This window comes from Anolis carolinensis, chromosome 5 (genome assembly GCF_035594765.1).
Source record: "Anolis carolinensis isolate JA03-04 chromosome 5, rAnoCar3.1.pri, whole genome shotgun sequence".
Lineage (NCBI taxonomy): Eukaryota > Metazoa > Chordata > Lepidosauria > Squamata > Dactyloidae > Anolis > Anolis carolinensis.
Genome location: NC_085845.1, coordinates 110,979,717 through 111,121,786, shown reverse-complemented (window position 1 = coordinate 111,121,786; position 142,070 = coordinate 110,979,717). Strand labels below are relative to the sequence as shown.

Here is a 142,070-nt window from a genome sequence, read left to right as displayed (position 1 = left end):
AGAAATATATTGTGTTAAGATATTTACAGAAAACTCAGTTCTTACTAACTAGGGGTGTATCCACACTAGTAGTTTGATTCTATTTTAACAGAGATGTATGCAATTCTGGGAGTTATAGTTTGGTTGGTGAGTTGCTTAGAATTTTTTTCATTATGGAGCTCTCATTATGCTTTTGTTCAGGGGTATGGACTTGAGCTGTTTAGCAGCAAATAACCTCAAAAACTACAGGCCTCCCATATATTCAAGAGAGAAACAGAGCTGAGATTACCTTTTGAGGAGTCGGGTGTTATGTGACTCCAATTTGCACAAAGCGGGGGAAAGACAGACCTCTATGGGGAAGGGATGTGGGGTGGAAGAAGACGGACCTGTTCCCTGTCCCCCCCCCCCCCACACACACACACTCATGTGATGAGGTCCATACTTTATTTCAGTTGTTTGCAGTGCATTTAGGAAAATAACAAGTGTTGAAAATCATATTTCAGAAATGTGCATATCTCAAATGTGCACATTTCAAAACATGCACACAAATGTGTTTTAGACTAGGGGTCCTCAACCTTTGGTCCTCCAGGTATTTTGGACTTGAATTCCCAAAATCCCTAACCATTGGCCAAGGTGTCTGGGACTTTTTGGGAGTTGAAGTTCAAAACACCTGGAGCAGCAAATTTCGGAGCCAATCTTTTTGATAATGAAATATACATGTAGAATGTGCATGCAAAATACACACAAATTTCCAAGCAGGAAGGAAACCAAAAGCACTAGAAGAAACAAAAAAAAAGTCCATGGGGTTCTGTGAAATGCTATGAGAATGAGAAGGACACATTTTCAAATCACTACTCCCAGGTAAATGTGCATTAGTACAGTATTCAGCCTGCCATTTGCAGGGAATCTAGAAATATTGTTAGGTGGAAATGGAACACATGAAGTCTTATCACACAGGCCTTCCTGGCATCTCTTTTAGCTACTCTGAGTCCCAATGGATGATAATTCACTGGCAGACCTACTAGAAGTTTTCACAATTCACAATGCCTTATGAGTGAATGAAACAGTTCAGGTTAAAATGATAGACAGAAAAGACCTAAATCATTTGTACCAATACTCAGCAGGTGAGCCAAGACTCTAGCAATTGTGGTACTTTTTTCTTTTAACAAATGAGGATGGTAATTGAGGTTCAGCCAAGGATACTGGTATATTTTTAAGCAGTGTGGGTATCAGATACAAAAGGGGGAAACTTCTTAATAATATATTTTATTTCTGTATTTTGGTCATCATATGAATGTGATGCCTTGCGCAGCAACATTTCTTGGGACATCTCTAATGATCTCATGGATGGATCATCTACCTTTTTTGCTTGTCCTTTGGGGATGTGTTAATTATTATTGCTAACTATGCTACTTTTCTCTTTGATCTTAATAAGGAAGGTTAATCTTGAACATAGCCTGCAGTTTTGATTGTTTTCTCCATTGGCTTGGAGTTAATAAATACCCTGCAAGCAACATTTGATGTATTCGAAACCTAATCTTTGCTAGATCTCTGATAATACTATCACATGAAAAGCAAAAATAGGATGATTTTTGTTTTCATATCTGCCATATGGGATTTCTGACTCTTTCTGGATTGTCATTTTATCAGCTCCTGCCCTGGTGTCTGTACATGTTTAAAAATTATCATTATCATCATCATTATTATTTTATTATGTCACATCAAACAAGATAGATATGCTGGATTTCGTATCACAAAATCACAAGTCGAACACTTCCCAAGTGTCTAGGACTGTGTGATGTATTTTTGGATGATGCGTGCAGATCCCAGTAGGGTGGCCTTTTGCAGTTGGCAGATCATGATTTTGTCAATGTCTATTGTTTCCAAATGCCGGCTGAGATCTTTTGGCACGGCACCTAATGTGCTGATCACCACCGGGACCACCTGTACTGGTTTCTGCCAGAGTTTTTGAAGTTCAATCTTGAGGTCCTGATAGCGGCAGAGTTTTTCCTGCTGTTTTTCGTCAATGCGACTGTCACCTGGGATGGCAACATCAATGATCCAAACCTTTTTCTTTTCCACAACTGTGATGTCTGGTGTGTTGTGTTCCAGAACTTTGTCAGTCTGGATTCAGAAGTCCCACAGTATCTTTGCGTGCTCATTTTCCAATACTTTTGCAGGTTTGTGATCCCACCAATTCTTTGCTGCAGGGAGGTGGTACTTGAGGCATAAGTTCCAATGAATCATTTGGGCCACATAGTTGTGCCTCTGTTTGTAGTCTTTCTGTGCGATTTTCTTACAGCAGCTGAGGATATGATCAATGGTTTCATCGGTTTCCTTGGACAATCTGCATTTTGGGTCATCAGTTGATTTTTCGATCTTGGCTTTAATTGCATTTGTTCTGATGGCTTGCTCCTGGGCTGCAAGGATCAGGCCTTCTGTCTCCTTCTTCAGGGTCCCATTTGTGAGCCATAGCCAGGTCTTCTCTTTATCAGCTTTTCCTTCAATTTTGTCAAGGAACTTTCCATGCAATGTTTTGTTGTGCCAGCTGTCAACTCTAGTGTGTAGTGCGGGATAATAATAATAATAATAATAATAATAATAATAATAATAATAATAATACTCCAAGTTATCTCTCCTGTAGGAGACTGACCAGGAGTACCTCTGTCTTATCTGGATCAAGTTTCAATTTGTTTGCCCTCATACAGTCCATTACTGATGATAGGCACTGGTTTAGGGTCAGGACAGCTTCCTTGGCATTAAGTGGAAAGGAGTAGTAGAGTTGGGTGGCACCATACTCCAAAACTCTGGATGTCCTCTCACAGTGGTTTCATTTATATGTTAAACAGCATGGGGATCAAAATGTAACCCTGAGAAACCCCACAGGATGTACTGCAACTTTCAGCATGACTCCGTTGTAAAAGGGAAGGCAAACCGGCGTATGCCACTATGACAGCGACATAGGAGGCTTCCCATGTTGCCTTGAATCAATGGGGGGAAACTGAACAGCAGATGTTTCACCCTATGGGATGGGGACTCGGGTGAGTTGGGTGCTGTGGGGCGTGGGGCAACAGGTTCTCCACACCCCTGGATCGGCACTGGCAGAATCACCATGATCCATGATGATTCCGGTGACACGTTTGATGAGGTCAAAAGGCCATCTGCATTTGTGTGCTTAATTCTTTTTCCTATGAGTTTCTGTCCAATCAATATCACTGCACTCATACAGAGGGGGCTTCCCAGTATATGAGGAAAAACATCTCCTTATGTGTGTGGAAGTTGGGGGGTGGAGTTTAAGGAGAGTAAATGAGTCAACAGATGACTTGAAGGCACATATACACACATCCAGAGTAGACATATTGCATAACCTTTCAATTCAAGAAAGCTTTTAAAGACTAAAGTTTTTAAGAGCAAGCCAAGGGGGTGCTGTGCAGTGTTTTAATTATTTTTACAGTTTTAGAAGGCTTTAGGTGATTTGAAACATTTGTTTTAATGATTTTATGTTTATTTTTGTTTTAATGCTTATATGTTGTAGGTTTTAAATGATAATTTGTAATGCTTTTGTGTTAAGAGCTGCTCTCAGTCTTGTTTAAGAGAAGAAAGTGGGATATTATTATTACTATTATTATTAACTCTCTAATAATAATAACTTACAACTCTCTCTGAAAGTAAAATACATCAACCATATGAGAGATCATTAGATATGTTTCCTGCATCATCTATTGCAGTGGTTCTCAACCTGTGAGTCTTCAGAAGTTTTGGGCTTCAATTTCCAAAAATCCTAACTGCTGGTAAACTGGCTGGGATTTCTGGGTGTTGTAGGCCAAAACACCTGGGGACCCACAGGTTGAGAACCACTGATCTATTGCTTGTCCTCCAGAGGACACAATGGGAAAACTCACTGAATCAACGGCTGAATCAAGGGGAATATATGTCCTATTTAGCCTGTAGGGCTACTGTATTTGGGACCACCAATAGGATTCAGCTTTGAAGATCCAACCTAGAGGTCTTCATGTGTTTTTAATTCATCTCCCATTCTTATTGGCTTTTGAAAATGAAACCAGGAGCTTGTGCCCTCTGCAAAACATCAGGTTAGGGGAGGCTGCCTTAGTGCTTATCTTTAGTATGTTTGTACGCTCTAAAGGACTGAAAACAAAACAGATGTTCTTTTTTTTTCGTTTCGTTTTCTTTTTGCAGTACCTCTAGAAGATGCCAAAGGTGGAGCAGGGGAGACACAGAATAAAAAAAGGGAAAATTAGATTGAAATTACTCATTTAGAATTGATAGTTTCAATCAATGACAATTTTAAGACATTAAATACATTCTAAGGCAACTCGTAGAAAAATGAAAAAAAAATCCTGCGGTTGCTGGCATTTCTTGAGGTTTTTTAATAAGATCAGGGTCAGCAATGGGAAATAAGCAGGAAGATGAATAGGATGTCAGAATTAAATTGAGTTCCAAAAGAGTTATCTCAAGTTCCGTAACAAAAAGATCGCACAGAACTTTGTCTCAGAGTGGATGGTTAGCACATGATTCAGCATCACAGACAGTTGGAAGGTTGACAATCCTATCCAGAAATATTAGCCAGACGATTTTTTTATCAGCTTGAAAAACACCTCTTTTCCTTTGAATTCTGAGGAAAAAGAAAGTTCGTCTCATTTTTAGCCGTAATGATTTCTGATGCACCAAGTGTTTTCTTCCTTTTTTATTTCTATTTTTTTTTAAATACAAGAAACCAGATTAATTGTCTGAGCCATCTGACTAGCCATTACAATCATAGGATGTACATCTTGTTAAAATTCTTTTGGAAAACACAATTTTAACAACCCCATATGTCTTTCTTTTTCATTTTTTGTCATAAAGTAATCAAATATGTATTTATCATCTACATTGTGAGCCGAAACACTTCCTGCTAACAAATATGGTCATGATTCAAAGCTCATTGGAAGGCTGGGCTGTGCAAACACACCACAGGCATAGGGGACATTGAATCAATTGGATTTACCTGTGTGTTGGCTCAAATTTCAACAGTTTATTTCATGGGTTTACCATTCTAATTGGAATTGGTTAACATGATGCCAGCCATAATGTTAGAGTTAGCAACTACAAATTCATCAGTCTTCTCTTGAAATTCTTCAGATGGTTTGCCTAAGAAATAAGTAATTTTTCCTTGAAGCAAATGTTCCCCTCTCAGCTGAGAAATCTCATGACTTTATGGCAGTGTTTCTCAACCTGGGGGTCAGGAGCCCTGGGGGGTTGCGAAGGGGGGTGTCAAAGGGGTTGCAAAAGAACATCAAAAACACATATTTCTGATGGTCTTAGGAACCCCTTTGGCAGAGAAGACTGGATGTAGGTGAACTACAACTCCAAAACTCAAGGTCAATGCCCACCAAACCCTTCCAGTATTTTCTGTTGGTCATGGGAGTTCTGTTTGCCAATTTTGGTTCAATTTCATCGTTGGTGGAATTCAAAATGCTCTTTGATTGTCGGTAAACTATAAATCCCAGCAACTACAACTTTCAAATGACAAAATCAATCCCTCAAAACCCCACCAGTATTAAAATTTCAGCATATCAGGTATTTGTGCCAAATTTGGTCCAGATCCATAGTTGTTTGGGTTCACAGTGCTCTCCAGAGGTAGGTGAACTACATCTCCCCTAAACCATTGTCAGTTCCTCTCAAATACCTCTAGTATTTTCTGTTGGTCATGGGGGTTCTGTGTGGAAAGTTTGGCCCAATTCTATTGTTGGTGGGGTTCAAGGGGCTCTTTGATTGTAGGTGAGCTATAAATCCCAGAAACTACAATTCCAAAATGTCAAGGTCTGTTTTCCCCAAACTCCACCAGTGTTCACATTTGGGTATGTTGAGTATTCATGCGAAGTTTGGTCCATATCCATTATTGTTTGAGTCCACAGTGCTCTATGGATGTAGGTGAACCACAACTCCAAAATTCAAGGTCAATGCCCACCAAACCCTTCCAGTATTTTCTGTTGGTCATGGAGTTCCGAATGTTCTTTGATTGTAGGTGAACTATAAATCCCAGCAACTCCAACTTCCAAATGACAAACTCAATTCCCCGCAACCCCACCAGTATTCAAATTTGGGCATATTGAGTATTTGTGCCAAATTTGGTCCAGTGAATGAAAATACTTCCTGCATATCAGATATTTACATTACAATTCATAACAGTAGCAAAATTACAGTTCTGAAGTAATGATGCAAATTATTTTATGGTTAGGGTCACCACAACATGAGGAACTGTATTAAGGGGTCACAGCATTAGAAAGGTTGCGAACCACTGCTTTATGGAATCTTTAGAACCTACTGCAAATATTTTTCATGATAATTAAATTCACTCTAATTTTATTGTAAGCCAAGATCAAGTAACTCCAGCAGAGGTTTGAATTCTTTTGATCTATTTGGAAAACATTCCTCAACTGTTCAGCCTATGCTTGTCCACCATAGCTTTAATGCTTTTTGTCATCATTATGAAATATGTTGAAACTGAAAGCAATGAATTCCAGAAAGCTAGAATTACTTCAGGGCTGCCACAGTTGTATAAGAAACATAAATAGTGTCTTGGAGTAATGATGTCTCACTTCTTGTATGTGGTACTCTGTGGCATCCTGGGTATATTTCTCATGTCCGATCTGGTCTATGTGCCTAAAGCGTGCCACGATGCCCCTCAGTTTGGCCAGTCTTGCTTTTTGGAATATCCACTTGCCACCACTGTGACTCTTATTTTTAATCTTTTGATTTTCCTCTCAGCTGTCGGTAAGAATGCAGACCTTCTATTATTTCATCCCTAATGTAAGAATTAATTATTTCATTTTTTTTCACTAGATGCCATTGCGAGAAGATTTGTTCACTTTTTAACATGTACACGTGCACACATATATGGGTTTTTGTTGAAGAGTTTTTATCTTGAAAAATACTTTTGTTGAAGATAATATTTGTAAGTCTAGATTTTTTTTGTAAAGAAAAACACACCGCTTTCTCCACAAAAATCATTCCCATGAATGTCCTGAAAAATAAAAGATCTTGGTGGTTCGCTATTTGTTGTTTTTGTTGAGAATGGGAAAATCTTTACATTTGTAACCTAGCTGTAGCCATCATATTTTGCTATATTTTCCCCATTTGTGCTGGATTTTTTTTGGAGACACCTCAGAAGTCCTTCAGGGTTGTTTGGTAATCTCTAGGCTTTGTCAGTTTACACAAGAGCTCACAACTTTAGCAATATTTCTGAAATAATTGTATTGGTCTGTAATGCATTGGCATAGATTTGCAATGGTGACTGTCCATGTTTGCTTTTCCCTATTACAAGGATCAACCATAGGAGACATAAGAGAAATAAATAATGAAGGGTATCTAGAAGAAAAGGTAGAGGTCACATCAGGCAGTTAGAGCAGTATTCACTTAAAACCTGTAAGAATCACATTTTGGGCCTACATATTTTGATCTGATCTCAATCACCACTGAACATCATCTTCTATTAACACACAGTTCTTTCCTAGATTAGAATTTGACCATTGGGTGGACAACAAATTATCTAGAGAGCCACCAGAACAGAAATATTTCTCTCTAGGATTTGTGTGGCTCTCACAGGGCTTACATAAATCATTTTTGCTGCCTGACTAAAGACCAAGATGGTGTCTGCTTCCATTCCTTGTACAGAAGTTAGACATCAGAACAAGACGTGTTTTATCCTGATTTGTCCTCAAGAGAGGGGAATTGCTTGGGAGACGTTCAGAAAGAATGGCTGTAGGTGAATCTGCTGTTGGAAGTGCAACAGTTACTGCTATAAGTAGTTGCCCCAATATAACACAATAGGAGATCTTCTGTTATCTGGAAAAATCTGATGTATACCCCAACATCTTGCTTGGAGAAAATGCAGTCGTGATAATTTTTGGCAAGAATCCACAAAACTTTTCTCTCTTCTGTAGAATTCTCCATTCTGGTGCAGGCCAGTATCTGAATTACGAACTCCTTAACAACAGCTGGATAATGATTACAAAACAGCTTTAGCAGTCCCTAGTGTCTTCTAACTCTCTGGTGTAGATTCAAGAGAAAAATCAAACCACTTTTTTTCCTCATGTGAGATCTCAAATAAAATTAACTTTTGTTAGAATTCCAGGAACAGATATCTGGCATTTCATGGCTGAAATTGGTGTGTTCCATTAATTTCAGTTATTGGTGTTGAATTCTTTCATTTCTTGAGAATGGATGATGCCTTCATAGCAATAAAAGCAAGGAACCATGTTGATGTGGCATCCCAGGATTGACTTCAGCCAACAGTGTAACAATGTTTTGCTCCAGAATCTGTTGATGTCTGACACATATGTGTATCTTTATGGACACTTTTGTCCAATGTAGAAAGTCTGTATTAAAGGTCAAGCTTGTGTAAGTAAAATTGTATTTGCACTGCCATTGTACATGCATATATATATATATATATATATATATATATATATATATATATAGTTGAGTGCTTGGCTGCCTTTTTTGAGTGTGCAACACTGCCATTCAAAGTAAGGGTTGTATAACATAATCAGGTCATAACTCCAGGTGCTAGTCCCTAAATGTAGGGCTCTTCTACACATGCCCTTAAATGCGGAAGAAACTGGGATGAAAAGGTGGTTGAGTGACTAAATAACATTTCACAAAAATGTGTGCTGATTTGGATTAACAGCTGAAAAACATGTTTTTAAAAGGTATGCTTAAAACTCGATTTCAGGCAAAAATCTGTGCATAATTGCATGACTGTATATTCCTGCAGTCAAGAAAAGCACATGATTTTATCTGTATATTCTCATGTGGACTGCTCCAGTGCATTAAAATCCCAAAACAGCTAATCTGGGCTGTAAATAAATGGAGCCATGTACACACAGGTGGCTAAATGGAAGCAGAATTGGAAAGCAATTACAATGATAACTTTCTGCAACCATCCCTTTGTTCTGGTCCTTATGAAATTAAACAGAACTTGAATTTACAGTCCACCTGCATAGGTTCAACAAGCAGCATTTGCATTCTTCAGTTTGGACAGAGAGGGCAAAAATGTTTGTAATTCTGGGCTGCCTAGAAATGGTTGCTGAGGACTTCTAGGAAATTGAAGTCCTGGACTTATATTGTCAGGCCCTGCTTCTCATTTGCTGTCCTTGACCCCTCTCTCCTTGCTTGATTAATAAAAATACAAGAAATAAAAAGAGAGAGATTACTACAAAAGGCAGGAACCCAAAGTCACCTTCCTTCTTCATAAGGAAACTAACTTTGTACTGTGATCCTTGGAACCTTTTGTCACTTTGGCATGTAGTGAATGCAAAATAGTATGGGTTGTGGATCACCCTTAGGTATCTTCCAGAGAACAGCATGTGTGCCAGTGTACTTTACTAAAGTACATGACCCTTTAGTGCCCATGTCTATCAGTGCCCCTTTCTGAACTGGAGACTATACTGGAGACTCAACTATCAAGGCCAGTAATTAGTCGGGCCTGTTTGAATCAGGCTTTGCTAACCGCTGATAAATGTTCCTGTGTTAACAAGATTTGAAGAAAAGTCAGACATTCTGCGTGGCTGCTCAGGAAGTTTGTTATTTACTCTGGTAATTTAAAATCTAATCACTCTCATGGGTAATCCTGTTTCCTTTGGAGCCGCTTTATCTCTTTTGATAATAATGTAAGCTGCACATGTGATAAGCAAACTTGGATCTAAGTGTGAAGGGCATGCGGTATACCTAGAAAATTACTAGTAGGGTCCTATATGTATAAGCTAAAGCCCACCTGATCAAAAAGACCTACATCTGAGAAGGAATTTGCTTCTTTCAAATGGAAACCATCAGATTATCGTTTCCAGAAATAAACAAGCTTTCCAGTCACCTCTAGGATTTTACTCTGCCAACACTTTTATGGAAGCCCCCAAACTATAATACACCCAAGCAATGCCCTCATTTTTAAGCGTCCCCTCTTCTTTTACATTCACTTTAGTCTGTATGGTTCAGCCCTGTCTAGGCAAAGGCATGGTAGCACAGGCTGAGTATTCATGTCCAAAATGCTTGAGACCAGAGGTGTTCTGGATTTCAGATTTTTTTTGAGACTTTGGAATACCTGTATTTCCATATACATCCATAGAGAGATTATGGAGATGAGATCCAAGTCCGAACATGAAATTATTTATGCTTCATATATACCTTGTCCATGGAGCTTGAAGGTAATTGTATACAATATTTTTTATAATTTTGTGCATGAAACAAAGTTTTGTGTACCTTGAACCATCAGTTCTCTATGTGGGCAATTTTGAACTTTTCAGAATTCTGGATAAAGGATGCTCAGCCTGCATATGGAACTGATCCCTGATTGCTTAGGAATAATGGAATTGAACCAACTACACTAGAACATAACATATATCACTATTGCTCATCCAGGTCATGCTTCCCTCCCTCATAAAAGCTCATATCGTATGAGCATAATTATAAACGTAGAAAGACAAATTTCAGCTGCAGCGCTAGCAAATACAAAAACTTCTACATTTCTAATGTTAAAGGGAAAGATTTGTTTCTCCATCTGCTTAATAACGGAAGATGCAAATGAATAGAATATCATCTTTTCATTGCCTTCTCTATTGAATTAAATCTTAGTTCATTCCAAAGGACTCATCTTATTTTGACAGTCCTTTGAGTAGCTATTCAGCCGCCTATCAACACAACTGTTTTCCTATAAACCGTGCATTCTTTCCACTGTTTCCTCCTCCCACCCCACTGTATCCCCTTATCTTATTATAGTGTTTCTCCCAGCACAGTGTTAGGCAGGTGCCTGTTAATATTTCTATTTTAAAACCTGTTGTATTGGAAGATATTTATAACCAGGCGTTGCTGATTATAAAGAAGTTAGCAATAATCACAACACTAATTTTCTGCACACACTCCCCCTTCCTATTTGGCTATTTTCTTTAAATAAAGAAATCCAATTCAGTGTGAAGTATTGTGACATACCAGCATGTTTCTCAGAATATCCATGACTGGTCAGCTTCTGCACGCCTATATGATCTTGGGAGTGCTGGATCTTGGGTTTCAGCACATTTATAGGAGTTTAGGAAATGAACTATTACGCCAAGCCTTCCTTTGAAATCTGCTAGCATGGATGGGTTGGCCTAGCCATGCATATAGCTTCTCAGATATGATTAAGGGCCCATCCAGACAGGCCCAAAATGTGGAACCTGTCATGATTTTTACTAGAGGCATCCAAACAACACCTCTGGTAACAACAAATTAATTCAGAATAAACCAAGGTTTCCTTTTACTGCTCCATAATGTTTTAAATTATTTTTAAAAGATTTTTTTTTCAGTTCCAGCAACTGTCACCTATTTTTAAAGGCTAATATTAAAAAGTAAAACATAAAATAATTGTCTCAAGAACAATGAAGGGGACAGGGGAGAGTGAGAGAGGAGGAGAATCCTACCCCCCAATATCACATCAGTGCTGGCAGGTTGGCAAAGAAGTGGAATTGACCCATCGCACAAGGTAGGTTATAGGGACATTGTGGGGTTGACAGTTATTGTCAGGTTTTCCCCATCAGTGGTGGGGGGATGGGTTATCATGGGAAGGAGACAGACCAGCAGCAGGATACATACAGTTTTTAAGCTGCTTTGCCTTTCTTAGCCAATTGCTCTTGCAGTGCCATTCCAGTGCTGTTCTCAAACAGTGAGATTCTATTTGAGAGTGTTGATTTCTGGTCCTGGAGAGTCATCAACAAGGATTAAGAACTGGGATTTTTAATTTTTTACTTGTTGGATTTAAGTTATTATAGATAGATAAATAGATAGATAGATGATAGATATTACAAGGAGCCACATAACTTGAGCAGATCAGAGACAAAATTGTCATTCTAGTCCAATGCAATTGCAGCGTCTTTCCTCCCAGACACTCTACTGACACTGCTCTTATATGGAGTTAAGCAATCATTGCCTAGAATTACACAGTCCCCTTCAATGGATTTTCACCTTGACGTGGTGAGGGGGCTTGTGTGTTCCGATGAACCTATGGGCACAACCACGGGAGTCACACACTCCCAGGAATGGCCACAGGGGAGGATCCAGACAATCTGAAGACCCAAAGACCTCAACGGCGGAGCAGGCGGAGGATAACATGGTACATGTTACAACAGCTGTGAAGGCGGAAGAAGGCTGCAACAGACTGAGAAGCTACTCTCGTTGTGTTAATCACACCACTGCTAGGACCTCAATCTGTGAAGACTGTGTTGACCAGCCGTGCACCGACCTCCACACATTAAAAAAAAAATCACACACAGGTGTCTTCCAAGAAATGGAGGACCATCATCCTCGAACTATGAGGGATCGCCTAAGTAAGTAAGTAATTACATAGCAGCAATAGAATGTGAATTGGGCCCACCAAATGAGAAAGAAAATTACATTTGTTAGACTATACAGTAGAGTCTCACTTATCCAACACTCACTTATCCAACGTTCTGGATTATCCAACGCATTTTTGTAGTCAATGTTTTCAATGCATGGTGATATTGTAGACTGGGAAGTGTTGATGAAGTCCTCAATAAAAGGGTTAAAAGTTTTAAGCTGTTAGCTTTATTTCACAGACCAGAGCAATTTCACTTGTTATATGCAGGAGTCAAATTTACTACCAAGGGAAAGCATGGCGAGAAAGCAAAGCTGTGAACAAAGGCAGAAATTCATATTCATTTGGTGAGTCCAGGGTAAAATGTAGATAAAAAAGTGAATAAATGCAAATTTCACCATTTATCCATGGATGACATTTCATATGTAAGTCCTCATCCACTGGACAAAACCAGATAAGATGTGAAGGACAGAGGAACTGTCTTCCAAAAGATTTTTTTTCAACTCAAATATAGCTTCTGATACAGCAACAGCAGGGGAGGGGCTAATTAATCTTTCTCCTTCCTGTTGTTTTTTTTACTTCAAAATTGCTTCTGTCCCAACTACTTTCACACAAACTTAATTTGGTGCATACACAAACATCAGTATTGTAACTTTAATCCTGTTATTTGTTTGCAAGATCTCGGGGCCTAGTCCAGAGCCCCTAGTTTTTTGGGGTCAGCTTCAACTGGAAGATGAGGGTGCAAATATTCTAGTTTTGCATCAATATCATGGGCTATCACTCTTAGCAAACTATTGATTGTCTTCCAAGGGTCTTAGCGGTGGGCCTGTAAGTGACTGCAGAGACCTATTCTGGAATTGCATGGTCTTTCGCAATGAGGAGATAGATTTCCATATGGATTGCTTGATGTGCCTTTCTCCTGACATGTTTCTCCCTTTCACTCTCTATTCATGCCTCTTCAAAATCCATAGTCCTGTTGGTAACAGCTGACCTCTAGTTAGAATGCTCTAGAGCTAGGGCTTCTTAGTTCTCTGTGTTTATGCCAAATTTAAAGGTTATCTTTAAGTTCATCTTTAAATATCTTTTGCTGTCCACTGATATTCTTTTTTCTATTCAAATTTGATGAGGATAGCTCAAGAAATGAGGGCAGGAGAGCCCTGTAAAAGTCCCCCCGTTTCCTTTTTTTTTTGGCGATTGCGCATGCGTGTCAGCCATTTTAGAAACATTAAGAATCATTACGAATTTTCAGAAATATCCGAAAATTTTGGGTGAAAAATTCGGAAATACTTTCTATATCGAAGCGCCAGCACCCCCTACTTTAGAAATGAGAATTGAAACATTTTTTCCATCAATCCTGAGCTATCCTCATCAAATTTGGTACAGTGGGAGATCACATTCAACACTCTTTGCTCAACAAATTGCAGAACGTTTCCTGTCTCCTATGATTTTTGGCGAATTTTCATAACTTTTTATAATACACTATTTTTCAATATTTGAAGAAACCTGTTCCTGGTTTGAAAGTCTTATTTCCTGTTCAATTGGGTTCTTATCACTGTAAAAGTCCCTCTTCTACTTGTGTAGACTTTGGATTAGAAATGCAGCACACGCCAAGCAATGCCTTGACAGGATTGGCAATGTCCTTTGGAAACTATTACTTGCAGTGTACCCTTTATGGATTCAAATCAATGTGTGACTTTGTGATTGCTGCAATAACACTCAGCCCGAGGGCTTGGGATTAGAAACGGAGCGTGAGGGAAGCAATGCCTTGGTGGGTGCGCCACGTCCTTTGGAAACTATTACTTGCAGTGTACCCTTTATGGATTCAAATCAATGACTGATCTTGTGATTGCTGAAATCAATCAGAGGCAGAGGGCTTGGGAATAGAAACGGAGAGGACGCCAAGCAATGCCCTGGCAGGAATGCACTCGTCCTTTGGAAACTATTACTTGCAGTGTACCCTTTTAGGATTCAAAACAATGGCTGATCTAGAGATTGCTGAAATCAATCAGAGGCAGAGGGCTTGGGAATAGAAACGGAGCGTCAGGAAAGCAATGCCTTGGCACCCACGTCCTTTGAAAACTAAAAATTGCCTAATGCCTCTATTCAAGCAAGGACTCTTTGCCAGATCCCACAAGCCCCAAGCCAATTACCCAAAAAATACACACAATATCGAACCAGCAACAAAAGCCAGCCCTTACCAGACCCAAATCCCTGTCTCAGTGTCTCTCTCTCTACAGCCAGAACTTCACCCTCTCTCTCCCCTCAATACAGGTGGCTTGATTCCTACTAGCGCTGCGAACCACCCTCTCCGCTCGGTAACCCAGCCCCGAATGGCTTGCCAGAGTTAGGGAGGGGTTTTTTATGGAGATCTTCCACGTGGACGCAGAGGACACTAGCCCCCACCTTTTCCAGCCATCGTGGAAGTCTCTGATTGGCCTGGGAGCGGCAGCCATTTTAGGCTGCGCTAGGTTCCCATTCAAGTTAGGTTGCAGAAACAAAAAAAAAATAAATATATATATATATATATATATATATATATATATATATATATATAAAATTTGGGGGGGGGGGGGAATTTAACGAAACATTAAGACACAATTAGAGAATGGGCCAACGATGGTTCGAATTACATTGGACAACCCTACTGGATCATAACGAATTTTTGGACAACCCTACTGGATATGTTTATCCTGGAAAAGAGAAGGTTAAGAGGTGACATGATAGCCATGTTTATATATTGAAAGGATGTCATATGAAAGAATGTCATATGACAGATTGATCCAACTTGTTTTCTGTTGCTCTAGGAAGTAGGATATGGAGCAGTGGATTCAAACCACAGAACAAGAGATTCCATTTGATTATTAGAAATAACGTTCTCCAAGTTTGATGCAGTCTTTTTTTATGGAAGTTTTAAAGCAGTGGCTAGGTGGACATATGTTGGGAATGCTTTGAGTGCATATTCCTGCATGTCAGGGGGTTGGGCTGGATGGCCCTTTTGGTATCTTCCAACCCTATAGTTTATTTTTTGCTGGTGCTACATCCTATGGACTATGAGCTCTTGAGGTACCGAAAGGAAAATACTGGCTTTTAGATTGTTTAGACCTTGCAGTAATGTGCCTTTGTATCCTTATTTAGAATCTTCTGTCTTGTTCAGACTTTTCTCCAAGCCACCATTAGATCAGATGTGCCCTGCTTTCAACAAACTCTGGGTCACCCTCTCCTTCAGCATGAGCTTGCCAACTTTAAGCCTGAGAATGTGATGCTAAGCAAGCTGATCAATCAAAATAAATCACTTGAACAACATTTACTTCAAATTGACTAATTGGCTTAAATGTTAATACTGAAGTTTAATTGATTCGTGGATTGCAGCCTTTGATTCCCAAGAATCCAGTGCTGTGATTAAGCATAAATTCTACAAGATCATAGGGCCTATTTATTTTTTTGCATTTATCATTATTTTTGAGCCTAATACATTGTTTTAATGCTCAATATTGAATAAATGTTGTCTTTCTATGAGCTACATCTTCTGTCCCACATTAATATCCAAAACTGTGCTATATTAGCTGTTGATGCTATTTACTACTCTACTATGTTCATTAAACATGATTTTTCTCCATTGTCTCTCTCTTACTTGGAATCAATGATGATGCAGTTCTCTATATAAGGTTTTACCCAATCTTGAAGTTGAAATCTTGTAATACAATCTAGCTGATTTTATATTGCAGACCACATTGCTAAAAGGCACGATCCAGTTACTTATCAGTAATACTTCCTTAAATCAGGACTCATTTTACTTAGGCTTATTTCTTATGGAAGTGACTGGTGTCCATCAGTTTAAACGCCCATGGAGTAAACATATGATTTGTCTACATTAACTAGAAAACCCAGACCCACTGCAAATCCAGAACTGTTTGTTTCCATGATGAACAGGATCTCTGGTTAGTAGCTCAGGTTTTTTTTTCTCTCAATCCAATTTTGCCCCAATTTAGGCAGAGTCAAGGGATACTTTAGAGTTTTTTTTAAAAAACTCTGTGGTTTCCCAGGGCTTTGCGATAGTATGGACAACTGGATTTGGTCTGATTAGTGTGGGGAAAGGGATGGCTCACCCTCTGTATTGTTGCCACCACTCGCTGCCATTTATCTTCTCTGTTTTTCTTGATGATTATGTGGATGGCTGATGTTGACATGATTGTGACAGTTGGGTTTGGAAAGAGCTCAGTGACTGATGAGGAATTGAAATAGTGGCAACATGGAGGACTAGATAGCAGTCTAGCAAGGTTAATGCATTCTAGCCCTGTCTGGATACTGATCCCAGGTTTAACGTATATATTTTGGATCCAGAGCTGTTGTTTATTTGTTCAGTCGCTTCTGACTTTTTGTGACCTCATGGACCAGCCCACACCAGAGCTCCCTGTCAGCTGTCGCTACCCCCAGCTCCTTCAAGATCAAGCCAGTCACTTCAAGGATAACAACCATCCATTTTGCTCCTGGTCAGCCTCTCTTCCTTTTTCCTTCCATTTTCCCCAGCATCATTATCTTCTCCAAGCTTTCCTGTCTTCTCATGATGTGGCCAAAGTACTTCATCTTTGCTTCTAATATCCTTCCCTCCAGTGAGCAATTGGCCATTATTTCCTGGAGTATGGACTGGTTGGATCTTCTTGCGGTCCATGGCACTCTCAGAATTTTCCTCCAACACCACAGTTCAGAGCTGCTCTGGGCCAACTATTAACTGGAATAACTTGCCTGGTGTAGACACTGACACAATTGAATTCACCTTCATTGTCAATTTGCTTCTGTGCCTACATTATTAGAATTTAAGAAAATACATTGCCAGAAAACATTGTATCATTTTCTATGTGGAAAATAATACAACCCAAAGTGAGATTGTCCATAGACATAGGCTTGCAAGCTAAAAAGCAACCAGACGGACACAACACCTAATTTTTGTGGTCTGGTCTTCAAGAATTTTTGCTCATGTTTTCCTTCTTGACTCTGGTTTCATAGAAATAAAATAAAAGGTGAACTCATTATCATACAATTATAGAAATGGAAATGAAACACCTAATCAAGGATGAATAGCTTGTGCAACTATTAACCTGTGCATAACGAACCTTTATGTTGCTCTGCATTAAATGATCCAATAGGAGAATTGTGGCAGACTCTTGGCTTATGTTTAAACAATTCCACAGCAATTTTAACTTGAAGTTAATGGTAAATCTCTTAACCATGCATTCACATTTAGAGCCTTTTTTAAATGACAGGGCTATTTGTGCAACAGAAACACAGTTGTTACTGATTTGTTGAAGGTAATATAGCTATTTCTGTTCATAATAAATAATGGTAATGATATTGGTTTGTTTGTTTTTGTTATCTCAACAGATCATGCAGAATTGGTCATTCTGGGAAATTTAACACAGCAACAACTTAGCATGGAAAGACTATGGAAAACTCCACACACTCCTTCTTGGTAAATCATGTTGTGTTGTTCCCTTTTATCACTGAATGCCCTCCAAATTAGACTGCATTGGTCTTCCAGATGTTCCATTCAGTATCTGGGGAGAACTAAGAAGTCATCAGCAATAAGCGAGGGCGCAGCCATGTAAACCAACTGGGTGACCTTGAGTAAATAACAAGATCTCAGATTGCTTTCTTGGACAATGACAAACCTCTTTAGAATAATAAAATTTGCCAAGAAAACATTAGGATAGTATCTCTAGGATAGGGCTGTCATAAGTTAGAATTGACTTGAATGAATGTTAACAGCAAAAGGATACTATTAAATATCTCCAAATAATTAAACATCACTAGAGTTATCCTCCCTTTTAATTCAAATATCCTGACTACTGTATATATAAGTCAAGAAGTTTTAGTAAAAATACAAGCTCCAAAACCTGGGTTGATTTATTCATGGGTCAATGCAAATACGGTATCTTAACTCTCATCAAAAAAGAAACCATCCCCTTTTTGAATGGAGTGTTGTCTGTCCTGGGAGAACCTTAAAAAGTACTGACATCCTAATACTGTTTTCACCATCGCACCCCTTCTGTCCTTTTTGAATGCCTTGGTGCAGGCATATAGCCAGGGGGGGGGGGGGCTTGAGGGGCTTCAGCCCCCCCCCCCAAAATTCTCAGGGTGGTCCGCTAGAAGGCCTTACATTTATTATTTAAACTGTTATGTTTATTCATATCATGATCTGATCACCATGCTCAATATATCCCATATGCATGGGGGTATTGGGATAACGATACAAAAGGTTTGCTAGGGTAGATCCTCTCACTCAGACTCAGCCCCCCCACCCGAACCAAAATCCCAGACCTCCCCCCCCCCCCCGAATCAAAATCCTGGCTACGGGCCTGCCTTGGTGGGAAAAATGACAGAGGTGGTGGCAAGAAACGGTTGGTCCACTGAGGCATTGCTGGTATTTCTCCCTCTCTGAGGAATGACCTTCAACTTATCCATGGGTCAAATATAAATCCATAATTTGGGCTCTAAATCCTACCATCAATGTATAGACAAATGTATATATAGTATGCTCATGCCTTAACTGAGTGCAGTAGAAAGATCTCGGATAGAATTTTGCTGCCTATTTATTTATTTAAAATATTCAGATCCTACCATATATCATTTACCATACAATGTGTGGGATACCTTCCTAGACTTCAAGTAGATACATGATATTGCAGATAAAATCAAACTCTAATGAAATGAAGGCCTTCTATTCCAAGAAAACACAGTCATACTGGAAGACTAAGAAAATGCTAGGAGAAGACATATTTTGTCAGTCATGGATAAATGAAATAGTTGGTACCAGTCCTGTGGATATGGGCTGTCATACTATAATATCAGAGCAATGTATTAAATTGCAAAATCAGTTTCCTCAATAAGAAAAAAACCTATTAAACAATCTGACATATTTAAACCCAGCAATTAAAATAAGTTAAATAACTTCAAAACAAGTTGAAACCATGACATGTGCACAGATTTGGATAAAATCCATTGGGCCCTAAAGGCATTAATAAAAAGCCTCATTTTAACTTGGCACTGGATGACACTAGGGTAGATCAGGCCTTTGAGCAGAGAAGGTCACCTCCTATGTCCTTCCACAATAAATATATTGTTTTCACCTGATGCTTATGACACCAGTTTGGAGCATACTGCTGTCCTGTCCTAATTATGATACATGGTAGATAATATTCAGAGATTTAATCTGTATTTATGCTAACCATCTTGGGTTCTCAGTAGAGGAAGACAAGTTAAAAATGGAAATGTTAGAGTGTGCATGGTATTTCACACATGTTGTTTCGGAAACAATTGAAATAACTCTATAAAATAGGTCAGTATTATTATCTCCTTCCAGCATATAGGAATTTGGGGAGGCTGAAATAGTGTGGCTTCTCTGAAGCTTGCAACTCAGGGGCAGAGGCCATCTCAAACAAACGGACCCTACAGAAATGCACAATGGAACTGAAAGGATGCCAACAGGAATTAATTATTTATTAATTATTCTTAATTATTGTTTATAGTTTCTCCCAATCTAGGTCTCCAGGTTTACAGGAGATAAAATAGATACAGATATTTTTTACATTATGCAAAAGTTAAAAATATAACTAAGCTATCAATAAAATAAAAAAACAGACCATTAGAAGAAAGAACAACAAATATAGAAAACATAGCATATGAAAGGTCTTTTTCCTGTGAAATCAGCCCTCAAAGGCCTGATGAAACAAAGGGATCTTCACTTGTCCAAAAAAAGATAGCAAGGAAAACACCCAGCCCAACTTTTTTGGGGAGTTCGAGAAAGCCCTCACCCCTATTTCAGGAGGGTGGGGATAGAAAGAAGGGCATCCTTTCAGAAGACATGAGCAGACTCATACAGAGAATTATGGTCTTTTAATTAACTGGAACCTGAACTGTAGGTCATTTTGTATGGAAACAGGCCAGTGCCCAGTGGACCATTGGCAACAAGGAAATTATGATCTCACTGTAGTCAGCCCCGGTTAAAAATCTTGCTGCAGTTGAAGCTTGAAAAGACTCTTCAAAGGCAGCTCCAAGAAAAGTGTGTGAAGTAATACAAATGGGATATAACTAATGTATGTGTCACCATGGTCAGATCTGATGCCTCAAGCAATGGGTGCAACTGATCTACAGGCTAGTCCTTACTAGGATCTCATCCCATGGGGGGGGATGTCTTTTTGTTACGTTGTGTGTAAAATGAAAACAGATATTTGCAACCCTATCACACGTCATGTTCTTTTAATTGTTTCTAGCTAAATTATCCATATTCTGAGCTATCACATAGGCAAGTGCAGCCCCTGCTCATTCCGCATTCTTTCTTCTTCTTTTTATTAAAAAGTAGAAACTTTGCTATTCTGGTAGCTTGAAATTTAATGGTACTGGCAATAAAGTCAAACAATGTATTGCTTTACTTATGTCTACATATATGAACTTGTCTGTCTCCTGAGGAATCTGTATAATGACCAAGCAATAACAGTAAGAACAGACCATGGAAGAACAGATAGGTTCAAGGATGGTATAGGAGTATGGCAGGGCTGTATACTTTCACCCCACCTATTCAACTTGTATGCATAACATATCATGAGACGTGCGGGGCTTGACGAATCCAAGGCTGGAGTTAAAATTGCTGGAAGAAACATTAACAACCTCAGATATGCAGATGATACCAGGTTGATGGCGGAAAGCAAGGAGGAGCTGATGAGCCTTATAACCAAGGTAAAATAAGAAATTGCAAAAGCTGGGTTGCAGCTAAACATAAAAAAAACAAGATTATGGCAACAAGATTGATTGATAACTGGCAAACAGAGGGAGAAAACATGGAGGCAGTGACAGACTTTGTATTTCTAGGTGCAAAGATTACTGCAGACACAGATTGCAGCCAGGAAATCAGAAGGCGTTTACTTCTTGGGAGGAGAGCAATGACCAATCTCGATAAAATAGTGAAGAGTAGAGACATCACACTGGCAACGAAGGTCCACATAGTTAAAGCAATGGTATTACCCATAGTAACCTATGGATGCAAGAGCTGGACCGTAAGGAAGGTGGAGCAAAGGAAGATAGACGCTTTTGAACTATGGTGCTGGAGGAACATTCTGAGAGCGCCTTGGACCACAAGAAGATCCAACCAGTCCTTCCTCCAGGAAATAATGCCCGGCTTCTCTCTGGAGGGAAGGATATTACAGGCAAAGATGAAGTACTTTGGCTACATAATGAGAAGACAGGAAAGCTTGGAGAAGATAATGATGCTGGGGGAAATGGAAGGAAAAAGGACGATGGGCTGATGAAGGGCAAGATGGATGTTATCCTTGAAATGACTGGCTTGGCCTTGAAGGAGCTGGGGGTGGCAACAGCCGACAGGGAGCTCTGGCGTAAGCTGATCCATGAGGTCATAAAGAGTCAGAAGCTAATGAACAACTAAACAACAACAACATTTAAATTATATTGTTATCATGATAACTAATTATTATACTACCAGTCTTACCATTCTGACCTTTGTTGGCAATCTGATTCTAAAAAATAAATCAGAACAACATCTTTAAAACTTTTTCTAGAGTTTTCTGGAAGACTGTCACCTTTAGTTCCAATTATTTGTAATATAAAATGAAAATAAAATGATTATATGACTATATCAAAATTTGGAAATCTAAGTTTTTAAGGAAGAAGAATATGCAATAACAACTGAGTGATGATACATTGAAATTGTACAATTCCTGAAGAATAAATTCATTATAAAAATTGCCTTACAAGAACCATGAAGATAATAACTGGTGAGAAAAGGAGCATTGATGCTCATTTGGAAATTGCACACAGGAACGCCCACTCATCAACGTCACTAAAGTGATCTAACACAGGTGAATTTGACAGATTCCATCACATGTTTCAGCTTAATGTGTTTATTTTATCTGCTTGAAGATGTTGTCTTTATATGTATTTTATTTTATTTATTGTTTGTTCTCTTGGCTTGTCCCCGTGTTGGCCAATCTGAGTCCCTGCAGTGAGATGGAGGTGGGATAGAAAAATAAATAAATAAATAAATAAATAAATAATAATAATAATAGTAACAGTAATAATAATCATAATAATAATAATAATAATAATAATAATAATAATAATAATAATAATAATAATAATAATTAGTATCATTAGCTTATTCATTTGTCTGTAAACAGGGCCAAAGAATGTAGAAATGGGGGGGGGGGGGGATCCTGCATCAGATAAGGTCCCTAATGAGGAGCTTTGTCCCATTAAAGACTAACTGTCATCATTTGACATATATTTCCAAATTTAGTTGCTCACATTATCTGATATGCCACAATGCATGTGCACACATGACTCCCTGTTGTTTAAGATTAGGCAGCATTTAAAACAATGAGATTGAGAACTCAATATAAACCCAAAGCGAAAAGACTTAAAAAAAATATGACAACAGAACATAAAGAGGTAGGATCAGAAATTAAGAAAAGAAAACCTTGTATCACCAAAGAACAAAATAGCGAAGATATTTGTCCTGATATAAATAATGAAAAGAGGTGACATTAACATAAGCCAGATTTGAATAGAAAGAAAGGTAGAAAAGAGAAGACAATTGTTTTGAGATACACATCAGAATCAAATCTAGCACAATGTAATTTAAATGCCAAATACCATATTCTTTGCATCTTCAAAGAGTATGGATAATATCTGTGCTTGTCAGTATTTCAAAACTTTTTCCACTTATTTGGGCATAATCTACATTATTATTCTTGCTTCCGAGGAAACACCCACAGATTACATTTGCACAGCCATCATTAGTGCTCCTTAACTGAATTGAACCAATCTATCTAACTATACCCCAAAATCAGATGCAGGGAGAGGAGCGTCTTCTCCCCACTTTATTTATTATTTATTTATTTACATCACTTTTACCCCGCCTTTCTCCCCGAGGGGAATCAAAGTGGCTTACAATAAATAGGCAAAAATTCAATGCCTAAAAACAATGTAAAAACAACAATTCATATAAAAATCTACAAAACAACAATTCATATAAAACAGGTACCATTGAAAAATAAAATCACATTATATAAAATTTTAAGCATGTCCAAGATTAAAATCCATTCATCCAAAATCCTCAATAAATCTTTGTACAGGTCATGTAAAGTCCATGTTCTCATTCATTAAAAGCTTGCGTGCACAACCATGTCTTTAAGGCTTTCCTGAAGCCTAGGAGAGTTGGTATCTGCCGTATGTTTCTGGGGAGGGTGTTCCACAGCCGAGGAGCCACCACCGAGAAGGCCCTGTCCCTCGTTCCCACCATCCGTGCCTGCGAGGCTGGTGGGACCGAGAGCAGGGCCTCCCCCGATGATCTAAGAGTCCTAGAAGGCTCATAGGGGGAGATACGTTCGGACAGGTAAGATGGGTCAGAACCATTTAGGGCTTTGTATGTCAAAACCAGTACTTTGAATTGGGCTCGGTAGCATATCGGCAGCCAGTGGAGCTGCTCTCCTCTGCTGGAACAGAGTCTTCAGTCTGCTGGAACACTTCTCTCCTCTGCTGGAACAGAGTCCCATAGAGCCCATCATAGAGGTACTTCTAGCGGGACTCCATGGGGCTCCATTGTGGCAGTGTAGATAAATGGAGTCCAGAGGATTCAGGTGTATACACACTCCTCATTGAAGAAGGGAAGAGGAGGCAAAGAGGAAGCGGGAACAGATGATGAAACCATGTGAGAAGAAAGAACACGGACCCCGATGGGAGGGAGCAGAGCCTGATGGTTTCCTCCACTGTCCTCCACTTTACTCCTTCTTGTCTGATAATGTCGTTTACCTTTCCTTTGTGACTTAGCTACATTTTCTGTAAAAAGGAGGCAAATGCAAGCAACATGCATTCTACAACTTCTTACTTATTTCTGATCCAGTCTCATTGGCACCTTGATTCCTTTTAGCTAGTAGCCATTCCAACAACTATTGCAACTTGTGCTCCTTTATATGAAAGTATGTTGTACTGAATATAGTGGGGTTTACCTCTGAGTAAATGTCTGCCACTGTCACACCATTTGTAATGAATTACAAAATACTGTAGAAAGTAATGAGCTTACCTTTCTTAAAAACTATTGGCTGTTTTCATCCTTCAGATATAGCCAGTAATGTCTTTGGTGCCGTTCCATGTATTCATTCTAGTAGCTAACACATTTTCTGAAAGGACAAGCAAAAACATTATTGAACTCAATGGGAGTATTGCCAATGATTTCATGAGATAACAATCTTCTCCACATTTTTTATTGGTGAAAATAAGATTTCTTTGCAGAAAATATGTACCCAGACAATGTAAAGGATTCAGGTGCATATTATTTTTTAAAAAAACTCGTATCAAAAGAATTTGCTAATTAGGGATTTTTAAATGGTACATAGTGGGCTACTGTTTGTGCTCATCCATTTCAATCCATGAACTTTGTGTTTAGTCCCTGAAAGGGATTTTCCATATTGTTTGCTTTAATACCATTATTTTCTACTTGCCTACACTGTTCCAATAATTGTGAAATTGGAAATACACTAGAAGATGTAAGTGAACTGAATCTAATAGCTCTTATTAATGAACTCTTCTAGGAAATACATGAGGGTTATGACCTACCTCAGAATGGGAATCATGTTTTTATGAAGAGCATATATTTGAACAATACTAGCTTGGCAATTTGATTGAATGAAGAGAGGTTACAGAAATGGTGCACTGAAAACATTGATGATGAAACCTTAAGAAGGGTACTTTTGGTATTCCTGCATTCTCTGAAATCATAAAACAGTATTGTAATGGGTTTTAAATTGTCTACTGCCCCAAATTAAAGGGAACTTGGTGGGGTAAGAAAATCGACAGAGAAGTCAATTGTGTTTTCTACCCTTTTTTGATAACCTCCTGATGCCTAGACGGAATTATGCAAAGCCAAACACTATTTTTTACCCATAAGATAAATAAACTCATTCTTTTATTTCTGCTGCTGAACATTTTCTTATGTTTTATCAACTGCAACACTAGATGGGTAATGCAATTTTCTGTTCAAAAAGAACTTTTATTATCCAATTTTATACTGTACAATGTATGTAGAAAATTAAATAAAATCTTATTTGATAGCCACAGACAGGATAATCATGGCTCTTGATACACACAAAAAGAAAATTTCTCATTGGCATCATCTTGCTTCAAACTTAACAACTACATAAAAGGGGAAAGTATGCATAGTTTATGGAGGAGGGGGCAGAGCTATCCAACAGTCTTGTTTACTCCACTGTAAGACTAACTTGATTGGGATTTTGTGGATTCTGTGCAGTTCATTCTTTATATGGACAGCTGTAGATCCTTTTTAAAAATAAAAATAAAAATTAGGGCATTTTAAGGTTTGTTAATTTTTATTTTAACTGGAGCATAGTACATAGTTTGTTGCAATGGCCCCATAGTTTGAATGACAAAATATGTCCTCTCTGAATTTCAGTTCTAAAACAACCCGAGGAATTAAAGAATACAAGAATTGCATGTTACAGATGCTTTATGCCATTATAGAGAGCCAAAGAAGACCTTAAGATCATGAAGGGATGGGGGGACGGAGGTGTACCTAGATACTGTTTTTATAGTTTTATGTTTTAATATCTTAATATTAATGGTTTTAAATTGTATTTATATGTTGATTGTTTCTATTGATTTTTTGTTATTTGCTTTGTATAATATGGCATTGAAATGAAGTAAATAAATAATAATAATAATAATAATAATAATAATAATAATAATAATAAGAAGAAGAAGAAGAAGAAGAAGCACGCAAAGATACTGTGGGACTTCTGAATCCAGACTGACAAAGTTCTGGAACACAACACACCAGAGATCACAGTTGTGGAAAAGAAAAAGGTTTGGATCATTGATGTCGCCATCCCAGGGGACAGTCGCATTGACGAAAAACAACAAGAAAAACTCAGCTGCTATCAGGACCTCAAAATTGAACTTCAAAGACTCTGGCAGGAACCAGTGCAGGTGGTCCCGGTGGTGATGGGCACATTGGGTGCCGTGCCAAAAGATCTCAGCTGGCATTTGGAAACAATAGACATTGACAAAATCACGATCTGCCAACTGCAAAAGGCCACCCTACTGGGATCTGCACGCATCATCCAAAAATACATCACACAGTCCTAGACACTTGGGAAGTGTTCGACTTGTGATTTTGTGATACGAAATCCAGCATATCTAACGTTTGCTGTGTCATAATAAAATAATAACTCTATTTTAAAAAGCAAGGTGTAGGAGAGAGGGGGACATATTTTCTGATATGTCCTGAAACAAAAAAGAAACCCACATGAAGGTAGGAATAAAATGGTGCAGCTGGTGTCAGTAATTACCAGAAAATAGTAGGAAACAAGAGAAATGTTATCTGAATATTGAAAAACCCCTGAAAACTACAGCAACAAATATTCCAACCAACAGAGATGGTTGATCCATCTGGAGGAGCCATATCTAAAGCTAGGCCCATCATGTTTTATTGACAAAATGCCCACTGAGGTCTATATCTAGCAGTTGGTGTCATAGAACCTCATCATATGGGCAAAATTGTCTGTCCTACGCTGCTTTCATCCATCTTCAGGCACAGAGCCTGCTGCCTCCCATCTCATGACATTTATCAACTTCCAGTGAGACTCTGTGCCTGAAGTTAGGTGCATAAGGAACAACAGAGGGAAGCCAGATGGTGGATGATTCCCCCCATGGGATGTGGTAAGTGGCAAGGTGGAAGATGCGGGGCATGGGGTAATAGGTTCCCCACACACCCCCACCAGGCCCCACCGGATTCACCACAATCCATGATGAATCCAGTAGTTAATGTGATGTGGTCCATAAAGAAAGAGTTTGGACTACCATTTTCATCTTCCCCATACCCCACTATTTTCAAGAATTTCAAATCACTGCCCAGTCACTTTATGGTTAGTTTTCAGGATAATTTATTGCTGTTTCTGAGAAAGCAGCATTTGAACACAAAAGAGCAGCCCCAATGCCATTTTTTTCAGCTGAAAATTGCATCTCTATGGTCATTATGTGTTTAGATAGTCAGGGGAGTGCCTGTGCACAGGATCCCTGGATTGCACAAGGGTAGGTAAAGGTAAAGGTACTCATCTCCATTTCTAAGCCGAAGAGCCGACGTTGTCCATAGACACCTCTAAGGTCATGTGGCCAGCATGACTGCATGGAGCACCATTACCTTCCCTCTGGAGTGGTACCTATTGATCTACTCACATTTGCATGTTTTCGAACTGCTAGGTTGGCAGAAGCTGGGGCTAACAGCGGGCGCTCACTCCGCTCCCCAGATTAGAACCTGTGACCTTTCGGTCCGCAAGTTCAGCAGCTCAGCGCTTTAACATGCTGCGCCACCAGGTACAAGCTACATAATTAAAGCTCAGTGCTTTAACATGCTGCATCACAAGGGTACAAACTACATAATTCCTATGACTGAAATACATGTACATCTGTATTTATATAGGCAAGCACCATCTACTCCTTTTGAAGTAAAAAACAAAAACAAATGTCCACTCACTAACAGTTCATGGCGAGGACAACAGCATGTAGCAATCACAGAACAACATATAATATGCACACTCACATTAGTCTTGTATGGGTTGTGGATGTGATATTGGTTGTATCATGTCAGACAAAAAACTTGACAGGCACAAGAATACTACAGGCACATAAACTGCTGCAGTATAGCAGTCAATTTATGGGAGCATCTGTGAATTTCTGTGCACTGGGTTCTGAATCTTCTTAAACCATTCACATAGATTTTTGATAAATATTCCTATGACTCTGTCATAAAAAGAGAAAAAACATGGGCTAAATAGCAGCAGATCAGTCAGCTAACTTAGAAAAAGGATTGTGTAATGGGTATCTGTCTACCTGAGGGCTTTCTCAAGGGTTGGAATGGTGAACTCCTTGCAAAATATCTGGCCATCAGATACCTGCTCAGTACCTACTCAATTGTTTACCACACTTTTGACCTCATTACATGAAGTCTTCTCCTTGTCTTCTCTCCATTTTTCAACACTGCCGAAATGGAGTCCATCACATGAAGCAAGTCAACTTCTAGTGGAACTCCATCGGGCTCTTTTTCAGAAGCATAGAGAAATGGAGCTCAGAGTGCCTTTTGAGAATAGCACAAAGTGAGGGAAATGGCACAAAGTGTGAGAAAGATGGACCTCTATGGGGAAATGACATGGGATGGCATAAGACAGACCCCAACGGGAGGGAACAGAGTAAGACAGTTCCCTTCACTGTCTTCCGCTGTCCTCCACTTTCTCTCTACTCATTTGTTGAGGTCCTATGTTGCCTAGAAATGTATGAAAAAATCCCTAAATATTTCAGGTTCCAGCTCCCATAATCTTTGACGTCTGGTTCTCTTAACTGGTCTGATGGGACATGCTGACCAAAATATTCACTAAATTGAGGAAGGCTGGCATAACATAAAGTGACTTTAGCCCTCCTTCAAATTTTCTAAGACTTTGAAAAAGTCTGATCATTTTTTGTGCTACACATTTTCATGCAGAGTGAGATTAACAGAATTGTAACAACAGTATTGGCAGTTTTGTTATGAAGCTTGATTCTAGGAACTAAAAAGCGCTTTCCTGGGTGGCAAGCCAATACTATTCTCACTTAAAATGGCAATTTGCAAATTAAAAAAGCCTGCATGTAGCAAACCAAAATAATATAAATGACAGTTTTCTTTTGCATTCTCTGTTTGTTCTTTTTACATAAATGTATACAAATGGTCTACAGATATGTAAAAACATTTAAAAAATTCACATTTCAGGCCATTTGATTTTCCTCCCCTTTGATTGAGGAGGGCAACTAAAACGATCAAATGTCTGGAGGCCTTGCTCTATGAGGAGCACCTTAAAGAGCTGGTCTGTTTAGCCTACAGAAGAAAAGGTTGAGAGGACACAGGATCACTATGTTTCAATATCTGAAAGGATGTCATAAGGAAAAGGGAGCAGTCTTGTTTTCTGCAGTCTTGTTTTCCAGGACTCAATGGACCAACGGGTTCAAATGAGAGGACAGGAGATTCCGCTTGAAGATTAGGAAGAACTTCCTGACTGTAAGAGCTGCTCAGCAGTGGAGCTCTCTGTCTTGGAGTGTGGTGGAAGCTTCTTTCTTGAAGGCTTTAAACAGAGGCTGGATGGTCATCTGTCAGGGGTACTTTAATTGTGCTTTTCCTGCATGGCAGGGGATTGGACTAGATGACCCATGTGGTCTCTTCCAACTTTATGATTCTATGTTTGTATGATTTCCAGTTGGAAGGCTCTTTCTTTTGTCTATTCTATGAGACTCAGTGATGACATTCTGATGTACATGACAAAAAAGTACAGGTTTAATATTGTTACTGGAGCAGAACTAGAAACTGGCAATAAATACTAATGAAATCACACTAAAATTGTAATACAAGGCAGGATAACCTCACTCATTTTGTTGCATAAGTCTACCATTTAGTTATTTTTATAATTGTGGGCAGAGTGCTCTCACTAAAGTATGGAGGAATAGCAATATCATATGACGAAAACTGCTTCCCATTCTTTGTTGTGAAAATTGAGGCAAAATTTGATAAGTAAGGTTTTGCTACAGGTCACTGGTTTATAGCATTCAGAAGTAACCATTGTGGAGGAGGTTAAATATAAAAACAAACAACTACTGTACCTTTATAAAATTGTAACTCATTATCTGGGTACAACTCCTTGGAAAGAAACTGGTAACTAATTACTTTTTAAAATGTAACTTTCCAAGCTCTGGAAATAAAGAATATACTTTTAAAATGTTGAAGATATTCCTTGGTTCAGAATCCAGAATGAGGATAAAAATATGAAAAATATAATGAGGGGAATGCACAAGTTAATGGCTTTCCTGCATTCCATTTCGATGCAGGCAGTTAGAAAGACTTACGAACATACAATCTGTAGAAAGCTCTTAAAAATTAACAACATAGTCCAATGTGTATCTAGAATAAATTCCATTGCATTCAATAGTTTCAAGTTTCAGGCAATTGAGCATAGTATATCCCACGACTCTTAATGGGGAATAAACCCCGCTGCAGGAATATAAATCCTTGGTTATTTTGTTCTCACATGTGGAGATGAATATTTATGATAGTTTTCTCCCCACTGAGAGAGAAATCAAACATTCCTCTGTTGTATTCTCCCTGTATTCAAACATTCCAAAGTGTTGGAGAGGAATTATTTATCGAATTTAAAAAAAAAAACATAGATTGGTTTTTTGCACAAAAAACTGCTTTTTTTGCATTTAGGAAACCTGCTTTCTACACAGAAAGCTGATTTTCAAGAAAATCAAAAGCAAATCACCAAACACAGTTTCCTATGCCAAAGAATTCCACCATCACACTTTGGGCAATTCGAATATCAGGACAAAGTTGCACAAGATTGTTCCAAGACTTTTATTCTTTCTGGTTTCTCAATTTTTGTGAACTTAATTTTTTTTATAATTGAGGAATGAATAATATGCCATTTTTTTCTATCTCTATGCTGCTAAACACCGCAAGATTGGGCAAATCCTTTGTAGTAGACTCTTCATGTGATGTATGTATTTTAATTTACATGTTTTCATTTAAATTTTAGTGTTCTTCCATCAAACTTTGGAGCATTCCCCAACTATGCCTAAAACAAGGCAACATTGGATTTCACCCAAAACAATGGGTGAAACAACACTACAAGCAAGCTGGAATTCCCCCCCCCCCCCCCGATGTGTGACAGGACGCTGCTGCTAACTGTGAGAGAAATAAGGTTGAATACTGTAAATTCCATCCACTGCATGGCTATTAGCCTCCTCCCAGTAGACTCAAATCAAGGAAATGCTTCATGAGAACCACCACTCCTCTTAATGTTTCCCCAGCAAAAGCAAGAGTATCCCTCTGGGCAGCTAAACCAGGAAATCCCAATTGGATGCCCCCCCCCCCCCGCAAGAGGGTCTGCCTCCAGGGGCAAATCAAGAATGGGCAACTTGGAAGTCCCTGAGCAGTCTCAGAAGTGGAGTGGGAAGATCAAAAGACAATCTGGCAAAATGGCACTACCTAAAAGAATCTTCCACCTTGTGCAACTGTGGAGCAGAACCAACAACTCCACATCTGTATGCTTGTCCACAATGTCCTGCCTCATATACAGAGGAAGAATTGTTTGAGGCTACAGATGATGCGGTCATTGTTGTTCATTTTTGGTCGAAAGATATTTAGCCGCTTGTGTTCCTTCTATTTTTATCAGTTTTATACTAATTTATGTAATGCTTTTGATACGAAACAAATAAATAACCCCAAACAATCCAAAATATTCATTGGAAGTCACTGGGAATCATGGAGACAGATAGCAGTGCATTCATGCTAAGTCAAGGTTTTTTGTCCTGACCCCAGTCATAGCATATGTAGACCAGACCCCAGTCATAGCATATACAGTAGAGTCTCACTTATCCAAGCCTTGCTTATCCAAGCTTCTGGATTATCCAAGCCATTTTTGTAGTCAATGTTTTCAATATATCGTGATATTTTGGTGCTATATTCGTAAATACAGTAATTACAACATAACATTACTGCATATTAAACTACTTTTTCTGTCAAATTTGTTGTATAACATGATGTTTTGGTGCTTAATTTGTAAAATCATAATGTAATTTGATGTTTAATAGGCTTTTCCTTAATCCCTCCTTATTATCAAAGATATTTGCTTATCCAAACTTCTGCTGGCCCATTTAGCTTGGATAAGTGAGACTCTACTGTATTGGGACAAGCAGCTGCAACAAAATTCAGAGGGGGATCTCTCCAACTACTGGTCTTAATGCACATCATCATTTCCTAGGGCCCTAATCTGCAGAAACCGAAACAATTTGGTTGGTGAGTTGCCTGGCTTAAGAGGTAGGTTTTTGAAGGTGTCATTGACAGAAATAGGCATAACACAGGATTCAAGGAATAGTTTCGCCTTTTAAATTAAAAAGGACTAAAAAATAGACAATACTGGATCACGCTGAGAAGTCGCCTCACATAATAGCAAAATGAGTAATGAATTAATATATTGTCAAAGACTTTCACAGCCGGTATCACTGGGGTGTTGTGTGGTTTCTGGACTGTATGGCTGTGTTCTAGGAGCATTTTTTCCATCTGTGGCTGGCATCTTCAAATGATCTGATGATAGTCAAGCTTATAGATAGATAGATAGATAGATAGATAGATAGATAGATAGATAGATAGATAGATAGATAGATGATGATAGTTACACTTTAAAATATGTACCTGTTCCAACTTACATACAAATGTAACTTAAGAACAAACCAACAGAAACTATCTAGTTCGTAACTTGGGAACTGCCTGTGTGTATCCAGTTCCAAGGGCATAAAGGTGTCCTTCAGTGTGTGCAAGTTTATTTTAACCCACAACTAAAGCTAGAGATATGAAATGTTACACAGGGCTCAATTCAAATGGAAATCTTTGCTGAGATCACCCCAATGTGGTTCTGCATTCATTGTTGAATTTTTCTTTCAAATTTTGCATTATTTGAATTTGTCTCCACGGGAAAGAAGAAAATGATGCAATATTGCAGTCCAGACTTGAAAGCAGCCAGAAAGAGAATAGAGAGACAGGATTGCGTGGCATTCTCTGTGACTTTTATTTAAAAATGAAGCTACTGCTAGAAAGCATGAACCCCCTTCTCCCTTGGGGAGAAAGGTGGGATATAAATAAAGTAACATAACAATTATAAATAAATAAAGTAAAATAACAATTATAATAATCAGCAGCAGCATCATAATCCAGTGGTTTCAGTTTCAACTTCCCATAAAACAGTAATATGGTGGTACAACATGGCGTCATGATTTCAGCCAAGAAATTGTATAGAAATTCACAATGTCACAATATGGGGATAATCCAATTGCAGCCATAGGATGATGATAATGATTCCACTTATATTTCAGGAACCAAGACTCAAAGCAGCTCACGATTTTTTGGGGGAAAAAAAACTATACAATTAAAACATGTTAATTGTAAATATTAAAATAGAATTAAAGTAAAATACAATGTAAAATGGATACTTTAAAATAATAGTAGTAGTAGTAGTAGTAGTGGTAATAATAATAATAATAATAATAATAATAATAATAATAATAATAATAATTTTTATTTCTTACTTGTCTCTCCCCATGGCTACAGGTGGGTCACAGCACACAACAAACACAAACACACAAATAGTATAAAATTCTACAAACACACATATTAAAATGCAGTTCCATAAAAATACACATCAAAGCATTTCTGTAAAATATGCATTAAACACAGAGGACAGAGACCAAAACACAGGACATGAGTTTAAAATTCATGCTTTCAACTGGCTGGGTAGGCCTGGTAGAAGAGTTTTAGATGGTTTTTAAAAATTCCAACAGCTGATCTACTTGTCAGAGTTCTTCCAGCAGGTCGTTCCACAGTCTTTGGATGGCCAATGAAAAGGTCCATCAACTGGTGATGGTGACCAGTTGAGATGTGGCTGGTTGGAGTAGCCACCCCCCAGAGGACAGTGTTCAGGGCAGATTGTACAGGAGAAGGCGATCCTATAGGTAACCTGGACCCAAACCATGTAGGGCTTTAAAGGTCAAAACCAACACCTTGTACTTTGCCAAAAACAAATTGGCAGCCAGTGGAGTGACTTTAGGATAGGTGTAATATGTCCTAGATGTTCCTGTAACCAATTTGACTGCCATATTTTGAGTTTCCAAAATAGCTGGAGCTTGAGCTGGAGCTTTCCAAATTTAGCTTGAGCTGGAGTTTCCAAATTTAGTACAAGGTAGCCCAATGTAGAGCACATAGCAGAAGTCCAATCTTGAGGTCAACAGTGCATACACTACCATCTTCAGGTCCTCTAAATCTAGGAAGAGGAGCAGCTGGCATATCAGCCAAAGTTGGTAGTAAGCACTCCTGAACACTGCATCTACATGGGCTGACATTTGAAGAGACGAATCCAGGAGCACTCATAAGCTGTAAGCAGAGCCAGTCCAACAATGAGGCGAATTAAGCGGTCGCTTCGGGCGCCAAACATACGGGGGCGCAGTCGAGACTGCCTTTTCTGTTGATTTGTTGTAAAACATGATGTTTTGGTGCTTAATTTGTAAAATCTTAATGTAATTTGATGTTTTATAGGCTTTTCCTTAATCCCTCCTTATTATCCAACATTTTCGCTTATCCAACGCTTTTATTTTTCAGTGATTGTTTTTTTTTGGGGGGGGGGGGCAAAATTCTGTTCGCTTACACTTGAAAAATACCTAGGGCCGGCTCTGGCTGTAAGCACAGTTTTTCAGGGCAGTGTAACCTTATCCAAGACTGGCTGTCACATCTCCACCCCTAGATTAGGACCCTTGATGGTAAGCATCTCTGTTTTGTCTGGATTCAGTTTCAATTTGTTTTTCCTCATCTAGCCCATTACCTCCTCCAGGCATTCATTCAGAGGAGACACATTATTCTTAGCTGAGGCTGTTTTTGAAGGAGGTGGTTTTGAATGGTGGGGTTTCATTCCACCTGCAGGCACATGAAGAAAGCAAGCTTAGTGATGGACATTGCACAGTAGGATATGTTGACCTGTGTTTGAGAGAGATCTTAGTATGCATTACTATAAAGATGATTTCTGAGAAGGGAAAATTAGTAATGATACCCCTATATTGCTTTACTTTTCCCTTCTGGGGTAGATTTGGTGTACACCTTTTAAAACTGTGTAAGGTACATGAGCTTTCCTTGCTCCTGTATATCCTATCGTTACCTAGCATATTGTTGTTGGAAGTGTTTGATTGCAGCTATTCAATGGCGCAATCAACTCCATTGTGAAATTAATAGTACAATCCAATGCATGTTTATTCACTTCTATTGTATCCATTGGGAATTGCTCCCATTTAGGGAAAGATGTAGAACAAAACTTTGGGTCGCAACCTCATTCCAATAACTGAATGCTGGGTTCTTGAAAAATATTTATACTTTGCCACCTAGTGGCTGTTTTATGATTTATTATCAGTAGATGTTTGATTTGTATATCTATTTTATATGCCTATATACTCAGATTGCATAAAAACTTCTCAGGCAAAAAAGAATTGCAAGTGGAAAAAGTTTAAGAAGCCCTGCTGTCAAAGACTGGAGATGTCTCTAGCCTGAATGGGATGAACTTCCAGCATTGCAGGATTTGAGAGTCATAGAATCAGAGTTGGAAGAGTCTACAAGGAACATCCAAGTCCAACCCCAGTCTGCCATGCAAGAACACACAATCAAAGCACTCCCAACAGATGGCTATGTGGCCTTTGTTTAAAAACCCCCAGACAAGGAGACTTCACCACACTGAAGCAGCATATTTCATGGCTGAACAGCCCTTACTCTCAGGAAGTCCTTCCTAATGTTTAGGTGGAAACTCTTTTCCTGTGAGATCCAAGCCAGCAGGATGGAAACAAGAGAAGAGTTGCATTTTGGTTGGGTGATGGTGATTCCTCTTTATCAGCCATAAACAAACAAATACAGTTGGCCACATTGATTTTGATACAGGAGGTAATTAATTTGCTATAGTTCAGAGATGAATTGAAGGCACACAGCAGCAGCAGCAACAACAACAACAACAACAACAACAGATCTAGAGAAGCTACATAATAGCTTGCCGAGCCACTTCAATAATATTTTCTGATTCTGGTTTGTCAGTTGATTGCAAGCCATGTTTTATCAATTCAAACATTATGCCAAATTTAGCTGTTTCCTTCAACATGGTTTAGAATGATGCCTAAATTGAGTCCTGTCTCCCTCCTCAAAAAGTGTATACATTTGGAATAAGGAGAAAAATCTGTATTCTGTGCTCTAGTCTGATGCAATTTTGCACAAGTTGTTAAACACTGAAAATCAGGGTTCATGAGGGAAATGCACAGTAAGCTGATTGCTGTGCAACTGGTACAGTTATAATGAGCTCCAGACACTCTTAGATTAGCAGATCCCCGTGTAAGTCTACAAAGGAGTAGACAAGAAAGACAAGCCAGATGGTGTACTTAGCTGCACTTAAAATCTGATTGCTAGTGTCAATAATGAGTGCTCAGATAGGATGATCCATAAAAGCCCAAAATGCATAAACAAAACATGAACAAATCCATGCCTTACAAGGGGAAAAAAAGGTTGTGCTTGTTATCCCAGAATAGAACGATAATTTTACCATAAACAATTCCCTCCAGAGGATATACTTATAATTTTGTATTAGTTGGTTTGTTGTTTTTAAAATGCCACAATGGCAATCCTTTGCAATGTTTGCGTTGGTGGGTTGCCTTTCTTGTCAAAACAAGGTCACAAATGGGCCCTGCATATCTTGTGATGTGTCAGACTAGCCAGCCATGTATTGATGACTGCTAATGGCTTGATAGTCTCCCTTGTTTAGAGAACCCTCCAGCAAACAAAACATTGCAATGCATTGAGCCATTCACAGCACACTAACAATGTCTTGTGATCTGCCAAGTGCTTAACAACTAATTTCCCTACAACACAGAGTCTGACTGTACACCTACTACCTCATCAGACAGGCAACTTGGCCCATCGTATGCCACTTGTTCTCCCCTTTCAGGACGGAGCCCATTACGCAACACGTGTACTTCTGGCTGGGCTAAATCCAGAAGGGTAGAGCAAGTGGTGTATGCTGCTGTTGTGGCAATATGGGAGCCTTCCCATGTTGTCTTACCAGCAAAGGGGGGAAGCCAGGCAGCAATACTTCCCCCATGGGATGGGGGTAGGGGTAAGTCATGCAATGCAAGGCATGGAGTGACAGATTCTCTGTGCTCCCCGCCGGGATCCCATGGATTTGTTATGATATGTGGTGTATATGTTTAATCCATGGGCTTTTGTGATGAGGTCCCCAGTAGCTCATGGACTGCCTTTTCCTTGCCAAGCTAGAAACTGGACACATTGAATCTGTATCATAATGAATGTGTGGCATGGGAGACTTTCAGGCAGTTTTATCTGCTTTACTCAAGAACTGTATTTAACACCATGAGAATGGAGGCAAACCTAATAATGGAATAACAAAATTGCTACAGAAAGACTGTCATTTGGTCTGCATATTATAGCTGGGAAACTATGACATTTTCGATAGTTTAAAAAAGAATAAGAGCGTGACATATTTATGCCCCCTTTACATGAAATGTGAAATGCCATAAAAATATAGAGAACCAAATATAATGTCTCCAAGGTAAATTGAACAAATAGCACTGCTGACTATTGCTACAAATTGAAATAAGCTGAAAATTTCTTAGGCGGAATAGATAAGTGGGCAACTGGGTAGGGTTTAAATATGTGGGCTTATGATAACACCAGGTTTCAAAAGTGGCTGAGTCAATGCTTCAGCCCTTCACAACACACACACATGCTACTCATATTATAAAATGTAAGTCATGTGTGATATAATACAGATGACCTGTATTATTTTATAGATTGCTGGACTACAGCAGTTAATATCCCTCACCATTGGCTGTACTGTATAGGGCTAATGAGAACTGGAGTACAATTGCATTAGAAAATTACATATATTCCTGGGACAGACTAAGCCCTTGCCTTTATCAACTCTACTCGGAGAATGAGATGCTTCCTTTTTTTGATAAGAGTTAAAGTACAACACTTACATTGGCTTGTGTACAAGTTGTCCCAAGGTTTTTTGGGTTGATTTTTTGACTAAAACTTCTACATAAATACATGAGTATATAGGTAAAGCCCCCAATTTGGCAGCCAGACAGTTGTGAATGGAAACCACATTTTCTGGGCATGGATCACTAACCCACAATTTTTCCTGCAAAAGACCCTTGCTTCTGTCCACGGATCTTCAGGGCAGTAAGGGGAGACTTATATTTGAAATTCTAGAGAACCGATATCAATCAGTTTCAATTATAAATGGGCAAATATGTGAAGGATAGGGATCAATTTCCTTCACCAATCGGCAGGCTACACCCTATGTAAGAGGAGCAGAATTCAAAACGATCTCAACAGACTAGAGAGATGGGCCGAAACTAACAAAATGAAGTTCAACAGGGACAAATGCAAGATACTCCACTTCGGCAGAAAAAAATGGAATGCAAAGATACAGAATGGGGGACACCTGGCTCGACAGCAGCACGTGTGAAAAAGATCTTGGAGTCCTCGTGGACAACAAGTTAAGCATGAGCCAACAATGTGATGCAGCTGCTAAAAAAGCCAACGGGATTCTGGCCTGCATAAATAGGGGTATAGCATCTAGATCCAGGGAAGTCATGCTCCCCTTCTATTTTGCCTTGGTCAGACCACACCTGGAATATTATGCCCAATTCTGGGCACCGCAACTGAAGGGAGATGTTGACAAGCTGGAAAACGTCCAGAGGAGGGCAACTAAAATGATCAAGGGTCTGGAGAACAAGCCCTATGAGGAGCGGCTTAAAGAACTAGACATGTTTAGCCTGCAGAAGAGAAGGCTGAGGGGAGACATGATAGCCATGTATAAATACGTGAGGGGAAGTCATAGGGAGGAAGGAGCAAGCTTGTTTTCTGCTGCCCTGCAGTCTAGGACGAGGAATAATGGCTTCAAACTACAGGAAAGGAGATTCCACCTGAACATCAGGAAGAACTTCCTCACTGTGAGAGCTGTTCGGCAGTGGAAATCATTCCCCCGGACTGTGGTGGAGGCTCCTTCTTTGGAGGCTTTTAAGCAGAGGTTGGATGGCCATCTGTCGGGAGTGCTTTGAATGTGATCTCCTGCTTCTTGGCAGGGGTTGGACTGGATGGCCCATGAGGTCTCTTCCAACTCTACTATTCTATGATTCTATGATTCTATGTATAGCATGGCCAAATATCTCCACGGTAGTCCATAATTCATTTCAAAATGGCAACTAGAAATGATATCACATCACTTCATGCCACCATTTTGAGAAAGAATATGAGGAAAATTGAGATATTTAGTAGTATTGGGGTATTCCAGGAATTTATGTGAGTTTTGAACATTTAAGAGGGGTACTCCACTTTTTCCAAGTGAAAATGGCTTGAAAATGAAACCACTCAAGCCATAGAAATGATGTTTTGACTAGGGAGGGGGGAGTCAGATGACACTACAAGAGTGGGACCCCCCTCTGTCCCCACTTCACCTGCGCACTCAGAAGGAAGAAGTGGAGAAGAGGCTGGCTGGGTCTGGACTCACTTCCAGCCAAAAGGAAGTGCATGCTCAGATTGACACATACAATCGGTGAAAATACAGAACAACTGATGTCCCAGCCAAGAGGTAATGGGACACAGGACATTTCCTCCCAATACGGCACTCTCTCTTAAAATTCAGTATGCCTAGCAATACTGTTTTTGACACAGAGTTAAACAAACACTTCTTTATCACTCACAGACAAAACCATTATGGGAACAGACAAGAGGAAATCCCAGGATGAGAATAAGCTCCAAAGAGAAAGTCGACATTGATCAGCAGCCATTGGTAAATTAGACCTGGCACCTTAAGTGCCTTAAACATTAGAAGTTGAACTTTAAATGGTGTCCTGATGATTAAAGGAAGCTAGTAAATTGTTCACCGAACACATAGGTGAGATAATCAAGAGGAGCAATGCTGATGAATCTTGAATAGAGGTCTGAACTCCAAATGAAGTTGGTTGAAGGTAGGTGTCACAACCACACGTGGTTTTCTCACCATAAGACTGCTCCACACTGAGGGCTGCTGAGCCATGCATCTGTTATCATCACTGGGTGCATCTACACCATAGAATAAATGCAGTTTGACACCTCTTTATGTTCCATGGCTCAATGTTATAGGATCCTGGGAGTTGTTGTTTGGTGAAGCGCCAGCTCTCTTTGGCAAAGAAGACTAAAGACATTTTAAAACTACAACTTCCATGATTCTACAGCATTGAGTGGAATGACAGTTAAAGTGGTGTCAAACTACAGGAATTCGACAGCATAGATCAACTCCTGGCTGAATTCAATGAAAAGGTGTTGTAGCCCAGATACAAATAATACATTCCCACCCACCTTCTTCCTTTTGTAGATGCTTCCTTATGTTTCCAACTGCCTCCCTACCGTGTTTCCCCGAAAATAAGACAGTGTCTTATATTAATTTTTGCTCCCAAAGTTGCTCTAGGTCTTATTTTCAGGGGATGTCTTATTTTTCCATGAAGAAGAATTCACATTTATTTTTGAACAAAAGAAATGAACATTTATTATATACTGTACAGTAGTTGTCATCACAAACCAGCATAACCAGACAAACTGTGACTCCTATCAATAATTTCTTGTTACTACCGTTATTTCTATGTACAACAATCTATGGTACGTATGTTTACCGATCCTGCATGCTGTCATGTTCTGTTTGGCGGGCATGCTATCAAACAAAAACTTTGCTAGGTCTTACTTTCGGGGGAGGCCTTATATTTAGCAATTCAGCAAAACCTCTACTAGGTCTTATTTTCTGAGGATGTCTTATTTTAGGGGAAACAGGGTAGATCACACTTTCTTACAGAGCCAGTCCTACCCTTGATCATATCCAGTAGAAGATCTGGGGATGTAATTTATCTAATTTATTATAGATGTGGAATCCTGTTGGTTAGTTCCAAGTAGAATAGATCAAGTGTTGATGGTGAGTCAACAAAAAGGAAAATTCCACTGATTCAATCTTTTCTAGTCAACACTAAAATCGGATGTAGGCCATTTTGTGCCAGGCAGATTGAAAGACATTTCTGGGATTTTCTGCTTCATGTGCAAAAATAACTTTTCTAGAGCTTTATGTTGGGTAAGTGGGAAAGTGTCATTTGCTATTCTCTCTTGGGCAGTGATTCTCAACCTGTGGATCCCCAGGTGTTTTGGCCTACAACTCCCAGAAATTCCAGCCAGTTTACCAGCTGGTAGGATTTCTGGGAGTTGAAGGCCAAAACATCTGGGGACCCAGAGGTTGAGAACCACTGCTTTAAGGCAACAGAATATTTTGGATTAGCACTGTTGGTACATATGGCTGAAAACCCAAAACCTAGTGGATATTAAAGGAAGCTTGATTCTAATAGAAGTGTTTCAGACCCCAATAATTAGTCTTGACATGGAAGGCCGCCACTTTAGCATTTGAACAAATACAATACTGGCTCATCAAACAGAGTGGATAAAACTTTTACTCAAATCACCTCAAGCACGATGGCCATTAGGATTAAATGAAATGTAAAGTATGTTTCAATGCTTTGAAAGAAACCAACAAAAAATCTCTGGTACTTTAAATCTGTCTGTGAAATACCTTTTTAAAAAAGTATTGTAGGTGGAACCTTTATCAACGTATGACTGAGATCCTATGCCCTCAACAAAGCCACTGGGTTCTGTTCTGTTCTCTACGGAAGTTCCATCAAGTTATGCCATTCTCAGCACCTCCATTTGAAGACGGGCTGCATCTTTACCAAATTATTCTTAGATACTACAGATTATAATGCTGGGAAGTGACATCAGTAGCACTTTCTCCATCATGGGGCACATTGAGGGAAACCTAATGAGCTTGAGGGGATCCTTAGAGTCCTGTTCCAACTGATTGTCTCAAATTGTCCTGAGGGTGTCAAATTCATTTCCATATCAGCCTTATGGTTGCGTTCAAAGGGCCATTTGTAATTGTAAGTTTATATAAATGTAACTATTTTGCCCTGACCTTGAAAGCCTTGTGGGCCTCATACAATACATGGTGGGCTATATATGGCCCATTTGTTGTTGTTTATTCATTCAGTCGCTTCCGACTCTTCGTGATCTCATGGACCAGCCCACGCCAGAGCTTCCCGTCGACCGTCACCACGCCCAGATCCTTCAAGATCAAGGCAGTCACTTAACATCAATCCATCTTGCCCTTGGTTGGTCCCTCTTCCTTTTTCCTTCCATTTTCACCAGCATCATGTAGACCTTCCATTTTTGTCATATATGAGTGAGAGAATCCTGTAGGTGTTTTTTCTCAGTCCCCTCAGTCCAGTGCTCATAAAGCTTTGTTTTGGGTCCTGCTTGGCTTAAGAAATAAATTTCAGGGGTCATGCTTGGTCATTCACTACTATAAATATCAATCCAGTTATGAGATTGTCCACTTTACAATCCAGTTTATAATCTTCACTCTCTCTGTCCCCTTGTTGCTGGGGAAAATGTGAAAAGGATATCTAACTGCTTTTGGCTAGACACATTTACAGTGTTCCATACTGTCGAATAGGATGTCAGCCAAATATGTTTGACTGTCTTTATCTAAGTAATATGTTTGATGTGTAATAAAGAGTGGGTTTAAAAGAAACAGCCCTGTTAGCCGATCACAGTTTTAAAAAGGGCGGGGGAGAAGAATATAGTAGCACATTTAAGACTAATTGATCTGTTTTGTCATGTGTTGTGATGGATAACAATCCACTTCTTCAAATGCCCTGGCACAGTGAACCTGAATCTAAAGTACTGCCTGTACTAGCAGAGATGGATCAATTTTAACAGGGATTTCTACATGACAAAATGCCCTGGATTCAAAATTTTCCTGTTTGTATCAGAAACAGGAGCCTGATGACTGTCAACAACAAACATCCCAAGAGGCAGCGGGAGACACTTTTGATAAATTAGCCAAGCTAGTCCTCAGCACCTCTATTTTAATCTGAAAATATAGCTCTGCCACCCAGAATTTGAACTTTGGCAAAGCTGAATAACAGAGGAGGTACCCTGTCTTGGTATATCACTTGAACAAGCAAAACAGAGCAGGTTGTCAATTTCAGAACAACAATGCTATCTATGTAAGAGGATCATTTCAATACAAACAGGGAAGAGGGGATTTAGAAATGCAGACAGAAATCATGTATTTTACTATGCACACCAATATGTTGTTGGGCCATGCATTATCTAAGACATGATAAAGCCAGACTGATTTTCAGATTCCTTGGCAGTCCAGGCAGCATGCTTTCCCATTGGCTAGCATAAAGAGATAATATGTCATAGAGATAGGGATGGATGACTTCTTCAATTTTTAATTCATTAACACTGTTGAATAAATGCAGTTTGACACCACTTTAACTGCCATGGCTCAACGAAATGGAATTTTGGGAGTTGCAGTTTTTCAATGTCTTTCACCTTCCCTGCTAAAGAGTGCTGGTGCTTCAACAAATTACAAATCCCAGGATTCATAACATTGAGCCATGGCAGTTAAACCGGTGTCAAACTGGATTAATTCTACAGAGTTTCTTATTTTTCTAGTTTTAATTCAGCCCATTCCATTTCCATATCAATTTCAACTTATTTGGAAATCCTGCATAAAATTTCGTATGCAATTTTGTACACATTTATTTAAATGGATTTTAATGTTTATGTACAACTTTGTCTAATTCACAGAAACAGGATGCTCTGTATAGTGTCTTTTTGCATACTCATCCCCTCATTTTAGCTAGCATCCTGCTGGTAACATATGTGTGTATGTGTTATTTGTTATTTTTAAAAAATGTGGCAATTAATTGGTGGGGAAGGGAAGATGACTGGCAAGAAGAAGTGGCCATCTTGCTTAAAATGCAGGTGAGAGGAAAAGACATGAGCTTCCTATCCATCTGGGTCACCCCCCCTTGTCCCCCCCCCCAACTCCATCCAGCCAGCTAGGAAAAATCAACTTATGTTTCTACAAGTTAAGAACTGCTGGTGGGGGGTGGGTACGAGAGAAAAGCCTAAAGCTGAACATTCAGAGCTTTATGATCCACATGCAATGAGTCAAGTTTCTAGTCGATACCTTCAGGAGTTCTCCTCACTGCCCATGCCAAAGTAAAATGCTCAAAATCCATTTTCCCATTGTATGTTTCATATTTGTTTGCTCAGCCTGGAATATGCCCCAATATCAGTAGTTGGAAGTCTATTTCTGATTGCCAGAATTGGGAATACTGCATTTTAAAAAGCAATTTGGTATCGTTTCCATAATAATAATAATAATAATAATAATAATAATAATAATAATAATAATAACAACAACAACTTTATTTTTATACCCCGCCCCATCTCCCCAAGGGGACTCGGGGCGGCTTACATGGGGCCAAGCCCAGGCAACAAACAATATAAAGCTCAGCAATAAAAAACAAATCATAAACAAATAAAATCACATATACCAATAAAAAACAAATCATAAACAAATAAAATCACATATACCAATAAAAAATAAACACACTTTGATAAAAACCTGGGTTGGCTCCTAAAAAGGGTAGTGAGCCAGAAAAGTACAACTAGTTTTATACAGTACAGAATAGGAACGAGGTAGGTACCAGGGACTATTATCCCATTAAGGTGCTGGAGGAGGCATACACCCAAAGACTATATATGGCAAGGAGTAAAACTGCTATAAAAATAGAATGGACAAACAGGGCAATCTCAAACTAAGGAAATCAGTTGCCAAAAACCTGTTGGAAGAGCCAGGTTTTCAGGCTCTTCCGAAAAATAAGGAGGGTAGGGGCCTGCCTAATCTCCCTGGGGAAAGAGTTCCAGAGCCGGTGGGCCACGATGGAGAAGGCCCTCTCCCTCATCCCCACCAACCGCGATTGCGACGGTGGTGGGATTGAGAGGAGGGCATCCCGATGGAGAAATCGTGCAGGTTTATAGGGGGAAATACGGTCGTGAAGGTAGGTAGGTCCCGAACCGTTAAGGGCTTTATACGTGATAACCTGCACCTTGAATTGGGCTCGGAAAATAAACGGCAGCCAATGGAGCTCCTTAAACAGGGGGGTAGACCACACCCTGTAATTTGCTCCAGTTTGTAGCCTGGCTGCCGAGCGCTGGACTAGTTGAAGTTTCCAGGCCGTTTTCAAGGGCAACCCCACATAGAGTGCATTGCAATAATCCAGTCTAGAGGTAACTGAAGCTTGGACCACCGTGGCCAGATCTGACTTCTCGAGGCACGGTCACAGCTGGCACGCAAGTTTTAATTGTGCAAAGGCCCTCCCAGCCACTGCTAACACCTGGGCATCAAGTGTCAGCTCTGAGTCCAGGAGGACCCCCAAGCTGCGGACCTGCGCCTTCAGGGGGAGTGCGACCCCATCAAGCACAGGTTGCCACCCTATGCCCTGATTAGACATACGACTGACCTGGAAGACCTCTGTCTTGTTGGGATTAAGCTTCAGCTTGTTCGCCCTCATCCAGGCCAACACAGCGGCCAGACACTGGTCCAGTATCTGAGGGGCTTCCTTGGATTTAGGTGGGAAAGAGTAGTAGAGTTGGGCGTCATCTGCGTAGAGATGGCACCGAACTCCAAAACTCTGGATGACCTCGCCCAGCGGTTTCATGTAGATGTTAAAAAGCATGGGGGATAGAATGGAACCTTGCGGGACCCCACAAGTCAATGGCCAGGGGTCCGAGCTGGTATCCCCCAGCTTCACCAACTGAGAGCGGCCCTCCAGGAAGGACTGAAGTCACGACAGAGCCGCGCCCCCAAGGCCCATCTCGGAGAGCTGTCCCAGAAGGATACCGTGGTCGATGGTATTGAAAGCCGCTGAGATATCCAAGAGAACCAGCAGGGTCACACTCCTCTTGTCCAGTTCTCTGCGGAGGTCATCCACCAAGGCGACCAAAGCTGTCTCGGTACTGTACACAGGTCTGAAGCCATAGCAAGGTCCTCTTTCTAAATTGTTAGTTAAGAGGTATAGTTTTAAAAGCTAGCTGTTTTCTGTCAAATGCCCACACAGGCATTTCATTTACCACCCCCTTGACACATAAAACATTATCTGTTACCATTTGTGTGTGGTAAAAAGGGTCTCCATTGGATTTATTGTTTTTCCTGCTTTTCTTTTGATTTTTCTCAATTATAATTTTATTATTAATTGCATTGGTAGAACAACCCTCCTATCCATTTGAATGAAAGGCGATTCAAAGTTATTACAACTAGCCAGCCTGCCAACCTGTCATTCAATAAATGTTAAATAATGATTCTATGCCATTCCTGAAGCTTCATCACACTTGAGCATTTATCTGCTTTAAATCTGGTTTCTGTCTCCTGCAGAATTCTGGGGTTTGTAGTTTGGTGAGGGCCAGGACCTGTCTGGCTGAGCTGTTTAGGCCCTCCCTAAAATGGATTTAAAGTGGATTCAAACTCTAATGTGATGAAGTTGCCTGGTCAGTTTCTGTATATGCAAAAAAATTTGGGAGGGGTTTTAAAAATTTGGGGGGGGGGGGGTTGAACACCTACCCCCCCCCCCCCCCCCGGCTACAGGCCTGTCAATATCTACTTAAGATAGTGCCTGGAGGGACTCTTAATTTTTTGCGTCTCATAGACTTAGCATGGGGATTTGGTTAACCAGTTAAAATTCATGAGCAAACCAGGTTTTTTTTTAAATCTGAAAGATTTCGGGGGGGGGGGGGTTGAACCCCTACACCCCCCCCCCCCCCCTCCGGCTACAGGCTTGGGTGCAGTGGGTTAAACCCTTGTGCCGGCAGGATTGATGAACTGATTGGGTTGCTGATCTGAAGGTTGCTGGTTTGAATCCAACCTGGGGATATCAAGGATGAGCTCCCTTTATCAGCTCCAGCTCCATGCGGGGAAATGAGAGAAGCCTCCCACAAGGATGGTGAAAACATTAAAATCATTCGGGCGTCCCCTGGGCAATATCCTTGCAGACAGCCAATTCTCTCACACCAGAAGCGGCTTGTAGTTTCTCAAATCACTCTTGACACACACACACAAAGCAAAGTAGGCTAGAATGCAATGTGGAGTGAATTTAGGGAACATTACACAAAGGATTTCTTAATACTGAGCTCTCCTCTTCCTTCTGAAAATGCCAAATACAGCTTTATCTTTTTGAGAGCTTGGAAAAGGTAGGTTTTGGATTACAGCTCCCAGAATCCTCTCTAGCCATATGAGATGGTGAGATGGGGGATTCTGTAAGTTGTTATCCAAAACATTGCTAGGTTGTTCAAGCTCACCTTGAAGGCACCAGATTTTATCTGGTCTTAGAAACTAAGCAAGACGTGCCTGGTAAGTACTCAGATGGGAGTAGAAAAATGTAATTTCAGAGCAAGACAATGGCAAATCACTTCTTAATATGCCTTGTTTAAGAACATTCTATGAGATTTATGAGGTTGCCATAAGTTGACAGGTGACCAGGGTGTACATGCACACACACTGTTGTCGAAAGTATTTTCCTTGAGTGAGCATCTCTTGAAACAGGGCCCAGAAAACCCACCAGAAAGGCATAATTTTTGAGACTTCCTGTACAATAGCAGGTTTGAACTAGCATGTGGTCATCACTTGGCAAAAGCATCTGTGCTAAGTTTAGCTTCGTATCGATTGCAATTTGCCTTGGGATGTTTTGCATGGAAAAAGAGCCTGGAAGTGGAAGATTATAATGTATTATTGCATTTAAGATATCGATAATATTGAAAATCATTTCCTAATTTCCACAAGAATATTTTGAACACATTTTCTGAGCCAAATGGAAAGATTAAGACAAGCGTGCCTCTTCTGTTATGAGAGGGAAAGTGAAGGATGTTGGTGTATCAGTACTGCAAAATAGTCAATTTGCTTCTTAAATTGGAAACTGCGAAGGCTCTGTACAAATTAAACTTGTTTTTAGCTAGATGTTAGGATTAGATTAGTTCTCACTGTCTGCATACTTGAAGCAAAATCATGAATGAATACTGGTATAAGATGAAGACGGTCTAGAAAAACAGTTGCTTCACATTGCTTCCTAATTTTCGTGACTTCCTATTAAGTGAAGGAAGAAAGTTTCTAAGGATTAGTGAAAAACCGGATGTAAAAACAACTAGTTTAGTGGCTCCAGTGAGTTCTCCATCAGCACAACAACAAAGCTCTTTTTTTGCACTAAATACTACACAGAAAAATACAGTAGTGATCAGTGAGGTGTAACCTACAGAAAGAGTGGGTTTTTACCAAAGACTTGGAGACGCCATGTGCTGAAAATCCATAATATTAAATGATAGTAGTGTATACTTAATATATTAGAGAGATTTGTTCTGAGTAAACATGACAACAGCATGCAAAATATACTTTTGAGGGGCTAAAACTCCCAGGCAGTATTGCCACCGCACAGTTTGGGATGGTTTCAATGGGGATATCACATGCCTAAATCTCTTCTATTTAAGACAGGGATAAGCAATGGCAAAGGAGTCCAGAGTCATTTCCTCCCTTGCAACAACCGCCATTAGCAGTATGATTTCAATTTTGGTTTTGACAAAGGTGGATTTTCACATCGGACTACAGTTTTTTTGTGGTGGGACAAGGGTATATGTGCAATAGTAAAGGTTATACCTAACCACCATATTTGTGGGGTAGTTTTGGTGATTTGAGGACTGATAAACTTAGTAAACTATTGGGGTATAAGTGTCTTTGGGAGTCTCATGGGGCACTGAGGACTGCAAAATGGAAACATAGATAAAGCAAGTGTTCCATAGTTTCAAAATTTACACTTCAACATAATGGTGCCCATTGATTCCCATAGCTCCCAAGTGTGTACAGTTATTCTGTCAGAGCAGAAACTGGTGATTAGTGTGAAAACAAAATATCAGAAAAGTCAGAAAGAATTGTAAGGGAGAGAGGCCGAAAACTATGAAGTTGGAGTTAGAGAAAAATGACAGTTGATAAACGATCAAGGGAAATTAGGGTTAATAGTCAAATTAAGTGGCTAGTTGGGTGAAAAGAGAAGGGCCTAGTTAGCTGTTAATCCTGTAACCTACTGTTACCTAGGGCAGCATTCAGCTACCCAGAGTGGAGCAGAGTTGAAGGCCAAGGACAGGGCATGATATATGGGTGTTTACATGAGCAATCCAGAAGTTCAAGGCAGACGGAGGCCTTTGAAAAGAAAAAGAAACAACATGAAGTTGTATTTAGGGCTTGTGACCCATCTGCCACTTTTTTTTCCTTTTTTTTCTTTTTTTTGCTGTAGAGCCATATCGTGTCCCTATCTCCCAAGAGAGAAGACATTCCAATGTGATGTCCCAGAGTGTGACAAACAGCTGGGATAAATCCATATTTAGGTAGTCCTTCTGTTTGCACCATTATGTAAGGACTTGGCTGAAGAATATGTGTTTTCACAAATTGATGATGTTGCTTGTCAGTTGTACTATTACTTATAATGTAGATAGCAGAATGTGGAAAGTACTATGTTAGTGCAGTTAATTTGTGGTCTCTTTTGATCATCATGCCTTACTTGAGATAGATGTAGTGTCTAGGTAGGGTTCCTTGGCCAAGCTTGGATTGCTGTGATCTCTCAGCTTTCCCTGGGGCAGTTGGGAGTTACAGTCTCAAAATATCTGAAGGACCATACATTCCTTGTTCCTGATCTAGAGAAAAGAGCTAAATCATGGAGTGAGAAGGCACAAGGAGGGTAGCAAGTAATTTTAGAGTCTATTGTCCTGCTTCCTTTCTTCCATATGTTCTTTTAGTCTCCATATTTTTCCTTCTGAACGCTGAATACCAAAATATGCCCAATTGTTCTGAAAACACACGGGGAAGAGAGAAATAATGCTGTACTGTCAAACAGTGGGAAATAGTAAATGGAAAGATCTATATATAAAATCACAGCGTATTGTCAGGCTCCACCCTTGGGATCTGACAAATCCTTTCTTGGCACTTGAAAGTCCCATCTTGCAGTCCAATTGAGATTCAGAGTCTGAACCATGAGAGAAATGGCAACCCTCTACCAGACGCAGATGTGAACTTGGATGAAAGTTTGACAAATGTTGTCTTCTACTACAGCACATGATGAAGCGTGATGCTGAAAATGCTGATCCCAGCTGACTGAGATGGCAGGTGTCAGGTCTAGCAGAAGCATAGCTATATCAGAGTCAGGCATCACTGGATGAAGGCAGGCAGAGGGAGGTGAAGCAAAGCAAGCTCCAAACATAGAGACAGGTGGGTTAGCGAGCACACACAAATGGTTTTATAGCAGTATCTGTTTGGTTTAAGAGCCACACTGCTGACTCAATTGCGGTCTTTTCTTCTACTGTAGCGACATGCAGTTTGAGATAGGCCCAGCTGTGCCACTGAACAAAGGTGGCCGCCATGGATAGCATATTTTGAATATCCTAAAAACAACAATTTATTATAATTTTTACAGAGAGATGATCAATTGATTTCCTGCCTCGTGTGCTAATAATGTGGCTGTTTTTTATTATGATATTATGCACTTCGCTGTTAATGAGTGTGGGGCACTATTTTATGCTCTTCCCTGGGCAACAAATGTCTTGGCCCAGCCTGATTGATGAAATCCAGATACACTGTGTACAGGCTAGCAGTCTTCTCCTCTGAATAAGAATTCTGGATCTAGCTCTGAGATTCCTAATGCCTTGTTATGGATGGATTTACTGTGATGTCATCAATATTGTTGATGTTATCTGCCTTAACTGCCATGGCAGCCTATAAATCTGCATAGTGAATGAATGAATCTAGCCGTGATACAGACATAACTATGTATATTGTGACATTGCAGTAGCATATTGGTAGCAACACAAACAAGACTTATTATATCTAATTTTCACATTGATTTCACATCCCTCCCACAAGGATGGCAAAAACAAAAGAAAACATCTGGGTGTCCCCTGGGCAACATCCTTGCAGACGGCCAATTCTCTCACTCCAGAAGCGACTCAAGTTGCTCCTGACACGAAAAAAATCAACAACAAAAACACTGATTTTGCAACTTTGCAGTCAACATGAAATTCAGTCTGGTTATCAGTTCCCCATAGTCAATTTCCAAGTTGCATCAATTGCATCTCAAATATCACACCACCAGAGTATTTTTTGTATACCTTCTCTCCCTTTTCATTATAACTCACATTTTTGTAGCAGTTCTTCTATTATGTTTAGATCTTGTTCCATGACCTACTAAATTACTATATGTCATGCATACTTCGTTTTGGAGAAAAGAACTTGAAATCACATATTGTTGAGCCTCAATAGCCAATTGTTGGTCCAGTGATCTGAGGAGTTGTCCCACCAATATCTAGGTATCAAGATTGGGAACTACAGGCCTAAATCCTGGCATTCCCAGCTCTTTCTATTACTATTCTTATACATCTACCTATTAGCGATAACAGACCTCTGATCATCATTTATACTGTAGTCATCCAAAGGATAGTTCACAGCCTAAAACATGAAACAATGTATTTGGTTCCTCAATAGCTCAGCCTCAATTAATCAAGGTAACATGCTTGCTGGCAGTTTCACTTGCAAGGAATTTATTTACTTCGTGTCAAAAGCATTATACAACAAATACATTTCAAATAATGGAAATTTAAAAAAAAGAAAAAAGAAATCACAAGCAACTAAATAGTTTTGGACCAAAAGTGGGCAACAGCAACCGCATTGTCTGTAGCTTTAAACAACTCCTCCTCCGTACATGAGGCAGGGCATTGTGGGCAAGCATACATATGCTGAGTTGTTTGTTCAGCTCCACAGTCACACAAGGTGGAGGATTCCTCCAGGTAGTGCCACCTTGCCAAGTTGTCTTTTGATCTGCCCACTCCACTTCTGAATCTGTTCAGGGACTACCAAGTTGCCCATTCTTGGTTTGCCCCTGGAGGAAGACCCTCTTGGGGGGCTATCCAGTTAGAATTGCCAGGTTTAGCTGCCCAGAGGGAGACCCTTGCTGCTGCTGGAGGAACATCAAGAGGAGTGGTGGTTCTCATGAAGCCCTTCCTTGATTTGAGTCTGGTGGGAGGAGGGTGATAGCCATGCAGTGGGTGGCTTTCACAATGTTCGGCCTTTTTTCTCTCACCGTTAGCAGCAACTTCCCATCGCACGTCAGGAGGGGCAATGCCAGCTAACTTGTAGAGTTTATCAACAGGTGTAAGTTTAAGGCATCCCGTGATGATTCTGCATGTTTCATTCAGTGCTATGTCCACCTGCTTTGCATGGGCAGACTTGTGCCAAACAGGACAGGCATACTCTGCAGTTGAGAAAGACAAGGCCAGGGCTGATGTTCTTATTACTTGTGGGTCTGCTCCCCATGCGCTGCCAGTCAGTTTCCGCAGGATGTTATTGCATGCAGCTACTTTGTGCTTGGTGTTCATGCAGTGTTTCCTATATGTTAGTGTTTGGTCTAAGGTGACACCAAGGTATTTAGGATGGAAACAGTGTTCGAGCTCTTGGCCTTCCCAAGTAACTTTCAGTTTCCTGTTGGCTTCGCGGTTACGTAGGTGGAAAGCACACACTTGTGTCTTGGCAGGGTTAGGCTTCAGGTGGTTCTCTTTGTAGTAGCTGGAGAGATCTTTCAAGGCATTGGTGAGTTGCTTTTCAACTGTTTCAAAATCTTTTGCTTGTGTTGTAAGGCCAAGGTCATCAGCATATATAAAGCTCTTTGTGAGTAGTGGTTGTGGCTGATCGTTCGTGAAGATATTAAATAAGGTTGGTGCAAGAACGCTGCCTTGGGGTAAACCATTCTTTTGCCTCCTCCATCTGCTTTTCTTGCAAGTAATTAAAAGCAAACTACAATAATGGCAGGTTATTGTAAATATGCTTCAGTGTTATATCTCTGTTGTGGGATTTCATACATAATTCCTCAGTATGTATATTTTGTACAACAAAGTTCTCACTGGTAGATGGCATCAACATTATTTCAGAATAGCAAGGAAAATCTATTATGATTTTCCAATAACAACACCACATTTTGAAATATTAGGAATCAGAAGTTAAAAGATTATATGTAGGTGCAAAAGACAGGACTAGATTAAAATGTACATGAGTGAATTCTCCTATTCATAGTCAGTCAAAACAAAATAAGGAGAAAGTGGTAGTGAGATCTTACAGAACTGTCTTTTCCGAAAGAATTCATCCATGATTACAATTGAATATTGCCAAGCAGACAGATATCTACCTACCTACCTACCTACCTAATCATCTATCTTACAATATAAGAGTACAGGAAACCCAAGCAGAAAGCCAGATTGGACATTTTGCACTTCCTGAAATAGTCTTGCTCAGAAACTCCACTCCTTAAATGATAATTTGATGAGAAACAGATAAACACATGTGTCAAACAGCAGTCAAGGGCCAGTTATCCCTTGGACAACTGAGCTAGAAGACTGACATTATCTTCTACATAATTTGAAACCTACAAAATGGTAAGAACACTTTGAATTTGTGATACTCTGATGCTCTATATTAGAAGGGAACTTCCTCAGTATATGAAATTTCAAGTGGATTGTGTTTATGTACTACAAATATTGTGTAAGCTGATGTTTCTCACAGCTAAATGTACTACAAGTACTATGGTCATTACTATAAGTTTCATGAGTCCTGGGAACACATGGAAAATGTTCCTTATAAGACGATGTATGTATTTATATTATTGTTGTTGCTGCTTTTTGTATTATATGGTGATCTACAAGTAAAAGAACATTAAAGGTGTCTGTAGGTTTACAATCTAATTAAGACATGACACAAAGGAAAAAGGAGATGGCATAGAGGGAGGAGATTACGTCTAGCAAATACTGCCATTTCTTCTCTCTCCCCAAGGTCAGGGCAGTGACAGTTAAGACTGGAAGGAATGCCTTTCATCTGCTTCCATCAATGAAAGCAAATGTACTTGCACTAAAAATGTATATATGCTATGATGAATCTCCACAAGTAATTTTTTCACTTTTCAAATCTCAGAATGAAAAAATATAAGTCAACAGACTCTCAAAGTGCCTGAGTTTGCTAATCTCTTATTTTCATCCTCTATTTCACAACTTCATCACACGGGTTGCTACAAGTGTCATAGGACGCTTACAGCACAGCTGATCTACAGATCCCCATGCTGCTCATCACACAATGCACTGTCACTTCCAATGGGGCTCTGTAGAACAACTGTGGCACAAGTGTCCTAGAATGCTGTGCCCAAAACATGGGAGACTTCCCATGTTCCATAAGCAACAATGGGGCCAGCGTGAGGGGAAGTTGTGTGATGGCACTCCCCCACGTATGATGGGATTGCTCCGCTGCCCCACTGATACACCATGGAGGCTGGCAAATTGTAACACTAGGGCTCATCCATTTGATGAGGTCCTTTATTTGTTTGTTTTATGTGTATTGTATACAATGGGCTCTTGGTATCTGTTGTGTTTAAGAGCTTCTCTGTGGATATTGAAATCTTTGGATGCCCAAGTCCCATTATATACAATAACATTGTAAAATGATGCTTTATATATAAAATTGTAAAATCAATGTTAGCTTTGGGGGATGGGGAGGGAATGAATATTTTCAGAATGTAGATGGTGGAATCCATTGATGCACCATCCACATCTGTGTCCTGCTTTTCTCTCAGTTGAAATTCATAGCAATTTATAGTGCAAATTAAACAGAATAGTTAAAATACTAAATGAAGTAAACAAGTTAAAAAGCATTAAATAGTACATTCAGTTAAAACATTCAAGTCAACCATCTACATTTGCAGGTTATACTTTTGTGGATTTGATTATTCACAGATTTGATTCTCTCTTGGAATCTCTAGGCCCTCCATCAGACATTAAGCATAGCGTTCCATTGGAGAAGCTACAGATTCTTAGAAAATTGTTATCCCCGTGTTCTCTTTTTCATAAAATAGTGTTTTTTAAAATTTAAATTAATGGCTTTTTCACTTTGACAGGGGTCCTGTGCCTCTAACCCCAGTGAATGTGAAAGGTCGGCTATGTTTTAAAAACATTAAAATTTACAACAATTAAATACACAGACTTCAACAGGTTCATATGGAAAGATAGGGCTTTCAAATTGCCTGAACCTAAGCTGTATAGTGCTTTATACTTTGAACTGTGCCTGGAAATGCACCGCTGGGCAGTGAAGCATTTTCAGCAGTGGAGTTAAATGCACTTTGTAATCAACCTCAATCAGCAGTCTAGCTGCAGCATTTTAAATCTGCTGAAGTTTCTGAACATTTTTCAAAAAAGCCACATAGAGTGTGTTACAGTAATCTAACAGTAATATCTTCTTAAATATGTAAAGAAACCAGGTGTCAGAGTTAAGGGGTTCCTATTGCAACATAACTGCTCTCAAATATATGCCAAGATAGTGTGTGGCTCTTCTATTTAGTAAATAATTTATAGCCATCAAATCAAGCCATCCTGGACTCATTTCCATAGAGATGGGAAAGTCACTTTTATAAAGAACTAGCTTGGGTACCCAGCGATGTCTGGGTATGGGGTTTTGTAAGGAGAAATATTGGAAGTAGTTTTTTTTCATGTCAGGAGCAACTGGAGTTGCTTCTGGAGTGAGAGAATTGGCTGTCTGCAAGGATGTTGCCCAGGGGACACCCGGATGTTTTGATGTTGTAGCTTCCTTGTGGGAGGCTTCTCTCATGTCCCCGCATGGAGCTGGAGCTGATAGAGGGAGCTCATCCACACTCTCACCGGGTGGGATTTGAACCTGGCAGCCTTCAGGTCAGCAACCCAACCTTCAAGTCACGAGGCTTTTATCCCCTAGGCCACCGGAGGCTCCAACATTGGACGTAGTCATTGTTTGTTTTTGGATTTTTGGAATTGTCTCATTAGAAAATACATAAAGCTTTGGGTAAACTATAACTCTCATCAATCTTTGTCATTGCCCTTAAACCCTGCCAGTATTTAAAGTTGGTCATGATGGGTATGTGTGCCATGTTTGGTCCAGATCCATTGTCAGCAGGGGTCATAGAACTCTCCAGATGTTGGTGGACTTTAATTCTCATTATACTCTGTCATTGCCCTCCAAGCCCTGCCAGGGCATCATGTTTCCACTGCGGTTAAATATGGCTGCAGAATGGCTTATTTAAAAACTGAGCCTGAGAATAAGTCTGTGTCTACACTGGGCAGGTTGCCCTTGAGATGTCTGGGATCTAGCATGGACCTGCTAAATTTGGGGTTAGTGACTGGTCCAACCTAACCTATGTTAATCCATCCCCTTATTTTGTGATCCTACACTTCTTGCTAGCCGACACCGCTCCTTGTGAGTGCTTGGCCATTGCAGTTCTATTTGCTGATGTCAGAATGGGGTTCCTGCATGATCAGAAAGGAAGGGGCAGATGAATTCCCTTCTTCTTGCTGGCTATGTAAGCACCCTGTACTGATCTCAGCAAATGGCTAGGCAGTCAGGAGTGGCCAGCAAGTAATGGCTACGGTGACATGAATATGAGCCACCCCACTTCTGGTAGCAGTGTCTGTCTGGGCAATTACTTGGGCCAACGATCCAGCTTGGGACAGTGATCAAGCTGTCCAGAATACTGCCAAGCCCATGGATCTTGCACTTTCCTGCAAACTCCAGAGAATCCCCCAACTTTGCTTAAAGTGGAACAAAGTCAGGTTAAGGACAGTAAGCCCAGGACACTCACTAGCAGCCCCCATTTGTAGTGAAGATTGCCAATAATTTTTTTTTTAGGTGCACATGGAAAAGCTCTAAGTCATACCAGAGCCGGCCCTAGGTATTTTTCAAGTGTAGGCGAACAGAATTTTGGCGCCCCCCCCAAACCAATCACTGAAAAATAAAAGCGTAGGATAAGCGAAAATGCTGGATAATAAGGAGGGATTAAGGAAAAGCCTATTAAACATCAAATTACATTAAGATTTTACAAATTAAGCACCAAAAGATCATGTTTTACAACAAATCAACAGAAAAAGCAGTCTCGACTGTGCCCCCGTATGTTTTGCGCCCCAAGCGACCGCTTAATTCACCTCATTGTTGGACCGGCCTTGAGTCACACCCATCTGAGTAGACATATATAGTATTGTACTGTACAAATATGTAATACTGAAAGTATTTTTTTGGAAACAAAAATGGGTACTATTCTACTGACAATACAAATAATGTAATGCTTTAAGGTAAAATTCTGTCAATGTTTAGATTATTGGTTTATAGGAAAGAGTCTGTAGGCATATCAATGTAAATATATTGTGATCCTGAAAAGATAATATGCTATTTGAGCTAAGAGAGAGAGAGAGAAGGGGGGAGGAAGGGAGGGAGGATTAAAAAAATGCAACCAACCCTCTGATCTCAGAAGCAGCAGATGAGACAGATAAAGTGCAGACCTTGATGGCAAACCTAGCAGGGAACTTTTATGCATATATAAAAGCAATTATAAAAGGTGTTTGATTTTCCCCCACATTAAAGCAAGCCAATTAGTCTCATTTCTTTTCTTTTTCAAAAAATCATATACATCACATTGAGCAAACGACCTAAAATGAAGTTCAGAAAAACAAACAAACAAAAATGCAGAGATAGAGGAGGGGGGAAGAGATGGAGGGGAGAGAGATAGCATTTCTAAAATATGCTGGAGCAGTAAAGCTGACACAGCAAAACCAGATTCCTTCTCAGTTCTTTTACAACTTGTGACAGCTTTTGAGTGCAATTGACACAGAGACAACCAGAGCTAGAAAATTCCTTGCGGGCCTTGGGTGGAAGTTGTGTTTGTCACTCGTTGTGAGGCCAAGGTGCAGTCTTGTTGGGTTGCTTGTAAGGGATGGCATGTCAGCTCCGGATGTGTCCCCGTGCTTTAGGGTTACAGCTGAGGCAGGCTGTTTGTCTGGTCTGGACATTTGTTTCTCTCAGAACCCAGGAGAGTTCAAGGGAATACAAATACAAGGGAGGATGTTATACTCTGTTTAGTTTGTACGCTCACAGCTGTGTGGTGGGATTACCCAACAGCCTTGTTTTTCTTCTTCTAACAGGCACCGCCACCTTAAGCCTTGGCTAAAAGGGCACTCACTTTGCATTCGGCAAATAACTAGATGATTTACTGCTACAGTTAAAAGTGGGAAACTCGCATTTAAACTAAGTGCTAATTTGCATTGAAGCTTGGCAGACCTTAATTTGTGCCAGGGCTCAGCCTCCTCAAATTTGAAACATGTGAGAAAAAAACAAAAGAAAAGATGAAAGTGCTATTGTGGAGCTATGAATTTCACTTCTAAGAAAATTTATACATCAGGGACTGAAGGAACATAGGGCCATTGTGCTAAATGTGGTAAAGCACAGGATAGCATACCGTTTCATGTTCCACATGTAGGAGAAGACAGATAGCTGAATCTTACTTCCACAGTGTTTTTGTGTGTGTCAGGAGTGACTTGAGAAATTGCAAGTCACTTCTGGTGTGAGAGAATTGGCCATCTGCAAGGATATTGCCCAAGGTGCGCCCAGATGTTTTTTGATGTTTTTACCATCCTTGTGGGACGCTTCTCTCATGTTTCCGCATGGAGCTGGAGCTAATAGGGGGAGCTCATCTGTGCTCTCCCCGGGTTGGATTTGAACCGGCAACCTTCAAGTCATCAGTCCTGCCAGCACAAGGGTTTACCCACTGTGCCACCGGTGGCTCCACACAAGTGAACATGATACCATTGCCCACCTGTAGTCTGCTCCTGTGAAAAACATTGCAACACAGGACATAGTAGTGTACAAATGCATGCATCATGCAATACCTCTGTCAAAGCTAGGCATAGTTCAGGAGGATCATATTATGTAGGGTCAATCTGGATTATATTGAGTCTATTACACATTGGTCCATCTGTCAAACATTGACTATTCTGATTGGAAAAATGGTTTTCCAGGTTTCATGCAGACATTCTGGTTATTCTTAGCTAAAATGATAATAATAATAACCAGGAGCAAGCCATCAGAATAAATGCAATTAAGACCAAGATTGAAAAATCAGCTGATGACCCAAAATGCAGACTGTGCAAGGAAGCTGACGAAACCATTGATCATATCCTCAGCTGCTGTAAGAAAATTGCACAGACAGACTATAAACAGAGGCACAACTATGTGGCCCAAATGATTCATTGGAACTTATGCCTCAAGTACCACCTCCCTGCAGTAAAGAACTGTTGAGATCACAAACCTGCAAAATTATTGGAAAATGAACACGCAAAGATACTGTGGGACTTCCGAATCCAGACTGACAAAGTTCTGGAACACAACACACCAGACATCACAGTTGTGGAAAAGAAAAAGGTTTGGATCGTTGATGTTGCCATCCCAGGTGACAGTCGCATTGACGAAAAACAACAGGAAAAACTCAGCTACTATCAGGACCTCAAGATTGAACTTCAAAGACTCTGGCAGAAATCAGTGCAGGTGGTCCCGGTGGTGATGGGCACATTGGGTGCCGTGCCAAAAGATCTCAGCCAGCATTTGAAAACAATAGACATTGACAAAATTACAATCTGCCAACTGCAAAAGGCCACCCTACTGGGATCTGCACGCATCATCCAAAAATACATCACACAGTCCTAGACACTTGGGAAGTGTTCGACTTGTGATTTTGTGATACGAAATCCAGCATATCTATCTTGTTTGCTGTGTTATAATAAAATAATAATAATAATAATAATAATAATAATAATAATAATAATTATTATTATTATTATTATTATTATTTTATTTTTGTATGCCACCTCCATCTCTCCAGCAGGGGACTCAGGGCGGCTCACACAGGGAACAAGCCCAATATAATCACATAAAATGATAAAATAACAATTTAGACATCAGACAACACAATTTAAAAACAATTTAAACAAGTCATAGTTAAAATTGACATAGTTAAAATGTTAAACAATCACCCAGGCATTAAAGGTCCAATATAGGATAACATCTGGGCGATAATAAAAACTGATTTAGGGAGTGTCTATTACAAATAGGACATACATCAAATAGATACAACAGGTAGGGAAGATAAATCTGAACGAGAATCAAACTAAATCTCTGGTATTCTCTGCTGGTTCCCCAGACAACTGCTAACTAGGTCTGATTATCTTTAACCTGTGAAATCAGACTGATCAGAGGTATCAGATGGTGGTAACAGAAAGATATGAAGATTTCTGTTCACAGGTTGTAACTCTGGTGATTGAAATGTAGAGATGCCTCTCTTTTTAAAAAAACAGCAACAGCACAAACAGAGAGGGAACCCTTAAGGAGTTGCTGTCAACTTCATGGACAACACACAACCTCTTCAGATGAGGTGAAATCAGCATCCTAGGACAGTTTCACTACATCTGGAGGATGGAGGCCGATGCCAGACATCACAAGAAATTGTGTGACTTCCAGCATAGGCCCCGTCCCTAACGGGTGTGAAAGCATTGCCAGGTGCTTTCACCCCAACACTGGAGGCTTCCTGTGATGTGCTGACTCCAATGGAATCAGCAAGGGTGCTGTTTTCTTCATATGATGGTTAAAGCTTCACCAAGAGGGAGCTTGGTGCGGGGTGACAGATTTGCCCTGCTTCTCCCTCTTTCCTTGCAGAAGTCGGGCAAAGCGGGATGCTTTACATGGACTTTCTGATAAGGTTGACAGACTACCATCCATTGCCTGCAGCAGAATTTCATATTTCCTAATCCAAAAGAAAGGAGCCCCGGTGGTGAAGTGTGTTAAAGCACTGAGTTGCTGAACTTGGAGACCAAAAGGTCCCAGGTTCAAACCCTGGGAGCAACGTGAGCGGTCACTGTTAACTCCAGCTTCTGCAACCTAGCAGTTCGAAAACATGCCAATGTGAGTAGATCAATAGGTACCACTCCGGCGGGAAGGTAACAGTGCTCCATGTAGTCATGCCAGCCACATGACCTTGGAGGTGTCTACGGACAATGCTGGCTCTTCGTCTTAGAAATGGAGATGAGCACCAACCCCCAGAGTCGGACACGACTGGACTTAACGTCAGGGGAAACCTTTACCTTTACTTTAATCCAAAAGATTACCTTACTAGATCTAGTCTTATAGTTTTCTCACTATATATTGTATTCGTTGTTGTGTGTCTTTCAGTCATTTTTGACTTATGGCAACCCAAAGGTGGCTTTTGGCAAGCTTTGATCAGAGGGAGTTTGTCTTTACCTACTTCTGAGGCTGAGTGAATGTGACTTGCCCAGAGTCACCCAGTGGCTTTCCATGGTCAATGGAGGAGTCAAATACCATGTTATTTCTCTTAGGCATTATATATTTGCTTATTTTGTTCTTGCATGCATGAATGAATATGGAGGTTTCTGAGCAGTTTTTGAGCACTTTAAATTGAAATTTTAACTTAGCAATGAATGAGGCTGATGGGAAATGTTTTATGACACTGTGGTTGTAGAGGTGCCCATGTACACATGTTCTGCATAGAAGTGCCATGTGTATATATTTCTGCAAATGAATTTTCCTGAACGAAGTCCTGATATTTGAAGTATATTTTCTGTTTGCTTTTTCCTTGGGAAAGTGTCTCAAACATCAGGGCACCATTTCTGTTTTTGCTGTTGTGGATAATAATGTACAGTATATAGGTATTCTCACATCCCTACTCCTCACTCTGTGGTCAATCAGTTGCCAACAGGGAGTCAGCCAGCCATAGGTTGAAGTAAACTTGACAGCAATTGACAACAAACTGTTATTTCTATGTCACTTCAGTGGATGTATCTAGTATTATAGAGAAGTGGAAATACCTTTTTCTCTCTGTATATTCTCCACACTGTATATAATTTTATACACCTCTGTCATGTTTATCTGTCGTCTGTGTAACTTAGCCAACCTTAAACATTGTAAACATTCTTAACAAGGGAGTTGTCTTGGTCCCTTGACTATTGTGGTTAACTCTTTCCTGAACCTTTTCTTGCCTTTACTTTTCAGTCTAAGGGATGCATTATATAATCAGTGGAGCATTAATGATTACACAAGCCAACAAGTATTTTTCATCAGATATAATTTTAGGTCATTCTTATAGAGTTTTTTGTGCTGAATTCAGATCTGTGTTTATTTTTTCTATATCATGTGTAGTTTTTTGATGAGGCTAATCAAATAATTAATGCATTTAAGCACTGATATCAATTAGATTCTATTGATATCAGTGCGTAAATGCATTAATTATTCAATTAGCCTCATTGCAAAAACTACACAAGATAGAGAAAAAAGAAACACAGATCTGAATTCAGTGCAAAAATTCTATAAGAATGACCTTAAATTATATCTGATGAAAAATACTTGTTGGCTTGTGTTACACGAATATGATGCAAAATGTGCCGACTTTACAGTAGACCGCTGTAATGTACCAATCATCATATTTTTAAAAGTTGACGTGACGGAAAAAAAAATAAAGACACAAAACCAGCATAAAAATTGATTTAAACGTTGCTACTCTCATTTCTGATGATTACAAAAATTTTGATCTTGTTGGCTTGTGTTATGGAAGGAAGAGAACCCCACTGGTCTCTATGGTTACTCTTTTGAAAACATAAAGGACATGCTGTTCCACACTGTTTACTAAATACATAAATAAACAAATCTACATAAAATTAAAGCACCATAAAATCCAGACCACCAGTAAACATTTATATCCATGTATTCCTCAATTTTGGGTTTAGGTTGGTCATCAAACCTATGTTTATTGCTGTCTAACCAAAATTCTTTCCCCCCACGCCGCAAATAGAAACATCTAGTTGGACTTCAGGGAAGTAATTGACAAGCTGACAGATCAAAGAATAAAGTTGTCGCTATTCATATTACTTAGGAACTCTATTTTTCTGTGGCAGTGACAGGTTTGAGTAGTATTGCCACGGACTCTGCCAGCTCCTATCACATGCCGGAGAAGTACTTCTGGGGCAGGTCCATGGTGAAACTACCCAAAAACCCCCCTCTGCTGATACTGAAAAATAGCTGGCAGCAAAAGACGGGAAGCATCCTGTCTTTCCATAGAAATCTACTAGTCGAGCCGGCTGTCCGATGCTTCCTCCCGTGTGATGAGGTAAAGGGGGAAGCCATGATGGTGTGGGACATGGGGCAACTGGTCCCTACAACCCCTGGGTGGGTGTCACTGTAATCACTTTGATTCACAAAGATCCTTGGTGATTCTGGTGGCGCATGTAAGAAAGTCCTTAGTGTGAGATCAAAGAGAGACTACTACAGCTGTCTACCTCTTTGCTGGTCTGTGATTTATTTGTGACAGATTCACCATATGATTCATTCATTTAGTTTATTTATTTCCACTTCTTAATTTCCCTTAACACTGGATTTTCAAGCATCTGGAATCTCTAAAAATTAAGAGTATATAAACGTTATCTTATCATTATAGTATACTGGCAAAATGAAGTCCCACAACAGCCATCCCATGATGCACAGCTACTTCTGTAGCCTGCCAATGGGAACCTGTCTTGCCAATAAGACAGTAAGAAGACTTTGTTTTTAGGAGCTGGGTGTTCCCCAACCTGATTGAAGAAAGTGGAGGAAATCTAGAAGAATATAGAGAAATGTTGTGATATGACTGGCCATTCCTGAAGACAGACCTTGCCAGAGTAAGATGGGTTCCCACTCTTCAAGACACTTTCTCCCTCTTTCCCCCTTTCCTTGCTACCAATGGGATAGCATCATGTTTTTAAATACTTTTTTTTCACTCATTGCCAATTTGGTGGAGGTTTTGCCTGGGAGCAGAGGCGGTCCAACAATGAGGCGAATTAGGCAGTCGCCTGTGGCGCAAAACATACGGGGGTGCAGTCAAGACTGCTTTTTCTGTTGATTTGTTGTAAAACATGATGTTTTGGTGCTTAGTTTGTAAAATCTTAATGTAATTTGATGTTTAATAAGCTTTCCCTTAATTCCTCCTTATTACCCAACATTTTCGCTTATTCAATGCTTTTATTTTTCAGCGATTGGTTGGGGGGGGGGGCGCCAAAATTCTGTTCGCCTACACTTGAAAAATACCTAGGGCCAGCTCTGCCTGGGAGTTTCTTCACCTCCTTAAATTATGACCTTTCATCTGTTACTATTATCCTTTTCCCTTCTTGCTTACAAGGATGTTTTTCCCTTGGTTTTTTTTTTCATGTCAGGAGTGACTTGAGAAACTGCAAGTCGCTTTTGATGTGATAGAATTGGCTGTCTGCAAGGATGTTGCCCAGGGAACGTCCGGATGTTTTGATGTTTTACCATCCTTGTGGGAGGTTTCTCTCATGTCCCCACATGGAGCTGGAGTTGATAGAGGGAGCTCATCCACGCTCTCCCTGGGTTGGATTCGAACTGGCAACCTTCAAGTCAGCAACCCAACGTTCAAGTCAGCAGTCCTGCTTCTGAGGGCTCCACTCTTTCCTTGGTAATAATCTTTAAGGCAGGGAGTGGGCAAAGTGCAGTTCCCTCAACCTGCCCCCTAAAGCCTCCAGACTACTTCATTACAAAAGTTGATGCTTCTTACTTTGTATTTGAATGAGCAAAGATGACTGTCACCAGTTGAATTCCCCACCCCCAAAAGGGGACAGGCTTTCTGTAGTTATTATTTTGCTCCAAATAGAGTAATTCAAATTTGCATTCTTGCAGTTTCCCCATCTGAAGTGGTCTTTGAAACATTTATTTAGGGTGTGTAATAATTTCTACACCTCATTTGTTGAGATTATGAACAACATCTGAAGCCTAATGAGATGCTCACACTCACTGTAGTGCTAATTTTAACTGGCCAAAGGGAAGTGTTTGATAGAGTCATTCATAATAATCTTGCAGAAAAAGTCATTGCTCAGGGAGAAGCCGCTGTTGTTGTTGTTGTTGGTTGACTCTATACATTGATCTCTGATCCTTTTGTCCCTGAGTACATTGAACTTGAAGAGAGTAGTAAGGCCCCACTAGACTAATATGTAATGAGGCACTCAATGGGGTTTGTGTTGCTACAGTTTGTCTTCTGGGTATACTTGTTTGAATGGGGGAAAATCTCTCTCAGTAAACTGTGCTGTACAAACATGTGAAGTCTTTGTTGGTTTAGAATGTACTGTCCCAATCCTTGTCATTGCTGCTCTCTCCAAATACTTACATGTACACGCAGAATTGTGCCATGATCTTTGGACTTCTAGCCGATAAATAATGTTGAGTTGATGTGACCCTTGGCATACTTTCTAAAATGCCTCAAGCAAAATATGGGCATATGTCGGGTTTCCAAATAGGAATTCTAGCTAGGCTATAAACAGGAGAAAGTTGCTGCATTTCAGTCTAAAATGTTTTTCCCTTCTTTTCTTCCTGTATAGAAACATTGGTGTAACTTATAGTAGAATTAAGCATTCAAAATAAAACAATCCAACAAAACACAAATATCTGCGCTTGAACTGAACGTTAACACTGGTTTTAAGAATTTTAAAGCCCTGACCAGTTCTAATTGGCTTACAATCAGTCAACTACTTTGATTACCACTGAAGCTTAGAAAATATCTTGATCTAGTAGCTAGATGGTTAGAAATTGGATGCTGGAAAGACAATTTGGAGACATATGCATATGCTTAGTGATTTAAAAGCTCTCATATCAAGAAGAAATCATAGGTTTCCATATTGAGAACATTTATAATGTATATCACACTGTTCAGAAGTCCCTGCTTCTTGTTTTCAAATGCCAAACATTACTGAACAGGGTCTTACACACTCATTGTAACATACAGGTGGGAAAAGCCCCATTATGATCCCATGTTTGAATCCAATTGTGGATGAGAACGTTACCCTTCAGTCATAGTATTTCACATGTACCAGCAGTATTGGTTTTAGATATTTGTGAAACAGTACCTGGGTTGTACTATGTTAGTTTGCAGACATTCACTTTTGAAAGCTTTGGTCATATATATAGAGTGTGCAGGAGGCTGTGCAGTAATTGCAATGTCAGATATTTTCTTAAGAGTTTCTCCATTTAGGCTCCTCTGACTCTTTCAAAGGTGAGCACAAGATATAAAAAATACCTGGGATGTGGGGTCTCTTGTTTCTTACAAATCAGCTAGATGGCAGGATAGTATCCTGGAAGTGCTCCAAGACTATTTTTCAAAAGCAATAAACACATTTATAGAGGAGAGGTCTGTCAGCTGCTCCTATATACTAACCATGATAGCTAAATGTTCAGAGCAGGGGTGTACATTCATTTTAATGATACACTAAATGAACGGACCCTATTTGTTTCACTCATTTTAGTTACCAAAATGAATAGAGATTCAAATAAATTGTTCAAAAAGATTGCTGCAGTGTGGAGTCTCTACTTCATCTCTTGTCATCTTCAGCATGCCAATAGAAAAAGCATTGGGAATGGTGGTGGAGAATAACAGAGCACCTCTCTGAAGCCATGTACTATTTCTACCTCATCACACAGGCAAAATTGGCCATCCTATGACAGTTTGACCTCATTTCAGGCACGGAGCTCAACAGACCCCTTCACATGACATAGATCTATCTCCAGCGGGGCTCCATGCCTAAAGTGAGGTTGAACTGTCATAAGAGGCAACACTGGGAACATGGGAAATTTCCCGTGTTCCATTGAGAAGAACGGGGTAAGTTGGGTGGCATTGCTTCCCCCTATGGGATAAAGTAAGAGTAATGCAGTGATGCGGGGCAATGGGTTCCCCAAAGCTCCCACCAAATTCACCACAATTCATGGCAAATCCCTCTGCTATCACCCAGCTTACTGATTTCAAGGTGATGAAGTCATTTTACTTTTCAGCTCCATCCCTGTCTTTGGCTAAGAAGACAAAATCCTGAAGACATCTTATTGGTCAGGAGTTCCCTAATGTAAACACTCTGTAAAGCAAGGGAGGGTGTTGTCAAACTCCAGAATGTGGTTCCTGTAAACCACTTTACCAGGACAAAGTTTATCCCATATCTTTCTTCTTCACTGTTTACAGGCAGGATAATTTTAAAATGTAGGGCTTGAATCCTGTTGGGAAGTTACAACGGTATAAGTACCATACTTACGGTACTATGCAGTGACTTCCCAGTTACTGGAAAGCAGGAGCTTCAATTCTGTGGCGCAGCTGGCTAGTAACCAGCTGCTATAAATCACTACTGACCGAGAGGTCATGAGTTCGAAGCCCGGGTCGGGTTAAGCCTCCGACCATAAAAAAAAAAAAAAAAAATAGCCCCGGCTTGCTGTTGACCTAGCAGCCCCGAAAGACAGTTGCATCTGTCAAGTAGGGAAAATTTAGGGACGCTTTATGCGGGAGGCTAATTTAACTAATCTACAACACCATAAAACTGCTCACGAGGAAAAGAAGAGGAAGAACAGCCATCAATGGACGGTGAAGCAACAACTCCCCCTGTGGCCGGAAATCGTGAAGCTGGAAAGATGTTAAAAAATGCCTCTGTGTCTGTCTAAAACTGAATGTTGTTTGTCTATTGGCATTGAATGTTTGCCATATATGTGTTCATTGTAATCCGCCCTGAGTCCCCTTCGGGGTGAGAAGGGCGGAATATAAATACTGTAAATAAATAAATAAATAAATGGTGGGCTGTTTCCCTGCCAATCCCCTGCTGACTGACAGTCCCACCACCTCCCTCGAATAATCTCTAGTACCAGGGGCAGAAGCAAAGTTTTTGTCACAATTCCCCTGTATCAGATTTTTCTTATGAGGAGGGTTGGAACCATCAACCAGCTGCTTCCCAATCAACAGGGGAATAGATTCGAATTCATCACAGTCACCAAGTAAATGGCAACAAGGGAAATTTCATGGTACCTCTATGTATCCTCTAAACTAGGGGCTACATAGAGAACATGAATTGTGAGTGAATAACTCCAGGCTATGCCTCTCAAGTTTTCAGCCATTGTCAGCATTCAAAATGACTGAGCTACCTAGAATACAAAGTGGGAGAGGTCAAGAACCCTGATAATTTAATCTCACAATATATTTCACTGAATTTGCAGGCAGCTCTTAGATGCTACGGTTTACAAGCTTATATTCGTGTAGTTGTGGGAGGAGCATGCTTGCTCCTGGACGATGTGCCTCTTGTCACACTCCCAACTGTACTAATCTACCTGAAGATGAATAGATTGTTTGGCTTGTCAGTTCACGTCTTTGCTCGGCTTAGTTTGGTAATGGCCACCTGAGGAACACATTTGTTTTACAGTTTGCCTTTGTCACATCCATTCCCAGTGCATAAAGGACCTGAAGGTTTAAATGAAAACTCTAATATTTCACCAAGGCCTTAAAAATCCTGTTAAAACAACTGAAATGCATACATGAGAGGCTGGAATAAAAAGAATGCCTGACTATAAAAACTCTGATAGCTTTAAGGCCAATGTGATTGTTAAAGCCGTTACTCATCGTCACCACGGTTAGCGGGATTCGGGCATGAGTTTTTAGTTCTGTGGCATTCTGCTGACTTTACAGTAAAATTGGGCTTTCTTTCTCAGATTTTAATGTGCTATGTCAGGAGTAAATTCTGTAATAGATGCCTGGGACTTTCTGTCTTGTAGACTGATTCCATAACAAATTTTCTCCTTTTCCTTAGAGAAGGTAATTAATGGGGTGTACCATTATTTCCATATGATAATATACATTCTCAAAAGATTCTCCATTGATGTATATGTAACTTTGCAAACCTTCCCCTACCCACTTACTCTTTCTTTCTTTCTTTCTTTCTTTCTTTCTTTCTTTCTTTCTTTCTTTCTTTCTTTATTTCTTTTTGGAAGACATTTCAAATCTCAAAGTGACACAGATTCATACAAGAGATCCCAGTATGTGTTTTCAAGTCTTGCTAGAGGTTCGGACCTAGGTAGTATTTTTTTTTTTTTCGTGTCAGGAGCAACTTGAGTCGCTTCTGGAGTGAGAGAATTGGCCGTCTGCAAGGACGTTGCCCAGGGGATGCCCGGATGTTTTTTGATGTTTTTACCATCCATGTGGGAGGCTTCTCTCATGTCCCTGCATGGAGCTGGAGCTGATAGAGGGAGCTCATCCGCACTCTCCCTGGGTGGGATTCGAACCTGGCAGCTTTCAGGTCAGCAACCCAACCTTCAGGTCACTAGGTAATATGAGAAAATTTCACAGATACTGTGCCACATTCACATTACACAGCCATTAAATACATATATAAATTATATGCAGAGATATGATGTCAGTGTATCTGATGCTCAATACTACCAAACAATGGAATTTATCATTTTAAAATTCATTTCAAGAGCTCAAATGTGAGTGGAATTTTTCCTCAAGTTTCCCCTTTACTGCCTCCCGGCACTTGCATTTATTCTACCTTTATTTTTGTTTGCTTTTTGCCATATTGTATCCTGGATACAAGTAATGGGTGCCAGTGGTAGTAGCAGGAAGATGAGGGAAGGAACAGAAGGACAAACTGAAAGGCATTGTTTTGTCAGTTCACTCTGTAATAACAGGAGTGGGAAGACTTAGGGCTGCAATTAGATGTTGGCCTGATCTAAAGTTGCCCTTAGCTCAGTGGTTCTCAACCTGTGGGTCCCCAGGTGTTTTGGCCTTCAACTCCCAGAAATCCTAACAGCTGGTTATTCATTTATTTATTTGGTACCAAAAGCATTGCATAATAAATAAATTTAAAAGTGATGAAATAAAGGAAATCACAAGCAGCTAAATAGTTTTAGACCAAAAACGGGCAACAGCGACCGCATTGTCCATAGCTTTAAACAACTCCTCCGTACATGAGGCAGGACATTGTGGTAAACTGTCTGGGATTCTGGGAGTTGTAGGCCAAAACACCTGGGGACAACACAGGCTGAGAACCACTGATTTAGCTAAATTTCCAAAGTCTTCTGGAAACAATTAGTTCAGAACTCCAAAAATGATCAGTCCTTTCTTCTGTAATTTGCTAGTTCTGTGTGTTGGGGTGTGTATGTGCAGAAAGGAGAAATGAGTAGCAGAGAAAGAAAGAACAGGGGTAGGCTTGCTGTGGCTCCACGGCATGTACCCTTCATATCATCCCCCAAAGGCAATATGGCCTTACTAATGATTTATTCATAGGAGCCCCGGTGGCGAAGTGTGTTAAAGCACTGAGCTGGAGACTGAAAGGTCCCAGGTTCAAACCCTGGGAGCGGCGTGAGCGGCTGCTGTTAGCTCCAGCTCCTGCAAACCTAGCAGTTCGAAAACATGCCAATGTGAGTAGATCAATAGGTACCGCTCTGGCGGGAAGGTAACGGTGCTCCATGCAGTCATGCCAGCCACATGACCTTGGAGGTGTCTATGGGCAACACCGGCTCTTTGGCTTAGAAATGGAGATGAGCACCAACCCCCAGAGTCAAACATGACTGGACTTAACGTCAGGGGAAACCTTTACCTTTAATGATTTATTCACATTTCCAAAGTACTCAATATTTTGAATGGAAAGAAACTGAGACAGGTTCTGACAGGCCAGAAATCCAGGCCCAAATCTTTCATTGCTTAACTGTTAAATATCTGGCTTGGAATTCCAGTTTGTTCAAACCTGTCACCATCATTACCAGTTCATGTTTCTGAAAATAAATCAGTATGTCAGGGGAGTGCAACTTGGGACCACATCACATTGAGGTCCCCGATCTGGGCGATAGCAGGGAGATTTGCCACAGATAGTGTTGGTGCTGCCTCCTGAAATACTTGCACCTTTATTCAGGCACAGAGCCCCACTGGAAGTAGATCAACATCATGTAACGGAATCCAGCAGGATCTGTGCCTGAAAAAGAGTGCAAGTGTTGTAGGATGGGCAATTTTGACTGTCTGATGAGGTGGTTGGTTCTTTTGCATGTTTTTAGAAGACTAGTTCACAAATTTCTCCACATCTGGAATGGAAAGAACTTGAGGTTTAAGAAATTTGAATGTGGAGGGAAAGCAAAATTGAGACTTCTCTCTCCTTCAGTGAGCGCTATTGGTATGTGAATAATACAAGAGCACCAGTGGCACCTACAGCTGCAACCCCAAAGACCCTGATTCTGTTGACAAGCCAAGAGCCTCAAAACAACGATGTCACCAAAGCTTGACTGTAGCATATAAAGCAAGCACTAATGTATTGGAAGGAACAGACTCTACAATCTATTGAAGCATAAGTACAAGACTTGCAGACATCACAAAGCTAGAGAAGCTCATTGTGCTCTAATGTTCTGCATTTAAAAGTTCCCTGGTATAATGCAGCTTGTGCATTGTTTATAAAAAGTCATCTGAAAGAGTCAAACAGTCTTCATTTCTCAATTACCATGGGTTTCCACAGCTTCTGAGGACAGGCTATTAAGTATTCAGTGTCAAGGCATACCATGCTGTTTCTTCTACCGACTTCTGACACACTCATTAGCTCAGACTCTTTGAGTTCCTGATTATTTCCCTGATTTTCAGAAAAGCCACTAATAGGCTGTAATGAAAAAAGAATGAAAACAGCCATCTAGTTTGTAGGAGTTCTATTTTTGAAGAGACTCTGAGCTTACCCATGACAGTCCATGATCATTTTCGTTTGGACACTGCATGCCTTCAGACACTGCCAGATTCAATATATATGTAGCCCAATTGCAAGTGGCTAAAATGAGAGCTCCATGATTTGGTCATTTAGACAAGAAAGCAAATTGTCACTTTCATTTCCAAATAATGGCCTTTGAATAACAGATCTGCCTATTATTTTCCAACGAGTCTACACTTCTCACTGAGAAGTTGGAGAAGTGTATTCAAAGCCAATTAAGTAAACTCAATGGACCTATACTAGAATGTTTATAGCACAATTCTATTTTAGAACATCAAAGAAATGGCAGCTGAGAAAAGAACTGGGAGACAATTTTTGACTAGAAATAATACTGAGCAGCACAGTTATGCTGAACCAAGATACGCACATCTACAGATCAAACTGAACAATATTTTCCTTTTTTTTTTTTTTGCAAAGGTACTGAAGTGGTAAATGATGTCTGATATAACATGAAATTTTCTTCCTCTACATATCTTGTATTTGACATGCTTTGTTTTGTGATTGGACACTGCAAGATTAATTTCTGAGTCATGCATTGCAGCAAAAATTCCATACGATAAAAAGGAAACTGTAGGCAATATACCTCCCTCTTAGTAGCTGTTTGATTCTAAAACGCATAAGACAAATAGTGTTCATGTTTAGTTGGATCTCAAAAACAATAACAGCTCTATGTTGAAATAGCAAGGGGATTGTTACAGAAGTCTATCTGAAAAGTGCCTTGGACAACAAGTGCTAACATTCAGTCTAGGGATCCTCTTCTTTGGAGTGAATCAAAGGCCATCTAAGTACTTCATCATACTTACCAAAACAAGCATCCTAGGAGGATTTGAGCCCTCTTCGGGGATGGAGCCCCACACTGTACATCACACACAACATTGTGTGACTTCCAACAAAATCCCCACCACCAAAGATGCTTATGCCCTGTGTGATGGATGGGGGAAGCGTTGCTGTGCCGGAACTGGTGAAACGCCCCCGGGGGGGGGGGGGGGGTCCCCTGTGTGATAAGGTTGTAAGTTAAAGGTGAGTTCTTTTCTTTTGTTCAAGCACCACACGTTCCTACAGTGTGATTAGTCAATAGACACAAACTGGCCCTGTGTGGGTTCAAAGCCAGTGGTGAATGATCCAGGGCCAAAAATAGATAGGAAGCATATTCCTGCATGGCAGGGGGTTGGACTTCTGGTGTCTTCCAATTCTATAAATCCACATTTTTCTCTTTCTGTTACCATGTATTTCTTTCTCTTGTCTTCCTTCTCCGCCCCCCCTCTGTCAAACATTCTCTCTCTCTCTCTCTCTCTTTCCCCCACTCTTTTTTTCCTCCTCTGAAGGAGGGATTATTTGCTCTTGTCAGAGTTTTGAACTGAAAGTTTACAGAGGGCTTTTCTAAGGAGCTGTCCAACCTCTTTTGGGGTTAATGTTCAAGCACCTTGAGAAGATATTTTAAAATTTAGGAGAAAAAACTAGGGCCCTTCCACACAGCCATATAACTCAGAATATCAAGGCAGAAAATCCCACAATATCTGCTTTGAACTGGGTTATCTGGGTCCACACTGCCATATATTCCACTTCAAAGTAGAAAATGTGGGATTTATTTAGCTGTGTGGAAGGGGCCGCAGAGAAGATTCACTGCCCTCTGAAATCAGACTACATATAGCCCTGCTTCCACTGGTTGTCCACTTAGGGGCCAGCCAGATGCTTTTCAGTATATTGTTCAGTATAAGTTTTCAGTATATTGTTCAACTTTGAGGGGAGGAAATAATTTTGGCACATCTAAAGGGCTGTAGATTATAAATGGTGGGTAGGGTATCACTATATTAATATTCCCCCTCGATGGATTGTCACCTTGTCGTGGTGAGGGGGTTTGCGTGTTCCAATGAACCTGCGGGCACAACCACGGGAGTCACACACTCCCAGCAGTGGCCACAGGGGAGGATCCAGACCAAGAACAATCAGAAGACCCAAAGACCTCAACGACGGAGTAGGTGGAGGATAACATGGTACATGTTACAACGGCTGTGAAGGTGGAAGAAGTCAACAACAGACTGAGAAGCCACTGTCGTTGTGTAATCACACAACTGTTGGAACCTCACTCTGTGAAGACTGTGTGTTGACCAGCTGTTCACTGACCTCCACACATTTAAAAAAATCACGCACAGGCGTCTTCCAAGAAAAATTACTGGAAGACCATCATCCTTGAACTACGAGGGATCACCTAAGAAGACTATATTAATATTAAGGTGATGTGATAGGCACAATTGCAACAGGAAAAATAGCTGTCTGTACAAGTAAATGTACATGTGTACAATCTCACCAGAGAGAGAGTAGGCAAGTGTGCTATAAAATATGTGTCAAGTGACTGGCCATATTCCGAGCATAATGGGAGCTGCCAACAATCAATGCTTCACATGAGGCTCGGGAAGGGACTGGAAGCTTTGATCAAAATTGGTTCCAAGACTGTCCATTATACAGCCTACACCTGTAAAAGCAATCATCTTCTTGGGTGTCTATTTCTGCAGGTTGGTCATTAACCAGAAGGGACCAAGAGACTGCTGCTGAAGAGCTTCCCCCCTCCCAATACATTACTAAGCCATCATTAATGTCCAATTCACTGGAGTGTAAACCACTCACTGCTTTGCCTTGGGCTGTCTGGTTTGTTCAAGTTAACCATGGAACAAAAATAACTGCTGTTTTGGCAAGCATCAGCCCTGCTTTACTGTGGGGGGACTCATTGCTATTGAGCACTGAGCATTTTCAAATGCAAACAACCCTCCAAAATTAGGGATGTCCTGCTTCTTAGAACCACTGCTAAGCAACCACCTGCACTTGTCCCTATTCAAAAGCAGGCCTACTTACCCCCATATGCAGCTCCTCTCGGGTTTTATGCGAAAATCTGTTCCAGCTTTGCGAGGGAGCTAGCAAATTATGTATTGCTCATTTTGTCAAAGTCATCACTGATGACAATTCCGGCATCAAGAGGCTCATTTTATTCTGCAGATGTTGGATTTCTTTCCCCCCAATGGGAGATAAATGGTAATCTCTATGCTTTTCAAAAAAATGTGCATGCATGTGCACATGTGATATCCATCTTGGAAGAAGCGATCTCTCTCACACCGAGTGCACATGGGCACCCAACAATTGTATAATGGCAGCAAGTGAATAAATGCATCTTTTGAAACTCTCAAGAGCATCCCCATTTCAAATCTGCACAGCATAACTAGTAGCTGTTATATTTAGTATCATGACAAGAGGCTAAGGAGCTGGAGGAGAGGGGACACTGAGCTTTTTATAGAAAGAGAATGGTCTACTCTCATCCTTTCTTGGATAGTAGCCTGGGTTTCAACGAACCATAATACAACTCCAGTTCCAGCTATTCCCCCTCCCTCCAAAATAAAACATCCTTTTGTTCAACCATATAAGCATATTCATGCATATGGGATTGATGCTACCTTCAGATTAAAGTAAAAACAGACGCAATTGCTGAGACAATTAATGAAGTTATGTGCATGCTAAATGTCCCATTTCTCTGGAAGTGACAAATATGAGTTGTTTATAGTTGAAGTCCTATTCTATTAATTTGTATCTGTGTTAATAAATTTAGTGAAATCCTTTGCAATACATCGCACATTGCCTGATCTAGATTATAAGCGTGCAATTTGTGACTCTCAGATGTTGATAGGTGAAAATCCACCATTGCCTATGCTAGCTACGTAGAGGTGCTTGAACATTAGGGACAAAATCAGGGTATTTCTTGTCCAAATAAGAATTATTCCTCCTCCCCCATTGAATTTTCCTTCATTTCATAAATTTCTAGTCATGCATTAAGTGAAATGGAGCAATTATAAACACAGTTCAGGCATTCAAAGAAAAGGAGCAGGGATATGAACACAGCAAATGCAAGAGTTCTAGGTGCAAACCTTAAATATGTCTGACTTTTTCAAATTTCAAAGCCACACGTCTTCAGCTTTGATGGTCTCCCAAAATCTGCTTTTCAGCCTTGTAAGAATAAAAGTATGTGATACATGCTCCTATTCCTATAAGGTATGGATATGAGTGTGTTGTCAGGAGTAATATATACATTCGGGTATCCATATTAATTGGTCTTGTGATATGAATCATATCCACTAGGCTTGTCAGATTTGGTTTGGTCGGTTCCGTTCAGCCAATCCGGATTGTTTGGCTGGCCATAATGGCAAGGGCTCACACACCTTGTTTTATTCGGTCAAGATGGCCCATGTGGTTGCTGGGCATGGCTTCTTCCCTTCTATTTGGGAATATGTGGTGCATGCTTCCTTAACCCTGTTCCTCAAACCCAGGCTCCCTTGAAGGGAAGAAAAGAAAGGGTCCCAGGAAGGGTGCTTTCTTAACCCTGTTCCTCAAAGCCAGGCTCACTTGAAAGGATTTTCCCATATCTTTTGGCTGCCTAGCCAAAAACAGATTTTTCCATTAGCCGCTTTTCGGGGGGGGGGGGGGCTGAAAACGGATATGGGTACCCAACAAAATTCGGATATCAAAAATTGATCGCCCTCCAGCTGAATTGCACAAGACTAATATTCATCTTTTGCCTCTGTATGTACTTAATGAACCCTGGTTCAACTTTTTACAGAAATGTTTGCCTACTCAAGACTTGAGGAACCCACTTTATATTCTTTCCCTTCTGATATCTTTTATAAGGAGAGACACATATATTGTCTGCTAATTACTTGGCAGCAAGTCCAATAGAGCTTGGTTGAAATGAGGTGAGTGGCCAGGAGATACAGTTTCATGGATGCTAGCAACATTGAGGTCTCCCAGAAGAATTACTACTTCAGGTAGCCCCAACTAGGCAATATTTGCCACAAAGGGGCATATTCAAGTAAGTAAGTAAAACTTTATTTATATACCGCTCTCTCTCCCCGAAGGGACTCAGGCCGATTTACAAGCACAAAAACAGTAACATACATCACATAAGCAGCACAATACACACATTATTAAAACTAAATTAAAACCTATACAACTCGTAAAACAGCGAAAACCATGAAAAACAATCACAACAATCACAACAACCAGAAGAACAAGAATAAATAATCAGATGGGTTGACATGGACCGTTATTAGGGATAGGTGATCCTTGTACAGCATGTTTCAGGGCCAGGGGTTGGTGGTATACCAGAGAAAATTATTCAAAAACCTGCCAAAACCACCAGGTTTTCAACTCCTCGCGAAAGGAGGCCAGAGTAGGGGCTTGCCTAATCTCCTTTGGCAGGATGGTTTCAAATATGTGCGCAAACATGTTCACATTCAGAAATAATATATAAGCAAAAAAGGAGGCGGATTATATTCTATGAGGGACAACAACAGTGGAACCTAATGTGGAGGTAGGAAAGAGAAAAAAAGGAAAACCATAGGTGTGTATTTTATAAATGTGTATGTTTCTTATACTGATAATCAGGAGCTCCCCATGTTTTCTGAAAGGAGCATTCCTTAGTCCTATGTGGTATGAAAAGGGTTGAACTAGAGTATGTGTGATAAGCCAAACTTGTTTCAAAAGCCATTGCATGTTAAACGGGTTGATTCTGTCTTTGGCATTGAACAATGAAGGAGTATCCCGCTCACAAGCAAATCTTTAACATTTATAAAGTCCTATGCTGGTGAGAGTAAACATTGTATTGTAGTTTGGGTGTTACATAGGACACTGGGAGACCAGCGTTTGAAACTCCTCTTTGCCATGGAAACCCACAGGATGGCCATGGGCAAGTCATGCTCTTACACTTTAAAGAGAGATGCAATGGTAAACCTCTACTCATCAAATCTTGATTAGAAAACCACATGAAAATTCGTCTTTGGGCTGTCAAAAGTTTGAAATGGCTTGAAGACACACAACACCCAACAAAACTGTGCACAAAATATATTGGAAATGGGATATGCCTGGAAGGACAGTAGTCTTGGTCACAACCAGTGTTGCACCACAATGTCAGAGGTTTACTTCACTAAAGTGCAAAAAAAAAAAAATCTTCAGACTTTATCCACTGAATATCCTCAATGCCTACTATTTTAGGAAATGTTTTTAGCTATGTCCCTACCCCACCTACACTCACATAAATCTCAAGAGTGAATCAAAACAAACAAATCAGTTTAAAACTACATTTTAAAAATGTGATTTTTTTTGGTGATTTACCATTAAAAGTTTAGGCAAGAAGAGACACACTAACACAAAGGAGGTTTCAACAAGCATTCATGAAACTGACAATAAGGGATGGGAACCCAGAAACATGGAAATAATAGGCAGTGAGGATGCCAACAAACACAAGCCTCAAAACAGATTCGAAACATAAAAATACTTTTGAAAAATTGCAGTATGCTATCTGGTTTTGCATTAACCATTTACAGTTCTACTAGTGTGTAAAGTAGCTAGCTGTACAGGGCAGTCCTTGAGTTATAAACATCCAACTTACAAATGATTCATAATTAAGAAGGGGATGAGACAACAGGAAGTGAGAGAAATCTACCCCTAGGAAGAGAAATTCACTCCTGAAAAAGTTATCATGGGGGAAAGAGGTCTCCATTGAAACTTTATCAGAAATCCTTGTTTCCACAACAAGCCAAAATTTTCAAAATCCAATTATCACAGAGACAGAAAGTGAGGTGAAATCTTTTGAACAGGGGCACAGAGATTGCAAAACAAATACCACAGAGGTGTTCACTCTTCCCAAAGCTAAAATATATACACAGTTGGCTGGAATTATATGTAAAAATGTATCTGTTCAGAGTTACATACACATTCAACTTAAAACATACTTACAGAACCTATCTTGTTCATAACTTGGGGACTGTCTGTATGAAGTTATTTTATGTGAATAATGGATAAAGCATATATTTTTTAGATATTTTGACATTTTTTTTGTTTAACAATTATGTGCCTTCCTATCAAAGCTAAGGTTCACCTGGAGTAAAGAAAAATAAGAAGCAACACAATAGGTAACCCAAGTTATTTTTTAGGCAATTCAAAAAGTAATAGCAGATTACTTTGAGTTGTGCACTGATGACCTAACAAAATATTCCAGCATTTTTTGTGGACAAAGGAACTGAAGCAATAATTTCAGGTAAATTCTATTGGAAGAGGGAAAAATGGTCTCACGGTATTTCAAAATTTAAGGCAGCAAGGACTTTATTCTTATTCTCAACTCTTCCCCTCTCATTTTCCTCCCCAGAATTTGTAAATCCATCCTCTTCCTTAGAGTTGCTACAGCCACTGGGTAAGACCAATTCATTTTGACACACTAAAACCAGATTTTTTCAGAATGCATTTGTCAAAGAAAACATCGAAGTAGTTCATTTTTCTGCAGTCAACCCCTACCTGAAGGCTACTTTGCAAATGTTCATCTGAATATTTTCCACTCTTTTTTCAGTGGACTTGCAACAGCCATTTTGCTCCTCCCTAGCCAGCACAATAGTTAGGCACATGCTACAAGATAATAAAAAATGGAAGCCATGTTGCTCATATAACTTATGCTGCCACTTGCATCAACAAAGGAGAAAATCATTTGGTAAATACATGCTGATGCCCTTTCTAATGATGAACTTTAAGGAAGAGGATGGATTTAATAGTTAAAGCGAGAGAGAGTTGGGATAAGAATGAAGCTCTTGTAACCTTGAATTTGATAATATAATTATAATTTATGACAGGATCGGAGATGTATTGTGCATTGTATCTATTTCATTGTATCTATTTCTATTGTTTGGGGCTTTAGCGTTACTTCCAATAACCTACGATCTAATATTCCACTAGTAATTTATGGGATTTGGAAGTATATGTACTAGATGCATCACAAAATATACTGTTTTGAGATATCTATATATATAAAAGAGTGATAGCATCAGGGCAGCGGACAAAACAACAAAACTACACGCCTCCCAACATCGAAATTTGACAACACAACCCATCATCCACGGCTCTAGGTTGATACAACAAAAAGAAAAGAAAAATAAAGTCCTAATTACAGGGAGAGGAATAATAGTTTTTATCCAATTGCTGCCAGTTTGAAGGCTAAGCTCTGCCCACTTGGTCTCCTAGCAACCTACTCAGCCCAGGGGACAGGCACAGTTAGGCCTCACTTAGGCCTCATCCACAGATTATCAGAATTTAACTGGATTATATGGCAGTGTAGACTCAAGGCCCTTCCACACAGCTATATAACCCATTTAGAATCTTATATTATCTGCTTTGAACTGGATTATCTTGACTCCACACTGCCATATAATCCACTTCAGTGTGCATTTTATCCAGCTGTGTAGAAGGGGCCTCATATAATCCAGTTCTAAGCAGATAATATATACAATATACAGTAGAGTCTCACTTATCCAACATAAACAGGCCGGCAGAACGTTGGATAAGTGAATATGTTGGATAATAAGAAGAGATTCAGGAAAAGCCGATTAAACATCAAATTAGGTCATCATTATACAAATTAAGCACCAAAACATCATGTTATACAACAATCAGGGCCAGCTAACACCTCCCAACAAGAAATTCACCCAGGGAGGAAACAGCCAGGCTTTAAAGCTGCAAGGCCATTACATGCTAATCATTTCCCCTAATTGCAGCATTCATACTTGCCTCCAACAGACAAAAAAAAAAACACCAGAAATATTGTATATTTACAACCTTTAGGAAATAATATCCCCTGATGGCGCAGCGTGTTAAAGCGCTGAGCTGCTGAACTTCTGGACCGAAAGGCCAAAGGTTTGAATTGGGAGAGCGGAGAGAGCCCCTACTGTTAGCCCCAGCTTCTGCCAACCCAGAAGTTCGAAAACATGCAAATGAGAGTAGATGAATAGCTACTGCTCCGGCGGGAAGGTAATGGCGCTCCATGCAGTCATGCCGGCCACATGACCTTGGAGGAGTCTACGGACAACGCCAGCTCTTTGGCTTAGAAATGGAGATGAGCACCAACCCCCTGAGTCAGACATTACTGGACTTAATGTCAGGGGAAAACCTTTACCCTTTACCTTAACTACCACCAATTCCTCAATACTTTATTTCCCATACCACCATACTTTGCCACAGCAACGCGTGGCCAGGCACAGCTAGTATATAATAAATCTGCAAATTGTTTACACTTCTGTAATTATGTTTGCAATTGCCGATAATGATGATGATGATGATGGCATAATAATAATAATAATAATAATAATAATAATAATAATAATAATAATAATAATAATAATAATAATTGTATTACCCACCTCTTCCTGCGGCTGGACCAATGGACAGTAAGAGAGTAGTACAAAATTATTGCCCTAGCTTCTGCCAACCTAGCAGTTTAAAAGCATGCAATGCAAGAAGATCAACAGGTACCGCTTCGACGAGAAAGTAAAGGGCGCTCCATGTAGACATGCCAGCAACACAACTGGAGATTTCTATTGGACAACAGACTTGACATGGAAAAATGGAACAAGAGCATCTCCTCATTGCTAGAGTTCAGCATCATCTCCAGACACTGTAGATGAAAGGGGAAGGCTGTCTGTGTATTGTATGTTGTTGTTCACTGTGTAAAAAGCATTGAATGTTTGCCTTATATGTGTATACTGTAATCTGCTCTGAGTTCTTCCAGGAAGATAAAGTGGAATATAAATAAAGAGTATTATTATGTATTAACCTGTGAACAGCCCATATTAGCATCCATGGACATCAGCACAACCATATGACATGTGAGAACTGGATGCAAAAATAGAAATAGATGAGACCAATAGATTGAGAAAATACCCTTTCCTATTTATTTCCCATAGAAAAGTTTCCTGAAGCAGATGTAAGGCATTGTATTATATCCCCTTGTTTAACAAATTGATTCAGACGGATACAAGGAGAAACCATTCTTTAAGGAAGTTGAATCTTAAAAGTGGCAAGACATGAAAATTGATCAATCTGAGCCATACTGTAGTGGGGATCTTAGAGCATGTCACACATCTTGAAATTGCTAATAAAATGGACATCCTGAAACTTGGCAGATTCAATGTCTTAAAAGACCAGTGGAACATCCGACAAGCTTGTGCCATATGGAAAGCACCAAGGGCGTATGCTTAAACACAGCCTGCATTTCCACTGTACTCGATGTAGAAACAAAATGACTGAGAATCAAAACATGAATAAAACAGTAATAAAATAGGAATGAAATAAACGATGCAATAATGAATGGGAAATCAAACAAATGGGGCTTATAGAAATGAAACAAAAGCAAAACCATTAAAAAATCAAATACACAGTCTGAACAATAGTCCCACTGAAAAACATCAGAAAGTGACTATAACTTCAGTCAATTCTCTTGATGAAAAACAATAATTTCCTATGAGTATTTGCATATTAATTATTGTGGGGATTATTTATTGGACACCTACTTAAGAGAGTGTATGTCTTGTCTCTAGCCATGAAGCCACCAGTATAAGCTATGTTACCACGCAGTTGTATGAGTTGAAAGGAGCAAGGGTTGAACAATGGAGACAATGCATGATAGACTCAGCATAGTGGGGAGTACCACCCAATGTCTAGTATGGTTGGTCAACTATTTGTCCAAAATAGGGACAGAATAAAAATGAAAGGACCCCACATTAAAGGCTGGGATGGGATTATCAGTGTGTTATGTGGCTTTAGTTGTGTTTTCCTCTCTCCATCTTTTACCTATTACAGTTCCAGTGCATTCTCAAGAGAAATTGAGGTTCCAACAAAAATAGCAGGGACAGAAGGAACTGCTTTTATTTCCTCAGAATGTCCTGCGAGACTGTTTTTTTCACGGTATATTTCAGGCAACTAGGAGAACAGAACACCAAGAGGTAGTATTAACTGGGATCTCCTGCATTTCCTAGGAGAGCCTCTGCTCATTGTTTTGGGAGCTCCATGAGAAAATACACATACTGTATTTCTTTTTGTAAAGGCCCTGTAGCATATGAAGTAACAATAGAGTGTTTCAGGGTGTCTTTATCAATTCACTGAGTAAGCACTATCAACTTCCATACAACTGGGAGACAGAAGGGCCTTCATGTCAATGAAAATATTATCTATGTAGGGTTGAATCCTGATGATATTTTTCTTCCCTGTGGGGATGGAAACCTTCCTTCCATAGTAATTGCCCTCCTCTTTATCCGAATATCTTCTTCTTCTTCTTCTTCTTCTTCTTCTTCTTCCTCCTCCTCCTCCTCCTCCTCCTCCTCCTCCTCCTCCTCCTCCTCTTCTCTCTCTCTCTCTCTCTCTCTCTCTCTCTCTCTCTCTCTCTCTCTCATCCTTTCTCCTCTTTACATTTCTTTTTTGTTGTTCCTACTTCCAGAAACAGTTTAGTCTTTCCTACAAATTGTAGAAATCACGGAGCTAGCAGTTAGAGTTATTGTAGGAGCACAAATAGCTGAAGACAGATCGCAACGTCCCCAGTGATCAAGGAACTATATAATGCTGACGTGCCGAAGCAAAGGCAGCAAAAATTCTATAAGCCAGCTGCTTAGATTTCAGCAGGCTCAACTCCTTCATTTCTCCCCCTCCCTCTGATAGCAACAAATGAAACCAATTTTATTACTTCAGCTGAACCCACATGAGGACTATATAGCCCACATGTACACAAGGGTTTTATCCTGTTTCAATCCAAACTCAAGACTTGTCTTGAGAGCCACACAGCCCCCATTCTTTGAAACCATCTTGGTACACAAGGGTGTTTCTGGCATATCCATGTGTTCACTATATGAGATTGTTTTAGGCCACATGACCACACTGACCTCAGTTTTTTCGTCCCAGCATGCATAAACCTATCAGCCAATGATGCTTTTTGACTTCGACATATTAATATTAATAATAATAATAATAATACTTTATTTATACCCCGCCACCATCTCCCCGTGGGGACTCGGGGCGGCTTACATGGGGCAGAAGCCCAAACAACACAAGGACAAAAAATAAGCAACATAATACAATCACAATATAAAGCAGATAAAACAATAATGCAATATATCAATTAAAACAACAATACAGGATAAAAAATTACATTAAAAACACATAAAAGGCAAGACTGTAATAAATACAGGATAGATTCTTAAAAATTCTCTGGGGCTGATTAATTAATGACTGTATCTCCGAAAGCCTGCTGAAACATCCAAGTCTTCAGTTGTTTCCTGAAGGAAGATAGAGAGAGAGCCAACCTAATCTCCCTGGGGAGGGAGTTCCAGAGTCGGGGGGCCACGGCCGAGAAGGCCCTCTCTCTCGTCCCCACCAGACGCAGTTGTGAGGAGGGCGGAAGCGAGAGGAGGGCCTCCCCGGAAGATCTCAGCAACCGGGTGGGTTCATAGGGGACGACGCAGTCATGAAGATAGGCCTTGGCCCAGATCCTTGAATTCAACTCATGATTTTAACATTTTATTTTGTATGTTGACTTTTTATGATTGTTTTTTTATCGATGTTGATGTTTTATTGCTGATTGTTTATTGTTTTGTTTTTGCTTTTATACTGTTGTATCCGGGCATGGCCCCATGTAAGCCACCCTGAGTCCCTTCGGGGAGATGGGGCGGAGTATAAGAATAAAGTTATTATTATTATTATTATTATTATTATTATTATTATTATTATTATTAATTTGTTTTTCTGCCAGTTCTATCTTCCACCTTGCACTCCCATCGGATAACTCTCCCTCTGACCTGTAAAAGTCTGGTGGTTGCTCTTTAAATATTTTTCACCCCCTCCTTCCTTTAGAAACACATCATTCATGTATTGGGCAGATAAAGCAGTAGCTATTAAAAACTGCCAATACAATATACACCTGGGCAGATGGTTAGAGCAGGTAACAAACCATTGCTTCTGTTGAGCAAAAGTCAAACCCTCAAAATAATAATAATAATAATAATAATAATAATAATAATAATAATAATAATAATAATTTATTTTTATACCCCGCTTCCATCTCCCCGAAGGGACTCGGGGCAGTTTATATGGGGCCAAGCCCGGATAAAACAACAAACCAAGATAAAATAACAGCAGAAATACAAACACAGGCATTAAAATTTAACACTCCGAACATAGTAAAAACATCAAATGATGATCATAGTAAAAACATGGATTTGGCACCCAAGTAGAGGGGGTAAAACGAACTCGGCAAAGTGCAAGTGAATATTGCAACACGAGGTAGTTGAATAAATGCTGCCATCAATGGGAGAGCACTTGGAGTGGGGTGGACCCTGTGACTATAACAAACTAATAGGACGAGATAAAGTGCAACAGATGAGGAAATGGTCAGGGCCTCAGTCCTTCAGAGAATATAATCCTACTGGTGAAGCAGAAATCCAAGGCAGCAACAACAACTTTTCAAATAGGAGTCCCGATGTGATTCAATCATGCCTTGAAGACAGTTGTCAGATGTTTCCTTTTCACTTTTGTTTACATAACACTACACCTGAATTCCAAGATTTTGGATAAGCTTTGAACAGTGCTGGTTAGGATGCTAGGATGTGTGGTGGTGTCTCACCTTGACCGCACAGTAATCATTCATACCATCAACTGCCAAGGCAATGTTTTATGTAAGCAATGTTTTATGATGGCTTCAGTGCCTCTAGAGGTGATTTCAGAAGTTGGTTATGGAGAACTCATGTTAGACCCTATGGCCTTCGACAGAAGTTATCTGGAGTTTTGCAGTTTAATTATGACACTTTCCTTTATCTCTCCTGTAATTCTTATGTCAAGAAAACTTCTATTTCTAAATAAAGTAATGGATCAGTAATGGACTGGATGATGGCAGGCAAATTGAAGCTTGATCCAGATGACATATGAGAGCTCCTGGTCAATCAAAAGGCAACTTGAGGAAGAAAGAAGGACTCACCCTATGCTGGATTAGACTGCATTCCCTTTAAACTCAGTTTTACACTTTGAACCTTTAAACTGGTGCATTTGCTAAGGGAAGTTTAACTAGGTGGGTACTGGGACTTTTTATGGCTTCAGCATTTCTAGATGAAGAAAATTTCTCAGAAACTTTTGTTGGTTCAAAAACCAGAAGCCAGGCTTTTAACTGGAACTGGCTACAGGAAGCACACATTTGCTTTATTGCAACAGCTTCACTGCCTGTCATCTCATTTCTGGACAAAAGTCCTATATGGCTTGGGTCCAGGTTATTTGAAGGACTCTCTCTCTCTCTCTCTCTCTCTCTCTCTCTCTCTCTCTCTCTCTCTCTCTCTCTCTCTCAATCTCAATCTCTTTGAGCCTGTTAGAACATGAAGATCTTCTTGATAGGGCCTTTTCTTTGTCCCATGACCCTCTTAAGCTTGTTTGGTGGGAACAAAGGAGAGCACCTTTTCAGTGGCTGCTTCCAGGCTCTGGAATGTCTTCTGTAGAAAGATCAGGGTGGATCCATCCTGGCTTGCCTAATACAGATAAGCAAAAACATATCTCTGCTATTCTACATTTATGGAATTATGAGGCTGCTGCGGATGGTGTGATTGGGATTTTGGGCTGGTTGCATAGTTTTGAATGTATTTTAATCTTTTAATGTTTAATGTTTCAATGACAAAAGGGCTTAATTGTATATATATATATATATATATATATATATTAATGAATTTACATTTTTTAAATTTTCATTGGGTCATATTTATTGTGAGCCACCTTGAGTCACTATATCGAGAGAAGGCAGGGCAATCATAAAAGAAAGAAGCACACAAATAAATGAAGTATTGCTGGGTTTTCAATTGTATTTTAATTTATTTATTTGCATGCATTAATAGTGATTTTTACCTTGTTTGCATTTTACTATGGTTTGCTGCTGATGTGATGGAAACGTGGGATAGAAAAATTTTAAAAATAAATACCCCAAATTACATTTATTTGCTTAATTACTTCCAGGCATTTTTTCCTGCAACTTTAAGACAGTGTGGTTCACCCTTTTGCTCCCACTGGTAGGGATTCAGGATGATTTGTAGGCTATGATGATGCTTTTGGAATGTACCCCAACTGACAGGCATGGTAAAGTCTGCATCAGGAAATTTTAGTGCATCTAACTCCTTGCTGGAGCTCTTGCAGGGCATTAGATTATTTGAAGCAAGAGACAAGGTGATGCCCTCTTCTATTTCATGTACAAAAGCTAATTAGGGCTGGCAATTGAATCCTTCTTTCTTCAATAATGGTGGTGAGATATCTTTCTTCCTCTGCACCAAATGATTGCAGATTCATTAACGAGGTACAAAATAGGCGGCTACCTCCCAGCTTCTGCTGCCCATAATAACTGGTTTCCTCTGCCTAGACGGAATGATGCAGTGGTTTAAGCACTGGAGTATAATTCTGGAGAACATGGCTTGAACTCCAGCTCAACCACTGGGTGGTCTTGGGCAAGTCACAGGTTCTTAGTCTCAGTAAAAGGCACCTCCTAAGAAATCATGCCAAGAAAACTCAATGATAACAACTTTTACCTTTACCTTTAACAACCTTAGGATTGCTATAAATTGGAAATGACTTGAAGGCATACAACAACAACAACTACTACTACTACTACTACTACACATCTAGCCCTGCTCCTGCTCTTAGGATGAAAGTATTTTCTGTGTATTAGCAACAAAAAGACCTCCTTTTTCTGGAAGGGCCATTTAATGGAGAATACATTCCACAAAGTTGATTAGGTAGGTACACTAGCTTATCATAGCAAATGCATATTCCTCAGTGCACATAGTGGAAATCATACACACACATGCATACATGCATGCCTTCCTATACACCTTGCCACAATAAGTAGTTCTATTATCACTCCCATCTGGAATAAATAAATAAATTCATTAATAAATAAAACAGGGATTTTCTTAAACATTTCTGGAAGTCTCGGGCCAAATTAAAATTCAGTTTGTTGATAGGATTTCGGAAGGTGCCTTTGCCAGCCTGCCCTTAAATGATATCATTTCTTAAAAGCTCTGTCACTGAAGTGCTGTAGTGGTAGAAGGAACCACAACAGTGAAACGGGATTGTGCTGGCCAAACATTAAGGATCAGAACTCATCAGTCGACTCATAGTAATTGCATAATGATCCATATTCAAACGTGGCTTGGATGTGTCACCTGCAACCTGCACACCATTTATTTCCAATGGCTCCATAAGGTCACAATGGGGTTAATTTCCCTGAGAGTTAAACAGTTACTTTGGTCCCTCTTCCATAATTAAATTAACACCCCACATGGCTGTTTTGATCAGATGAAGAACTGAAGGTGAAAGGAGAAGGAGAACAAGCAGCAGCAGCTACCGTGAAGTGGAACATCAGTTCTGGTAGTGCTGACATGTAATTTTTGTTATTATATTATACATTTCTACCAAAATATCTTAGTGGTAAAGTGATAAACAGAGACATCTTAAGCAATTCAAAATTAAGTGTTTAACACTGCACAAAGAAAAGAGGATAATTCTACCACCAGTAATGTTTCACTACTGTGAAATGGAGCATAACAAAAGTGGTGGTGATGATGGTGTCTGGAGAAAGTTTTGGATCAATTGGCACCCAGGCTACAGAAAAATACATTGTGGGGTTGTTATCTATTAAAAACAATCAGTTCCCCTGCCAAAAGCTAGCATTTTTTACTTTTTAACAAATATTTTAATATCGCTAGGAGAGGTGCAATTTCTTTAATAGTATTAGAGAAAGCTTGTGCATGTTATTGTAAGGGATCCTTAAAATGTTTAAGTTTTACTGTCGTTTCGACTTACTTTTGTGTTTTAATTTTAACTGATAAGTTTAGCAGTACAGTAAAAACCTTGTTTCTACAAAGCATATGTTTCTGGCCATACCAGGATTACCTGGAACAATAGATACCACTGAATAGCATTAAAACACCTGATTTCCAGTTCCAGCATACTATAAAGCAGTGGTTCCCAAACCTTTTTGGTCATGGAACAGTTCAGAAGACACTATATCTGATTTGTTTAATCTTTCTACTCTATCTATCTAACAATCTATGTTACACTAATGCAAATATGTTTCTCAATTTTCTATATAACATCTAGTTTCTGAGTAAAATTTTCTCTTAATTTTTTATGCATGATATCCCAATATTCCAAATGTCCTTTGTCTCAAAAACTGTACAAGAAACAAAAAACCAAAAAAAGTGATATCAATATGAAAAATTGACTATGTGTGAATAACTCTTGTTTTTAAAAAAGGTAAAGGTTTCCCCTGACGTTAAGTCTAGTCATGTCTGACTCTGGGGGTTGGTGTTCATCTCCATTTCTAAGCCAGAGAGCCAGCGTTGTCTGTAGACACCTCCAAGGTCATGTGGCCGTCATGACTGCATAGAGGGCTGTTACCTTCCCATTGGAGTGGTACCTATTGATCTACTCACATTTGCATGTTTTCAAACTGCTAGGTTGGCAGAAGCTGGGGCTAACAGTGGGTGCTCACCCCGCTCCCCGGATTTGAACTGCTGACCTTTCAGTCAGTAAGTTCAACAGCTCAGTGGTTTAATCTGCTGTGCTACCAGGGACTCCAACTCTTGTTTAGATGGCAAATAAAATATTGAAATGTAGCTACATATCTAATTGCAGTAGTTGTAGTACTTGTAGTACAAAACAGCTATCATAGAGGGTGTAAATAAAATAGTTGGCCCCATGTGGTTTTATTTTAAAATCCATTTTAAATGTGGTTTTTAAGTTCTTTTGTGGAAACCTTGCGTTCTATCGAACACAGTTTGGAAACTTCTGCCATACAGTCACCCTGAATGACCTAGACATTCCTAGAGAAACTATTTTGCTCAGGGGTAGGTAAGTTTTTTATCATGTCAGAAATGACTTGAGAACATACTACAAGTTGCTTCTGGTGTGAGAATTGGCCGTCATCAGAGATATAGGCCAGAAGACGCTTGAATGTGTTACCATCTTGCTGGGAGGCTTCTCTCATGTCCCCACAAGGTAGAGCTGGCAGACAGGAGCTCAGTCTGTCTCGTGGATTCGAACTGGCAACCTTCAGGTTAGCAACCCAACCTTCAGATTAGCAGTTCAGCTGGCACAAGGGTTAAACCCATTGCACTACCCTATCTCCTAGGGTGGGTAAGTGAAATGGCTAATGTGGGTTTTGTGGTTTCAGGGATCTTACTGTGTTAGTAATGGTCTTGGAGATTCTGTTATATTTATATTTTAACTTCATTGTTTGATATTTACATATAACACTGGTCTGTATTTTCATTGTGATGGCCTATTGTTATAAGCAATTAAAATTTGAACTGAACTGAAGCTTCTATCAGCAGAAGAAGGCCCAACTAACAACACTTGGCCATACAAATAACACAGGCCTGTGATGAAAAAAACATTACACTACTGTTGTAGTTTTTAATATATTTTGGATACTATTGAGAAAAAAACATAATAAAATGGCATATCAAAAACTGTTCTTTTACAAATTTGATATTTTGCTTGAGTTTGTAACTACAACTTGTACATCAGTAGATTTTTCCATGCAGTGTATTTTATCACTGGGTGGTAAAATTCTCCACTCTAACTAGGATGCTGCCTAAGCTTTGGTGAAATACCCTTCCCATAGTTGATTACATATATTTCCCTTTGAGTGTGATCAAGATCAGGTGGTTCCTGGGAAACTAAACACACAACTTTGCTATCCTTTATAATCCATCATTGCATCCTTTGACCCTCAGCTACAGCTTTCATGTTCCTATTGCTGCCTGTGAAAACAGGTGCCTGCCAAGACTTCTTGCAGTCCTCCAGGTTGGGGAGGGGGGTGGAGAGTGAACAAGGCTACATGAAAGAAAAAGAAAAGGAAGGGATCATTGTTTCAAATGCTGATGTCTCCTGAGATCCCTCTTATGCCAACACAGCTTGCCTTCCAAAAACTTCTGTCCAAGTGTCCCAGCTCCAGTTTATTCTTTCTTCAAGGTGATAGCGGTAAGCAGACAAAGCCACTGGCATTTGTCATCCATCCATTTCCACAAAGAAGTCACTATTGGACCCAAAAAGCCAAGATGCATTTTCCCTCCACACTTTATCATGTGTGTGTGCAATGGATGATTCTGCAATTGTACAACCTGGGAAGCTATAGTGACATGAGGGATGAAGCTGAAGACTGGGAGAGGAAAAAAGGAATCAACAGCTGGAGTAGTCTGCATTGCCTCTACCAAAAGGCAATTCTAAGGGCCATTCCATACAAAGCCCAAAATGCGGGCCCTGTCGGATTTTTACCTGAGGTGTCCAAATGATGCCTCAGATAAAAAAAGGTTTATTTAAATAGATACCCCATTAGAACCAGGTCTTCCTGAAAGACTCGGGTCTAATGGGATACGGGCCCTGTGGGGATAGATTCCTGGGACTGCTTCCATAGTCCCAGGAGTCTATCCCCACAGCCCAATTCACTTTTTCGGGGCCCCTTGAGCCTGGAGAAGTGAAGAGGACAGCAACCTCTTTCCCAGCCCTCCCCCAAGTCTTAAAATTTAAAAATATCCTTACTAGATCATCATGAGGCTGCTCCCCCCTCCTCCTGGTGTGTAATTTTTGAGGAGGGGGGGGGGGTTGAGGTGACCCCATTCCAGCTCAGCAGTTAGGTAAAGGTAAAGGTTTTCCCCTGACGTTAAGTCCAGTCATGATTGACTATGGGGGTTAGTGCTCATCTCCATTTCTAAGCCGAAAAGCCGGTGTTGTCCGTAGACACCTCCAAGGTCATGTGGCCGGCATGACTGCATGGAGCGCTGTTACCTTCCCACCAGAGCGGTACCTTACTCACATTTGCATGTTTTCGAACTGCTGGGTTGGCAGGAGCTAGGGCTAACAGTGGGCGCTCATTCCACTCCCGGGATTTGAACCTGGGACCTTTCAGTCTGCAAGTTCAGCAGCTCAGCGCTTTAACACACTGCGCCAACACCAGGGGCCTCTGCTACCATACTCAAATGAGGACACCCCCTGGGAAAGTTCGGGTTTTTCTTGGGGTGTGGGGACTTAAACCCACGACGAAGCAGGTTTCTTAAATCTGCTTTGTTGTGGGTTTAAGCCCTGTGTGGAAGTGCCCTAAGTGTTCAGCTCTTCTTATCTCCATGGCAGATATTAGGGAGGGAATGGGCAAATCGCTATATTGGGGAAGAAGGGGGGGGGGGGAGTTCACGAGGAGATTCAATCTATCATAAGCAAAGAATGCAGCATTCAAGTAAGCAAGTGCTCATGTTTAACATGCAACAGAAAATATAGTTTTAATTTTTTTTCTGGAGCTTTTAGGAGTGCTGAGGAAGTGAAAGAAATGTTCCTTCCTTTTACCACCATTTTAAGCTTTTAGCATGGTGGGGACAACTTCAAAAGCACTATGCCTGAATATTCAGAGGTGATTTTGCAGAAAACGGTTCGTGTTTCTTTCTGGAACAAAACCCATGCCATCATTGGGTTCCATATACAGTAGAGTCTCACTTATCCAACACTCACTTATCCAACGTTCTGGATATCCAACATATTTTTGTAGTCAATATTTTCAATACATCCTGATATTTTGGTGCTAAATTCGTAAATACAGTAATTACAACATAGCATTACTGCATATTGAACTACCTTTTTCTGTCAAATTTGTTGTATAACATGATGTTGTGGAGCTTAATTTGTAAAATCATAACCTAATTTGATGTTTAATAGGCTTTTCCTTAATCCCTCCTTATTATCCAACATATTCGCTTATCCAACGTTCTGCCAGCCCGTTTATGTTGGATAAGTGAGACTCTACTGTATAACCACTATCTTAATCTAACTTATTCACAATCATGCTAATGCAACCCAGTTTGCAGTAGTATATTGCCCTCTGATTCTATTCATTTTATGGCAAGTTTACCAAAATCCACATATCCAATTTTTATGGAAGGGTTGCAATGGTAAGGTTGCTTTGATTGGGCTGTATACAGCTAGCTGGTTAAGTATGCTGTTCAGAATGTTTCTTCTAGTGCAACATGGAGAAAAGTACAAGATTTCCCTTCAGTTCCAATGTTATTTTGTGTTAAATCCATTACAAATTAAGCTAGTTTGTCTGGAGACTATTACTGTTGCTCAGAGCTTGCGCAGGAGACAAGAGACAATGTAATGATCTGTGACTGCATACCATCCACGTAGGCTGCAACCATCACTCAACTGCATGATCCTCAGCATCAAGATTCATTAAAGTCGGTGGGAGCCGCCAAGCTAAAACTGTGCATGTCACTTGGAAAATGTAGAGGTTAGTATTTGTGAATGAGAGACTGAAATGAGAGGGGGAAAAGAATGAAAGAGAAATCAGAACAGCTGCAGATAAAGGCAAAGTTGAGCCTTTGTGGTTGAAGATTACTCTTTGGGACAATCATAACCAAAAGAAAAATAAACTGAAGCATTTCTAGAGGAAATGATATGACAATATATCATTTCTCACGCAACAAAATGCTTTTTATTCCCTCCCCCTCCTTGCTACACTTATCTAAATTGCTTTCCGGTTTCCATTGACTTAAGAAACGTTACATATCAGCACAACAACTTGAGTGCGTGAACCAGCAAATTACAACATCCTTTCCCCCCTTCTCAAACAGTTCTGACAGTAATAAAGTGGCTCCTTGGAGTTTTGAAAGTGTTAAAAGAAAGTTAAACCATAATTACCAGCAGTGAGATGCTAAAGGGAGAACAACACTGCATTTTAACAGTGACATCTGGACTAGGACAAGTGTGCACAATGTGGATCTGTCACTGACAACTCACTGGGCTGCATTTAATTCAAAATCATCACTCATGTTGTCGTCTTCTATGATCACCAAAAGATGAGACAAAAGCTTTGGAGTTAGAAACACGACCTTTCGTGGAGGGACGGCTTCACATGCAGGATGATCTTAATAATATTAATATAATTTACAGAATGAAAGTGTGTGGATGTTTTTATAAAGTAGGTGTAAATTTGCCACTCAGGCAGGAGACTCAGTATCACTACTAGAGATGGAGAAAAAATTATTGAATCTGCATCTACCTATGGAAATATGTATTTCATACTTCCTGAGATCGCCAACCGAGCATATTTTGCTAAAGAAATTTTTATGTTTACTGTGCCTTTTGGAGAGAGAAAATGCATACATTTGGAAAATATGCATGACTAAGACACATGCATTTGAAAAATGCTCCAAAGATACACAGGCATTGAAAGGATGCATACAAACTGTGCAAAGTAGAAAAATATATACCAAAATGTGTTCAGATTTTTGGAGGGGAGGGGGTACAGGGGACAGGATACTAAATATTTATATATACAGTAGTTTATATATTTATATATTCAGTTATGAGCTATGTTCTGCATCCCAAACCCAAAAAAACCCCATTCAGACACAATAGCTTGTAGGGAAAAAAAAGGATATAATTATATTTTATTTCAGTTGTAGACCATAGTTAGCCCACACATGGGTCTGGATCCAGGTATCAACCAACCTGATATCTGATCCCTTAGGGATAGTAAGAGACACACAGCTGTGCTGGATCTTGCCCAGGTCTCTCTGCCACTGGGATGTATGGAAAGTATCTGTCTAGGATTGGGTAAGATTGACTCTGGACACTTGGCTAGAATCCCCTATACAAATCCATGCCTGGAGTACACTGGTCACCCAACCTCGGAATCAAGACTCGTGCCAACTGTGCCACAAAGGTATGCCAATAAATAAAACACAAAGTCAATAAAACACACAAAGTCAATGAAACACAAAATGCAGCAATATATAGAAGGGTGAGGGTAAAAAAAGCTCAGGATGAACTGCCCCAGGCCCACGTTGACATGTTATACAGTAGACTCTCAGTAGACCAACACCCATGGGGATTAATATATTCCAGATAAATGTAGTTTCTGGTTGCTTGAGTTACTATTAAAATAAACGTAAAAATACTATACCCCATACAGTACCATAACCTCTGTATTGACTTGTTAGTGCTATTGAAATACAGTACAGTAGAGTCTCGCTTATCCAACGTTCTGGATTATCCAACGCATTTTTGTAGTCAATGTTTTCAATACATCGTGATATTTTGGTGCTAAATTCGTTAATACAGTAATTACTACGTAGCATTACTGCATATTGAACTACTTTTTCTGCCAAATTTGTTGTATAACATGATGTTTTGGTGCTTAATTTGTAAAATCATAACCTAATTTGGTGTTTAATAGGCTTCTTAATCTCTCCTTATTATCCAACATATTTGCTTATCCAATGTTCTGCTGGCCCGTTTATGTTGGATAAGTGAGACTCTACTGTAATTAAAAGCAAATTAAGACAAAGACAAACTTAACTTAATGTAACACAGTTTTACTGTAGGATAACAACAGTTTTGTGAATGAAGTATGCAATTTTAGTTAAATAGTAGTCAATAAGCATTCAAGCCTAATGAACTTCACTAAAAAAATTCACTTTACATACAGAAAGTCAGGAAAAAATGCCACAGTAGGGATAGTGTTTACTGAGATGACATAGTATCAGGCTTTGATTTTTATTTAAAGTATTTTAGATTTTTTCCAGTTGCTGGAACGTTCCAATTGCTTGTGCTCTGGTTAACTGAGAATCTACAGTATACATTATCACCTGACCAGAATGGAGATGACAACTGGGTCACTCTAACTAGGTGTGGAGTCCCTGGCCACCAGTTAGGTAGCAACACATAGCTGTCAGCCCAATGGCAAGCCACTGTACTTCTTGGGGCAATGCCTCAGTTATGAAGGTATTAGTCATACAGTGACTATGGACAACCACCCACCACACTTTGCCCCTCATCCCAGCATGAAACCTCATCTACTTGGTGAGTTGGGCTTGGTGAGTTTGTGCAAGAAAGGAGAAGTATCATGACATAACAAAGCATCAATTTCTTTCTTCCACTGCATATATTGGTAACAGCTAATATTACACCAAATTTCCCAATTAATTGTATAACATCTAAGCATCAGTCCCTTGGTTTAACAACAATTCACATGGATTACCAAAGTAATATACTTAGAAGCAGAACATTAACTCAACAACCAACTCACTTCATATGTTGGTTTTTTTTCAGATTCAAATTCCCAATTATTTTCTATGATAATAAAATAAGGAAAAGAAAAATCACAAGTAAGGAATTTCACTAAATTATTGCACCAAAACTAGAGATCAACCGATTCATCTCATGTACTTCACCACTAGACATTATTAATCATTTTGGACAATGTACTTTCTTTGAATACTTCACCACAATGACTGAAGTAATAAAACACTGCTTTTGTTAATTCATTGAAAAAAATATCATTACAAATACATTTATTGAATGAATTAATTCAAAGAAACATTGAGAAGATATAAGAAAGTAATTGGCTAAAGGATTAGTACATTTGGTAAAGATATCCCTGATGAGTTCATTGAACCATTTAGTGGAAATATTGGTATTCGATTTCTTTAAAAAGTCATATTTAATACCATATAATTTCCAGATAGTTTCTTGAAAGTCTCAGCAATTACTTGCTACTCCATTAAAATTATCAAGAGTTACTTACTTTGAAGTATCATCCATTTATTCATTGCAGGTGTCAATGAAGAGTTCATTAAAAGCATTATCCATTTATTTTTTAAGGTAATCAATTCCATGAAGAAATGAACAATGCCTTGTATAACGGGACTGTCAATTCTATGGTGAAATGAGCTGTAGGAACCTACAGACACTAATCATGGGGAGAAAAAAATCCCTAAGAAATGGAGTTTGTGTCCCAGAAACATCAAAGGATATAATTCTTTATAATCAGAGTATGAGGATGAAGCCTTTCTAGGCCTTTTATCAAAATTGAGTCTCCAGGGGACTTGAACATTGGTCAGGTAGGCCCCCCAGATCTCCATGGCTGCTGCTTACCCCTACTGTTTACTGGGAGTGAGCCCAATTAATGTCAAGGTGACTTATAGGAATGCCTGAGTCAAAACTAGAGCAGGTTCTTAGACCTTTAATGGTTATGTAAAAGAGGAAATTTCATCAGATGATGTTTGTCATGCCACTTACAAGAAACACCTACTTAAATTCCTTCTTCTATACAACAGTTAAAGTAACTGGAGCTGTCTTCAGTTTTTACTCTTGTAATCATTTGTGTGTGAGTAGTCACAGATTGGATTGCATTCTAAGCTATTAAAGACTTTCTGGTTTAGTATGAGTAGACATTGAGGTTGCAATCCTACATTGCAGAGATAAGGATGCTGGGGATGGGCAAGAACACAGATCTTAACTCCTCAGTCCAGATGTGTAGATTACTATCCTACAACCCAATCCTTAGGCCAGTGGTTCTCAACCTGGGGTTCCCTGCTGTTTTTGGCCTTCAACTCCCAGAAATCCTAACAGCAGGTAAACTGGCTGGGATTTCTGGGAGTTGTAGGACAAAAACATCTGGGACCCCAGGTTGAGAACCACTGCCTTATGCATATTGCATTTTACTGGAGGCATGTTGTCTCACCAGCACTGCTCTAGGTTATTAATCTCTAAACATCAGTATTTCCCAGCTACAGAGGTAATAAGGAGAATTTCCCATAAACTTGGGGAGGAGAATGCAAGTCTAGTAAAGGTAAAGGTTTCCCGTGACATTAAGTCCAGTCATGTCTGACTCTGGGTGTTGGTGCCTATCTCCATTTCTAAGCCGAAGAGCCGGCGCTGTCCGTAGACACCTCCAAGGTCATGTGGCTGGCATGACTGCATGGAGCGCCGTTACCTTCCCGCCTGAATGGTACCTATTGATCTACTCACATTGGCATGTTTTCGAACTGCTAGATTGGCAGAAGCTGGAGCAACAGCGGGCGCTCACTCCGCTCCCGGGATTTGAACCTGGGACCTTTCGGTCTGCAAGTTTAGCAGCTCAGTGCTTTAACACATTTCGCCACCGGGGATGCAAGTCTACTCTCCCTCAATTTATTTGAACAGAAGTATTTCCCATTATAAACACTTTAGCTTTAGAACAGGCATGGGCAAACTTTGGCCCTCCAGGTGTTTTGGATTACAACTCCCACAATTCCTAACAGCCTCAGATAAGTGGTTTAGGGGGGAAAGGAAGGGGCCTGAGGCTGTTAGGAATTGTGGGAGTTGAAGTCCAAAACACCTGGAGGGCCAAAGTTTGCCCATACCTGTTCTGGTATATTGGTTGTTAGATTGCAGATCCAGCACGTTTCGATCATGGTAATGTTGGCCTGGATAGCATAAAAGATGCTCACTATATCTGCTCACATAGAATAAAGTCTAATTGAACTCACTTGGGTTTCTGTGTCAATGAAAATATGATTGTGCAGCTATACAAATCTACACTTGTACACTGACATGGGGGTGGGGTCTTCATTTCAGACACCTCTATTCAAATGGACAGTAATTAGTTTTCATTTTATAAAAAGAGGCAATGTTTTGCCAACAAGTCTGGCAGTCAGAACTATGTGGCAAGTATTGTCCTGTCAATTGCAATTTGACCTATATGTATATGCAAAATTGACTTTCTGTGAAAATCCTTTTTGTAAAAGACATGAGCTGATAATGTGATTGTTACCTTAAATCAGCTATTTTGTATTGTGGATGAGTTTTTGTCGGTTTCAATTTTGCAAGAGCAGTTTCAATTACCTTTATCACTTAAATGACAATATCCACAACCGAAACTTTACCAGAATCCAGATTTTGCCCGGACCTTTAGGTACATCTGAAGTTTCCTTAATATTATAGATATTAATTGGGACTAATGAAGTATTCAAGCTAGTGATTTATACATATAGATTACTGTTATCTATAAACAAACATGATGTGAAGTGTAGAGTTGGACAGGAATATCCAATTCTGACGAATCAATGTCCATTAGTTTTCACATCTATAACTAGTATGGTTATAGAACTTCAACTACATTTTATGCAGTAGAAATTATTCTTGTAGGTATATTGGTTGCCACAACATCGAACAGACTAAAAACTGTGGATGCATACCAAAAAGATTTTCATGAAGACATACTTTTCTGCATCATATAATTTAGGTTTAGAGAATGTGGACAATATATTCATTGTACTAAGAAAGGACTAAAACCCATATGAATAAGAACCAGAATTACCAGTAGATCTCTTTACTGTCAGAGTAATTGCAGCGCAGCAGTAGTTGGATGGAATCAGTGGAACGCAGAACGAAGAGACATCAGAGACAATGGTAAAACTATATACAAAGTTTTACTGTAAGCAGTAATAATCAAGACAAACAGGCTTGCAGACAATAGACAAACACAGGACTTGACTCTCACTCTAGGCAGACAGCACTCGACTCTACTCGGAACTGAACACAATCAGTAATGCACACACACTTGTGTCTGGACACCCCCTGGTTCCAGCCACACATCAAGGTCAACACAGCTTCTTAGTAATTAACTCTTTCCAGACTATAGTACACTCTGGATGATGCAATCAGTATGCAATACAGGAAAGACACAAATTTCATTTAAACACTACCAATACAAAATCCCACATTAACATTTACCCAGTGCAGCTCCTGGCAGTTAAAGTGGATGTGAAAAAGGAAGAGATGGGCCTAAAGCTTTGAAACATTTTCAAGAGTTTAATTAAAGTTTAGTGTACTCCTCAGAGTGCCCTTCTCGGAAAAAAGGGCTCTGCCTAGGAAAGGAACCCACCTCTGCCCCAATAACTTCCAGTCTACTGGAAGCTGTTCTGAGGAACTCTGTCCTCACTCAGTGATGTGGGACCCCTTCGCGACCCCTAAGAAGCCTCTGTTCAACCCCCCTTTTTCCTTCCTTCCTTAGATCTACATTGGCTCCCTCCCTGTTCTGAGTTCAGCTCCTGAAGCTCCTTTCAAACTTCAGCTCTTTCTCTGTGTAGCAATCAGAGCTCACAGATGCAACACAATGACAATGGAAGGGCTCAAGTGAAGAAATGTGTATATTTTTTAAAGAAAGCACAAGAGAATTCCTGAAATGGCACTGTTGTGGGATTCAGCCAGGTAGAAGGATGTGAGAAGGGATACAAGGATCAAAGAAAGGGTGGAGGAGGGAAAGAAGGGGTAGAAGGTAGAAGGGAAGATATCAAAGAAAGAAAGGAGGCAAAGGGAAAAGGGGAGAAGAAAGGGTAAAAGATAGGAGGAAAGGCAAAAGAAGAAGAAAAGAAGGAGAAAGAAGGGAAGGAAATGAGGAGATTTCTCTCTCCAGGAGATGAACCCAATGCCTGCTCTTCCTTCCACCACTAGGCCAGCCATCCTCTCTCTCTCTCTCTCTCTCTCTCTCTCTCTCTCTCTCTCTCTCTCTCTCCCTTCCTCCCTCCCTCCCTCCCTCCCCCTCTCCCTCTCCCTCTCCCTTCCTCAATCTGTCCTTGAGCAAAAGATGAGCAAAAAGTAATGGCAAAGCTTTTTCTCTAAAGAGTATTTTGACTCGTCCTGCACATTGTGTAACAGTTGCATTTTAAAGCAGAGAACAGGGGAAATTCATCAGATCACAGAATTGGCCATTTTCCCCTTCTCTATGCAGATTATTTACAAAAAAAGCCACTTGCCCACCAGCTTAGAAAGCATATGAAAAGATAACTCCTTAAGACACTTAAAAAACACCTAGATATCTCTACCCTACATTTGAAGCCTACATCATGTGATTAACACAATAGGTTGCCATTTGGGTGGCTCAGTAGAATTTAATGAATGTGAAGTGGTGAATGTCTAGTGAGATCACATTAGCACTATAGGACAGAGGCTTTCATCTCCCTATCACAGAGTTTTCTCCTGAAGAATTTTGGAAAATGTAGTTTACGAAAGCCAAGACCACTCTGAGAATTCCAAAGGCCCACCCCAAACTACATTTCCCAGAATTATGCAGGAGCAAACTAGGTGATTGGGAGACAGAAGGTTCCATTCTAAAACACTAATGTGATCTCCACAATCTAGATCATCATTGGGATTCCATGGTTAATCAGGAATTCAAAACCCTGGTCTCTAGAGACATAGTTCAAGACACATACCACTACACCACTTTCATGGACTTTACTCAAACAAACTGAGGCTTTTGAATTCAAAAGATGGTTTTGAATTCCTTTGACTAACTGACATATTGATGTGTTGCTGCTTGCTTTTTTTCCTATGGATTTTTAGCTTGCACCTTCCAGGTTGGGTAATACAGAACGTGTATACAATAGGTCAGACTAAAAATCGCCCCAATTATTATTTTATTATTTTGCAAGAAAATTGCCCCAGTTGAATTGCCCACATACTAATAATTTTCTAGACTTGTCCACTAATTTCATCATACATTGTTACATTATTATTTTACTTTATGTTGAGACAACATTCACATTTTCTTGGCATTTCTGGCAATTGATTGCACTTCTTTTTCATGGCACATTTTAGCATAAATTCTTTGGACTCGCAAGTATATATTCTTTCTTTTCGGTGTCCCTTTTATAGGATTGTATGCATTAGCCCTAGTCCACTGGGTATTCTCTTTGTTTAAGGGTTATATTTTAATCCTTCTTTAAATAGAACTACAGTCCAGTTCTCACCGAGCTAGTAAGCTTAGATCTGCACAGCACCATTTTAGACTTCGGGTAGAAGCTAATATGATTGAAGGCTCATCATACTAAAAAAAACCAACCTAGAAAATGGGTGTGTTAGGGAGAACACAATATTCAATTTTTATGGGCAAGCAATATTGTGTATGCAAGTATCCATACCTACTTCTTCCTGATTATATCTTGCATATGTCCTATTGGTGGCCACAAAGAAGTGCCTGGTAGCACAAAAGCTATATTGAGTCCTTATAAGAGCTTTTGGGGTGACTGCTGTTGGGAATCATCCTGGACTACTCAAGTCTAGATGTAGTTAGATAGATGATAGAATTAGATTGAGGGAATCCTTTCCGTTTCCAAAGCATGCCTAGACAGGCTTTACTGTGTTTCACCCTATCCTGTGTACGTCACATCCCTTACTTTGAAGTTAGTAGAAATGTGAATCTTTAGGGACACTAACTTCCCATTGGTCAGAATGTCTTTTATGGCCCCAATAAACTAGACCATGACGTTGGAACCATTTTTTCTTTGTTCTTCAAGCTAACAACACGTCCTGCCATCTCTCTTGGCAAGATGTAACTATTTAGATGTTTGTTATTTTTCCTTTCTTATTTTTCCTTAGAAACCAGTCTAGAGTTGACTAGACAGCTCCCAAGCCTTTCTATCTACAATGGAGTTATTTTTACCTGAATAAATACCTTTTGAACTTTTATTGAGACTCTGTAGTCCATTGCAATCCTAAATGGTCAAAGGCTTCTCTTTGCTCGCCCCGTGTAAGTAACTGCTGCATTTGAAAGCTTTGCTTTTGCTACTCTGCTGATTTTTGGTGGAATCTCCCCTAGAGAGGGTTAAATTGAGTCTAACCGCTCAGAGATTACTACAACAACTGCCATCTCAGTCTGATGCAGGGGGATGCACCAAAGGCCTGCTTCTACTGTGCTATGCCTTTTTATGTTGTTGTGTATTCCACTGACAACCCTTCTGACACTGTCTCACTGACCCGCTTATGACTAGCTTATGCCACACCACCTTGCAGCCTTTTGCAGTCTTTTGATGCCACTGTTAGATGACAACAATGCTAAATGCCACTGCTGAGAAGTCCTCCATTCTGGATCTAATACTCATTCCTGCTTGCACAATGCTTAGAATGCAACTGCTGAATGTGCATGTGAGCAGGAAGCATTATAATCCCTCCACCTGATAAGAAGGAAATCTACATCTGGCTGGGTCCTGCCAGTCAATGAATTTAAACCATGATTGGTAGTTCCTGCTTCTCCCCAGGGCTATGCCAAGCCACACAGGCCACTGGGAAGAAGGAACTGGTGATCTATTGTAGCAGAAAGAACCACTGCTGCTCACTTCGACCTGCCAACTTAACATGCAGTGCCCTTTTGGCAAAAAATAATACTCAATGCTATGAGCCTCGGGTGATGCAATCCATATATGTTTAACCTCTTACAACCTTATCATACGTAGGAATCCCCCCCCCCCATATCATGTGGCAAAATGGCAGGTGCGAGGGCAACTCTGGCTCTCTGTGTGCTGCTCCAGTGTGGTGACACTTCCCCCATCACATGGGGCATAGGGGAGTGTCGCCCAAACAGGGCAGAAGTTTGGGGGAAGCGTCCAAGGATGTTTTCACCCTGGTTGGGGGTGTGGGGGCTCCATTGGAAGTCACATGATGTCATGTGAAGGCTGGCATTAGGCACTATTACAGAAGTAGGCTCAAAGCACCCTAGGACGCTTATTTTGGTAAATGTGATGCGGTCATTAGTGAACACTAAGCCTGCAGTTTGGAATGTAACACTTGAAAAACTCTTCTTTGCAGAAAGCCCACTAGCAAAACTCACATTTAGTGAACCTGGAGGTAATTTATTTTCATTCATCAATCCAAAACAGCATAATGCTCCTTACAGCCCAAGGCTCCTTAAGTAAGCAAGGCTAAAATTACTTAAATTCTCAGGAAAATAAAAAAAAAATCTACACTCTCACTAAAAGGATCTGTTTCTTGTGATTAGCATGGTCTAGACCAGTGGTTCCCAAACCTATTTGGCCTACTGCCCCCTTTCCAGAAAAAAATATTACTCAGTGCCCCCTGGAAAGGGGTGTGTGGCTTAGAGGTGTGGGCATGGCTCCTGCTCAAGAGGGCGGGACTGAGCCTCTCCCTTAGTCCAAGATGCAGGGCTGGGAGTGGGAGGTGGGCGGAGGCACAAATGGGCGGCCAGGACTGGGATGGGCGGAGTTATGAGCCCTGAGGCAGGGCTGAGCTTCTATCCCTGTCCTGCAGCACCTGCCAGGACACAGGGGGCGGGGCCTTTTCTCATGTCCCTGATGGGGCTGAACCTCTATACCCCACCCAGTGTTCTAACAAGCACCTCAAGGGAGGTATACAGAGGCTCAGCCCTGTCTCGTGCTCTTGGGAAGAGCCCCAGCCCTGCCCTTTAGTCCTAAAAGGCCTCTCAGGAGAAGAATAGAGGCTCAGCCCTGTCTCGGGCTCTTGGGAAGAAGCCACGCCCACTCCTCTAGTGGGCCCTCTGTGTCCTAACAAGCACCTCAGGTGCTCAGCCCTGTCTCCGTCACTTGGGAAGAGGCTCTGCCCCTCCCCTGGCCCCACCCCCGTCTCCTAATAGGTGCTATCACCACCCCCCTGGATCGCTGCAGTGCCCACCATGGGGCGGGGAATCACTGGTCTAGACCCTTTCCCAGAGGACCTTTTCACCAGTCTTATCCATAACAGGTATTCATACCAGCTTCTGAGCTACTTTAATGTGTCACATACTCATGCTTTCCTACTATGCAAACTATGGTCATCCTGTTTATCTTGAAAGGCTTCATTATGGGAAAGGAAGAAACTACACTGTTGCCATTCCTTATACAGAATCTCAGCAGACTTGTTGCTGACTGTTACTTTAATATAGGCTGCCCCTACCATGCCTCAGAGCAGTGGGATTCTCAGAGGACTCAGAGAAGGCTTGGATATTCACATATGTCGCCAATAACTTAATATCACTCTCTTTCCCATAGAATGTGCAACTAAAACATAGGTCCAGCCTAGCTTGATATTTTAAGATCCATACTATTCTAAATTTAATTTCATTCACGCTTCCTGTATGATGTTTGGAGAGTAAACTTTGTTACTTCCTACATGATGAGACAAATTTCCTCCACATGTATGTGAAATATGCACATATCATAATGGCAATTTTGATTTTCATTTATAGTTTTGCTTTCTCTCATTTTGTAATATGCTCTATATATTTACAGTATGTGCAAGAGATCGGGGAAATGGTCATAATTCCGACCCGGCTCACTGTTGCAGGTTTTTTTTTTTTTGTGTGTCAGGAGCAACCGGAGTTGCTTCTGGAGTGAGAGAATTGGCTGTCTGCAAGGACGTTGCCCAGGGGACACCCGGATGTTTTGATGTTGTAGCTTCCTTGTGGGAGGCTTCTCTCATGTCCCCGCATGGAGCTGGAGCTGATAGAGGGAGCTCATCCACACTCTCCCCAGGTGGGATTCGAACCTGGCAGCTTTCAGGTCAGCAACCCAACCTTCAAGTCACTTAGTCCACTACGCCATCTGGGGGCTCCACTGTTGCAGGTTGCATGGGCTTATCAAGTTGCCTTGATAGCAAATTGTATTCCCTGTTCAGCATCACACACTTATTTGTCTAAATTGTGAGCCACCCTGATTCCCCTTGGGGTGATGGGGCGGGATATAAAAATAAAGTAGTAGTAGTAGTTGTTGTTGTTATTGAGACATGAGGGAAGCCTCCCACAAGGATGGTAAACATCAAAACATCCAGGCGTCCCTGGGTAACGTCCTTGCAGACGGCCAATTCTCTCACTCCAGAAGCAACTCTGGTGGCTCCTGACATGAAACAATAATAATAATAATAATAATAATAATAATAATAATAATAATAATAATAATTAACATCTCAATCATTATCTCACATTGTTTCAACCTATGAATTAATATATGAGTTGATACTCATATTTTGGAACCAACAATAGCATTATCAAAAATTCTGCACTTTCATCATGTAGAAACTTTGAAAATATTACACATTGGTTGTAAATTTCACAATTATTACTATTTACGCATTCGAACCTGCCAATGACATATGAAACTAGAGCCTGGACTGCTATGGCCATTTACATGGAAAGAAGGATACACTATTTGGGAGAATGGAATAAACAATGTGCCACATAACAAAAGCATTTTTGGAGTTATGAACATTTTAGAATTACAAAGAGGCTTTTGTTCCCCAATACTTTTTAATGCTGAGGTCTTATCACATTGGTTGTGGCTGGTATAGTAACTCTCCATGCTGAAGGTGTTTCGTGTGGCAGGGAATGAATTACTGTACTATACATTTCCTAGCAACAGAGCATTTACACTTTCACTGTTTTATTGTTTTTAAGGATTTTTGTTTTGAGAAGAAACCCACATAATAGCATTTTCTATGCAGCCATTCTTTTATTTACCTGTTGGGAAACGGGTTCTCTTAGTGTTGTTTTATATCAAATACAAATATGAATAAATGCTAGTTTAAAATATGATGCTGTTTCTAAGAAGTATGTCACTTTTCTCCGTGCAGTACATTCCCATATAAATTAGACATTGGTGCATTTTTACTGAGGTCTGTGGCAGGTCTCTTTTAGTATTCATAGGTGTTCCAGAATAATACAATTCATTTAGGAATATGACACATCTGTGTAATTTGTAGGTGTTGACTGTCTAACCTTCAGATAACTTGATGGAAAAAATAATTCATCCATAACAGAGACCTTTACTTTTCCATCCATAGTATTCTATTTAATGTGTTAGAACTACATGAGAAAAATTGAAAAGCTAGACATACAGAACAACATGGGGGAAATCCACATTGTGCTGATGTTCATTGTCAAATATGAAGATACATGCTATCCTTGTAGAGTAGAAAAATACTTCTCTAAACCTGCTAAGCATTAGGCATTTTGCAATGGCTTAAAAAGCAAAAGAGGGTATAGACCGGACCTCAATCTAGTCTTATTTTGACACATTTAGTATAATGAACTGTGCCTCAAAAGGGTGGAGTGGAATGGTTTTAACCATTTTATCATGATCTCTGGGGGCTTTCAAAGCAGAAGTTGGACTTCAATTACACTATGTAACATGATTTTTATTTCTGGGTTATAAATGTCATTTCCTAGTTGGTTCTATTATAAAAACATGGAAATGTTTATTGAATTGCAAAAAAAAAAAAAGTTTTTGTGGGACATCCTGGAGTACATTTTGCTATAGTTTTTCAATGAATAGCTCATTGAGTGTCAACCAATTGAACATAGTTTGTGGCAGCCATAAAAATGAAGTTTTTGGAATACAACAGCTACTTTCAAAGTAAGTACCACACAATTAAACAGGAAATAACACTTTCAATCCAGGAATATTAAAATGTTTCACATTTTGTTACATAGTATTAAAGTTGTGCATAGCACTTGGAAGGGACTGGAACAACTATGCAAAACTACCATAGAGTAGAAAAATCAGTCAGTATCATATTTTCCTGACTAGGTATGATTTAGACCTCACATTATTTCCACTTTATATATGAAGACACTCCTACATTTCAGTGCATTCATTATAAATACGAATTGAAACAATTGACCGCATTTGCTAAACTGAATTTTCAATCCTAATTCAATAGGTACAGCTTGGTTAGAAATACCAAGAAATGCTCAGGCAATATGTTGCTTTGATTGGTTTGCCAACATAGCCCTTGTATGATCAGTCATGGTAACACCTGGGTTAGATTGCTGTCAGGTATTCCATGTGTAGCTGCCCTTGAAGATAGCTAAGAAACTTACATGGATGCCAAATAATAGAGCTAGACCTCTAACTGGGAGGTGTTTTAGACTTCAGTTCCCACAATTCCTAACAGCTGATAAGCTGTCTGGGATTTCTGGGAATTGAAATCCAAAATACCTGGAGAGCCAAAGTTTGCCCATGTCTGATATAACATTTGCATGATTTGATCAGAATCAATCATTTTTTTTCAAAAAAAAGTTCCAGTTCCTCTCTTGTCTTAATAATAATAATAATAATAATAATAATAATAATAATAATAATAAGCTAATAATAATAATAATAATAATAATAATAATAATAATAATAATAACCCTAATAAGCTGACGAAACAATTGATCATATTGTGCAAGGAAGCTGACGAAACCATTGATCATATCCTCAGCTGCTGTATGAAAAACTGTTGATAAAAAGCTGTTGATGAAAAACAACAGGAAAAACTCAGCGGCTATCAGGACCTCAAGATTGAACTTCAAAGACTCTGGCAGAAACCAGTGCAGGTGGTCCCGGTGGTGATGGGCACATTGGGTGCTGTGCCAAAAGATCTCAGCCGACATTTGGAAACAATAGACATTGACAAAATTACGATCTGCCAACTGCAAAAGGCCACCCTGCTGGGATCTGCACGCATCATCCGAAAATACATCACACAGTCCTAGACACTTGGGAAGTGTTCGACTTGTGGTTTTGTGAAACGAAATCCAGCATATCTATCTTGTTTGCTGTGTCATGCAACGTCGTTGTGTCAATAATAATAATAATAATAATAATAATAATAATAATAATAATAATAATAATAACACGAAATCCAGCATGTCTATCTTGTTTGCTGTGTCATACAATAAAATAATAATAATAATACAAACTAGAGCTGACAGCTGGCACAACAAAACATTGCATGGAAAGTTCCTTGACAAAATTGAAAGAAAAGCTGATAAGGAGAAGACTTGGCTCTGGCTCACAAATGGAACACTGAAGAAGGAGACAAAAGGCCTGATCCTTGCAGCCCAGGAGCAAGCCATCAGAACAAATGCAATTAAGGCCAAGATTGAAAAATCAGCTGATGACCCAAAATGCAGACTCTGCAAGGAAACCGACGAAACCAGCGATCATATCCTCAGCTGCTGTAAGAAAATCGCACAGACAGACTACAAACAGAGGCACAACTATGTGGCCCAAATGATTCATTGGAACTTAAGCCTCAAGTACCACCTCCCTGCAGTAAAAAACGGGTGGGATCACAAACCTGCAAAGGTCGTGGAAAATGAACACGTGAAGATACTGTGGGACTTCCGAATCCAGACTGACAAAGTTCTGGAACACAACACACCAGACATCACAGTTGTGGAAAAGAAAAAGGTTTGGATCATTGATGTCGCCATCCCAGGTGACAGTCGCGTTGACGAAAAAGAACAGGAAAAACTCAGCCGCTATCAGGACCTCAAGATTGAACTTCAAAGACTGGCAGAAACCAGTGCAGGTGGTCCCGGTGGTGATGGGCACACTGGGTGCTGTGCCAAAACATCTCAGCCGGAAACAATAGACATTGACAAAATTACAATCTGCCAACTGCAAAAGGTCACCCTGCTGGGATCTGCGCGCATCATCCGAAAATACATCACACAGTCCTAGACACTTGGGAAGTGTTCGACTTGTGATTTTGTGATATGAAATCCAGCATATCTATCTTGTTTGCTGTGTAACAACAACAACAACAACAATAAACTTTATTTCTACTTCACCACCATCTCCCAAAAGTTTCTCCACTGTCCTCAGCTTTCCTAATTATTGTAGTTTTCTTGTCAGGCATTGGATATGTGAGGGTTTCTACCTTATGAGCAAAATAATTCATGTAGCATGATGCCATGACTGGAATTTGCATTCTTCACCATTGGCTAACGTATCCAGGCCAATGAAACTTGCAACCCAATGAAAACTGAAGACCTACTTACTGTATATACTCGAGTATAAGCCTAGTTTTTCAGCCCCTTTTTTAAGACTGAAAAAGCCCCCCTCGGCTTATACTCGGGTGAGGGTCCTCATTGGCTTATACAGTAGAGTCTCACTTATCCAACATAAATGGGCCGGCAGAATGTTGGATAACGAATATGTTGGATAATAAGGAGGGATTAAGGAAAAGCCTATTAAACATCAAATTAGGTTATGATTTTAAAATTTAAGCACCAAAACATCATGTTATACAACAAATTTGACAGAAAAAGTAATTCAATACGCAGTAATGCTATGTAGTAATTACTGTATTTACGAATTAAGCACCAAAATATCACAATGTTTTGAAAACATTTACTACAAAAATGTGTTGGATAATCCAGAACGTTGGATAAGTGAGACTCTACTGTATTTGGGTCAGCTTATACTTGAGAATATATGGTACATTTATTATTTTTCTCTATTATTATTGGTATTACTACATTTATTATTTTTCTCTATTATTGTTGCTACTATTACATTTATTTTACTCTATTTTATTACTATTATTAATACATTTATTATTCACTCTGATCTTATTATTATTGTTGTTGCATTTATTATTTTATTCTATTTATTATTACATGTATTATTTTACTCCATTATTATTAAAAGGATACATAAGCACATTTACATTGAAGAAGATGAGAATAATGATTTGATCAGAGTTGGACAGTCTTATCTTAAATTTGGGCTTTATGTAAGTATTCAAAAACATTTAACCTACTGATGCCTCAATTAATGTAATTTTATTGGTATCTATTTTTATTTATGAAATTTACCACCCTTGGTTTAAACTGGAGTCAATGTTTTCCCAGTTTTTTTGTGGTAAAATTAGGTGCCTCGGCTTATATTCGGGTCGGCTTATACTCGAGTATATACGCTAATTCCCATTTGTGGGGAGGACATTTTCTGTCAGAAAGTGTCTAGGGGTAGATCGTGACTTGGTGCTTTAACAATCTCATCAGACAGGCCACTTTGCCCATTGCATGCTGGTTTTCTCCGTTTGTGAGATGGAGCCAATTACATGACGCATTTGTACTTCCGTCCAGGCTCCAGGATTTGCCATGATGTGTGGTGAATCCTGAAGATAATGTGATGAGGTCCTTAGTCAGACATGAACTCCAGTATCTTTTTGTTCTATATGGTAAAGACTGATGGCTTCCATATTTCTCAGTAGGTCCAAAATGTTGTGGTAAACAGCCCACAGTATTGCAAAATGCATTATACACATTCCTTGGAATGGTTATGATGTTGTCGTGAGTGCTACTTCTTTCCTCTGCCTTTTTCACTCCCCCCTTTGGATAGTAATGAATTTTATGCCCATGTGTTTCTGTTCTTTTGTCTATTTTTAATTCAAATATGTAAAAGCTTTTTAAATACAGACTCCCAGGTGTCAGTTGCTGCCTCAAGTCCCTTTTCTATCCTCTATTGTTCTCTTAATTGTTACTTCAAAACAATTAGCTGGGCATTCATATGCAAATGAATGCAAATGAACAGGGGGATTGGGTGGGAAAGAATACCACCACTCGTTAATTTCCACTTCAAGGTCTGCTGGTAGAAACAAGAAAATTGCTTAACAATGTCTTTTTTTCCCTGGGCTCTAAAGGGTGCACTCTTGAAAAAAAAAAAAAAAACTCCCCTTCCTGCTGGCTCGGCAATTGCGGAGAGCCTGCCGTTCAACTTGGTCAGAATCTCTCTCCTCTTTTTCTCATGGAGGTTATGCTAAACTTTTCCATGTTTATTGACCTTGCCTTTGCTCAAGAAAATGCCTACATAACTTAGGTGCACCACCGGCAGAGAGACTAATAAAATAATAATTGCAATATTCATTAGAAAATCGCTTCTGATAGAGAAGCTCTCGCCTTCCTACAGCCAAATCAGAAGTTCCATAATTTATGAAAAGATCATCTCTTCTTCTCTTTGCATTTTTGTGCCATAGAAGAAAAAAGACGTAATGACTGATGAGCTGAATCTCTGTGAATGAAATTCTAGGGAGATTTTCTCAGTTGCTGAGATAAATCGGATCCCTTTCAGAGGGGTTGCAGCCTATTGTGTAAAGCTGAATTACTATTTTAGGCTGTGCATACTATAACATCTCAGGAAAAGCATCAGATTATCATAGCATTCAAAAGGTATTTTGAAAGTAAACAATATAGCTTTAAAAATGCATAATCAAGGGTGCAATCACAGTCCGTGCAAAGAGAGAGACAATCCTGGCCATCAAACGATGGGCCTCTGACCCCATCATCCTTTGCCTGTGATACTCGGATCCTGTTCTCCATCTGTATGGGAAAAATGCTAATGCTATTTTAGCAAGCTGCCATAAAGCCCCAACTAGGCAACCTAGCTTCTTTTAGAGTAAGTTTTTAAAGTTTTGAGGCAAACTCTTTCATAACCAGACCTTGGGCCATAACTCTCACTTAAACTGCAGATCAAATGAGGGTCCAGTTTTTTCCAGGTTTAATTTTTCCTTTTTTATATATTTGTGTTATATTTATGTTGTCTTCAATGTGTACTTTGTAGCTATGGATCCAAGGTAAGAACAGGAGATACAAGCAGAATGGATGGGAGGAGCATGAGGAGGACTGAGAGAACGCTGACGTTTGAAAAGTGTGTGTGTACCACCTTCATTACAAATTAATTGAAAAAGAAAAGTTAAGAAGACTACTGTATCTGAAGGAAGCTGACTAGCAGAGCTATCTCGAGTGGTCTGGGGTCTTTAGACCCGAAAGAGAAAAATCTGGATCACTCAACATTGCATGTCATGGACTCTCAGCCCTAGGGTTGTAAAGATGAAATGGATTGTATAGATCCATCAGAATCTGGTTTCAGACCTGGCTATGGGACTGAGATGGCTTTGGTTGCTTTGTTTGATGACCTACACCAGGAGCTAGACAAAAAAATGTATCCCTGGTGGTTCTACTAGATCTTTTGGCAGCTTTTGATAGCATCAACCATGGGATCCCTCTGGATCACCTTGCTGAGATGGGACTTAGGGGTCCTCTTTTACAGTGGCTCCAGTCCTTCTTGGAGGGGCAAATCCAAAAAGTGGTGCTGGGGACTCTTTTTCAGCCCCTTTACCATTGGTCTGTGGTGTTTCTAAGTGTTTGATTCTGTTTATTTATTTACAGTATTTATATTCCGCTCTTCTCATCCAAAGGGGACTCGGGGTGGATTACAATGCACATTTACATGATCAGAGTTGGACAGTCTTATCTTAAATTTGAGCTTTATGTAATTATTCAAAAACATTTAACCTACTGATGCCTCAATTAATGTAATTTTATTGGTATCTATTTTTATTTCTGAAATTTACCACCCTTGGCTTATACTGGAGTCAATGTTTTCCCAGGTTTTTTTGTGGTAAAATTAGGTGCCTCGGCTTATATTCAGGTTGGCTTATACTTGAGTATATATGGTAATTCCCATTTGTGGGGAGGGCATTTTCTGTCAGAAGGTATCTAGGGGTAGATTGTGACTTGGTGCTTTAACAACCTCATCAGACAGGCCACTTTGCCCGTTGCATGCTAGTTTTCTCCCTTTGTGAGATGGAGCCAATTACATGATGCATTTATACTTCCGTCCAAGCCCCATCAGGAAAGGGGACAGTATTATCAGATGTACAACATAGACAGACAATAGAGGCAATTTAACATTTTCCTGCTTCATAAGGGTATGTTCAATCCTGGCCACAGGGGGAGCTGCCACTTCATAATCCACTGTGACACTGAGTCCTTTTGATGGTAGTACTTTCTCATTGCTCTGTTCTCATGATATTTAATATATACAGTGATACCTTGACTTAAGAGTTTAATTCTTAACTTAAAACACTGTTATCTCAAAGCAAATTTTCCTGTTGAAATTCTATTAATCCATTTCACCTCATTGACCCCCCCCCCCCATTTTTGTTACAGGTTTTTAAATAAGAAAATGTACTTTATAAATAACAAATAATGTATAAATGCACATTCACATGGAACAATAAAAAAAGAAAGATCAAAATTTAAATGCTAGAAACACAAAGTTGTGGCAAGGAAGTACACATCACAATGTGAAGAGGCAGAAGCATCTCTTTCTTCATACTGTACTCATTCCAGCTTTCTATCCTCTCTTGCTCTCTCTTTCTCTTTCTCTTTTTCTCTTCATGAAGCCAAACATACCAAGAATAACAACCACATAAAAGCAATTAACCCAAAGTTCTTCAAAGCAGACAAGAGCAAAGTATACAGCAATCGTCTAAAGCAGACAAGGCATGGGGCATGAGGCATGGAGGCATGGAGAAATGAGGCATGGAGGCTGCAGCATTGAAGCCCTAAAGCCCTGCACTTTTGCACTGGAGTTCCCCTCAGAACTCAAAATGCTGCACATATGTTGTAATGAATCTTACCTGGTAGGCCAGAAACAGAGCCTGGATAACAGTATGGCAGGCCTCCATGTTGGTAGAAAATGCCAGGGAGGCAGCCATCTTGAGTTAGGAAAGTTGGAAAAGGGGAGGAGTTAGGAGCCTCCTAGGATTGGCCAGAGGAGTGGGGAGGGGCCAAGAGTAAAAGAAGAGGAGAAGGTGGGAAGTGGAGAGGTCTGAGAAAGCTGGTGTGTGAAGGTGTAGGGCAGGGGTCCTCAAACTTTTTAAGCCGAGGGCCGGTCCACAATCCTTCAGACTGTTGAGGGGCCGGATTATCATTTGAAAAAAATATACAAACGAATTCTGATGCACACTGCACATGTCTTATTTGTAGTGCAAAAACAACAAGAAGAACAATGAAAGAACAATACAATATTTAAAAATAAAAGCAATTTTAACCAACATACATTTATCAGGATTTCAATGGGAAGTGTGGTCCTGCTTCTGGCCAATGAGATAGTCAAGTTAATTAGGGTTGTTGTTGTTGTTGTTGTGTGCCTTCAAGTCATTTCAGACTTTGGGTGAGCCTAAGTCTAAAATTTATTTATTATTTATTTACTGCATTTATTTACTACATTTGTATCCCACCCTTCTCACCCCAAAGGGGACTCAGAGCGGCTTAGAAATTATATGTACATACAATATATTATATTATTAGCATAGCACAGTATTAGCATTATATATTACTACTAGCTGTGCCCGGCCACGCATTGCTGTGGCGAAGTACAGTGGTATGGGAAATCAGATAATCTGTATTTTATAGGTAGTGTGGAAGAGGCCTAACTCTGCCTGTCCCCTGGGGTGAGTGGGATGCTAGGAGACCAAGTGGGCGGAGCTTAGCCTTCTAATTGGCAGCAATTGGATGAAAGCAATTATTCCTCTCCCTCTAATTAGGACTTTATTTTTCTTTTCTTTTTGTTGTATGAACGTAGAGGCATAGATGAGGGGTTGTGCTGCCAAGTTTAGTGTTTCTGGGATGTGTAGTTTTGTTGTTTTGTCCTAGGCTGAAATTTCATTACCCTTTTATATATATAGATATTGAACTATACAACTATACTGTAATATTATTAGTAATATTATATGTAATATAGAATATATAGTTAATATTATTATATGGTATTATTATTAGTGTTATATTGTATTACATTATAATATTATTTTCAATATTATATGTATACTAGCTGTGCCCGGCCACGCGTTGCTGTGGCGAAGTCTGGTGGTCTGGGAAATAAAGTATTGAGGAATTGGTGGTAGTTAAGGGCAAGGGTAAAGGTTTCCCCTGACATTAAGTCCAGTCATGTCTGACTCTGGAGGTTGGTGCTCATCTCCATTTCTAAGCCGAAGAGCCGGCGTTGTCCGTAGACTCCTCCAAGGTCATGTGGGATGACTACATGGAGTGGTGTTACCTTCCCGCCAGAGCAGTACCTATTGATGCACTCACATTTGCATGTTTTCGAACTTCTGGGTTGGCAGAAGCTGGAGCTAACAGTGGGGGCTCTCTCCGCTCCCCCAATTCAAACCTGTGGCCTTTCAGTCCAGAAGTTTAGCAGCTCAGCGCTTTAACACGCTGCACCATCAGGGGATATTATTTCCTAAAGGTTGTGAATATACAAAATTTTTGATTGTTTTTGTCTGTTGGAGGCAAGTATGAATGCTGGAATGAGGAAAAATGATTAGCATGTAATGGCCTTGTAGCTTTAAAGCCTGGCTGTTTCCTCCCTGAGTGAATTTTTTGTTGGGAGGTGTTAGCTGGCCCTGATTGTTTCCCGTGTGGAATTCCCTTGTTTTCAGAGAGGTGTTGTTTGCGATATTTTATGTGCTTCTACTGTCTGTGGTCCTGAGAAAACAGAGGAATTGCCAGACTTTGATGATGGGAATACTTTGTTGGGAGGTGTTAGCTGGCCCTGATTGTTTCTTGTCTGGAATTCCCTTGTTTTCAGAGTGGTGTTGTTTGTGATATTTTATGTGCTTCTAGTGTCTGTGGGCGTCAGAAAAGAGGATTTGCCAGACTTTGATGATGGGAATACTTTGTTGGGAGGTGTTAGCTGGCCCTGATTGTTTCTTGTCTGGAATTCCCTTGTTTTCAGAGTGGTGTTGTTTGTGATATTTTATGTGCTTCTAGTGTCTGTGGGCGTCAGAAAAGAGGATTTGCCAGACTTTGATGATGGGAATACTTTGTTGGGAGGTGTTAGCTGGCCCTGATTGTTTCCTGTCTGGAATTCCCTTGTTTTCAGAGTGGTGTTGTTTGTGATATTTTATGTGCTTCTAGTGTCTGTGGGCGTCAGAGAACAGAGGATTTGGCAGACTTTGGTGATGGGTATACTTTGTTGGGAGGTGTTAGCTGGCCCTGATTGTTTCCTGTGTCGAATTTCCCTGTTTTCAGAGTGTTGTTCTTTATTGAGTGTTCTGATTTTAGAGATTATATTGTTGTGCATTATTGTACCACAGTAATTATTTCATCTTACAATAGAATCTCAGTTATCCAACATTTGGTAATGCAATGTTCTGGATTATCCAACGTAGTGTGCGTTTTAGTAGTCAATTTTTTTGTAGTCAGTGTTTTAAATTGTGATACTTTTTCTGTCAAATTTGTTGTATAACATGATGTTTTGGTGGCTAATTTGTATAACGATTACCTAATTTGATGTTTAATTGGGTTTTCCTGAATCTGTTCTTATTATCCAAGAGATTCAGTTATGCAATGTTGTGCAGGGATGTTTATGTTGGATAAGTGAGATTCTACTGTATATTTATAATTTTGTAAGGAAGGCGTTTGCGTCATCCCCGGGCACTGGAAAAGGGTAAATAAATAAGAGAAGAGGAGAAGAAGGCGCTCTGTACCTGCTCAGGGGCCAGGCGGGAGGCGTGGTGGGGTAAGGTCTGCCCTTCTCCTTTGCCCCTCCATCCCGGCCCTCCCTCTCCTACCGAAGGCAGCGCCGGTGTGGTGGTGGGTTGGCAGGCCTGGTAGGCCAGGGAAGAGCGGGCTCCGGTGGAGGCGCAGGCCCGGGGCGTAGCGGCTTCCTCCCCGCCTCGCGCTTCCCGGTGCCGGCCTCCATGTTCTTCCCGCGGAGGAGGATAGGAGGAGGCCTGAGCAGCGGCGAGGAGGAGGAGGGGGAGAACGGGGCCGGGAAGGCGGGCGATGGGGCGCTCATCCGCCGCTGCAGGGCCGAGAGGAAGGAAAAGGGGTGGGAAAGGAACCTCCACACACACAGAGAGAGGCAGGACTCGCTTTCCCAAGCGCCTCAAGCGGAGGTAACATTGTTGGCGCGAAACACCGGGAAGGTACTGAGGGAGGGGGAAAGTAGCCTTTTTTGTTTCCCAGGCGAGATGTGAGGCCAGGGGCGGGCCAGCATAGGCCCTCCGGGTGTTTTGGAGTGGAACTCCCAATTCGAGGATGGGGAGCTCAGCCTCGTGAGGCGGAGATGTGCCTTCTCCTGGCGAGTCTCTGGCTTCGGCGGTGGAGGCGGCGATAGAGGGGGAGGGAGGGGGGACGGTTTTGTGTGTGCACGCGCACGCGGGGGAAGAGTTGGGAGGATTGTGTTTGTGCGCATGCGCACATCGCCTGTTGTGTTTTTTTGGTGTTGTGATTGTGTTTTTTGTTTGTTTGTGTTGTATCTTACTGGAGGCGGGGATGATGGATTGCGTTGCCAATTTTCGAGTTTGGGGGGGCTGTAGATTTGTTGTTTTGTCCATCGCCGTGATGCCATCACTCTTTTATATATATAGATACAATATATTATATTATAAAACTGAGGGTGGGGGCCAGGTAAATGACCTTGGAGGGCCGCATCCGGCCCCTGGGCCTTAGTTTGGGGACCCCTGGTGTAGGGTTTAAAAAACTGGGTTCACAGGGAGAGAGTGGAGTGCTGTGAGTTGACAGGAAAAGGTCAGACAGCAGTTTGATTTCTTGTGAGAGTTAGCACAAGAGATTGACTCTCCAGGCTGGGTTAGTTAACAGGAAAAACTCTAAGGTAGTGTTAGTTAAGAACCCAGGGGGCCAACTAGATAGATTAGTCAAACTCGTCACTATTATCTGAAATAGAGTGAGGGTTTGGTTAATAACAGATCGGTTTGTTTAGATCTGTCTATAACAAAGTGAAGAGAACTGAATAAGCAGCCAATTCAAGCTGAAGTGCTTTTGTAACAAATCATGTTTTTTTGTACCTTTCAGGAGTGGTTAGTTGTCTGTTTTAAAATAAATAAATCTTATTCTATTTCACTGTCAAAAGGTCTCTACAGCGCATCATTCCATCGTCAAGCCTTTGTGATAGTTCCATCATTAGTAACATCCAGTTACTACAGAAAAACCTCTTAATAAACAATTGTTTGGAAGCCAGGGGTGAAAGCAGTGTTGGCAGGAGTGGGAGCAGTTTACCTCAAAGACCTTGGAAAATTCCTAAAACCTATTAGGTTGGTGGCAGCTTTAATTCAAAAGAAAGTTTAAAAGACAAGCAGGGTTCACTTTAACCTAACACATATCCATCATCTTCCTGCTATCATATTGTAGGCACAGGGGTGGGATCTTTTAGGTGTGTGGAAAGGTCTGCCCTGCCTTAATTATAGTTGTCCATGTCCGTGATCTTGTTAATGTGGGATTTGTGTATTGGTAGTGTTTAAATGCAATTTGTGTCATGCCTATATTGCATACTGATTGCATCATCCAGAGTGTACTATAGTCTGGAAAGAGTTAATTGCTAAGAAGCTGTGATGTCCTTGATGTGTGGCTGGAACTGGGAGTGTCCAGACACAAGTGTGTGTGCATTGCTGATTGCATCAGATCTGTTCTGTCCTGAGTTGAGTTGAGTGCTGTCTGCCTAGTCCTGTGTCCATTGTCTGGAAGTCTGTTTGTCTTGATCAGGGGTCCCCAAACTAAGGCCCGGGGGCCGGATGCGGCCCTCCGAGGTCATTTACCTGGCCCCTGCCCTCAGTTTTATAATATAATATATTGTATATACATATAATATTGATAATAATATTATAATGTAATATAATATAACACTAATAATCTATATATATAAAATGATAAAGTTGTTTGCGCAGTGACTATAACAACAAAACTAAACATCCCAGAAATACGAAATTTGGCAACACAATGCAAAAGGCTTGCCTCCAGGTTACAACAACACAACCACACCACAAAACCACAATCCAGACCCACAAAACTCACAACAACGCATCATGCGATAACAACACAACTAAACGCCCCAGAAATATAAAACTTGACAACACAATGCAAAAGCCTTGCCTCCCGGTTGTAACAACACAACCACACCACAAAACCACAATCCGGACCCACAAAACTCACAACAATGCATCGTGACTATAACAACACAACTAAATGCCCCAGAAATACGAAACTTCACACACAACTAAACACCCCAGAAATATAAAACTTGACAACACAACGCAAAAGCCTTGCCTCCCGGTTGTAACAACACAACCACACCATGAAACCACAATCCGGACCCACAAAACTCACAACAATGCATCGTGACTATAACAACACAACTAAACGCCCCAGAAATACGAAACTTGGCACACAACTAAATGCCCCAGAAATACAAAACTTGACAACACAACACAAAAGCCTTTTCTCCTGGTTGTAACAACACAACTACACCACAAAACCACAATCTGGACCCACAAAACTCACAACAACGCATCGTGACTATAACACAACTAAACGCCCAGAAATACAAAATTTGACAACACAATGCAAAAGCCTTGCCTCCCAGTTGTAAGAACACAACCACTACACAAAACCACAATCTGGACCCAAAAAACTCACAACAACGCATCATGACTATAACAGCACAACTAAACGCCCCAGAAATACAAAACTTGGCAAAACAATGCAAAAGCCTTGCCTCCCGGTTGTAACAACACAACCACACCACAAAACCACACTGGACCCACAAAACTCACAACAACGCATCATGACTATAACAACACAACTAAATGCCCCAGAAATACGAAACTTGCCAACACAACACAAAAGCATTCCCTCCCGATTGTAAAAACACAACCACACCACAAAACCACAATCTGGACCCACAAAACTCACAACAGTGCATCGTGACTATAACAACACAACTAAACGACCCAGAAATACAAAACTTGGCACACAACTAAACGCCCCAGAAATACAAAACTTCGCAACACAACACAAAAGCCTTGCCTCTCAGTTGTAACAACACAACCACACCACAAAACCATAATCCGGACCCACAAAACTCACAACAACGCATTGTGACTATAACAAATACAAAATTTGACAACACAACTCATCCGCCTCCCCAATCCCTACTTTTTTGGCCTCCAAAAAAACAATTACAATAATAACAATGACAACAACAACAACAACAATAAGAATCAACACCATCACAGGCAAGAAACAGCCAGGCACTGAGGCTGAGAGGCCAGTCAGTGCTACACTGGGCCTCCAAAAAACAATACAGTAGCATCTAACTTATCCAACCTTCATGACCACTACAACAACAATAATAATAAACACCTACACAGACAAAACAAAAAAAAGACTATTGTACCACAATAAAAATATAAACCGCACTCAGCAGAATCAGACATCACGATTAACAACAAACCAAAGACAACAGGGATCTCAAGCAATTATCAATTAACACAAAAATTGAAGAAGGTAACAGACTTCAAATACTACTACTAATGTGAGTATAAAGAAGGTGGAGGTCACAGCATAAATACAACCTAATGTAGACTGGCCAACACCACCAGACTAAGCCACAGCAACGTGTGGCCGGGCACAGCTAGTAATACTATATAATAATATTAATTATATATTCTATATTACATATAATATTACTAATAATATTATAGTATAGTGGTATAGTTCAATAAAGTAATATATAATGCTAATATTGTGCTATGTTAATAATATAATATATTGTATGTACATATAATTTGTAAGCCACTCTGAGTCCCCTTTGGGGTGAGAAGGGTGTGATACAAATGAAGTAAATAAATGCAGTAAATAAATAATAAATAAATAAATTTTAGACTTAGGCTCGCCCAAAGTCTGAAATGACTTAAAGGCACACAACAACAACAACAACAACAACCCTAATTAACTTGATTATCTCATTGGCCAGAAGCAGAAGCACACTTCCCATTGAAATCCTGATAAATGTATGTAGGTTAAAATTATTTTTATTTTTAAATATTGTATTGTTCTTTCATTGTTCTTGTTGTTGTTGTTGTTGTTACTTTTGCACTACAAATAAGACATGTGCAGTGTGCATCAGAATTTGTTTGTATTTTTTTTTCAAATGATAATCCGGCCCCTCAACAGTCTGAAGGATTGTGGACCGGCCCTTGGCTTAAAAAGTTTGAGGACCCCTGGTCTTGATTATTACTGCTTACAGTAAAACTTTGTATATAGTTTTACTAACGTCTCTGGGTGTCTCTTCGTTCTGTGTTCCACTGACTCCATCCAACTACTGCTGCGCTGCAAATACTCTGACAGATCTCTCTTCCCCTTTGTGATATATGTCATAGTGAAACCTGGGCAAAGTGACAGCTCTTAACTCAAAACACTCTTAAGTTGGGACACACTTAAATAGAGGTTCCACTGTACATGAAACTGCTAGATGATGAAAAGTGATGCCATCATGCAGGAAAAGGGTAGTCTAAGTCTTATTAGGAAACCAGGCACATGACTATGTTGGCTCAATCCACCTCCTTTTAGAAGGGTGTTCCACAGGCAAAGTGCCATAAAGAGAAAACTTTTGATAGCCATGCAAAACCTATCTATGTGTGTCCATCTCCTGTATTCCATGACAAAATTCATAAAAGGCATATTGTACAATAAACAGGTATTATAGTTTGATACTACTTTGACTATATTGTTGTATGTTTTCCGGGCTGTATGGCCATGTTCTAGAAGTATTCTCTCCTGACGTTTTGCCCACATCTATGGCAGGCATCCTCACAACCTCTGAGGATGCCTGCCATAGATGTGGGCGAAACGTCAGAAGAGAATACTTCTAGAACATGGCCATACAGCCTGGAAAACATACAACAACCCTGTGATCCTGGCCATGAATGCCTTCGACAATACTTTGACTATCAGAGTCGGCCGAAATATTTTTCAAGTGTAGGCGAACAGAATTTTGCCCCCCCCCCCAAACCAATCATTGAAAAATAAAAGCGTTGGATAAGTAAAAATGTTGGATAATAAGGAGGGATTAAGGGAAAGCCTATTAAACATCAAATTACATTAAGATTTTACAAACGAAGAACCAAAACATCATATTTTACAACAAATCAACAGAAAAAGCAGTCTCGACTGCGCCCCCGTATGTTTTGCACCACAGGCGACTGCCTAATTTGCCTCATTGTTGGACCGCCTCTGTTGACTATCATAACAAAATATTGGGATTTGAAATCTGGAGAGATATTTAGCTTTAGACCTCTCTAGTAGAGAACTTCACAGCCTTCATCCAAGAAGTCTGTAGGATGGAACCATGGTGGATAAAATAATACCCAACTGCTATCAATGTATAGTCTATGTATCAAATCATGTCACTCAGATATGAAATTCCCTTTCTTGAAGATATATAATATCATGTTACCATTTAAAGCAAATCGATCTAGCATGGTAAGCTGGAATGGAGAATGGAGATTGAGAACCATGATCAGTTCTGAAGGAGAATTTTAATGGGATTGATGGGTACGTTTTCACACCATACATGATATTGTGAATTAAACTGGATCGGAGCTTTTCCTTCTGTTTGTACACTGTGCTAGAGATGTACATCCAGCAGTAACCCTTCATCCATTTTTCATGCTTCCCAATCCAGGAAAGGGATCACTGCTCTTGACTTGCTTTCACGCACACACATTTCCTTTGCTGAATCAGCATGCCAGTGTTAATTTTTGCTCAACTATTGCCGACGGCCATCCATTCATAACCTCTGCAAGATGGATGTATTTTATTTTCCCTTTTAAATCCCAGAAATCTGCCCTATTTCAGCCTGATATGAAGATAAAATATATTGGTTGGAGAGCGATGACAAGGCTACAGTAAGGACACTGGCAGCCAGCATGATACATTGGCTCATCCAGTACCTTCCAACCTTTCACAGGTGCTTGTGTGGTAATGAAGACAAATACGTCCATTTATTTCTCCAGGTTTTAAGGAAGGTAAAAATAGAGCTATTACAATTAAAGATCCCTTCTGGCATTTATTTGTATATTACCTTTCAACCACATTCTGGAGTCTTTGTTCAAGGTCAGAATCACTGCACAGGATTAAGCCTGTATTAATAGAGAGGGGTCTGGAGGATGGCAGTCCAAGAAGAGGCACAGATCTTTAAGCACTTGGAAAATTAGAAAAAACTTGGGACATGCAAAATGGTTTCCATGTAGACTATAAAATGGTGACATCAAAAGGCCTAGAAACATGTCAAATACTCCTGAATTCATTTGCTAAAGAAAATGCCCTAGAAAAATATTTTGGGCATGTTGCATGGTTATTTTAAAAAAATCAGTATATGGATTACGTGCTTTTTAAAAGGTTGTTATTTTGTCAGCTTAATGTTTTCTCTCAACACTTATCTGAAGCATTCTCTTTCCTGTATCAGAGTCATCCCTTTTCCACAAAGAACACTGCAAATATTTTTTTTTACAATTGCCAATGCAAAGGACCACATTTTGCCGAGGGACCTGCTTCACAACTCTAGAGCTCTTGATTGGTTTCCTTTCTCTTGCTTTGCAACCACCTTCCTTCAAAGAGCAGGAGCAAGGGAAAGGTCTATGCTTTCTTTGCTCTATCTCTCTGACCACCGGTCGAAATTTGGCCCAGAAAAGACAGAGAAGCAAATAGGCATGGATGGGCATTTTTTGTTGAATACAGTGTCCAAGGAAGTTCCCAAACCTGGATCCTTACTATTTGCTGAAAATATCATACTTCTCATAAAGTTCCATAGAGCCTTTGATTGTATAGAAATTTCAAGATTTTTACAAGATGTTGAGGGAAAAATAGATGTAAACTATATTTATAGCTAATTATAAATACTCGGTGGAGCAGTGGGTTAAACCACCGAGCTGCTGAACTTGCTGACCAAAAGGTCGGCGGTTCGAATCCGGGGAGCGGGGTGAGCTCCCTCTATTAGCCCCAGCTTCTGCCAACCTAGCAGCTTGAATGCAAATGTGAGTATATCAATAGGTACCACTCCGGCAGGAAGGTAACAGCTCTCCATGCAGTCATGCTGGCCATGTGACCTTGGAGGTGTCTACGGACGCCGTCTCTTTGGCTTAAAATTGGAAATGCACACCAGCTCCCAGAGTCAGACATGACTAGACTTAATGTCAGGGGAAAACCATTACTTTTACCTTATAAATACTAGATAATTGCAAAAATTGCTTTGATTCTGAAGAACAGCTTGATGAGATTAGATAAGAAAAGGTACAAAGTTTCTTGTTGTGTAATGTCCATTAAAGGCACCTTCCACACAGCTACAGTAGAGTCTCAGTTATCCAAGACTCGCTTATCCAAGCTTCTGGATTATCCAAGCCATTTTTGTAGTCAATGTTTTCAATATCTCTTGATATTTTGGTGCTAAATTCGTAAATACAGTAATTACAACATAACATTACTGCGTATTGAACTACTTTTTCTGTCAAATTTGTTGTATAACATGATGTTTTGGTGCTTAAGTTTTAAGATCATAACCTATTTTGATGTTTAAGAGGCTTTTCCTTAATCCTTCCTTATTATCCAAGATATTCGCTTATCCAAGCTTCTGCCAGCCCATTTAGCTTGGATAAGTGACACCACATTGAACTGGATTATATGGCAGTGTGGACTCATGATAATCCAGTTCAAAGCAGATATTGTGGATTATCTGCCTTGATATTCTGGGTTATACGGCTGTATGGAAAAACCCTAAGAGGTACAGTACATCCACAAAGATCTTGGAACTGGCAGATCCTCCTTGCTTTTCGTTATAGAGCAGAAGCTAGAAATATCCATTCAGGGGCTATATCACCTCTTTAGTGACTAGAATAGTCCTGGTCCTACTCAGTAACTGTTGTTTCTTAAAGTCACATATTACTGTGTCTTCTATGTGATTTTTTTAAAAGCATTTGTATATCACCTCTCAATCTCCCAGTCTTCCTGAAGATATCTGTTCAAAAGGTCACTGTTTGTGGCACTGTTTCATATAGTCTAAATGCCCAATATGTATTACTGGAAATAATATAAATAGATAATGACACAATTTACATGTTAATGATGTGATCTAAAGCATCTTTGAAACAAATATCATTGGCTTCCAGTTATCCTCTGATCAACCCTAAACATTGCCAAGTGGGACCTATGACAAAGTGTTGCAGATAGCAATAGAAGCAGAGAATACATTTACCTTGGCTGGCTCTATTAGCACAGAGCAGGCCCTCAGCTAAGCTTTAGTTTGTGTTCGATGAGGTGTATTATGGGTTTTACCAACTGCCATCTAGTCACTTTATCACTTGTTTCATTACAATGAGCTCCTTGGAAAACCATGGTGGTGGTTTGGCTCCACACTATGAGATGGGACACTCAAGAGTGATCATGTCTATCACTCTTCTTCCATTTCAGAGATCGTATAGGACTTTGTCAGGATTGCCTGCTAAGGCAATAGACATACCATGAGGATCCATAAGCTTTCTGTGTGAATCAACTTAATCTAGAGGTTCTGAGTTTCAGCAAGCCTAAATCCCACCAGGCAGTGATCTACCAATGAGAACGGAATAATAGTTTCTCCACTCCCAGATCACATTCATCCCACCAAAAATAAGAAGCAGGGTGAGTAGGACCAGATACCTCTTTGAATAGACCCACTATTGTAATGGAAGACATGAAGTTTTTAACTGCTCCCAACAAGGTAGCCGCAGTCTAGTTTTTGAAATGCCCCTGTACTACAGGCAGGGAATACTTCAACACCTACCTGGAATCACTCCAGTGAGTTCAGGCATGGAAATTGTTGTTCAGTGTGGTGGGTGGTACACCAACAGAATCCTGACAATATATTTTTAAATGTGTTATTAGTGACCTTGTTCCTCATTACTGGGAGAAAGGTGGGATATACAATCATCATCATCATCATCATCATCATCATCATCATCATCATCATCATCTGCTCTAGAATCAAGACAAGACTGGTTACTTGATTATTATTTTATTTATTTCAAGAATTTCTAGGTTGTGTTATCTACCAAAAAGTGATGAAAGTGGTAGACAAGAAAAAAAGATAAAAATCTTCAAGGCAAACGTTACTTTAAAAAGGAAAGGCTTCTTTAAAATTCGCTTAATCAAAACAGATTAAACAAATTATCCAGTACACCCATCTACCAGAGGAAACATCATTTGTAAAAAGAGAACATTCACTCCCAGCTCAGAAATTGAACTTCTAGCAATTGATCATGATGCTGATGGTGATGGGAGTCTTAAAACCAGAAGACTAGCAGCTAGGCAGTGGTTCTCAATCTGTGGGTCCCCAGGTGTTTTGATCTACGACTCCCAGAAATCCCAGCCAGTTTACCAGCTGTTAGGATTTCTGGGAGTTGAAGGTCAAAACATCTGGGGACCCACAGGTTGAGAACCACTGAGCTAGAGACATTCCCATATAAGCCACAACAAGAGTTGTGGTTGTTTAGGACCATGTGTCAGAAAAAGAAGGCTTTTCCTGATAAATAGGGGCAACATCGTATTGTGTAATACTGGTATGATTTTATTAATGGAACAAAAAAAGGACATTGGAGGGCACAAGCATTTAAGCTTTATGGACTGCATTGCACAAGAAAATATATTCTTTTTTCTTGTCTTTGAAGAGTTTTACCCCTTTGATTCACATTTAAAAATTATTTTGCATCTTTATCAAATCAGTATGCTTTGATGTAACGGATGAGGTTTAGATCTATTTGTGTTGTTCTCTTTTTCTTTGATGCATAGAATGTTTTGTTGATACCCATGTATTCCATAATGTTGATATATTTTCATTTTTCCTCTTATATTCACCTTTTGACTCATTTGGAGTGGTATTATATTTTTTTTAATTATAAGAGCCTACCCAGTCAATTTCAAACTATGAATTTTAAATTTACATTCTATTCCATTGTGTTTTAAGCTTTGTACCACATATTTTAATATATGTATTCTATCATGCCTTAAGCCATGAGGAGAGGTAGGTAACACACAATAATAATAATAATAATAATAATAATAATAATAATAATAATAATAACAACAACAACAACAATAATGATAATAATAATGCCAACTGCAAAAGGTCACCCTACTGAGATCTGCTCGCATCATCCGAAAATACATCACACAGTCCTAGATACTTGGGAGGTGTTTGACTTGTGATTTTGCGATACAAAATCCAGCATATCTATCTTGTTTGCTTTGTCATAATAAAATAATAATTATAATAGACAAAATTATGATCTGTCAACTGCAAAAGGTCACCTTACTAGGATCTGTGCTCATCATCCGAAAATACATCACAAGTCCTAAACACTTGGGAAGTGTTCGACTTGTGATTCTGTGATATGAAATCCAGCATATATATCTTGTTTGCTGTGTCATACTCTGTCTTTGTGTCAATAATAATAATAATAATAATAATAATAATAATTTTATATGCTAGCAAAATGACCCACTGATATCCATACAGAAGGAAGACTGGTAATATCTGATAATAGAGTATATTTTTACATGCCTGTAGACACCCAATGACTCATCTGTAGAAAACCTGAAGATGACCAAATAAGCATGACTTTTCTGGTTTTATGTCTTGGTTATGCCAAAGTCCTATTAAGTACAGTAAATATAATGAGCCTAGAAAAGGTTTTCTCTAGATCATTTATGTGTGTAAGATTAGGGACAGGGTTAAAATGCTCTGAATATGTTCCTCATGAAAACTTGAATAGGGAAAGTGTAGTGGAATGATAGTATTTGTCTTTCCACTCGCGGCTCCACCCATCACATCACGCAATGTCACACCATGGCAAGCAGCCTATCACACCGCGGCAAGGCCCAGATCGCAGTGAGAAGGGCCAGGCTGCGGCGGGAAGATCCTTCCCACTGCGGCCTGGTCCTTCTCATTGCGAACTGGGCCCCTGGCCGCCGTCCGGCCTGCACGGCTTGGCCCCGTCCACCACGTCACGTGGCTCCACCCACCACGGCACGCGACATGGTGGGCGGAGCTGCGCGGAGTGGTGGGTGGAGCCGTGCGGCATTGCCCAACCTGCCACAGCCTGCCCCTTGCCGCCATGCAGCCTGCGCTGCCCTGGGAAGGACCAGGCCATGGCGGGAATGATCGGCCCCAAGCCAAAGAGGGCGGGGGGTGGCACCATCATCCCGGGGGCTCGAGCGTGCCCCCCGGGATGATGGCGCCACGGGCAAATGCCTCCCTCACCTGGTGGGTGGACCGCCTCTGACTTCCACCAAGTTTTATGGGCTCCATGGGTGACCGGGTTTGCAGCTGAATTTAGGCCCATATGATGTGGTTGTAAGAACATCAAGAGCCAAAAAAAATGTAAGTTTGTAAGTAGGAGCTACCATGATTCCATGACTTCCATTAAGTTTATGGGAAAAAATAAATTACTGATGGAGAGAACCAATGCTGTAATGGGCAATTATACTGGGAAAGAATCAATATCACCAGACTCTTGAAGAAACTTGGGCAACCAGAGGAAAAAGTCAGCTTTAGAACATATGCCAGTGGTATCCTTCAATACACATATTCACTCTGATTCATAAAAATGACTATCAATCACCCAAGAAGTATAAATGTTAAACTTCAAGAAATTGCTTCTATAGAAGTCAAAGAAAGCTCTTTCCCCAATCCTGGGTGGCATAGCCATAGTTGAGCCTTTTCCTCTCTCTCTTTCTTCACTGCTTTTCAATTTTGTTCCATCCTGTTTGAGGAGTTGGTTAAGAAATTTGTAGAAATTTTGAACAGAAAAGTTGTAGGCAAGGAAAGGGTTAACAACCCCTTTCTCCTAAATTCCGTTTTGCTTTTCTTAAACAGCCATTCTTAAGCAAACAATACAAATCCTTTGTGCCATAGAATGCAGCTAGCCCCTTTGATAAAAGGTGGCTATTAAATGATGGAGTCCTCAATGAAATTGCTTCAACATTCTGAGTTGTGTCCAGATATAATGGAAGACCAATGACAGCTACCAGAGAACCATATGACGAGTGACTATAGGCTGCTTGGAGAGAAGCAAGGCACCCAATCATAAGTATGAATGCCTTAAAAATGATTGTTGCACGGTGCCAGAAATTCAGGCTTGCCAAATGCAGTGAAAGGATTGAACAAACAATTCTGCCTTCCAGCCTCCAGTTCCGATGGCTCACAGCCCAGACAAAGGAAACTGGGGACCGCTAGTACTGCCAAGGGCAAGGGACACCGATCTCAGAAGCCCACTAATGAGCTGCATTGTACTCCACTCACTGTACTTAGAGTCTTTCTTTAGCATTGCTTCTAATTATTCTTTTTCCACGTGTGCCATCGATTGACGTCGATCTGGACACACTGATGGGACATTAATGTCTGATGGCAGGTTGCCAGAGGTCCAGGTGACTTATTTGAGCTGGGTCACCCTTGAAGCTGTCAGAGGCAGTAAGAGTTGGCAGTCAAGGGCATGAGAAGAGGTGGTGTTTTTGCACTGTGTTCCACCTAGTTTTACAGACATAAACACTCACCTTCTCTGCAATTAGTCACTGGTATGGAGTGAATTCCAGACTGATATATTCTAGAAGCTTCATGAGAATCTTGAGATTACAATATAAAAGGATATTGCTGCCCTCTCCCTACCTTTTAGATGGTAGACCAATAATCAGGCATTATATAGTTTCTGAAAATTTCTGAAATGTGTGAATGTTGCCATCGCATTTGTCTACAAAATGATATTTGATTTTTCAGACTCCTAGTGTTTTTAAAGGTGAAACTATTACAACACATGATAAATATCTTCTGCTTGTCAATGATTTGTTTTTTTGATGATCCACCCTTTCAACCTTTTTCATTTATAACCAGAACCCATATATTTGACACATGGTTGACATCTTTCGACCTATTTTGACATGTTTGTATGATGTTCCACATGCTACATACATACATGCCATTATCCCTCTCAATTCGTTCTTATAAACAAAGCTAAACGAAGACTGGTTTTCAATGATTTCTGAATTTTGATAGTGAGGGTCACTAACCTGTTGAAAAAGCAGGGAATGTCTGTACACAAAATATGGCAGTGGCACTTAAAGGCATATCTGCTAGTGTGTTTGTATATTTCACTCATCTCTCCTGCTCATGACAAGATAAAACAAGAGTTCTCAAACTTTTTCAGCCATAGAGCCCTTTCTGAAGCAAACGTTTCTCATGGAGCCCCAATAAATGTTTATAGATTATATATTATATTATATTCAATGTACATATATTAAGCACAGGTCGGGCCAGTGGCAGATGGATGGTGAGTGTTTGTGTGAACTAATTCACACAGTGCAAAAGAAAAAAGAAAAAAAGAAGAAGAAATAAATAAATAAATAACCATACAATATTTAAAATGAAGAGCAATTTTACCTACATAAACATAACAGTATTTCAGTAGAAGATCCCAGGGGTCATCCAGTCCAAGCCCCTTCTGCTATGCAGGAAAAACACAATCAAAGCACTCCTAAAAGATGGTAATCCAGCCTTTGTAATAACAGTAACAACAACAATCACAATAAATAGCATGAACCCTAGAGCCCATCCAGTCCAACCCCCTTCTACCAGCTTTGTAATAATAACCACAAAAACAACAACAACAACAGAAACCCTAGAGGCCATCCAGTCCAACCCCTTTTTGCCATGCAGGAAAAACACAATCAAGGCAGCCTCTGAGCAGTGGGAGGGAAATAGGGCTTTGGAAGCAAAGAAAGTGGTGTGTGTGGTTTGGGTTGCAAGGAAAAGTGTCTGGACAGAAAGGGAGGTTGCAGGGAAAGGGTCTGTGCCTTGGGATGACACTGCTACTGCTGTTGCTGTTGTTGTTTCTGGCAACTTTAATTTCCCTGTATTTCTCTCAAGGAGGAAATAGGAGGAGGTGGGAAGTAGTATGGTGCTGCAGAGCCCCTCACTATCACCCGTGTAGCTCCAAGGGCTCCTTGGAGCATGGTTTGAGAAGCCATAAGAAAAAAGTGGTGGATTTGTGCACACAACCATTCCCTAAACACATTTACTGTTTGTTTATGGTTCCACTATCAGTACAATGGGAGTCATATGAATTTACAGGTTAATGGAAACAGGACATGATGGGATTCTGGAATACTGTCATTTGGATAGATGTTACAGGCATATTATCTGTATGTATCCATGAGTCCTTCACATTGATACCAGCATAGTGTTGCTAGAAGATGTATTAGTATGCTGAAGGCGTACGTCCAAATGTTTTTGTGAATATTTGAGAGGGCAGGTTCATGGTAACACTCTTCATGTCAAGTTCTTTCTGTTTCCTGTAACTTCCAGAATCATCTAGCCTTTGCCTTGCATTCATCATGTACATTTCCTTGTGCCATACATCACTTATTGTCATATGTAGGGACAGGCAAAAGCATGATCTGATGACACCAGTAATGAGGCCAGTGATCCTGTCCATTTTGGGGAAGGAGAGCCTGGCAGAAGAATGCCATTTTATGTTGCAGTTAAGAATGATAGATAATTCTATTCATAGTCCTTGAATATTTTGACCACATATCATACATCACTGCAGAACCTTTGTTGTTCTTTTTGAAGTTATACCAAAAATACACTTGTGAATCAAAAGTACTCTCTCCCCCACTGTTTCCTTGCCATTTATTTGACATTTTCCCTCAATGACATCTAATGTGCTAGACTGGAGTCTTGATAGGGCATTACATTATTGTAAAATAATAGTTGCTTTGTATTTTCTCAAAAGTTGTACAATCTCTAGTTTTGATGAGGCATTGCACTATTGAAATAAATAGCTGCATTTTCTCAAAAGTTGCCTGTATGTAATCTGTAGTCCTGGTGCAGTATTATACTACTGTAAAGAAACAACGTCACACAACTATTTTCTGAGAAATAGCCTAGGAAAGTTTACAGTGCAGCCAGTTGTTTTGCACGCACATACAGACCTGTCTCTAACATGTAACCAATCATTGTACAGTGGAAAAGCCCAAGGCTCAAACTGTACAATTGTGTGATCCTGTGTCATTGTACTGACATATATTTGTGATTGCTTTGTGATCGTGTTCCTTATTTCTGAGAGTGCACTCATAAACCTGAATGATCTTGTCTTGTATACCCATTAGACACCCTGGATCTCAATTTTACACTGTGTAGTACAACCTCTGCTTGAATTAAACCAGAAGTAGGCAGCATCGAAACTGTGCTGAACTTTTTTTTACATGGTCTACAAAATTGTGAGCTGTTACACTGGCACTTATGAATGCACCCTTGAACACAATTTGCTTCCTAAGGTTTCTGCATCATTCTGTTGAATTGTAGAACTGGTTTCTCAGAACAAATGCTTTTTCCAGGTAAGCATTGAAAAGGAGGTGCATTCACACTGCAATTAACTAGTTTGATACTAGTGACCCCATCCTATATAATCCAGGTCTCCAGTGAAGTACAATAGAGTCTCATGCAACCTCTGCTTATCCAACGCAGTTTGCCTTTTAGTAGTCAATGTTTTTGTAGTCAATGTTTTCAATAAATTGCGATGTTTTGGTGCTAAATTCATAAGTACAGTAATTACTACATAACATTACCATGTATTGAACTGTTTGTTTCTGGCTATTTGTTGTAAAACATGATGTTTTGTTGCTTAATTTGTAAAATCATAACATAAATTGATGTTTAATAGGCTTTTCCTTAATCCCTTCTTATTATCCAACATTTTCACTTATCCAACATTCTGCCAGCCTGTTTATGTTGGATAAGTGAGAGTCTACTGTACTTTGAATTCTCTTTTGCAATTTTGTATTTTGTCTTTAAGAAAGGATGTAGGCAAAGGGATCTAATCATTCCCTTCTCAAGCATAATTTTCAATTTCTCTCTCTCAATTTGGGCTGAAAGAATAGACAAGTACCCCTCCCTTGGTCGCCCTATGGAATGATATCAAGACCAACTCTGTGGTTGACCCTGAACAAATATCTGGTTGCCATATTTTGAGCCACTTTTGTCTTGAAAGCCTATGAAAGATTAGCCGCACTAAGAACCTGATCACATTGGGGTGTTTTGTCCCTTTGAAGCACTTTGCAGAGAGGGCCTGCTGAGCACAATCACATGATGCTTGACAGATCCTACCCGATTTATTCTCCAAGTGCCAAAGAAGTGTTGTAAGACACTTCCTGGGCAACAACAGAGCGATAAGTGGGTTTGGGTAGCTCCGACTGAGCTACCCACATTTTTTTGCCCTTTCCTACATCTGATGGGGACAGGGTGCCAACGCACCCTGTCTGTCCTCACCATATGATGGGGGAAGGAGGGAGAGCACGCAGGTTACCATGAGGCATCCCACACACCTGACATTTTTCTGGCAACTGCCGGTGAAATAGAACAGGGCCAGAGACCAGCTGAAGAAGTCCTAACTGTGGTAATTCGAATATGAAGCTAGATGTGGTGATGTCAGGCCCCGTTTCTCTAAGAATACAACTGAGAAGCTAATGGAAGTTGGTAAACAGTAGTTTGTCCATCTGCACCTTTTACTGAGAACAAGCAAAGCTGTAAAATAGGATCCAAGTGTCTCTTTAGATGTTGTTGGACACCAACTCTCATCAGTCCCAGACAGCATAGACAATGAAACAAGATGACGTGAGGTTGTAGTTCAAACCTACCTAGAGAACCACAGATTCCTTCCCTCTTGCTTTAGGTGAAACACATCAACCTGTGCCCATCTCCTCTGAGTGGATAAAAGAGGTAAGAGAGAATGCTGAAGATAAAGCAGAGTGATGCAGAGAAGGAGGGGAAGAGTTGGAAGATCTTTTACATTCCTGGAATGATTGTGATAACAACCAAAATAATTCAGAACTAATTATATTTGTTATCAGTCAACATAATTTCCTGTGTTTCTACAACCAACATCATTTCCTTCTTTTCACTGGCAGCCTGAACAAACGTTTTCTCCTTGTCATTATTTTAGCAAGAAGCAAAGTAATGTTGATTGAACTAATAGTGTAAACAGAAAGATATCACTTAAAATGCCCAAAGATGTGGTGCTATTTTTCATTCTACTGTGGTGCTGACACATCTGCTGACAGTGAACATCTCCCTCTTGTATTTTGTCCAGCCAGTTGGGCTGCAAGATTGTAATTCACATTCTACTGGCTGCAGACATAACTGAAGCTTATGGCTTGCGCAGATGGAAAACCTGTGCCTGGGCTGTACCATTTCAGATTAGAGTTGAGGGTTCACATGGCTGAGTATTCTTCCAGTTATATTGAACACTCCAAATAGATAATAGACAAGTACTGTAGACATTAGGGAGCAGGAGCCCTCAGTGAGATTGAAAGAAAGTATTATCCATAACAAAACAAAAAAGTTTGCCAACTAAAAAAAATGGGTGCTTGCTTTTCATGATATTTGTATTTTCCCCAAAGATATAATGTGGATAAATCGAGAATTAAATGAAAATGTAACTCCAAAGAAGGGCAGAAGATATACTTCATGTATATCATCCTGTTTTCAGTGTCCCATTGCTTCTTTGGTTCACTTATCTCTGCAATAGGTGACATAGGCTTTGAGGGTCAAAACCGCCACGATTTCTACCTACAGTGGAAGATAAATTTTCATTTATCTGGTCATCTGTCTGCATAGCTACTTCCTTAACTATTTTAAAATGTATAAGCTTCTTCTCTATCCGAAAGGACACATATGACAAACCCACTGAAAGTGAAACTAGCAAAAGATACTTCAGAGATAAGGAAGCTAATGAAACCAACTAATAGAGAAAGTGTTAACCAGTTATTTTTCTCCTCTCAAGGTGACAATATTTTCACCATAGTAGTACATCTAGAAGTAGGAATTGCTTGGGGGCAGTGACAGACACTCACATTGGACTTTGATCCATATCAGATAACAGGATAACCAGATTGCAAATTATATCCTATCCCATTTGGTTCCGTTATGTCCATTCGCTCCTATTTGTTTTTGCCAGAGGCCATAACAAAGTACAAAATACAAATGTCATTGTAAACATAGGGCAATAGTTACAATATAAACAAGAGTGTTAAAAAAACCCCAGCATCTGAAACATCATTGGACTACAATAATAAAACATCAATAACCCAGTTTGCTATCTATAGCATAAGCATCAAAATAACCTGAATAATATGTACTGCTGCCAAGATGTAGTTGGCTACATTCTGTGTTATCTCCTTGTTCAGCTCTGGTTTCAATTGTTTAACCATGGAATGTAACAACTTATGGCAACAAAAGTAAATAATATCAAACGTAAAATTCACACTTTTATAATTTCTCTATGTTACAGTTGGTTTTCATTTTGCCTCAAGAGATATAGTTGTTTATGAAGGTAGCATAAATGCATTCAGCAGATCACAAGCAAATTTGTTTATCAAGAAGACAATTAATATCAAAATACATCTGATGCTTCTTTGGTACTGCTAAAGCCAATGTGACTATTTCCTATATTTGCTTTTTGCTGTCATCAGCAAATATAAATACTCTCTTTCTTTGCATGTTACACCAATATTTGTGTCCTTTAAAAAAGTGAAGGGGAAATCTTTTACATATTCCCTTAAACTGATTACCCTTCCATACAAAGATTTCCCTATACACAGAAAATTACTGTGCTGTGTATTTTCAGTACTGGATGAATTGGTTTGCATGCTTACATTCTCCAAAACACCAAGATAACCTAGAAAGACACTGAGCTTAACTGGTACCAGATATAAATAGAAGAGAATGAAATATTCCAATAGGAAAAGGTTTAAAGCCTGCCCTTTTATTTTTACATTTCTCTATTCTTCTGATGAATATCCAGAACTTTACGGACTGAATGGAGCATTTATGCTTTTAGGAACTGTGGCTTTTCATTTGGAAACCATGCTGAAATGAAGTGGGTTTTGGTTCTGATTGGGAATTAGAAAGTAGATAGCCTAGGAAGTCTATAATACATTATGTTCAGTCATGATGATATTTAAATGCAAAAGTAAAGTCCACATGAAAAGAGTGGAAGAAAAAACTAAACAATGCATAACACGCTGCAGTAATAGTATTTTTCAAGGCAAGAGCAACAAAGCTCTATAGGGATATCTAGTACAGTAGAGTCTCACTTATCCAACATAAACGAGCCAGCAGAATGTTGGATAAGCGAATATGTTGGATAATAAGGAGGGATTAAGGAAAAGCCTATTAAACATCAAATTAGGTTATGATTTTACAAATTAAGCACCAAAACATCATGTTATACAACAAATTTGACAGAAAAAGTAGTTCAATTTATTTATTATTTATTTACAGCATTTATATTCCACCCTTCTCACCCCGAAGGGGACTCAGGGCGGATCACATTACACATATAGGCAAACATTCAATGCCTTTTTAACATATAACAAAGACAAGACAAACATAGGCTCCGAGCAGGCCTCGAACTCATGACCTCCTGGTCAGAGTGATTCATTGCAGCTGGTTGCAGCTGGCTTGCTCTCCAGCCTGCGCCACAGCCCGGGCCTAATACGCAGTAATGCTATGTAGTAATTACTGTATTTACGAATTTAGCACCAAAATATCACAATGTATTGAAAACATTGACTACAAAAATGCGCTGGATAATCCAGAACGTTGGATAAGTGAGACTCTACTGTACTTTCTTTTCTTACAACTGTGAAGGCAACAAAATCACATTCCCTTCCAGTTGCCATGTTGCCCAATAAATCCACATCACCAAGTAAAGTAAAGTGTTACTTTAATGCAGGTTATAATACAGGTTGTTGTTTTTTTACTGTGTGACACAAGCAACAGATTAGCTCAGGGTCAGAGCTCAGGATGAGGACTGGAAAGACCACAGTTTTAGTATCCACTGGACTATGTCACCTCATAGGGTTGTTTGTAAGAAAATGAGTGGATGGGATCCCTGAAATAATGATGCATTATTGTTAGCCACAAATGGCTTGGAGATAATGCAGTTACATTTGATGAGTTACGTTTGTGGCAGGTTAATCTTTTTCCTAAAAAGGCTGTAATGAAATTATATTTCAAAAGTAGCAATTTTTCCCACTTTTTGCTACTTTTGAGTGGCTAACAATAATGCATCATTAACTCATTGATATCATTCACTTATTTTCCTGCACGGCATCCTATGAGGTGATGTATGATCTCATCACACAAGTCTTTTTCCTCCTTCTAGAATGCTGCTGAGACGCAGCCCGCTGGAGCCCATCACATGACGCAGGGCTACTTCTGGTGGACCTCCATTCTGGCTCCATCTTGGCAGCATCTAGGCAGCATGTTCAGAGGCTGCACAGAGAACATAGGGACCTGTGATCTCATTGACTAAGCCGTGGACAACACAGGATGAAGCTGGGGGTGATGCAGGGCCCTGACTAATGGTTTCCCCAGCTGTTCCACAGATTCACCCCAATGCCCCATGGATTTCTCCGCTGTCCTCCAGCTTATGGACCTCTGTCAGATGAGGTCCCTAATCTGCGGGTACTAAAACTGTGGTCTTTCTAGTCCAGTCCTGAACTCTTTGTCCACTTTTGGAATAATGAGCAATGTTTTGTAGTTAATTTCAGGTTACTTTCAAATATTATTTTGAGTTACTTTTAACAAGCTTTCACACCTTTTTCATACCCATTTTAAGGTCTTTCCACCCTCTAGAGCAGCAAAAGGTATTTTTACCATAATTCTCCTGGGACTGAGGTGAGAAAGTTTGCCCTGCAGACTGCATGTGACTCTCTTTGAGCTTTTGTTGACACATCCCCCATAAAAAAAAATATTTTGCTTGAACTGTTCCATTGTAAAAGATAAATGTTTCCCTTTATATTAAGTCTAGTTGTGTCCAACTCTAGGGGGTGGTGTTTATCTATATTTCTATGCAGAAGAGCTAGCGTTGTCTGTAGACATCTCCTAGGTGATGTGGCTGGCATGACTGCATGTAGCGCCGTTACCTTCCCACAGAAACAGTACCTATTGATCTACTAACATTTGCATGTTTTCGAACTGCTAGATTGGCAGAAGCTGGGCGAGAGTTCACCCCACTCTCCAGATTTGAACCGCCAACCTTTTGGTCAGCAAGTTCAGCAGCTCAGCAGTTTAACCCACTGTTCCATCAGGGAGCCACTGTATTTGTTTAGACTGAACCAGTTTGGGAAGCTGACACTATCAACACCCAATGTGGGAATGAGAGCAAGCAGATTTACGGTTGCAATTTCTAATTATTTTTGGCAAGTTTTTGAGAAGGGGGCCTCCACTCAGTGCCATCTCCATCATAAGCTTGGTTGTTGGTAACGCGAGAGTGGGCCTTCTTGGTGGTTGCCCCTTGATTCTGGAACTCCCTATCCAGGGAAGTCAGAATAGCCTTCTCCCTGCTGGCAGGCTAAAATCTTTTTTTTCCAGGCAGGCATATAAACAAGTTTTTTTTTAAAGAGCCAGGGAGTTGTAGCTTAAAAGGTTGTTAAATGGTTTTATTGTTTTTAACTATAAGTCTTGTGTTTAATTATATTTTAATGTTTGTATGCTCCAGATTTAAATTAACGTATTGAATGATTTATAGCATTAGCCACTTTGATTCTCCTCTGGGAGACAGGAAGCAGGATATAAATACTAATACCACTAATAATAATGATGACAACAACAACCATATGTGGAGCCATTTTTTTCTATTAATGATAGTGAACTGCTGGAGAAGAACTGCTTTTACTAGTTACCTAAATACTTTAAAATCCTCATATTTGGCATCTAATTTGGCTAAGATGCCAACTAATCTTACAAGTCTGTTATTAGAAAGTTCACTATTTTCTGGTGGTGTTTGCATTCCATTGAAAAAAGTGCACTTTGCCAAGTTCATTGAATCAAAAGCATTACAATAAGACACTTAAAAACTTCTCTGGGAACAGCATCCTCACCTGCCGTCTTATTAGCATTCAGACACTTGCAAAATTAGATGCTCCATACTTTAATAGTAACCCTGGGACCATGATTCTAATTAGAATAGTATGTCATTTGTGCTTAGACCTTCTGAGTCAATTACCTTCATAAAGATTCTATACAAATATTGCTCCAAAGCACATTTGCCGTCACAAGATTACTAGGAAAAGCATGACAACTGTTATTCACTCATATCTTTTCAGTCAGATGTCTAAATTCAACAGAGAGTACATATGCTCTTTAAACGCTTGCTTCCCACCCACCCGTCCAGATATTTGTTTTTCAGATCAGTCAAAACTTTATGTATTTGTTCAGAATGGTTTAATTTAATTTGGCTTCCTACAAGCCATTTACCCCCCCCCCCCCCCAAATTGTCTGGAATTGTCATTAATCCTTCTGGCAGTATTTTAAATTTCTCTTTGCAATTATGAGGACAGAATAGATTTTACTGAATACTTAATGCAAAAATCTTGCAACATAGTAGAGTGAGGTCCCTCTCTTAAACATCTATATCTATATTCTATATATATAATAAAAGTGAAATCGGAGTATGTATCAGCGTTTTGATTTGCCTGGCGGAATATGTGCTCGCGTTTTGATTGGCCGCCACTATCCCAGGCCACTGAGACCAACAGGAATGACGGATCTGCACCAAACTTGGCACACTTCATCCCCACGATGCACTTTATGACCTGCTGCCATTTGGGGGAGGATGGACCACAGATGATGGGATTTGCAGTACTTTCAAACACTTTAACTCCCACAGACTACTGCAATGCCCACCAATGATAGAAATGGACCAAACTTGGCACACAGAACTCCTGTCGACCCCTTTACATCCTGATGTATATTGGGGCAGGATGGACCAAGGATGATGGAATTTGCAGTACTTTCCCTCACTTCTTGAGACCACAGCAACTGCCACAAATCACACAACTGAACCAAACCAGGCACACATATCCCAAATGACACACTTCACATGCTGCAGCAGTTTGACGGAGGGTGGACCAAGGATTATGGGATTTGCAGTACATTCATCCAATTCACCTCCCACAAACCACTGTGATGCCCATGAATGACAAAACTGTATCAAACTTGACACGCAGGTGCAGGGTAGCCCACTTTACATCCTGGTGCAGTTTGGGGGAAGAGGGACCGTGGATGAGGGGACTTACAATATCTTCAGTCACTTCCTGGGACTACTGTGACCCCCACCAATGACTGATCAAGACCAAACTTGGCACATAGAGCCACCATGGCCCACTCTACATCTTGGTGAGATTTGAAAGAGCTTGGACCTTGGATGATGGGACTTGCAGTATATTCATTCACTTCCTGAGACCACTGTCACCCCCATCAATGTCTCATCAAGACCAAACTTCAAACAGAGAACACCCATGACTCACTCTACACCCAGGTGCAGTTTGGAGGATGATGGACCATGGACAATGGGACTTCCAATACCTTCACTCACTTCCTGAGAGCACCGCCACCCACACAAATGACTGATCAAGACCAAACATGGTACATGGAGCCCTCATGACCTATTCTACATACTGGCTCTGTTGGGAGGGGGATGGACACTGGACGATGGGACTTGCATATGGGAGTTGGAGCTCACCCGCACCCACTGAACCCAGCTGACATTGGATATAGGCTACACTTGGAACACAGGCAAACAATGCCTTTCTCAAATGACCCGGGCATCGCCGGGTCTCCAAGCTAGTAGCTAATATAATAGAAAGATGTCTACTGAAAGAAGATGACTCATGAAGAAACATCCTATGGGGCACCACTCTCAACTTTATACCAAGCAGATGTTTTGAATATTCAGCTTGCATAATTTCTAACCATGCCCATGTTGGTGGGATACCATGTTGGGGAAAGCTGGCATAGAGCATTGGAAAGCTCTTTCTGAATTTTATGTTCTGCCCCCAGTTCTTCTTGTTGTATTTCTTTGAAGATTGCTGGACATCAGCAGAAGACTTTTTGTATCTGCACACGTTCTGGATATCCATGTGGCTGCCAGGATGGAGGATTAGATTTGGTCTGGTCCTTTCCTTCTAGGAACAATGGTGGAGGAACATTGTTTGGGTGTCAGTTTGACATCTGACCTCTTGTGTGAGAAAGTATTTCAACACACACCACTCTGATATGCACTTCCATAAGATAAAGAGGTAGCCATCAATTTGGACAACTTTAAACAACTTTAAAAGGGTATTTGAAAAAAAAAAAAACTAAGAATAAAGCTATCAGTACTGCAAGTGCTGGCAGGTATATATTTTTCAGTGTGAGAAGCAGGACACTACTTCATACAAGTTGCTGAAAACATAAGCAGTAAAGTATAGTTGCACTTCTGCCCAGATGTGGATTTCCTATAGGTTACTAAGGGAACAGAAGCTGAACTAGACAGATATTTGGCCTGATCCAGCAGCACCACCTCTGCATTCTTATGATCTATTTATGATAAAAAGTTAACCAGATTTTAGGTTTTATTTATCCCATTTTTCTTTTTAATTATGAAAAATGTTCAGTACACCTATGCTATTTATGGATGTGTCCCTGCTGAAAGGGACACATTCATTGTTGCATTCACTTTGGAACATGCTGACCATTTTAGAAAATGGGATTGGTACAGAGATAGGGTTTGTATACTGTAAAGAGCTATGGGGCATACACGGTGCATTTCTTGCAACAGAATATATTACTTAAGGTTAAGGTTTTCCCCTGACGTTAAGTCCAGTTATGTCTGACTCTGGGGGTGGGTGCTCATCTCCATTTCTAAGCCGAAGAGCCAGCATTGTCCATAGACATCTCCAAGGTCATGTGGCCGGCATGACTTCATGGAGCGCCATTACCTTCCCGCCGGAGCGGTACCTATTGATCTACTCACATTGGCATGTTTTCGAACTGCTAGGTTGGCAGGAGCTGGAGCTAACAGTGGCTGCTCCCGGGGTTGGAACCTGGGACCTTTCAGTCTGCAAATTCAACAGCTCAGTGCTTTAACACACTTCTCCACCGGGGCTCCTTAATATATTACTTGCCTAATGTAATTTCTGTTAGTTAAAACTAGGCAATTGACGGCATACATTTGCATTCACTGGAAAAAGAAAACAAAGTACAGAATCGGGGAACATCACGAATTAAATCTGATTTCCATGAACATGGCATGTCTACATAGCCTACATGCTTAGTCCTTCATTTTATGTGTTGCTCTTCCACAGAGATATCAGTGCAACTTCCATGGGATTTGAAATGGTGCCACAACCGGACCAGATCCACACTAATTGTTTTAAATCCTACAGCTGCAGGAGCTCCCATAATATTTGCTGGTCAAAGTCAGTTGAGTGTGTCATTTCAAATGAAATATCACAAAATGCCTCCTACTCTGTTTAGAATCTGCCCCCCCCCCCCCCAAAAAATGTCCTTGTATGTATAACAGATAGATCAGTGGTTCTTAACCTGGGGTCCCCAGATGTTTTTGGCCTACAACTCCCAGAATTCCTAGCCAGTTTAACAGCTGTTAGGATTTCTGGGAGTTGAAGGCCAAAAAAATTTGGGGAGCCCAGAATTAGAACCATTGTTATAGATGGATGAATGGATGGAGAGAGAAAGAGAGAGAAGGAGTAGTCTATTTTTGGTCCAGATGACCGTATAGCCAGATGAATTTGCCTATGTGTTGACTGACTATTTGACAATTAATTCAGTGGGTCTAGTGTAGATAACCAGTAGGATTCATGCCTCGGTTAATGGATTGTTTTCACGTTAATGCAGAAAATGGAGAAAGATGACATAGGCAGTTCCTTTAAAAATGAATTCTTTCATTCACTTGACTTGCTTT

General features: G+C 40.0%; 1 long non-coding RNA gene across 1 annotated transcript; it reads right to left on the bottom strand.

Moving 5' to 3' along the window:
* Positions 1–22,191: 22,191 nt before the first annotated feature.
* On the bottom strand, positions 22,192–113,161 carry LOC134299403 (uncharacterized). Its single transcript, XR_010006603.1, has 3 exons — positions 113,073–113,161; positions 24,429–24,525; positions 22,192–22,344 (listed from the first exon to the last, which is right to left on the bottom strand). It is a non-coding gene; the product is annotated as an uncharacterized LOC134299403 (long non-coding RNA).
* Between the last annotated feature and the right edge of the window lie 28,909 nt (positions 113,162–142,070).